The sequence below is a fragment of the Xiphophorus maculatus genome, chromosome 18 (genome assembly GCF_002775205.1).
Source record: "Xiphophorus maculatus strain JP 163 A chromosome 18, X_maculatus-5.0-male, whole genome shotgun sequence".
Classification (NCBI taxonomy): domain Eukaryota; kingdom Metazoa; phylum Chordata; class Actinopteri; order Cyprinodontiformes; family Poeciliidae; genus Xiphophorus; species Xiphophorus maculatus.
Genome location: NC_036460.1, coordinates 13,992,101 through 14,136,279, shown reverse-complemented (window position 1 = coordinate 14,136,279; position 144,179 = coordinate 13,992,101). Strand labels below are relative to the sequence as shown.

The following is a 144,179-nucleotide window of genomic DNA, read 5'->3' as shown; positions in this document are numbered from 1 at the left end:
GTGTACTCAGGTCATATTTAGTTTACTATTTTCCTATGTCTACACTGACCCTTGTTGTTGTATTATCTCTGCCTTGCAGACATATCACACCTAAACTGGTCAGCAAGTGGCCTTGTTCCCCTATTGTCTGTTATCCCTGTAGTCATGACCCCAAACAACTCATGACAGGGGTCTGTTCCTATTTATAATGAGGGGGTTTCCTCCTCCTGTATTGTTGCTGTTTGCCAGCACTTCCTCCATTCATTCGTCGACCTCTTCTCTGCTTCCTGTTTGTGTGGTGGGTCGGCGGTCATCCCAAGGGTAGCTTCGTAAATTCACCTAATTACTCATGAAAAACAGTGTTCCGTCAGCAGTGTGGAGTGGATAAAATCTGAGTCATGTTTGTATCATTATCCAAGTCTGACTCTTTTATAGACTGCAGAACGATGCATGTTCTTCATTTGGAGGATTTTTTCAAAGGGGTTTTAAAATCTGACCTGCGATGGGCTACTTAAAATCCTGTTATGGCACAGGGATACTGAAATCTAGACAGAGTTTCAAATGTTTTCTTGTTCTGGTGTTAGATAAAGTGGGTTTGGGGACATTTCAAGAGTGACAGATGAAAAAACTGACAAAACAGACTAAATAACTAAACCTTGCAATTCATCTTCTCTCTTTGATTTTTACATAAGTATAACTTAATCTATACCTTTAAATGATCATTGATCTCAACTTTTAATGATTTGCTTTTGTTCAGCAAATCTCGTAAATATCTTTGATTAGTAATGCATACAGATAAATAAATAATCCTATGCTAAATTCTAAAACCACCTGAAAAGTCATGTTTTCATTTTCTTTCTGAATAACTTTTCTCTAACTTTTTCATGTCACCCAGGGCCCATTATTTATCAGTTTATAAAGATCCGGGCTGGTGATGTGCATTTGCTTCTGATTGCAGAACAATCTGTGAGTTCCTCTTCTGATCTTCTCCCAAGAGGGACCTTTTTATAGTTTAACAGGAACCAAGCCTCCCTTGTGTATTGCATTCATCTGTGCGAATGACACAGTTTTCTTCATAATTTATCTCTGTTATTTTCTCTCTCTGTTTTATGTTCCTCACGCAGAGTAATCAGTGGCCAGAAGGAGGGGGAGTGGGCTCTTTTTGAGACGATGGTTAGGCAAAGACTTGAAAACTAGAACACAATGATACTTTCCATGTTGAATTCTTCTGTAAAATTCCGTCCATACACAGCTCTTACAATTTGGTACCATGTTGTTTGTTTTCAAAAACTGTGGCCATCCATATTTGGATGAGCGATTGAAAATTTACAATGCATTTTCACACTAACATGCAAACAATCTCCACAACTATGGGCATTACAAATGAATGGGTGGCCATTTATGCGTACCTCATTTTGTTAAATCTATGGGAGGATGTGATGTAAAAGGTGACCTGGAGAGGCAAAAACATTGTATAGAGGGAGTCTCATGAGAGTCTGGTTGACAATGGATCAAAATGAGCCTAAGAACAATGGAACAAAAGTTACCAACAACATTCACAGCATCAACCAGATGCTAGTGTGAGAAAAGGGCTGTTGGAGTTTGATTATTTAGACCTTTAAGCTGTTGGGGAATGACTACAGCCCACCTGGACATTACAAAGACTCATCATACAGAGATGGGAGGCTGAACTCTAACTTTTGGGCTCTTATCTCATTCCGACATCTGTTTGCACTAGGTCTTCCAGATGTTTCCTGCTTGGCTTCTGCTGATTCTTAGTAGAGCCAAGGGCTTGTGCACTTGCCTGTCCTCCCAGCTAAGTGCTGCTGCTAGACCTTTGGGTCCCATTAAATGTGCTTACCTAAGGCCCCACACTGATAGTAACTTGGCGACAAGGCTAAATCATACTACAAATGTCATCATCTGTGGGAGAGGCCAGTTATTTTTAATGCAGGGCAAGTGGTTTGACCTTCAAAAAGTACAAATGGGGGATATTTGTTTTTTGTCTGAGAAATCTCTTTGCCAAAAGTTATTATTTTCACTTTATTGCCGTGTTTTGTACAAATGAGAAAAATGTGACAATCAGCCAATTAATGTTTGGTCAGTAAAGCCTACGTGACTTTTCCCACTGCTAATTCAGAAGCGCATGTAATTGTCTTTGTTCTCTTTAACGAGTAATTTGGCTGACTGCCTAAATCATCGTTGTTCTAAGTGCAAGTCCAGACTGAACTTTGGAAAATTACTTCATCGCTATATTGTTGTAATATTACAGACAAAACCACCGGAGCCCAGACACGTACGCAGGGATGGTTATTATGCTTCAAAGTAGCATCATCAGCACTATTGAACCCATGCTATGGAAGCAGCCTCAACCTGAAATCTGATTTGATTCTAAAAATCGTAAAGGGGCAGTATTATATTCCATTTGTTATTACTAAAATGATATGTAGAAGTTTAGCTAAGGATTGCAGCTCCATGGAACGTTTTGTGTAAATTGTGGGCGCTTTGTGGTAGCAAGTGCTTAGGCAACCCTGAGTGGCTGCCACGCGAGACTCAAGGATTTCTCAAACAAGAGTAAAAGAATCAAAGCAACACTCAAGATTTGTTTTTGATGAGGGAATACAATTATGACATGACATAAAGCTAAAAAAATAAAATTATACAATTTTATTGGTTTTTAAAAACCCATTTGGAGCGTGCCGTGGTGGCGTGGTGTTTGGCGCGGCCCGTATTTGGGGGCCTTGGGTCCTCAGCGCGGCCGTCGCGGGTTCAACTCCCGGACCCGACGACATTTGCCGCATGTCTTCCCCCCTCTCCTTCCCCGTTTCCTGTCAGCCCATTGTCATATAAGGGACACTAGAGACCACAAAAGACCCCCTAGAGGTTAAAAACCAATAAAGTATCTCACCTACGGTATACAACCCACAAAGTTGATTTTTTTTATGCTGTCATTTTCTAAGCTAGTTGGCACTAATAAACTTTACTTCACATACCAGGTTAGTTGATATGTTTCTTAGACATAAGTCAGTGTATTGCTGCCAGATACTTCAAGACAAGTTTTAAAATACAAAATATGGAAGCTGATATCTCGAGGTTTCTTACATAAAAAAAGTTTGACTTTGGGTGAGACAGATCTCTAAAATTTGCCATTAAAGTATCTTGAAAGAGATTGAACTTCATCCACAAGATTGTCCACATATAGAGGATTTACCATGTCTGCCCAAACCTCAGCCATTACTTAGTTCATAACATCTTGGACTTTACATGGGAGGAACTCAAATCTGTCCCTTGGGTTATCCAGTGAACAGATGCATAGCTAAGCTGCATTCCAGCTTGAAAGGTTCAGACCAAGAGTTTTTTTTTGCTCTGAAGGTAAGTTCAGTATTGGAGTATAAGTTTCAACAAAGTACCACAATACTGCATTTAAGCTGAAATGCAGTATTGTGATTCAAATGATCCTCACTTTGCTTGCTTGACATACATTGTTAAAATATAAATAACCAATGTGACTAAAACACATCTAAACAGAAGGGGAGTGCACTAATGTTAGCAATAATGTAATGAGACCATGAAAAACACTAGTATCATTAACACATTCATCAGTATGCCACCTTTATCCCTCCCCCCACCCTCGCCCCACCATCAACATGTTTATGTACAGTATGAGAATATAAACATTAATTAGTAAATGTTTTAGACAATTTCATTACACCCTAGAGATTGTTTTACAAGATTGCAGTAAATGTTTGTGAAAATACTAATACATTGTGGTTTTCTACACTGAAAGGTTTTGCATTGACACTTATAACAGACTGTGGTATTAAATGCCACAGCCTGACAAATTTAGACTTTTGCTACCTATCACACAATTCATATAACATTTGATAGAACCACACAATAAGTACTAATTACCTAAGTAAAGAAAGTGAAACTTTGGCATAACATAATTTAACAGCAATATTTGTTGACATAGTTTGTGCTGTCAACACTGATAAAAGCACATAATTTAACTGAATAAAGTGCATCTACAAATTTAGCTTTGAATTTCATTGATAACATTGGTGGCAGAAGAAAGAAATATAAAAGGATTGTATCTCAACAATGCAGAGACCAGTTGTTTTCTACTGTTAGATAACAGTAGGAGACAGACTCCTGCAAGCAGTCAAGTAGCTCCGTCATCTCTGACAGCGGTGGAGACTGGATGCTTATCTTCTGTCTCATCCTCGTAATTCCTGATATAGTTCTTTTCCCAACTCTCCATCAAGCCCTACATCAAATTAAATCATCCTAAAACTGGTCATAATCCCATTCCTTGAAGATTTCTTCCTTCTTTATATGCTTCTTGTCTTACACAAGAAGGATACGTGCAAGAAGCCTGTTCTTATCTAAATGGTCTTCTTATTTAATAACACGTTTTTTGACTGTATCACCATTAGCAAACCTAACTACTAATTCTGAGCATAAAAACAACACCTGCATTGCAAGATCCTTGGAAGGTGATGCAAAATTTCCTTTTAGGAAAACCATTACATTATATATTATGCAACAAACATTGCAGATACATTGTTTGATAGTTTGATATATGTGTCACTGTTCTCCACCCTCACATACAAACAAACCCAGTTTAAACATTGCGGTATGTGCACATACGTCCCTACTTTTGACTTCAAGATTTGCAATTGATTTCAAGTGAAAACCTATTTTAGAGTGAAAAATCTATAGAAATTTGTTATAAGGTTGGTGTAGATGTTTTCACTTTTAAGTCATGGGTGTGAAAGTTTTGCATAGCTCTTCTCTTCTTGGGTTTTGTGGGTTTTCTTACTTGCGTTGCTGTGATACCAAGTTACCTTATGTCACATTTTCCAGTGAACTCATTTGAATCAGTTTCAAAAGAAAGAGAACTTTGCAGTCACTAGAGAAATACCCTGAATGTACCTGTTCAGTGTGCGAAGATCTGAGGGGATGTAACACTTTGACCACAAAAACAACAAAGAAGAAAGAAATAGACCCATTATCAGTTCAGATTTATTATGAATGCACACCAACACCGGATGTGTTACTATGTTGAAAATTTTGGCAGATATTTATTGGTTTTAAGAAAACAAGATCCATTTAATGTCCTCCTACATTTCATTTGAAATATGAAGATCTGAGCTTACTTATGGGTTGTACTGCCAAAATGTCTGATTCTTTCCAGACCGTTTGGCACAAGGTTTTGTGAAGTGCCCTACAGATGGGTTTTTTATTCACCTTATCTGTCTTTTTAAATTTCTTGTATTTTTCTTTCATAAAATTCTTTGGCTTAGTCTTTGAAAAAAAAAAGGGAAAAGGAAATGCATCAGATCTGTAGTGGTGCACACCATATCTCTGGCCTCATAAATTATACATTCCTCAAAGTAACAGGAAGAAGAGGCCTAAACGGGTGTATCCTCCAGGTTTCCTGTTAGGTTAACCTATTGGGTCTAGGGTATTCTACATTGCCAGCAAATAATTTGACCCCCTGTTACCTCACTGTTTGAAATGAATGAGGTAATAGAATAGAACAGAAATATTCTTTGTTGTCCCACACTGGGTACATTCTGGTGTAACAGTAGCATTGAGATGTAGGTTCATACAAAAAATCGAAAAGTATTAGAACGCATATATAAAACTATCCATCCATTTTCTGTACACCCTTGTCCCTTGTGGGGTCAAGGGGTGCTGGTTCCTATCTCCAGCAAACTTTTCGGGCGAGAGGCGGGGTACACCCTGGACAGGTCACCAGTCTGTCGTAATATATAAAACTAGATTAACAATAATAATAATAAAATGCATACGATTATAATATCATAACGTACTGTGCAATTTGTCAGAAATAGAAATATCTTACTCATAATCCAAGAGATGTGTAACTAATACTATGTAATGTACTAACATCTTTGAAATCCATAAATTCTATTCCAGCAAATAAATCCAACCAATGTACATAAACTTAGTATTCTACAGTAAAAAATAACTACATAGAAAAACATTTAATTTCATTCACAGAGAAGACTTTCATCTTTTTTTTTTCATTGGTGAGCTGCTGGTTTCACTCAGTCACAGATTAATAGCTTAGTGTTTCATCACTTTATTAGGTCAGTTTTCCTATCATGTTCCTGCTTTGAGAAGGTTTTCTCCTAAAACAATATGAGGCTTTCAAGGCACAGAGTCATATCTGAAATTCTAGCTTTCAGCTGTAAAATAGAAGAAGTAAAGATTCTCTGTGTTTCCTTGTCTGTTAATCTTTTTATGTTAATCATTTGTCTTACGTACACAGCATCTATATCATAACCATATTACATACAGTAGATATCATGTGATATCTACATCTTTTTATGTCATAACAACAGATCAGATATGGTTGTATAGATCATTATTTCTCAGTGGTATAACTGTTTTGACTCAACATTGCTGCATTTCAGGTAAACTTCCTAATCTAACACTGGGGATGAAATTAAACTCCTTACTTCTCATCATTTGGCAGCGAACCAGTATTGGTTGTGCTGGACAGACTCACTGAAGCCTCTGGCAGTTGTAGTGCGTACAGCTACAGCTACCCCAGTCAGGGTTCCAACAGTGAAAGATGCTACACTAAAATGACAAAAAATGTTAGAATAATAAATAATTAAAGCGATTTTTCCCATCACCACACTGGACTCCAGTTACGTGGGCTGCACCACACTTTCAAAACTCCTGTATGTTTCCATAAAATCACTGGAAGCAAAGAAAGTCCAAGTCACGTGAGAAAGGGAGAAAAAACTACTCACCACTGATTCTTCAAATAGGATTAACTGATATGTGGGACTAAACATATCTTTGATGTAAACTTACAAGCTTCTGTTAATTTTAACAATTCTTTGGAAAGTGTCCATGGACTGACTTTTTGATTTTCTGAGGCTATTGCTGTTTGTATGGTTGTCAGAGCATTGGTTCTAGGCCTTTGAACTCAAAAACTCAACCCCCCGTCTGCATCCCTCAACTCTCTTTGGTGCCTTTTTCCAGATAAAATGCTCAGATAGGACATGTTGAAAGGATGTTTCCAATTTGACTTGTGCCATCCCTTTCAGCCTCCTCCCCCATCATGTTTCTCGCTATCTCCCTATGTCTGCCTCCCTGTCTGCCGCGCTGCATGTGTCAGACAAATGATTAATTCTCCACAATAGAGGGTGAGCCCAAGAGAGTGGGAAATATAAAAGGTGAACAAATAAATCATCTTGTTATTCATTCGTATGTAAATAAATACATCTGAAAGAAACACACACTGTGCCAACAAATACAAGCATTGACCTTATGACATTCACAGATGCTCTACAATAATCTCTTGCTCACCTCTTTGTGTCACTAATTTATTAACAGCTCCTACGTGCAAATTCATGGGATGACTCTAGGGATACTCATTTTGTTTTATTTGCTGTCTGAATACATGCTAATAGCATCATCTAAACAAAACAAACAAACAAATAAAACCGTTTTTTAAAAATATCGGAGGTAATTTGTACATGGCTACTAACCTGAAACACAAATATTACTTATACAAAGTGTATGAATTTTAAACTTATTCAGGGTCACTGATGCTTTATGAAATTGAAAACAGATTTTTCTTTAATCTTTACTATTAGAGAATGTCATTACACAAATATGTTAAGAGGGAAAGTATTATGTACTTTTAGGCACATGGTGTCATTTTATAGCACATTTTAGTAACTATATTACCCTCAGCAGCCTTCAGTTTAGCAGGGGAGACCCACTCCATTCCATTTGCACTTTGCAATGGAATCAAACATAAGCAAAGATGCTGGTGGTTCAGTTCTGGATTAAATATTATGCAAATGTAATTTTTTATCTTGTTCAATGTTTGTTTTTTTTAGCCAAAACTGTTGTACAAGGATAAAATACCTGTTTGATTATACAGCCTCAGTGTCCTATTTAATGATAAATAAAGTGGACAAAATAATATTTAAGGGACATCCTGGATATGTTTTTTTGCTCTTCTTGTTTTAAATGTATTTTGAAGTATCAGAATGGGACTCTGTACTTTCCAAAATTTCCCAAATTCAACGGACTCAGACAAAAAAAAGGAGATCTGATCAGGGAATCTCTACCCCCAAATAGCTGCCAAAGGAAATTCAAGGATTTCTCAAACATGCATGGAGCAAGAATCAAAACAACTCTCCTATATTTTTAATTAGAAAAAGACATCATAATATCATATAAAGCCCAAAAATTAATTTTACATAATGCCGCCCTGCACCCCTTGTTAAGAATTCCACTAGACACTATTGAAAGACGAAACAACAAATACTTTTACAGTTCCTGTCATTATTTTCCATTCTAGATTCATAATTCTGCTTTTCCAACTCCAGTTGATGCTCTGATTATTACTCATTATTTCAACCTAATGTGTGACTGTAATGAAAGCCTTTTGTGCAATTTTGTTGCTGTGAAGGTTGTGTCAGTTATTTATAACAAGGCATGAAATGCTGGAATAATAAAGATTCATGTTGCTGTAAGTTGTAGGCAATTAGAAACGCCTATCAAAATTTGCAGTTAACTTTTATTTATCTTTCTCTCCAATTTGGTGATTTTTCAAAGAAAAATAAATAAATAAATAAATAAATAGGAAAGAAAAAATAGATAAAAGAAGAACCATTAACAAAATAAAAACAAATAAAACATTTACGTTTGTTTTCCAGCTTCCTCACTAAACTTTGTATTGGAAGTAAAAGACAAGGTAGCAATTACATTGTATATTCATGCCCAGTTTTGTTGTCAATGAACGAATCCTAGACAGACTTCTAGTAAATATCAGGGTCAATGTAGAGACACAAAGAAAAAATGAAAACATTTGGATTGGTGGAGGATGGTGGAGTACCCTGAGAAAACCAGAGAACATTTTGCTATGACAGAGTTGTATTTCACACCACACATTATGCAGGTTAGTTCTTATTGGTTTTAATGAGCCGCACCATCTTGCATTACCTTGTCATCTGGATGTACTCAAGCAGAAATGTAGCTCCTTGATAAAAAAAAAAACAAAACGTGCTACTTCCTGATTTTTATGGTGGGTGACAGACCTATGTTGTAGTCAGGGGTGGCTTTTGTAATGATGACTTTATCTGAAACTGACTGTAGCGGAAACTGTAACACAAGATCTTACAGAAAAATAAGAAAACACAATACTTTTCTTTAAAGTGCAGTTATCCTTCCAAAGTCCCATCCAGTTGATGTATTGACAACTGTCTTGTAAAGTAAGTGTATTGTGACAGCCTTGTTTTGAAGGTGCTTTAAAGTTTACACAGTGACTGCATGTTTGAAAATCCTCTTTAGAAATAGGCAGGAATAGTTCTTGAGCTGTCCTGTTAAGTCAAGGGAGTTGATCTCCATCAATTTTTAAATTGTATATGTTGCAACATTTGAGGTACTGGCTTAATTCTGCATTGATTACAAAGTATCTTAAGCATAGTTTGTTATTTCTAAACAGTTATTTCTGAAAAAGTAAACAAAGAAGTTTCTTGCTGAGACAAGACAATGGTAATCAGTCTTGTACTAAGCAGCCTTGTAAACACCTCACTATTTAGCTTTTAGAAAGTACACAGGTTTTAATTCTCTTCCAGTCAGATTCTTATGTTATATGTGTATTAGAGTAAGCTCTGCCACCTGACCTATATGGTGAGCGGCAAACCAATGCTGTGGCTAAAGGTGCCTAATGACTGTTGCTGATATTAAGCAGCGAATATCTAAAGATGCTTCTGAGAAAGGTGTCCTTTTCTCAAAAGCATGCCAAAGGGCAGGTTTGTGGTGTAGGTGGAGACATGCTCTTTGAAGATGTTTATTGTTCTTTTAGACCATCTCATAGATCATAGAGATACTGGCCAGCATTCATCATCAGTAGGCGCCTAATTTTGCATTTATATGATCTCAGGCAGTCGTATTGGATTCTCCTTCTCAGTGCTAGTTAATTTGGGGGGATTTTTTAAAAAAAAATCACAGTTAGGTAGCCATAGACTTATACATGCATCTTTACCTTTCAAAATTTGCTTAATAGTCTAAAACAAAAAGCAAATTCAGACAGAATCTGTTTGTGAGCTAGTACTATAGCACTGCTTCTGTCATGTTCTGTGTTTTCTGTGTATTTATTTAGAGTTTTCTGTGTCCCCGAGTCTTCGTGTTGTCCTCCTGTCTTCCCCTTGATTGTTTCCCAGGTGTGTCTCGTTTCTGTGATTACCCTCCCGTGTATTTAATGTCACCTGTGTCTCAGCGTCTCTGTCGGGTCCTCATCTAATGTGCGTTCAGTCCTCCGTGTTATCCAGTCGTTTTAACGGTTGCTACCGGCGTCGAGCCCTGGCTTCCGCTCGGCCGTGCTGCCCGTTGCTGGACTGTGTTTTTCTTTATTAAAATCACTTATTCATCTTACCTGGGTCTACAGCGTCTGCCTCACCACCTCACACACCGCACCGATTCATGACAGCTTCTAAATTTGTTTGCAATACATGTAAATTAGCAGAGCATTGCAAAGTCCTCTAACTGCTTTTGTGCATATGCTTTCAATTTTCTGTTTTATCTATCTTTATTTACCCCAGTATGATCTTTAAAAATTAAAAAATAAATGTGTAAATTAAAAAAAAATAGATATTAAAAAATATTTGACAAACTGATTGTCAAAATCTGATTTGGATTTGAATACAAACCATCAAGACAAGAGAAGGACTGCAAAACATTGGGTTGAAGAGAATTATCTGTCATTTATTCTTTAGAATTTGCTCTAAGGACAAACTAAATATATTTTGGTATAAAACTCATTCTATTCGGGAAGATGTCTTTTTGTTTTTTCTTTGATCTGTTGACACAAATATTGGTTTCAAGAAAAACAATTGTGTGAAAAAGTACAAAGAACTAGGTGTATTTAGCAATATTTAGGGTATTACAAGGAAAAACAACTTTCACGATAGAATTGGGATGCTTGCAAAACTGTAATTAATGCCTCATTAAGTAAAATGTATTGTGTTAAAAAAGAAATAAGTTCAGAGTTGAAAACAAAATAAAATGTTAAAGCTAACTTTACCGAATTTCTTTGTATACAAAACATAGAACAATTTATGCATTTATAATGTGGTATTCTGATATAATTAGGTCAAGGGGAATTTCAATGTGGTTAGGACAGAAAAACTGAAAGATGTTCTAAGTTAGGTAACCCAAATCTAACTGCAATCTGTGTGTGCAACAATGATTCTGTTTATTATAAATTGTGTAGATACCATTGTTGCAGCTGAATAAGGCTGATGCACATTTTAAGCTCGTCTTTAACCTAGTCTTCTGATCACAGCTAGTCTGACCAAATTAATTAGTATATATCGGCAACAAAAGTTTGATGAATGTTTTTAGCCTTATGGATGTCTGCCATGAAAATAAGCACTTAATTTGCTAGCTAGGATTTAAAAATGCAGCTGCACGAAAAGTATAATCTAACAAAATTCATTATGAAAGTTCTTTTATAAATTGCTTTTGAGGAAAGAAACCCTTAAGCCTTTTATTCAGCCTGTATATCCATCAATCAAAAAATGAACTACTACCGCTATTTAGTTAAAATAACATTTCACCTCTTTGATGTAAGTTTCTTTTTTAATTCACCAAGGTTCATTTAAACATGCAATGTGCTGTTTTCATCTGAGCAGTTGTTTCAAGGAGGTTTGTGGTACATTGCCGTTACAGTGCTGATATTTTAGTTCAAACTAGCTGAAGGCGTTCGAGCCTTGCGGGTGCAGCAAAAAATTACTTCTGGGGTGGAGTTTCTGATAAAGGTGGTTTCCTGTATATGCTTCTTTTAGTGTGGGCGTGTGTGTGTGTGTGTGTGAGAGAGAGAGAGAGAGAGAGAGCGAGAGAAATCTATTGAAAAAAAGCAGTCCAAGCTAAACACAGAGTGGAAAGAATTGTCAAATCAGCAAAGTATGAAGTATCTTCTTGGTCATTCCAGTCTATGCGTGCTTATATAGGGGTGTGTGTGTGTGTGTGTGTGTGTATGTTGGCCTGGCCATAAATGGGAGTACATGTGCAAGCTGATATAATTGTGCGACCACTCCACCGTCAGTGCTTTGTGTTTGCGACCATACAGCAAGTTGCTAATTTTTGCCTGGTCAATGACCCTCAAAGCAAACTGGTTTCCTCCATCCCCTTCTGCTCACCAAGGCTTATCGCTGTTGCCTCTGCCACCCACTCTTTCTCATCAGCGATAGTGAGGGGGAAGACTGAGTGTGCAAAAGCTGAAAGTGTGACAAGAAACACACATTTCTGCTTCCATTTCACAACAATTTCAGAGGTAACACTGTCTTCATCTAATGCAATAAGTCAATTTTGAAACTACCTCCAATAATCATTGTTTGTTTCACATTTATAACATTGAAGTGATTTGATTTGACTGTGCATGCTAGGAGACAGTTAGCAATGAAAAAGTAATTTTTTGCTTCGGAACAATGATGTACTCATGATTAAACACTGGTTTCAAACTATATTAATGATTAAGTGAGGTTTTGTTGATTGCAGGAGAGGATTAGTTCCTTAAGCTAATGGCAATGTTGTTTCAGATATTCACAAAGTATTCAATACATGTTGTTCCTGGTTGGTTTGTACAACTGTTATTGGTTTGCAATTCCTTATTTACCAGTGTAATTGCACATTTCTTCAGTTCAAAGAGTTGGAGCAAAAAAATAGAGAAATGTTTGATGATTCCCCTTTGCACAACCTTTTGAGATCACTATAGTCCTTGGTCTTCTTATATACATTCTGCTCCTCAGATAACATAAAGGTTTCTAGTCAACATAGCTTTTCTGTTCTCCCTAGTCAATCACTCATGGTTTTGGCCTCAGAGCTCCGTTCGTCCATGACTATTCTTGCAATAGTCATGAGGGGGGCTAATCTCTATCAACCTTAGTAACTCCTGGGAAGGTTCTGGAGGTTTAAAAAATCCCAACCGGCTCGAGTCCATAGAAAATGTGTCCAAACCTGATGCCACATGACTAAACTCGTATCAGAGGCCAAAACCCAAAGTAAACTCAACAAAGGACAGAAAAGTTCCACATGTACTGCACTCCATGAACCCAGTGAAGAGTGTGCAAAACAGGGGTAATAGATTCATGTCTCCCTGCTTTTGTCAGCAAAATGTCCTCAAGTTAAATGTTTACACATCATTATTATGGGTAAAAACATGAGTGGAAAGTGATCAAAAATAATCTTTACTTTTTGTAAGACTAAGGTTTGATATAAAAGAAGACCAAGAACAGTTTTATAAATGAGAATCTACCAGTATATTTTATCCCAATAAAGGAGAAATCAGACCATCTGATGTAAAAATAAAGCATATTTTGACTGGGTTAAGAGTGTTTGTAACACAATCAAAAAACGCTGGTGCGCCTGAATGTAAAAGGTCGATTTAAGTTTCCTTTCTTGTATGTCAATATGAATACAGTGAACCCCTGCCTATTTGTAGTTCAGTATTCACACATTCACCTATTCTGTAGAATGTAAATCCAAATTATTAGCAGAGTTTTCCATGGACCATATTTCAAATATTAAAAAGAAAATCTAGCTTGGGAAGATCTGACCTAGATGCAGCGCTATTTGTTTGGTCTTTGCAAAGCAGCCAGTCCAGGAGTTCCATTCATAATTTTATCACTAATTGGCTGTACCCAAAAGAGCATAGATAAGGACAACTGTGGATGTTCTTCTGTACTAGTGCAAGACAGTTTTCACTGTGTGTATTAATGCATATTACAGCATATTTTCTGTTAAAATAAAATTTAAAAAGGCAGAAGTGTTTTAAAGGGAGTCTTAAGAATTCCCAGATTTCTCCTATTTGCACTATTTGTTTTAATAGCATTAAGAGCCATAGTTACATTAGACTGTACATAACAATGATTTTGAAGAAATGCTAAATTATTATCTATAAAGAATAAAGCTCAGTAATGAAACCCTAAAAAAAATTCAAATGACCTTTAGATTTTACTAAACTGTGACCTACCCATAACTGTTTCTCTGTGATTTTTTAAAAATTAATCTAACTGTAAGGGAAAACTAATTGGAAAAAAAGTGAACAAGATACTTGTTCTGCAAAATAAAACTAAAAGAAGCCCTTTAATATATGGACTGGAGTTCAGTGGTTAAATTAGCGGTATTCCTCTGATAGTTTACATGCAAAACAAAACATTGCTAGTTTTCCACTTGTAATAAGCTGAAGTAAACAGCGCAAAATCTTCAGTTAAACAACACCTCTCTTAGGACGCAGGCTGTAATGCTAAAATGTAAGCATGAGGTCCACATGCTGCACAGGCATGTTCAGTTGTTAATGTTACGCACTCATCTGATGAATTATTAGAAATTGTTGACTTCAGCTCACATTGCTCTCAAAGCGTAAACTCTCCAAAAAACAAAACAAAAAAAAGCATCTACACAAATGTATTTCCCCAAACCTCCATACGATTTCACAGTGAAAATTTAACTAAAAGTCATGAGCCTTGCCACTTTAAGAATTTCTCCTTTGACCCCCATTCTTACTTCCACTGCTGAGTCTGTGACTACAGGGGGAGATGGTGAGAACAGTGGGCTGCAGTCTTTCCCAGCCACAACCCAGAAGATTGGAGCAAGGAGCCCACCTCTCGCCTCAGCCCCCCACCGGCCCACAGTGATGTGGGAAAAGGCCGGGAGGGTGTCCCACTGAGTGTGCTGAGGCGGCTGTCCCATGGCTCCAAACCTATCACTGCAGTCCTGTCAGCGGCAGCATTAGTCAGGCCAAGCCAAGGTTGTTAAAGATAGCTTGCCTTGTGAGCATTTGCCATGTTGTTTCACCTTGCCTTAGACCAAACAGAAATGCCACACAAGTAGCACTGGGAATCAGTGAGGTTGAGCTGCACTAGTCAGACAGGATTTCTTGCTTTGAAAAGAAAATAATTGTGTGTTCCTGTCATAAATATGTTGTTATGTTGCATCTCTTTTCACTTCTGTGATTGTAAAACTCCTGCTGCTTTATGATGTAACCTCATGGCTAAGATTTAAGAATTAGATGTCCAGAGGGAGCAAAAGCAGCTAGACTCAGGCTAGTTCTCTTGTATCAGTGATAAAGAGCAGAAGGGTCTGTGAAGTGTCAAACCCTATAACAATCCAAACACAGGCACAAGCACATGCACACGCATACACTGATAAAGCAACTTTGCACAACTCCAAAGATAAGTTGTCCAAAGCAGGAGGGAAACGAAAGTTACTTGCTACGGATGCAAAAACTATGTGTAATTACTCTAGGACATATCTATGCTCCATGTTCTTGCCATGGCCGTGTGAAGGACAATGCACCACCTCTCACCGAGTTTGTGCTCTTCCAACCAGCCTGTTGCACTGATTCAGCTTCCATTTGTGAAGGAGGAGATCTTTGCATGGGAAACTCTGTGACCTGAGGCATGCTTGCCTCCTGCAGCGTGTGAACAACCACCATCACTCCTTCATTTTCCCTACACCCTCCGTACACCCTCCTTTGCATCTCTGCCAAATGTGACATTATGTTTTTTCTCTCATGATCTTTCAGCTTTATTGTTTCAGTAAAGAAATGACTGCTGGTAAGCCACCTTGTACTTGGTCATCAACAGAGCTCTGAGGACTGTGACAGAGAAAAGGATGCTTGGGAAAATGTCCACGTGAAATTTGACTCTCATGTTCCTTATGCAAAAGCAGCATATCAAGGGCAGCAACATAAGCAAGGAGTGAGACAGGCAGTGTGTAATATGGCAATGGGAGTTGGTTTGTGGTTAAGTGAACAAGATATTTTTTGGTACACTGTCACATGACCATACCAGGAACACGCAAAGTAAGGGGAAAAAAGGAACACCAAGTGTTTTGTAATGGTAAAGTATTACTGTTGCAGAGTCACAGTAAACATATGATCACAAGGCAACCACAGACCATTTTTAGCCATATGTAAATATGAGTGAGATGTAAATAACCGGTGGTTTCCAGAAGATTCGCTGCTTGTTTAAAATTGCTGAGCTGATGTTGTTCTTTGGGTATGATTAAAGCAGAAGTAATGTGCATTGCAACATCATTTATACACATGAAACTCATTTAAATTCTGTCACATTACAACAACCACAAACCATGATGTACATTGTTATGTATGTATGTATGTATGTATGTATGTATGTATGTATGTATGTATGTATGTATGTATGTATGTATGTATGTATGTATGTATGTATGTATGTATGTATGTATGTATGTATGTATGTATGTATGTATGTATGTATGTATGTATGTATGTATGTATGTATGTATGTATGTATGTATGTATGTATATATCTCAGAGGTCGTGCTAGACTTTTTTATTCTCTGTATTCTCCTCCGACAGCATTAAAAAAATCGGTCATTTACTATTTTTACCCGTAAAGTTATAATCACATTAACATTTAGCCACATTTTTTAGTTTAGTTAATATTAACCTAGTTGAACCGTGAATCCAGATCCCATAACACATAAAGCAAATGAACGCATCTAACCTTTTCTCCGTGACAAAAAACACTGACTGTGGCCGAAATAACTCATAATAAATGAAATTAAACAACTTCACTTAAATTACCAGCACTTCTCCCGCTGGGGTCTCAACGCACAGCCTCACAAATTTCTCCTGGTCGCATCTACAAAGAAATCTGCTCTAGTTCATTGGTCAGTTGGATCTGTCTGATCCAAACCAATCAATTGAACTTTTTTTTTACCCTGTGCGCGGTCCGGGCATGCGCTCTTACGATGATTTATTTATTTATTTATTTATTTATTTATTTATTTATTTTATTTTATTTTATTTTATTTTATTTTATTTTATTTTATTTTATTTTATTTTATTTTATTTTTTTGCGTAGTTTCGCTTTCCCGAAACGGACAGATGTTACGCCTGCCGCGCTGCTTCTTGCACAGAGGGCGGAGGAGCTGCATCAGCATTGGTTGTGCAGCGCACTGAGCATGTTACGGTCTAATCAACTTCTGCCCCTTTATTTATTTCCTCAATAGAAACTACCAGCTCCTCTGTTTAGACTATAAATGAATAAGTTGAACGTTGCATTCTCTTTAGTTTTCTCTGTTCTGTATGTGACGGAGACTGAAATTAAACGCGCCATTTCAACCAAAGGTTTGGAATGCATTTCTGAACCAGACGCTCCAAAGCATTCGGTCCATAACTCTTCAACACACTGTCAGCTTCCGGTCAGAAAGTCGCATTTAGTTCAGTGTTCATGAGATGATATTCAGAAAGGATTTTTTTATTGATTGATTTCAGTTGCCACTGCGATGAACTCTTGGCGTACAGTCTATAATGTCTGCCTCTGTGCACCAGTTAAGGGTGTGAATTAGATCCTGTCAAATGACCGACAGCTTCAAATTTTCCCTTCCTTTAAAAAAATAACCGGTCAAATACGGAAAATATGCCATTAACCTCTGATATATATATACATGCAAAGACTTTACCGTTGGCTTACTCTAGCTAAAATGGACAATATGTCTCCCCCTTTTTTTTTAGCAGAACAGATGTTTGACCTTCAAAACACACCCAACGCTGTCATGACATGCCATTTATCTCATGTAAAGGAACCAAACTTAATGATCACTCCTCCTAACATTTTGTTTTATTCCACAGTAGGTTAAAAGGAACAAGAGAAATACTGGCAATTGGGGGCTGAACAAACTAAGCCACTTGGTGCATGATATGAATGTTATGGAACAGACAGTTAATATAGAAATGATGAACACCTTTACCAAAAGATGTGTAATTCAGGCCTGTACATATTGCTTGAATTCATTGTTTATAACCTACTGTGTGGTGATGATGAAAAAGTGGAACTTCTGCTTTTTTAATCTCTTAAGCTCCTCTGTTCTTAAAAATCATGTGTTGTCAAACATTGAGGATGAATTTGATCTTTTTCTTGCACTCTCACCCCAAGGTCGAAGTTTTTTCAAGTCGCTAATCTCCTCCCTCTATCCACAATGGTTTCAATATTTCTTGTGATTTGTCGTGTTATCTTCTCCTTCTTTTTTTTCTAGAGCCACTTTCTGCATGAGTACAGAGTGGATCTGCTCTTCTCTTTTCTTGAGCCAGCTCTCATGGGTCATGGTTTTTAGGAAATGTTTGGAAAGAGTAAAGGCACTGACATACATCAACAAGAATAGTTCATTAACGTCACACACAGGTTTCTGCATGGATTTTAAGTTTCTGTTCGTTCCTCAAAAACTCTTTTTCACAAGTACCACAGGTTGAAACAATAATACTCACTGGTGGCCTGTGTGGAGAAATAATCATATTTTTCTAGTTTCAGTATGATAATAACATATTTTTCCTTTCGTTTTTGTTTTCAGTTTATTTGGTGAAAATCACAATTAGTGGTTTAAAACAGTTACCCAAAATCTATTATAAATAAGCAAAAACATGGCATGCATGTGGTGAGGCATCATCAGGCAGTTCTCATGACTCAGTGCAAACAATGCGACAGCTGGAGCTGATTCTGTTTTCTACATGGAATTAAATCACCTCTTTAATGCAACTAAAACATTCTTCAAAAACTTTGACCTGAGTGAGAAAGAATAAAGAAATGGAAGTTTAAAATATCCCAAAGTAACTCACGTTACAAATATAAGAGCAGATTGAAACACCATTCTTTATTTATTATTCTGTTTCTTTCCATGTACTCTTTAAACATTTTGTGCGAGGAAAACTTAGCCGTGCCAGGGATTTAATGGAAACTGAGCAGACAGCTACATAAAAGCTGAGAATTATTATAATTTGTCTCATGATTTTAATCTATGCAATTGACCACAACTGCCAGGCTTTGATATGAAATCACCTCTTCCCAAGTTTTTTTTTTTCTTTTCTTTTGCTGTTCTTCACTTTAGGGTATAATTTTGCAAACATTTTCCATGATTATGCTGGATATCAAAAGGTTTGCTTTCTGTCACAGCACTGTCATTTCAATAATACACACAACATGTGAAAAATAGAAAATTCTTAGCATTTAATTGAGTGGAAAAACATTCCCATGATCATTTGCAACAGAATGTATTAGAAAGAAAAACATTTACACTCTGTAATAGTTATTACAGTGCTTTGCTAAGATATTTTTCACATTTCAACATGTTTGAAACAGGCTTTAATGTCTTAGGATTGTGTGTATTAACCAACTAAAAAGTTGGTTAATACAACTTTTTGTATTAACAAAATCCTTTACTCAATATCTGAAAAAAGTGTGTAAAGAAAAGAAATGTACAGTATTTATTAGCACTGTTTTTCTCAAACAAACACAATCAATTAAGATCAGAATTTAGGAAAGGATTACAGAGGCAGTACAATGAAACACAAGAACTTTCTTCTGGAGGGGCAGAAGACAGATTTATTGGTGAAGTTTGACCCACATTTGTGTTTTAAGGCCAGGAGGCTCTACTGCTCTGTAAATTAGGATGTGCCCAGCTGGAGCTGGACCATGAAGTCAAAGGTCAAAGGGAGGCAGCTTGAAAACAGGCAGCCACCAATAATAACTATATCTGCTTTGGAGACAGGCGTTCTTGTATGAAAAGCAATTTTCCTAAATAATTTTGACTCTGTTGATGAGCGCCCGTGAGACTGGGTCCACATAATATTTTGAATTATTTGTATTATTTTGTGCTTACTGGCTCTGTTTTATTTCTATCTGGGTTTAAATTTGTTTGTGGCAAACATTCACACATAGACCCAGTTTTTTTTTTCCACAGAACTAAATACACTAACTCCTAAATTCAACCAGCACTGTACTCTCCAAGTTATTTCTCCCATAATTGTTTTGCCATGGGGGCCAAAACCTCTGGAACCATTTGCTGGCAGAAACAACACAGGCACCATAACTAATTGCAAGGCAAAAGCTGTAGTTGCTATCACTTACATTATGAGATTTACTTTGGTTGCAGTGCAAAATTGTGCTCATTTCCCAATGTCTGTAGACAGGACCTGCTATACTGAAAGTCATTAATAACAACAGTAATGACCAAATAGCATGACCAAAATAGGTGGGCAAAATGGTTAGCAAAAAAAAGTAAAACACACAAGTGCAACTTGCACAGGCACTTGTGGTAAAGCATGTTGACCTTTTGTAATAGTTTCTCATGAACATGGTGGCTTGAAGTGCTGAGAGCAGCAGTTAAAGCACGTACGCTGTTTAAGCTTTCGCCTACTGACTTTGCTGACATTCACTCCAGTCAGATTTCATTCAGAAACTAAATAACAGTGAAACATGTTTTGTGATACTGCTAACGCTAATTTCACCATGGCACATTTAATTGTCATTTACAGGTCAAAAGTTTGTAAGACAGTTATCCTGACAAAGTATTTATACCCCTTCAAGCTTTTCCCATTTTGTCCTGTACAAAACTCAAACATTAATAGATTTCACTGTGAATTTTGGTAACCCGTGCTGCAAGGTGACATAGTTATGACCACTCTTTATTCCTGGGCAGATTGTGAGCAGGACATACAGTACAGCACTGTATATATGAGCATAATTGACAGTGCAAAGACACACCTTTAAGATTTAATCTTTTGGTTTTGTATTTCTGCAGTCGGCATAGGACCAGAGGGAGAATATAGAGAAATATGATTGCTTTTCACAGATTATATGCCTCATATTAGGAAATAGACAGTTTTAAGAAATATGTAAAAGACATATCATTGTAAAAGTTACCTACAACAGCTTCAACAGACAAAAAAAGTAGTACTGAACTGTGAAGAGGAAGAACAATGATTCTTTCTTTCAACCATTTCAAATGAATACAAATCCAAAAAGTGTGGCATTCATATGTTTTCAGCCCATTTTACCCCTAAATAAAAGTGCAAGCAATTGCTTTGAAACCAACCGAGTCATAAACAGAGTCCACTTGGGTTTAATTTAACCTCTCTGGAGGAGCTGCAGAGATCCACAGTTCAGGCCGAAGAATCAACAGTTACTTGTCGAAAGGAGGAAGATTAGCAGTGCTTGCTAACAAATGATGCTGTCATTGCATATGACAGTGGAATTGTATTTCTGCTTCCTGCATATTGAGCTGTTAGCATGTCATGTTAGTCATGAGATTCTACAGTCTACAGTCAGAAGTTTCTAAAGATTTGTTACAAGACTCTTATTGAAGATCTATTCTTCCCACTACATAACTCTCCACAGCAACTCTTTGAAGATATTTGGATGATGTGAGTTACAACATTTAATTTCCCTTTGGAATAAAGAGTATTTTTGAATTCAATTGAATAATGTGATGATGTTATCCATTATTAGGGAAAAGGAAAGTAGTCAGATTTGAAAATTGCACTTCTGGAAGAAATTCTTAGAGACTGAGGAGACTAGCAGGACAACCTATACAATGATATGGCTTTGATCAAACCACATTTATTTGCAAGAATGGGTTCACTCAAAGTCCAATTCACAAAAACATCTCATCCAATATTAGATTGTTCGAAAGGAGGAATTCAAGAAAATGTACATCTCTAGATGTGCCAAGCTTGTAAAGATCTGTTACCCTTCCTAGTTTGGCACTGAAAGGTGCTTCTACAAAGTATCATTTATTTGAGTTTGAGTATAAATTAAGGTCACACTTTTGAGATTTTTTTTTGTTAAATATTTTAATCATATTCTATCCACTTCACAACTATTCATTGCTTTATTTTGCTCACTCACAATATAAACCTGTACATCTGATTTTCATGTAAGTCTAGGTCACACAGCAGGAAAAAAAAAGGCAAAGCAGTGACTCTCGTTGATTGAAAGCAGATGCTGCTGAAAGCCAAGACGAAGAAGAAAATGTTTCGGAAAATTCTCAGGGCTCAGCCGTCCTTTTCTGGGTTCTGGTCCGGGTGGGCCAATCACGGCACAGCCCCCACAGGTCTTAGTTGTAAATGAAGCTCTTCCATTGGACAAGGACAAAAACGTGGGCGTTAGGAGCAGATGTCCTGGGAAAGTTGTTGAATCCCACTTGACTCAAAGTGAAATAAAAGTGAAAACATCGACTTGTTTAACTGGACAGTAACCAAAGGCTGTTTTAATCCAGCTCACACTGTTTCTCCCTTATGCTGCCATGCCTGTTCAAAATGAGGTTGCGTCTGAATGCTGCAGCTGTGGATATTGAATTACATCTTGAATGAATTGGCTTTTAAAGAGTTTTTTGGCTTCTTTACAAAACCCAAGAATATTACAAGCTCACTTAAAGATTCTTCTCTTTTCTGCTGTCTGTCATCTCACTTGGAGACAGTGTTTGAAATGAAAGTCTTTCAGCACCTCAACACCTTTGCCATCTCTCACCACTCGTCTCCCCATCCCTTCACACCTCGAAACCCTCCACTGCTCCTTTGCTCCTTTTCACCTCCTAACCTTCACCCTCCCACATTCAGCTTTCTATTCCATCTCTCATCTCTCTTTGTCTCCAAAATTCTTGCTCGCGCCCCCGCCCCCATCATCTGCTCTCTGATTCAGTCTCACTCTAGTTTGCATGTGGCCTCACCTGCTCACAAAGCATCATCACTCTCCTCTATTCTATGGTTCTATTTCCTATTCACAGAAACAGTACAACACAAATCAATCATCTTTTCCTAATGGAAAGTCCACATTAACATGAGAGGACACTCCATTTCCGCCCAAGAATGCCAGGTCGAATGGTACCCGAACTCCAGCCAATGTAGATCCAGGGGCCAGCAGGCACTCTCATTTCGGGTGGGATAGTAAGGTGATGCAGTGTGGTCCAGGGGTGGCTCAGGAAGTCAATGGTGTATTAAGTGAGGATGTGACAGCGGCAATAAAAATGCAAATTAGCAGCCAAAGCAGGAGATGCCCTGAATCTGCCCTCTATAAACCTGGATAATACAACCACCACACCTGCCAAGACAAGTAGTTCAACACTTTGCAGACACAACAATACCATAAATGCCACAGAAAAAGAGAAGGAGTGGGTATGACTATACAGAGACTGCGCTTTGAAATAACACCTTTTACAAATTACTGATGAGCTTGTAAATAGTCTGTTTAGTTTGTAGTGGGTTCAACAGGAAAATCCTTGTGTCTTATGTAGAAGGATGGGTTCATTAAATCTCTTATGAGTTTTTTTATGCACTTTAGGACTTTTTAGGACAGCTATGGCCAATTCTAGTCCTTAGTGGGTCAGTGTCCTGCTTGTTTCAGATGCTATATACACACACCTGACTAGTGCATGAGGACAACTCAGATTCTAGAGTTCCCCAAAAAGATCCATTTTCCTATGGGTCAGTTTGCAAAGTCCTTGTTGGACTAGTCCCTATGAAAAACAGTTCCAAATTTCCAAAACTGAAAAGATCATTTATGTGTGTATCTTTTACCGAGTTAAACACTAAAAAGTAGACCTTACAATGATTACTAATGAAGTGAATGCTTTATTCTAGAAATTATTAGATCTTGTGAATTCTTCATAGAATCTTAAGTATACTGCATACTTAAATATGTTTGTGCTTTTTAATAAGTAACAGATACTTTAAAACACCACTTAAAGTAGCTTAACAATGATAAATGTTATTTTGATAAATTATTCAATTATTTGAATTGGGTGTGTAGATTGCCCACTTCTGACCTAGGAACCCAAACAAGTGGGTCAGATTTGCATTTAATATGCTACTATTATTTTCAGTTAGAATAATAAAAAAAAAACTATAATTATAACATTATATGATGGATTGCCACAAAAACATTGAAACCAGCTGCTCATTAAACATTTATTATTTTCAAACCTGACCTCAATTTCAATGAGAGCAAAACACCTCTGATGCATACCTTAATTCCAGACATAATATTTGGTTTGACAGAAATTGGGGCAAGTCAACAACACCATTATACATTAGTTTTATTAAGGGAACTGCTATTTTGTTAAATATGCCAGTTCCCTAACCAAGGAGTTTTCAGTTAACATGGTATAAAGTGCATTTTTTCAATTCAGTTCAATTCAATTCAATCCAATCCAATAAGTTTTTCTTCACTCAAATTCTATTTTATTTGGTGAATAAAAAAGGGCTAATGGAGTGTATGAAAACTCAATGGATGTAGGTTTTGAAGTCAGATTAAAGAAATCTGTCTAGTTAATAAACACAAAGAAAAAAAAACAGATTATTTGATCCTTTCAAACTCGGTACACATTTGAGAGTAATGCTAAACCAAACTCTTAATCCCCTGACATCACTGGAGTCTACATTGACCCTACCCTCCTTAAGGGCCTTCTGAGACACGTTGTCCATATTTCACAACATGTCTGCGTAATGGAACCGCAGACTTTGTCTCTTGTGCGTCACAAAGATAGTCTTTTGATGAGTAGGACAGTAATTTAAGGCAGTGAAAATAGATGTACTCCTGTTCCCTGAATAAGAGTGTAAGGCCCTGAATTTTAACCTGTATTCCTTTACAATATGGTTACAGTAAGTTTTGTCTGTTCAAGTGGTGCCATACATACAGAAAACATACATAACTTGGGAAGACCCTTTCGCTAAATATTTAACTTTGAAATCTGACAAACGAGATGCAGTCAGCCATCCGGAGGTCTGTGGATGGATGAACATGGAGGAGGATCCTTTTGGACGGAGCTCAAGATGTTATCTGTAATTTTTCTGTGACTGTCAGTTGTGACTGTTCTCACTTTCTGCTTAGACTTCCTCTGCTCTTTGCAGCCCTCCATCTTAAAGCTCTTGTTAAATTGGTGGAAGATTTAAGCGCAGCTACAAAGGCAGACAGGGTGGGGATGTGGATTCTTCATGACCCAGCTTTGAATCTGTGTTTGGATGTGGAGCTGGTGGGCATGAGTGGTATCACAATGGACTGTTAGAGCTCGCACTGTCTGGAAGGGTATTTTAAAACCTGCCCAACAGTTATGTCTGGTTTCAATCATCAGCCCAGTCAGAGCGAGGAGGTGGAATAGGAGAAGAACCACCTGGTAACCTCAGCGTACCCTCAGCCAAGAAAAGAACTGAGAAGAGAATATTGGGAATGAAGGCAACACTGTTGTTCTAATATACATACACACATAGAATACTGAATTAATTAATATATTTTCTGAAGTATGTGAACTTGTCTTTAACTAAACACACATCTTAGTCTTTAAAATATTGACTCTGCTTTGGCTTTTTCATTCATAACAAAGATACGGTGATCTGAATCTCGACTATTCTAATGTGTTTCTACTTGGCTGCAGAAGGGCCAAAACATCTGTGCAGTCTGAGGCAGCAGGCCATGGCTCTGCATGTTTTCTATCTTTGGTGGAATTTATATGAGGGGTTGCTAGAACATGAATGAGTCCCAATGTGTCGGCTTCATTTTTTACATGACCTTATCAACACGTAAGAAACACTTGTTAAAACTGGGACACTCTGTGGTCGGCGTATGTTTCAAAATCGTCCTACAGAACTCTGGAGCCACAGCTTCAGCTGGTTCAAGTTATTGCTATTGTGCTTCTTGTTACAATGATATGTTCTGGTTGGAACCTCGAATGTTAAAATTTATAATGGATATATCTGACAGACATCTGATAAATCTGCAAACAAGTACAACCATCACAAAATAAATTGAAATGGATAGAGAAGAAAAAGTGAATATATTTCTAAAATACTTATGAGTTTGAACAAGAATAGCTTAAGAAAAGGCATTTTTAATGTCACGAAGACACCAAACCCATCGAACACAACTGCCAGATTTGTGGGTAGCACTAAGTGAAGAATTGCCAACTTAGTGACAAAGTCTGTATATTTAGTGAGTTTTCAAACACTTTTCAAAAAAAGTAACAAGCAACAAAGCTAACAACTTTATCTTATTTAAGATTTTTAGAGACACTGATGTGAAACTATACAATTTAAAAAAAAGAAACACCAGTTAAAGGGACATTTGGTCAATCAGCTTGTCCCCACTAAACCAGTATAATAAAATTGATGAGGTCTCCTTATTTTCATCCATAATCATATTGTTGTGCCACCTCTCTCAAAGAACCTAAATTGGAGCTCAGCAGGTGCCTTGGATATTACTGATGGGGAACAACAGCTGTTGTTCAGCCTGGAAGTCTACCTTTGGACTGGCCAGTAGTCAGTAAATCAGGAGGAGAAAGAAGGGTGAGACATGCATTAAATGGTCTGAAGCCGGGAATAACAATCACATCAAGGACTACAGCCTCGGCACATGACTTCATCAACTGAGTTGCCCAGGGCCCTATTTGATATTATCTTAAAGTTGATGCACCATAAATTGATTCAAAACTAAAACTTACAAGATCGTTTTCAAATGCACACACTTTCACACTGTATGTAAGATAATGTAGATACAGCATATGTCAAAAATAATCTCATTCCCAAAAAAAACACCTGATCGCAAAGTTCCAAACCTTGCCTATGCAAGATGAATGACGAATAAATTAAATAACACACCACACAGAATGCTAAAGTCTTTCTTCACATATATTTTATAACATTTTGAAGTACATTAAGTACATTTTAGAAATAGAAGCTACAGTTTATAAAACCTTTCCAGCAGAAATCATTGATGGGCCAGCATCAGCCTTTTTTTCCTCAAGCAGACAGGACTATTTTCGATATAAAAAGAACAAAAAAACAAAACAGACAATTGGAAATAAAATCCGCTACATTATTTTTGTCCTGCGCTACCTTTAAATTCCCATGAAAGCACCAGCTGTCTGCGTCTCTCGTCTTTTATAAAATATAAATTATTGAAAAATATTCAAATGTTTGTGAACTAAATACAATAAAAATGATCTCATAACAAAAATACAAAGACACTATAAAATATACAGAAAAGAATAACATCCATAAAAAAACAATAAGGCTTTCCTTCTAAAATCCATTTTGAGATATGCATATGCCACAAAATATTGGTGTGTATGTTCTTGTCACTGCTAACACAAGTCCTGCAGTAGATTGTAGTCTCCCACATTGAACAACAGAATGGTTCCTGACAAAACACATTTTTAAAAAAATATTAACATTATAGGCATTAAAGTTGTCCTTTGTTATGAACATCATGGCAAAAAAAAAACAAAAAAAAAACACACAAAATAATAAACACTGTTTTCAAACAACATGTAGAAAGAAAATAACATACAGTGCAGTTTAATACATTTTTAGGATCCAATTCTCTGTTGTAAAAGCAACACAGGTTTGAGAGTCAGTGCTTGATATCGGAGCTTTTTACCAGTTAGACAAGAAGAACAAATACAGCATCTCTTCTCTGCACTCAGTGGGGAAACCCGAAATGGCAAAGACTTTGTCCAAAAACTGTCTGCTTAACAAATATAAAAATAATTTTAAAAAAAAGATAAAAGACAACACTTTCCAAATACATGAGAAATTTCTGCTCTGTGTCAAACGTTGTAGACACCCAAAGCACCGTAGCCAAAAGACCTCACATGAGTTTTGGTTATTATTCCTGCTTTGTCTCCTGATTATTTGTGTAATCCGGGTCTCAGTAAAGCATTATGAAATACAATCTGTACAAATAGACATCTCTAAAGCTATTTTCATCCATATGGGTAACATTCAGCCACTGTAAACAATAACATAGTATTTTAGGATAATATTCAACTTTGGCATTTCCCAGTGTACCGACACTGTTCCCATTGTTTGGGGAGGAAACCGCTGCCAATTTGCCTAAAATGTAACCAGTGAATTGTTATAAATGTGCTCTTAGAATACGACACTCTCTGAGACATATATTATTTTGATCATTGATAAAAACGCACATAAACTACAATCTGAATAGTCTGCCATCAGCCATGCAAGAGCCACACAAATCAGCTTGTGTCCTTTCTGTTGTCTAAGTGATAATTCACCTGCACTATCCATGTACTTCTTTCCATGACCTTCATTCATAACAAACAGGTTCCCATTCTCTAAAGTCCACATTTATCTATTACCTTTCTGTTTTCTTTCATTATACCATCACACTACTCTAGTTACTTTCTTATGGACAAAATGTTCTGCATAACAAAAAAATTGACCCACATTTGACATTCTTATGATTATGTAAAAACCCGCCAATCACTATAATAACTTTTACATGACAGACAGACAGGACCATTAAAACATCATTAAAATGATTGGTTGATGTGGACAGTGAACTGACAAGATTGTTCATCTAATTTTCACCAACGTCTACTGATTCTCCCCACATAGATTGTCTACAGTTTGCTAATACTGGAGGCATTATGCAAAAATGCATACGTTTCAGTCACAGAATGTGTCCCTAACAAGATGTCGACATGTACATAAAGGTGAAAGCGTCAGTTTCAAAAGTAACGGCTTCTTTCGGTTGTCTTGCAGACCTCTTTGGGTATGAGTAATCTTCAACAGGCTCTTCAAACCTGACAGCGCACAGGGCCAGTGTGTCTATAGTGTTGTCTGACTCAAATCGGCACATTTCTGCTATGGGCTCCATGAGAACAGAACAGTGTAACTTGGCATTCAATGATGAAGTCTAATTTGAAACACTTAAAGACAAAAATACTCTGCCCAGTAATCGGACTGGTGGACTTAAATTGGGTGCTCTAACAATATAATACTGGCACAAGCATATGGTCCTCAAACATCAAATCCTACATTACACTTTTTTGGTCCTTGCTGAAAACACTCTCCTTGCAGGAGAGAAACAGTGATAATGGTTGTAAATATCAGTTCAGTTTTGACATTTTGGCAACTGTTATCTCAGCAGAAACCTTTCACCTGCTTGTTGCTTACCTCAAAAATGAAACAAGTTACTTTAAAAAGGCTCCTTCTCGACTTCGTTCATTCACACCTTGTATCGCAGAGCTCTCGCCTCCCCCTCTTTGCTACTTAAACAGAACACAAGATAACCTGAAAATTCTACCCAGTAGCATCTCATTTACCTTGAGTTGCTAAATAATACCAGTATTATGTCAGATGCGCGCACAATCCCACACTCACTCACACATTCATGCACACTCGTCAATTCCAACAGGTTGTGAATACAGGTTTTTTTTGGCTTCTGCCTTCCTTTTGAAACGTGGTCTCAAAGACTGGAGCTCAAATCCAACAAAGACCACACCGAGTCATTAAAAACTTTTCGGTCCCCCCAGAAAAATGGATAATCAACTCTTATCAAACAGTTAAGACAACTTTATGAGCCTCAGTCCCAGTAGCTCAACTTTTGTCCTAAGTTTGTTTTTGCTCTTTTCACCAGTTCTGCTTTCACTCGTCTGTATCAGGCTTTACGTCCAACATTGCGTGCAGCTCTTCGGGTGTGTAGCCCAGCAAGCTTTTCAAGTCACAGACAAAGCGGTAGACATAGCGCTTCCCAGATGTCTTGTGGATGATATTCTTGTCATAATAATAGCGCAGGCCACGGCTTAGTTTCTCATAATTCATCTTGGGTTTGTTTTTCCTTTTGCCCCACCTCCGGGCAACCTGCACAGAGAGAACGAAAGAGCACATCAAAATAAAAATTAAAATTAAAATGACTTATGTAAAAAAAGTTCAGATTTTGCTACCTTACAATCACAAATCTCTGTATTTGATAAAGATTTTATATGATAGATCGACACAAGGTAGCACATCATTGTAAAATGGAAGAAAAACTACATACTGTTCTCAATTGCTTTTTACAAGTAAAATTACTAGAAGCTGAAAAAAAAGAGATCATTGCACTGAACCCCATTGAAAACCTTATGGTTATTCCACCAAGTATTGATTTCTGAACTCTTCCTTAGTATTGTTGGCACTAAATTAATATAAACTTGTTTTGTTTTTACATTATTTGAGGTCTGAAAGCACTGCATCTTTTCATCATTATAACCATTTCATTTTTTCTGCAAATAAATACTAAATTTTTGCTTGGAATTTTGGAGACATGTTGTCAGTGGTTCACAGAATAAAAAAACAAGGTCAATTTTACTCAGAAATATACTTATAAAAAGTATAATCATAAAAACTGATCATTTTAAGTGGTCTCTTAATTTTTTCCAGAGTTGTATTTTTTATTGTGATAACCATAAATATGCTACAGGGTAAATAACGACCTTAACTAGTAAACTCCCTAGTAGATACAGCCCAGTTGTATGTAATTTAACATGGCTGACTATCTAAGCTGCCAAAGGAAAGGAAACATTAATTAGAGAAAAGCTGGGAGAGCACTTATCAGTTTTCCAGAATAGCAAAATATGGAAAAACTCTCTCTGGTCACATAAAACCAAAGTTAGAAATGCAGTAAGTTACAGAAAAACAATACTGCATAGCCCTAAAGAAACCACCCTGTTGGGTATCTTGTGGAGTGGTAGCATAATCCTGAGGGTGTCATTTTTTCTAATGTGAGAGAGGAAGCTGGTCAGAGTTAATGGGAAGATTGGCAGAACTAAGGGAATATAGGCTGGCTGCAAAAAGTCTAGCTTACAGGCAGATATATCACATAATGTCTTGGGATTGGGTTTTTGTTAATAATTTTGAAAACTATGAATGATCCCTTCCAGTTTACAAATATGTAGAGTTTTGTGTAGGTCTGTCATAAAATCCCAGTTAAATCCAGTTGATTTAACTGGAATTGTCATGTGACAAAACATGAAAAAGAACTTTTGCCAGGTACTATAAAGTATATACTGTATTTAAATAGTATATACTCATGGTAGACCAGCCTAAATACCATGCTACATAATTACTGAAGTCAGAAACAATAGGGAACTGTTTTCACAAAGAAGATATCTTTTTCATCTGGCCAAACACTTAGGACCTCCCATCTCGTGTGCCAGTGACCAACAGGGTCACAGCCTCTCACCTCATCTGGGTCAGAGAGCTTAAACTCCCAGCCGTCGCCTGTCCAGCTGATGAAGGACTGGCAGGACTTGTCGGTCAGCAACTCCAGGAGAAACTGCCACAGCTGGATGGGGCCACTGCCTGTGGAACAGATGTGAGAGCATGTTTGAAGGAGGCGTTTTGTTTAGGCAGCTTACTTGGAGAGAAGGCATTGTTTGTGCTGATGCTGGCTGGTGTGAGGAATTACTGAGGTAAGTGTTAGCTCAGGCCAAAGGAGATCTGGCTTAAGGGAACATTGCCAAGTTCTGAAGTTTATCAACTGGTTTAAGTTATTAAAACTCTGCAGTATAGATAACAATGCCCTGCATCCATAGAATGGTAATGCTGCATACAAACCAAGGTCTTAAGGAACAGTTGTAGGTATAACTTGCTTTCAAAGATTTTGCAACTTACTGCAGTACAAGATACACTCACCAGGAAAAAAGAAAAAAATAACTGATTTTAAGGTCAACCAGAATGCCACATGTAACACGGTCCAGTCCTAAATATGAAACTGTTAAATATTCATGCCAATTATTCACTTAGGTCTGAGGAGGGACAAAGTAAACCTTCTGATCTGGGTCAGGCTGAAGGAAAGCAGTGGAACCAAATGTCCTCCTAAATACAACAGTCTCATTCATCATGTATTCCCTTGTCTGCCAGTACAGCGTACAGTATGTGAATCTAGAGTCTGTGTCTGTATGAGTTCCTTGCTGATGAAATCATCATTTTAAAAAAGAGGCGCTGCCTCTGGGCTTCTGCAGCACATCTAACGACTTACAACCAGTGCCTCAAGAAGAGAACAGCTCCAAAGCCTCATGTATACTACAATATGGTTGTATTTTTTAAGAAAAAGGACTAAAATAGTAACCCAATAAAACATATTTTAAACACTAATACAGAAGTTTGTATCACTTGATGGAAAAAGGTGGAAAGGCAGATCAAAGAGGATAAAAAAAAGGTTTTGTCTATGAACTAGATTCACTGCGCTACACTTTGATCGTGTGGTTTTCTTTACATAGAAGAACGCGCCCACTTTTGAGGCTCGCGTGTTGAAATCACACCTGCCTGTGCAGCATGCGCCGCCTCAGCAGTTTAGCTATACTCACCTATCTGTCTCACTCTCTGTGACTCGCGAGTGCCTAAGAAAAAAAACCGTATGTGCCCTTACACAACACAAAACCAAAGCTTTCAGTGAAACAGACGCGTGGGCCGAAAGCTTGAAATGGCATTTCGTGGAGCTTTTTATAAAACTCCTGCTGGGACTGAAGAGGGTGCAGAACAAACAGCCACTTTGGTTTTAGAAAGTGGCTTCTTTGCAACAGTCTCTGTCTTTCAGGCCCAAAATGTTCAAAATTGAGCTGAAGTCAGCCCACATACATGGGTGATACCGGCCTGCTGTGCTTTCAGAGGCGATCCATTCCAAAAAAAAAAAAAAGTTTCCAAAAATATGTTGCGCTCTTCATGTACAAAGAGCTTCATTGAAAAAGCATACACTGTGGCAAAAGGGTATAGGCTTTCATTTGCAGCAATATTTAGCATGCAATTCATGGTATACCACATGTGCCTTGAAACCCTCTTAAATGTCATGAGGACGCCAGTGTCCTCATGGACCCAGTAACAAACATGTAAGCGTTTTGCGGCTGACAGTTAAGGGGTTAAATATCTGCAGCTAAGACAGAAACAGGAACACTGATAGACGAATGGAGCTTTTTACTAATGTCATTTTTGGTTATTAGTAAAACTATTAGCAAGACTAATTCATTGTTTAATTAAATGTCATATTAATTTATTGCAAGAAAAAAAAAAGTGTCTTTCAGCAGAGAAAGAAAAAGATCCACATATTATCAGTATTACAATTTTGAGGGTTTAGCAGTTTTTAAAGCTGCCTGGTGTTAGAGTAGACAGAGGTGTAAATATCAAGCTCTCACAGGAAACCTGCAAAGATGACAACTGGAGCTTCACTTATCACTCAGCAGCCTTATCTGACTCCCTGTCCTCGCTTTAAGTGTCACCTGTCACACCGGGACAGGAAACCACGCAGAGCAACTTGTCGAGTTATCATAAACGCTGTTTTGGAAATGTTTCTGAGCTTGTTTAATCTAAATTTAAGCTTCAATTTTCTTTATATTTTCTATTTTTTTCTAACTCATCTGCCTTGCTTTTTTTTTTTTGCATCCTCCATCTTGCCTGGATACGCACACAGATCTACACGCAAACATACATTCCACATTGGTAGATTTAACTTCATCCATCTCCAAAGCATGCCATGGCAATATTTCTTCCTATTTCTTTACAGAAGAAGATGATCTACTGCACCATGAATATTATACACAAAGTGACTTTAATAGGTAAAAATCATATGGACATGACAGCATCATGCAGTTACTGCATATTTGCCCTTTGCACATTCATGATGCAAATATCTTGTTCCACCACATCTCAAAGATGCTCTAATAGATGGGGTCTTCAAATCTGGGCCTCAACATCTGGTGTCCTGCAACTTTTAGATGTGTCTCTGCTTTAAGGACATTAACAGGACTCTGGAGAACTTGACTGCACATTGAGGAGATGATTCAGCTATGTGATTCAGGTGTGTTGGACCAGGGACACCAGATTTGAAAACCTCTCGTCTAGGTAATCTGATTATGGTGAAGTCATTGCAAGGTTCAAGTAACTATTTTAAAATGATCTGAGATTTTAGACATGGTGTGTTGTCCTGCTGGAGTTAGAATCATTCATTTGATGACGTGTGCATAGGCCTTTAATGATAAACAAAATTTACTGGACGATAATTTCCCCGGGAAGTTATTGTGGTAAACAATTAACAATGTTCAAGTCATATAATGGTAATGGCATAATAATGCAAGGACATATTCCCAAAGATCAATAAACTTTAAATACTAATGAACATTTAACACTGGAAGACATTTTTAATATCAAAACTAAATAAACAAAACAACAGAAGCAACAAATAAAAGAAATCATGAAGTCTGTAAACAAAAGTATCGTTGAAAAAAGAGCTAGTAGATAGAGAGAGAGAAAGAGAAAAGCAATAAATCATGCAAATGGAAATTATTGAGTTTTAATTTGTCATGTGTTAAATTGATTTACTTCTTATTGCGACAGGATTATGTGTGCATTGTGGTCAGAAAGGGATGGAGATGGTCATCATCAGTACTCAGGTAGCTTGTGGTTTTTAAATAATGTTCAGCTCTGGCAAAAACAATGCATTCCACACAATTTCAGTTCAGATAAAATGTCCCCTTTTTTTTGGACCGTGCTCTGCAAATCAGAGATGATTTTGCATGAAAATTCCAGTAAATCAGTAGTTTGTAAAATTCTCAGACCAGGTTCTCTGAGACAAACAACTCTGCCAAATTCAAATTGACTAAATCTCATTTCTGATACCTTATTTGAACTTCAGCAAGTGGAGATTTCTAAACTCTCTTGGTTGCTGCCAGAAAATTGCTGAGCAGGCGTCTCTAAAACAGTTGGTTGTTGAATGTACTTTCACCTTGCATTCTACTATAAAGCTGATGAAAGCTTTTTTCTTCAGGTTGAAATGACACTACAACACATTGCACCTGAAACAAAACCTGCATGACAAATATTTTAGCAACAATTATTTTGTTAATTGTACTTTTTGTAAAGACAAGTGATTATGCCAAAAAAGCCAAACCCTTTTGCAAAGGTTTTTGTTTTGTTTTTTTTAGCAGTTTGCCATTTTGGTCAAAAAGGGTGCAGGGAGCAACGTGGAACTCTAATGGTTCTAGAGGAGCTGCATCTTCTCTTTGTTATTTGATTATAAATCCATTAGAAGAACTTTCCAGCATCATTACAAATGAATGACTCATTGTTCCACAAGTGGCTTTTGAACTAATAACCATGCACATAAAGAATTAACTTGTGCATACCGACTTTGGGTCCGTCTAATGAGATCTCATGTATGTATTGTTTGTGACGTTAGAAACATTTGCTGGGATTTTCCCTTTTTTTATTACAAACAGTGGTGCACTCTTGTGACTATAATTTTAAGCAAGACGGCAAAAGTCCCGGTGCAGTGTCTGCACTGCAAGCCATCAACAGTCTTCAAAATTTTGCTTTACAGAGGAACAAATGAGAAAACCGGTTCAAGACTTCTCCTCAGGTATTATGAAATCAACATTGAGATTAAATCAACCCAATGACAGCTCCAAACAAAAACAATGATAAAACATTTATCTTGCCACACACATCAGGTTAACAATTCAAGGCAACAGCAGCAGAATTTAAACCAAAACCTGAAACAGATGCAGAAATAGTGCATTTGCTTTAGAGGTTTGCGAGTATCTTAACATCTTAGTGAACCTGAAGAGCGTACGTCAAGCAGCTTTTTCGAGCATGTATGAGTGCGAAGATGCCTCAATAAGATGAAGAGATAATTTTGCTGTAGTGCTACGAGCAAGGGCAGGCATAATTTCTTTTTTTTTTCACCACCGTTGCTAGGACGACCTCGAAAAATAGGTTTAGATGCGGGCTGCAGATACCAATGAGGTAGATGAGAAGTGAAGGCAGAACAAGAGGGTGAGAAAGAAAAATAGAGAGCAAAGAAGAAGGAGGAGGAGGCAGGAGCAAAATCTATTTTGTTTTCTTTGATCTGCGTAACTTGGGCAACTTGGGTAAAAGCTGTTTCTCTTTTTCTATTCTAAAAGTGGTGCAAATACAAAACTCCCACACGTGGGACTTTTGCAGAGCATCAACAAGTGTGTTACAGCTGTGCAGTGAAACTAAAAGGAGCAACAGCTTTTCTCACTTGAAGTCTGGCGATGGCATAAAGGCACTACCTATAAAGCTATAATTTTAATTGAAAAATGTAATTATTTTTGTGTCATTTTCTAAACACTCTAGTTTGAAGCTTAACTTTCCAAGTGTCCCCGAAAAATTTTTCAAGCAATGAAATTGTCCCATTTGATGTTTGACTTCTGGTCGTCTTACCTGTGTATCCTGCCAGCGCTGCCGCTGGGATGACGGGCTTATCCTTGCTGAGGTCAGAGCGCTCCCTCACGTAGTCTTTGAAGGTGCCTTTGGGCTTGTGGCCATGCAAGGCAGTGGGGTAGTCTTCCGAGTCAAAGCTGTCATAGGATGGTACCCGCTGCAGGCTGCTGAATGAGGACTGGCTGCTCCACGACTGGGTCAGTCGGTCACAGCTTTCAAAGCTATCGATGCTCTCGAAGGAGTCCTGGCCACCGAGCTTACCTGGAAGGACATTGGAACAATGGGAAAAAAAGATTTGTTATTAAGGATGACCTTTAACTTTACTACATTGGGAGACTTTAAAGCAATATAATATACATTTGTATTTTTTCTTGTATGCAGTCTTTGAAAAAGGCTTAATAAAAGCAAAATAAATGTCAGATTTCTTGGACAGCATGTGTGAAGAGCAATTTCAAAATCTGGAAACAGATTCTCAGTTGGATTTTGATCCAAACTAACAACTAAATATACAATAATTTAAACCATTATATTAGCTCTGGCTGCATGTTCAGGGTCATTCTTATTCCGACTTTTCTGCTTTGCAGCAGTGCTCTGTAAGATGTTTGGAATATTGTCTTATCCCACAACTGTGATTTAAGCATCTCCACAACTTTACTCCCAACTTTACTCTCATGTGTATCTTGGTAATTTACTAATGTCCATTCCATCTACAGCTATATCTGCACTGGGATTAAATTATACACCTGTTTATTAGTTAGGATGCAACTTGCCTTCAGAAGAAAATTGGCTACAGTGTATTTTATTTAAAATTGAAAATCATGCATTTCCCCAATGATGTACTACTTTTGTGTTGGTGTATTACATGAATGACACCGAAGGTTAAAATGTAAAAAGGCTCACGGTGAAAGAATACTTTTGCATAAAATAATTTCTGATTTCAATGTTTTAATGCAATAACTGGAAAATAGCCAACTTATGAGCAAAAATTATAAAAGGGACAAATAAAACACTCTAGAAGTAAACACTTTGTGTGCCACTAAGCCATACAGTTCTGCCACTCTCTCCATTTCACACCCCATTTCGCTTTTACAACCACCATTTGGATTTGATTCTAAATGTAAGACAATCCCACAAACTGTCTTGCTATTTTTGGCCCTGGGAAAGATAAGCGGCGTCTTTGAATGGTAAGTCATTAACAAATGACAGATAATGCAATGCCTCAACCAATGCAGAGATCTTCAGCTGGTAAAATTGAAGCCACATGTGGATATCAGCCGGGATACAAAGCACTTTCCCACGTCGAGCAAGCACAACACAATGCTTGAGAGTGCGGTATGTGTGTTGCGTGAAGATTGAACCTTAAATCTTGCAGGCAAACGCTTAAACGACTAAAAGGGAGGTGGGAGGGCGTTCAATGGTGTACATGGCAGATGCTATTCATTTATACAGCTGGGGATTTGTGAGAAGAAAAGCCTCTCTCTTCATGGCTTAAAATGTAAACCACGATGCTAAGTCCTCTGTAAACTATCACTTGGGAGAGAAAACAAGCCTGCACATTTTAAAAAAAAGCAAACTGTTTCATGAGAAAACCCCTTGCTTGCTAACCGAGGATGACACTTCTATCTCCTTACGCAGAACATAGAAACTGAATCGAGGAAAAGAGGCCAAGAAAAACAAGACAGAAAAAAACGTCCTTCTTTAAGGTTACACCACTTGAACTGCTTTACATAAGGGACAAGCGGTAAGCAGAGAACACATTGTGGCTTTGGTTCGTGTATCACTCTGACAAAAACAATAGGCTTTTCTTTTTTTCCCAACCTAGTCTAGAGTATGTGAGGCAGGTTTGCATGAACCACAAACCAACCAGAGGGCCTGCTTTTCTTCTCTTCTAATGCGTACACACTGATGTGGCATGACAAGGTTCTGGTAGCTTCAGCACAATCACACGCAGGCCGACACCCACAGACACCTCCAACGTCTGCACACACCCACACAAACACATGCATGCACCTATGGGTAGATTTAGTAACTCAGGTTAAAATAAATATTCAGTTTGGCATGGATGTTCGCTACTTTCAATGACTGAAAGAATTTACCTGGGATAAGGGAAATGTTTTGCAAAGCCATTCAAAACATTTGAACTTTTTTACATATTTTCCTGTTACACAAGCTAATCAATTTTGTTTGACAGACCAACATAAAACTGTGTCAAATTAGAAAGTGGAAGATTAATAGTGGTTTTTAAAAATTTTAGGATCTGAAAACTTACTTCTCATAAGTTTTTGGATATGGTTATGGTGATTTCAGGATTATGTTCAGTGTTAGGCATTTGCTACAGATATGGCTTTGCATGTATTAGAACAGAACTCTGCTCTAAACTATTTTGGAACTGTATGCTTAACTTGTCTGCTGTGTTGTTTGGTTTTTATGATGCTGTTTGTTCACTAACATTTGTAACAAGTGTTTGAGGGATTTATAGAACAGTTGGGTTTATTCTGAGACAGCATTACTTTGCAATTTATTTGTGGTTTTATTGCTGTAATGTCTGGCTTGGAGATCAATAAAGGAACATCCTATCTTGAATCTGAAGGCATTTGAATTAGATTTTACTTCAAAGTATCACAGTAAAAGAGGTTGAATACAAGTGTATGTCACACTTCATATTTTTTTATTTTGAGCAAATATGTTGAAAACATTTTACTATGTTCTTTCCGCTTCAGAGCTACACACTATTATGTGCTGCTCTACCTAAAAAAATCTTAGTAACATACAATAAAGTTTGTGCTTGTAACGTCGCAAAATGAGGAAATGCGTAAAGGGTATGAATACTTTTGCAAAGCACTATATCATATATGGCTCCTCACCTCGACTGAGGCGTCCCACACACATATTGTCGGGGGACACCACTTCCTGCTTGACAGAGAAATAGTCGCCCTGCATGGAGTTGAGGGCTGTGTCTCGTAGGATGATCCCGGGGTATTCACTTTCATACTTGAGTGTGAGCAGTTCCTCAGAGCTGATGGGATGAAGCGTCTGATATGACTCCGTGATGAAGCCCGGTTCTGAGTATTCAGAAGGAGGGACACACTGAGCATGCTCAATACCATAGCCTGAAAACACAGAGGCAAGTTAATGGGGATAGCAAGAGCAAAACATAAAACAGAAGGATAAAAGAAGCAAAGGGTAGTACAGTCAGCATTCCTCTCGTGTTGAAATGATACAAAAAATGCTCAAATTATACATTTTCTGAATCACTTAATGCACAAACCCTAACCCTATGCAGAACCTAAATTTAGAGTTATTTACAATGTTAATGTGGATGAATGCATTACTGAATTGTTTGCATTCACAAAGCTGATTCACTTTCAATCATTTCTTACGCATGAATATTTGGCAATTAGAGAGCACAACTGACAATGATTGTGATGAGTACTTACTGACAAAATAGTCTGAGGTATAACGGGATTCCTGGAAGTTGGAGGTCAGTCCATTGATGGGGAAATGCTTTGTATCCTCTTCATAAAAAATGGATAGAGAATAAGCATCAGTGACCTCATCATTGATTTTTTTGTCTTTTTTTTTTCTATCGTGTAACTGCATCCAGCATGATCAAAAATTTATGTCTTGAGCCAAAATGTGTCTTCCTGTTTGGCTCCTGTTACTAAAGTAATTGCCACAAAAATCCTCAGTCAGAAAAAATAAAATCAGCCTGTTTTGTTTTTTTTTTTTTTCATACAGCAAATACAGAAAAAAGATTCGTTTTTTCATTTAGATTACTGTAGCATTACCTTTCTGGAGCATTTCTAAATGTTCCCAAAGGATGTCGCCTACAAAGTCAGGTGCTAAGTCCAAGAAGCGCTCCTTCCCCATCGCACACAGGTTGGCACCATTCATACCAAATTTCTCAAAGTCGACGTTCTTCAGGCTGAACTCATTTACGGTCCATGCAAGCCATTCAGCCACATGGTTTTCTGTCCACTGTCTGGGATCTGCAGAGCAATAAATAGCTGATGATTGGTATATTTACTGTGAAACTCATTCAAAGTGCAAATACAGACATTCACCTAAACCAGTGATTGATTCAATAGAGTGGACTTATACTTTCTGGGTTTGTGCTTACTAACTGCACAGTGTCACAAAGAACGTAGAGGAGGAAAGGAACATAAACAACAGTGGTAATGAAAATTTGAGAAAAAAAAAAAGTTGTCAGTTATTGTGGGATTACATTGCAATACTGTCAGCAAGGCTGATTGCAAACAGCATGAATTCTGTTTGTGGTTGCCTGGGTTTATAGGCAAACACATCATTTTCCACCCGTTCAAGAAGAAAAGTCTGCTTACACAATAATGCGTGGAGTAGGAATAGATTTTTCTTCTTTTTTTGTCATTTTTGAGGAATGCATTAAATTAAGTTTTAGGGGTGAGCAAAACATGCGTTTGAAGTGATTTTCATAGTCTAAGACCCAAGTTAGAAAATTAAATTTCCACAAATGAGCAACTGACAGTCTTTACCTTTGGGAATACCCAGCCTTTGCTGTTCTTTTGTGAAGCCGCTGAAGGTGGCTTTCAGAGCCTGGGACATCATCTCTTTACTTCCTGGAGTCAAAAGGGGGACGTCTCCACACTCTGGATCTGCAAAACACAATACATAAAATATGCTTTTATTTGAAAAAGTGATGCACGAACAACTTAATACAACCAACACAAGAAATGGAGTGAATCGCTATACTTTATGAAAAGAAACTTGATCGAACAGAAAAAATTAAATTAGATAAAAAGAGGAGGCTATGGCTGTTTCCAGGAAAAAAAGCAAGAAATCACTGAGAAACAAGTTTTATATGTTGTGGTGTGGATTAACAATATTCTGCCACAACAGACCCTGATTTGTACAAAAGAACTTTTGAAATTGAGACAAATTTATTTACAAACTCCTCACACCCAAACTTCTCCCCTGCTTGCACACACTGGGTGGGAGCTCGATGCCTGGTGCCCATCAGCGACACTGTGACCCCTACCACATTGCCCTGACATAGTGAGACTACTGTCGCAAGACCAAGCATGGGGTCAAACATTCTGACAGGTCAAGGGTCACAGGATGGGGTGATGATGTCACAGAGGCTGCTGGTGGGTGGCTCGGAAAGGAGAGGGGCTGGGCTGTCTCGAGGGTTGCAGTGACAACACTGCGTTTACTGTTCTCCGCTCACTGCCAGTGGGCACCCAGCAGGGAACAGAGCTGCCTTTGATGGCTTTAAACAGAGCCTGATGACTTGCACTCATCTAATTAGATTGACCAAGCTGCAGAAGTGTGGGATAAAGGGGGTGAAGCAGGGGATGTGATGAGCAAAGAAAGGCAAAAAGACCTCAAGGCTAAAAGCACTGGAAAAAGACCTAAAAAATAAAAACAAACTCAAAACTTTTTTAGGAGACAGTGCAACCCTCTAACTAATCATTCAATCTGCAAAGAGCCCACAGGCATTTACAAAATAAGCCCACATCTAGCATAATCTTTAGTGTGCAGTATATTAGATAACACTGAATTTACAGACCATAATGCAGTGTCTAGGGTGTAGTATATTCACAGCAAAGGGTTTTCAGATCTCAACTTTTGTGACTTTTATCTCCTCATTTCATCTTTCTATTCTGTTAAAAATCACTCATCTCATCACTTCAGGCAAATTGGTATGAGAGAAAACTGTGTTATTAGCCAGCATAGAACCACCGTTCGTTGAGCCCAGATGTCTTGGCATCTCCACCATCGGGTGGTTTTATCTGCCAAGCAGAGCTCAGCTCATGCTTGTTTTCACCACTCACTGACGTCTCGACCTTGTCTGGAATGCACAGCAGCTGTCCCTCTTTCACCCATGTAATCAGTGTCTGTCTGGTTGTTAGTAAAAAGTTGGGCTCACTCTGTTGTTCTTGTCCCTGTTCAAAAGGGACCTGGGACAAAGGATGGTTTTTTTGGTTGTTCACTTAAATCCAACTATGCCAGTCTTAATACGTTTCTCTCTTTTACAGAAATAAAAAGTTTCATAGGAAAAAATAAATAAATAGGAATGGACTGGAATCTGGTATCAATGTATACCATGATTTATTATTGGGATGCAAAAAAAAGGAGCCGAAGTAGTGAAGGTTTTCCTCGGCTGAATGGAGCAAAGAGTATGGTAGTTTTGCCCTTCCTCTTCTTGTTGCTGAACATCTTGGGGGATGAGGGAAAAAAGGTTTCTGTATTTTTCTTGCTTATCTGAGGAACGCATCCAAATTGCAAAATAATACTAGTTATACTTGTGTTATAAGGATTAGTAAGACAAACAGCCTCACAATAAGTGTAAAAATCAATGTGTTGAAAACTGCAAGTATGAATAATTGCAGTTTTCAAACCTTACTGGAGTATTCCATACTCTGCAGGAAGTCTTTAAAACATTTATTGAGAACAAAAAAAAAACTTTTTTTGCTTTTACAATTTGTGGACAAAAAACAGTGGAAGAGACATGGAAGAGAACCAGGTAGGGTACCATTCATGCAAGAACCGCCACTGTGCAGGAATCCATTACCAGCCAATGCAGTCTTAAAATAACGCAAAAATATTTTTAAAGTACATCATTGCACATACAATTCAACTTCACAGTTCCATAATAAAAACAAGACCTTAGCAGGTTCTGGATAATTCGTGTCAACTAGCCTTCTATCAAACATATTTTCCTTTTAAGAGGCCTTAGCAGAGCAGATACTCTCATGTTGCAAATGGCTCAGACAGTCTGCGCTTTGATGTGAAGGCAGAGGCAAAATGTGGCAGTTTATTTGAGCTGGATGGAGTGGAGTTTGTCTGCACTTTCGAACCGATTGAGTCCCCTCCCTCCCAGTCGCTTTTATCAGCCCGGCTGCTGTGCGTGCTCGCCCACGCAAAATGAAACCTACTTTAGCACTAAATCCTCCATCAAAAGACACTAAACACCATAGAGTATAAGTGATGTTGGGTTTATAAGGAAGAAAAGTATGAGAGAAGTGTGAGAATCATGAATACAAACAAAATTAAACTGAAATGCAAGTTTTGTTGTTTTTTTATAACATGTTCTTTTTGTTTACATACATTTGAAGAATTAGCTTTATTATTTTTAAAAGCTTAAACTGTAAATACATATGTACATCAAGAAAATATGCTTCCTGCATATTTAGAAAATGCACAGTTCTGTTTTATTTGTGTATAAAGCATGAAAAGGAGGGCAGAACAATATTGAAAGACAAACTCTAAATGCAAAAGTAAAGTGATAATAGAGCAGTCTGCATGGCGAATGATCCATACGAAAGTTATCTATGGCAGCGCTAATGTATAATACGAATCCATTAGTAGGAAAGAGGCGAGCTTGGACCTAGACGATCTCTAGTAAATGATGAAGTTCTGATACAATTTCAATGCCTGCGAGTCCCATTAGATGCAACATGGTCAGTGCGCACAGAGCCTTAAAGCATCCACAAGTCATCACTTTCCACATTAGACAGTGTGGGTTTGTCCGCAAAATGAGTCCCATCCACTTAGCTCACGAATTGTGGGAGAGGGTGTAAATCATGAGCCAACATTAAGGCATTCACATTTCACCAACAAGGCTTAGAAAGAAAGGGTGCCTACAGTGGAAAAATGAACTGGAGGCAATTTCTACTAATGATGCATGATGAATAATAAGTTAATCTATTCTAAGAATCACCAAATGAGAGTGGTGTTTTATATAGACATGCAGTAAAAGGTATTGATTTGCTACTCATGTCATTATGACTGGGACAACTTCCATGGGCCCATACGCTCCTGTTACATTACCACACTAAAACAACAAATCTGCCTGACACCTTTTAGCAGACATGGATACACTAAATTACCAGCCATCTTTGTCTGTATTCTGGGTTATGGATAAGAATTTAGGATTGTTGTGGCTCAGACTGAAGTTGATAAGGCGTCGATAGGCATGACCAGGTAGGGCAGGGCAGGACTGAGTAAGATAGAAAGATTGCATCTTGAATGGCTGAGGGGAAGCTGAGCTGGGGGAGAATGACTCACCAGCTTGTAAAATGAGCCCACCATGGGATAAGGGAACCAGTGGTGGGCTAAAAGCAATTGAGAAAGAGTCAAACAATTGAATGGGAGGATTCATAAAGATCCCCTCGCTCTTCTCCTCATCTCTCGGGTGACATCACAGTGGGACCGGAGCCATCTCCCAGCCTCTGGCAGAGGATCAGTTCATTCATGAAGCCTGTGCTGCTGCCTCCACTCACAATGATGCAATGATACATAGAGAGCAGGCAACCAGACCCTATAAATAAGGGACAATATGCTTACTATCATGTGACTGGGCTATATATAGCCTAAGAGAGTTAAGTGGGTATGTGTCAGGGTGGGAAATAGAAAGTGGACAGTGAAAAAAACGTGAGAACGGTGTCTAAAAGGCTATTCAAAGGGATCTCTATAATGTGAAAGAGTCCATTTTCTGTGGTTAAGCTGCAACTTCCTGTGGGGATTGGGGTGAGTTGTGAGTTCAGGTGAGGGTCATTTTACAGTCACTGCCAAGGATTTCCTGGATATCCCAACATGCAGGAAGCCGCAACAGCAACACATAAAGGTGCAGAAAAAAAAGACAGAGGTTTGAGTCGATCAGACAAGACCTTATACTGCAATTGGTTTTCTGAGGCGGTCTACTCTACCTTCAATTGAACAGGGCTGGAAAGTGCTAACCAAGAGTGCCTTTGATGAAGATCCATATCTAGAACACCAATCTGGGAACAAGAGGGCATAGACCCTACTAGTATGAAGAGGGTCCATTCACCAGTGCAGGGTGATAAAGTGGCTACTGAGGGCTGTAGTCAAGTAAGAGGGGGAATAAGGGCCGGCTGTCTGATTTTAACAGGGCTTTTTGTTCAGTTAGCCAAGCTGTTTTCGATTTTCTATTTCAAAACTAAAAGACCAGGAATAGACATGTAGGCAATGTGAAGAAGCCAGCCCAGACCCAGACTAAAACTTGCTTCAAAGCAGGACAATGATAGGCTAAGGCAATCCAAACCAGGAAAATCCCACCATCGTAGGCACCAGCACTGAAACACTAGTTTTATTCTAACATCATAACCACTGGCTTCTGGCTGCCCTCCCTGAAACACAAGCCTGCTGTGATGTTAGGGAGCTGTGAGAGATAGGACTGCTATTGCCGACATCTGTCTTTGGCCATCATAGTAAGAGCTGCCCAGGACTATCGCTGCCACAGACACATTGGCAACTGAAGCAGACATTAATAATTGAAATTGTGATGCATGCAATCATGTATAGGAGCTACACATTGCTTAATTAGAAATTTGCTTTAAACAGAAAGCATCTCCCAGATCCATATTGAACTGCCTTGAAAAAACAGCAGAACCTTAGATATGCCTCAAGTATTCAGGATTAGGCAATAGTTATGAATCTATTGCAAAAACGTATTGCAAAAGTCTTAAGTTCTCCTTTAGTTCTAGGAGAAAAATGATAGTCAATATGGAAAAGATCTTAAAAGTGACTTAACAAAACTGACTATGATAATATATTGCCCTGGTCCAGGTTTCTAGGAAAAATAAAACTGCCAGACAAGCACAATAATGAAAATGGTAGGTGGTGTTAGTGCAGTCCTATATAGGCAAGCTACCCCAGGACCGACATCCCTCATTGGCTGTGTCCATCCCTGTTATAAACAGACATGGGATGCTCTGGAGGAACTGTTTAGGCATTAAACCAAACACACGACATATCTGACAAACAGTTTACTCTCCACGTTTAATTTTTTCCAACAAAACAGTGCCTGTCCCATTTTTAGTCCAGAGCAATGCATTCCACAGCCAGGTTTCTGATACAAGAGTGAATCATGTAAAACACTATAAAGCTCTGAATTCATGCTCACTGATGCCTTTACAATCAACCATTCTTTTGGTGCATATACATTTCAAAAAGCCTGGATCTAATTATACAGTATACCATGCATACATTAGAGGTTGTATGGTCTGCAGATGGACACTTGATAAATAAATTCCCACTAGACCACACTGTTTTCATGTTGCATGCCTCACATTCCACCTCTGTTTTACAATCGCTAATGTGCTTCTCACAGCTTTCTTGTTTTCCTCTAATGTGACCAAAAATGACTTGTGGTCTAAGCGGCAAAATGGTTTCAGCTCTGGATGATGAACTACTCTTCTATTTTAAGCTCAGTGTCGCCTCCATGGCTAATAGGAGCGTAAAACATGTACAAAAAAGTTGTCACGTCCCTTTATCTTAATAAGATAAGGAATGCGCAACACCTCAAACTTCACTGATTAAGAAGACGTAAACCAGAATTTGATATCATGAAATGTTAGTGTTTTGCAAGATGAGATGGAATTGATTTCCAGCATGTGGGTAACAGTGTAGTTATGTAAACTCTCACACAAACTGACTTCTTTATCTGCCACTCTCCAGTTCTCTGCCTTTCTCTTAACACCACAAATCAAAACACACAGACACACAGATGGGTTGTGACTCATTTCATCAAAGACTGACTGGACTTCAGGGGATAGCGTGCTGCTTCATTAGACTATGTGACTGGTCATGAGAATAGCAATGACCATATCTTGTAAAATTCCATGCAGTGACTCACAATTTGCCCAGCACTACCTTGTAACCTTGTATAAAAAAATCAAAAGCTGTGCAACAGCACATGGAGTTTGTATAAATCAGGATACAAATAGTCAAATAAAAGTGATTTATTTTATATAAGAAAAACAAATGCTGATTTGACAATGAAAAAAGACAGATTGGTAAAAATTAAGTAATGACTCCAGTTTATGCTGCAGTGTCTCAAATGAAGACTTTAAACCTGTACCCAATTTCCAGTTCCATAGAATTATTAAAGTCCAGGTTATCATAAGGAATGAGAAATGTACCAATATTGAAGAGTGCACCAGCCTAAAAAACACAACATTTCCATATCGTTTTGATTGGGTCAGTCATTCAATTAATATACCTTTCATGCTGTAAGCCTAATACACATAGAGTCTGTGGCTGTACCCCATTTATTCAGCTAATTACAGAACCAGACACAGACACAAAAAACAGCTGGAGTGCAGTAAAAAAGAAAAAAAAAGTTAAGAAAATCTGGAGCATATGGTTTTAAAAATAAATTGTGATATGGCCTCATTGTGGACAGTTAAACACCTGTGTTGAAACAAACATTTTAGGTGCATTTATTTTGGATCTCTTTTTATTATTATTATTATTTTTTGTTTCACTGGGGAAACATTGTTCCAGAAAGGGGATGCATAAGACACACATAGTGTAAAACAAAGAAGGGGGTAAAGTAGAAAGCACTCAAGCCAATGTCTAGACTTTAAATTTTGTATCGGACTATGCCAGAATGGGTTCGGTAAGGCTGGTAATGTAAAGAGGCATGAGGGGGTAGCAAAAACTGTTCAAGCACAGTCAAACAGACTCACCATCGGAGAGCCAGTGGCGTGTGGTGCAGCAGGCGTCTAGTGCCATGACTCAGGGATTACACGCTAGGAATAACTGGGGATGGGACGAAGTACGCTCACTAGGAACTCACAGTATCCCACATCAAGGAGTCGTGAGAAAAACTCATGTGGCCAACAGAAAGAAATGGAAACATTGGGGGGAGGAGGGGGAGAGGGGGGGAGGGGGCGGATCGCTTGAGGACTAGTGGGTGGGTAATTGACTATAGAGTTACAAAAAAACTCGTTTGTGCTAGACTTCCCCTACCCAAGTAATATATTTTTTATTTGGTTTGGTTTTTTATTTTTTTGTGAAAAGTGAGTCAATAAGATGGTGTAGGCAGAAGGCTTCCAGGAGATGCACTATATTTGGATTACTGTTCATTCAGACCATTTACTGCTATCAAACTGACCACACCTTGGCTGTTCTTTAAACCTTAAGATCCTGACTCTACATATGTTTATTATTTAGTAGAGTGCTGTATCTGCTACTAACACGCCTTTCTTTATGACTAAGTTTTATAAGCAAAAATTAAGGCGTGTAGTCACTAGAGAAGCATTGTGAAAGGACCTACGCAGCACACGGTTTTATGACAGATAACAGACTCAGTCAAGAAGCAATGAATGAAGCACTAACTAAATAGAGGGAATAACCTATTTCATAGATTTAATGTACAGCATGATATGTAAAGAAAGACAAGGTCATTGTGGAAAAGCACAGACCTCCACTTCATGCTGGCCGGCACAGGGAGGCCAATTGTCAAAGTTAGCACATTCAAAACAGAAGGTCAAAACTCAGTCTGGTCAAAGACTGTCTGATACAATTTTGGTGGTGTAACGAACTGATTTGAACAACTAAGGTTTGATTCTTGCAACCACATCAGCCTCAGCTTCACTTAAAATAAAGGAAATTATTTGCACTGCTTGGTGAGATTCACAGACAGAACACATGAAGAAGGGTTAGGATCACCCAAACAGTGTTTACACAGCTGCTAACAAGCCACACACCCTCAAATATTGCCATATATTACACTGTGCCACTGTAGTAGCGTTGACACAATACATGATAATAAAAATGGAACCTTATGCAACTCTCTGTCCTTGCTCCATAAAGCCGCAAAATGGGAATCTCCACAGAAAAGAAAGTCTGACGTAGTCCTGGAAATCATCTCTGTGGCATGGCTTGTATGTGCTTGTACTGCATGTGGCTGGCATGGAAGTAGATGCCATATAAGGCCTTGCTATATGAGCATCAGTGCTGCACTGCGTTGATCAGATAAAAGTGAGCCTCCCTTCAAGGTCTCACCATGCGTCCATGCATGCCACCCAGCAGGGCATGCTCGGAAGCATTCCAGTCAGCCACTGAACCCCGAATTTCAGGTCTTATGAAACCAAGCAATCAAGTGGGAGAAAGCTGAAAAGTATGTCTCATCCTGTAAATGATTGGCAAGTCTTTTCATTAGCAACTGTATGAAATTTTGCTTGATTGTGCTGTACTCCTACAGAATACAGACCATCTTTTCAACGCCATCTCTGGAAAGCTAAGTTTTGTTATGGCTACACAAAGCTGTCAGTAGCAAAATATCATGGTCTGAGTAACCATGAAAAAAAGTGTACTTTGCTGGGAATTACTCACTGTAGAGCTAGGGAGGAGGGGTGAGGGACAGCATAAGAGCTTGGGGAAACATTAGAAGCTGTGTTTGGTTGTACCTCTGACCCTGACGTTGTGTGAGCGCTTTGAAAGAAATTACCTCAGCTGGAGGGTGAGGACAGCCCCACGAAAGCCGACACTGGCAGCACTTCCGTCACAAAAGAAAACAAATAGTATAGTAAGGTGGGCTGGAAACAGCCTAAGCATGATAGCACGGTAAAAACATAAACACATATACCGTAAACTATGTTGATGCAGGTGTTTCGGAGAAAAGGTGACTGCTGCGGTTCTAACAGAGCAACAAAAAGTTCAGCAGAAACTTCCACTGCTTCTCAGTGGCAGTCCAGCACACCCTTTTAAAAAATAAATAAATAAATAATTTAAATTCTGCCACTTGAACTCATCCTTACATTTTTTAGAAGCTTAAGGCTGAACTTGCCTTCAACTATGTTGCCGTAGACACTGGGAGTACATTTATCTTGTAAGCATAGTAACACCAAAAAGTAAACACAACTGTATATGTGGAGGCAGTTGGAGCAGTTTCACTTGGGTTTTGAACTCCTCCTTCGCAGGCTTGCTATGACCCGAGTGCACCGAAGTGAGAGTAAGAGGGGCCGAGCATTGTGAAATGGTTTTGCAAGATAGTGCTACGCTCTGGCAACATAACCACGCCTGTCAGCACATTTTTTGTGTTTGCAACGTATATGTGTTTTTAGGCTTTGCTCGGCAGGTATTGACAGCAGGGAGAAGCTGGTTATTGCGGTGAATCACTGCTCCTTTAGTCGGTCAACTCTGGCAATTAGTGTCAGATTTCCATAATGCATCGTTACTAGCTTGCTGCTCAGCTAACAGGACTCAAAATGCCACCTGAGGTGTGAACGGGCAGGGAAACTGATGTAGAAAAAAAGTGAAAAATGCAAATCAGTCAAACAAAAACTTTAAGAAGTGAAACCATACAATGTTTTAAAATCCAAAACGGCTCAAAACTGTGGCCAAACTCATCACTACTGCTTGTATAATCCCTCCAGTGAGCCAAGAGCTGGAGAGGCAAGCCTCAGCAGTGCAGATTCATCACCTCAGCCTGCCTCTCCTTTTGTCTGGATACTCTGTTTCAGCCTCTTAGGAGAAGGAGGAGGAGGTGAAGGTAGGGAGGACAGAAGAAAGGGAGGCAATGGAGAGAGGGGTTATTAGGGACCACTGATTGTCTCCAAGGTGAAAAGTCAAAGCTCTTCCCTGCGCGACATGGGATATGTAGAGATGGATAGGAGAAGAAGGGAATAAGTTGCACAACATAATCTAAAAGTACATAACTATGAACTAAATATGAGCAATGTCTCAATTAGAGCTCTAAGAATTCAGAATGGAAAAAAGTAAGATACACAAAAATGCCATGTTTCATTAACATATCCCAGGTGATTTGTTATCACGTTTAAACTTATTTTAATCATAAGTAACTGATGCAAAGTGTTCGTAAAACTTTAAGATAATAGGGAATGCACGTTTAGGCTAATGTAAAGTTCATAGCCCAATGCATTCAATAACAATGACGTGAAACACGCATACAGTACGGTACAGCCTATTGCATGACTGTGAAGCCTCAGGCGTGACAGCGTTTTTCTTTGCGTGTTCTCCAATATTGAGCAACAAAACAGTCTTGGTACATTAAAGGCGTTCAGGACGTTTTGTCCCCCCACTTTTAGCGCGTCTAATTGGTAAGAATGAACGCTGTGGTTTACTCATCAACGTAATCTGTCACCGGCCGGGTCGCCTTAGCTACGAGAAAAACGTCTAAGGAGTGATGTTAGTCCCGTGTTGACTGTCAAAGCGCTTAATAGGAGGAAGATTTGTCTTACTCACCGTCCATCTTTTCAGCCTTTATGATCGTTAACGTCGGTTTCATATCGACAGCTGCCGTCATGATCATCAGATCAGCGTGGCTTGAAACAAAAAAAAAATGCCGCGTTCCTTTTTTTTATTTTAACAGCTCCAAAAGAGGGTGGAAAAACTCAATAAGTGGGTAAAATCTTCTCCTCCTTTGGCGAATCTAATTCTATTCTCCTCACACTACAACACGATTAAGATTCTTTTACTCTAACTTATCTCGTTGTCTCTCTCACCGATGCATACACACACACACACACACTCCCTCTTTTCCTCGTTCTTTCTTACTCACTCACTCACTCCTTCCTCTCTATCTCTAGCCATGGGCGTTACATATTGCACAGACCCGGAGCGCTACGACTGTCGAAGGGGGCGGTGTTTGAGGGGTTGACTTGCCAGTTGATTCACAATTCAATTACTATGTCCCACTCTTACCATCCCACCCTCCCACGCACACACACACAAAGACCCAATCACACCTCCTCATTTTGTAGTGTGAAAATACTCTTGCCAAGACCACAGAACGTAATTAAATGTATTACTCGTTCCCGAAAATTCCTCTTTTTCCAAGAATGAAAACAGTTTGAAACGTGGGGCTCCATGTTGAGTGCCTTGAATAAGATATGCATTATTTAGGCAAATCATTTTTAAACGACAGTACAAAGAGTTTATTAAAAGGCTTTAATGCTTGGTATTTTGAGCCATGATGTTTGGAGTCTGACTTCAGTAGAAACAAACTTCGCAACTGCTGAAGGCCCTGGGGCCGCTGAGACCATGTGAACTAACATGTCAGTTGTATTGTAAAAGAAAAAGAAAAAGAAAAGCTTAATTTTGTCCTTTATTTATTGAAATTTATAATTCATTTATCCATTGTTAATAATAAGAATTCCAATTTATAATAAGAACCACAACTTTCATTGTTGGGAAATCATTGCATGCATGTTGTGAATGGTTGTACAACTCTGCAAGTATGTGGTTCTTGCAAATGCTACATTTGTTTACAAATGAATGCAAATGTACAAATGTAATGTAAATGTACAAATGTAATGTCAGTCCTAACCTTACATTTCTGACATTACTATGGCAAAAATGCCATAGTAACTCACATTACTATGGCAGGACTGACATTACTGTCACATTACTGACATTGCAGTCAAATATAGGTAAGGCTGATTGTAAAATTGTTAACAACTTGCACCTCATCACAAATAATGTTTATCAAAATAGTTCTTTATTTTAGTAAGGAATCATAGTTACTTTAACTTCATTGGTCACCCAAAGTGCATACTAGTACTCCTTCTTGCAGAAAACTGTTTTAGAGCGATGTTTCGCCGCCCACAGGTCTTGCAACTCTGAGGAGACAACATTATTACTCATATTAAAAACCGACACTTTGTCTCTAAATGGGAGCAAAAATAACACAGTAAATGGCCACAATGTAGTTACTCTCCACTGTGTTGTAAGCTTTATTCTTGCTATAATTGTGACTGAAAACTAAATAATTTACATGGGTAAAATAGAAAAAGAATTCAAGTTAAAGTATAGTTTCTTTCATTCATAACATCTCTTTAAAGTCTTGGGCAGGCCCAGCCTTCCCCATAACTCACCCCCATAAACACTTCAGAGTATTTCCTGTTCACCTCTTACGGATCAATAAAACCTGCCATGTCTATTTACTTCACATTACTGAATCAGTTAAAAGTGCCTAAAATGCAACTTCGCAAATAGATGCACACATCCATCTAGGTAAAGTTTAAAAATAGTCTAGTCTTTCTAACTTTTATTTTAATCTAACAATAAAATCTGCCAAAACAGGGCTGCTGTCACCATGATCATCAATGAAAATCCAGTTTCCTAAGGTAAACTGGGTGCTCTAGTTCTAATTTAGCCCCTTTTTATGAAGTTTTGTGCTTTCATATTGACAGTAATCAGGAACAATGGTCATGTCTTGCTGGAAATTGAATCAAAATCTTGTTCTGCCACTGAAAATGAACAATGACAAGAGAAAGATTGGGCTCTCCAGCCACAGTAAGTCTGTGCACAAGGCTCTGCCATTAGGGGCTATCTCCCATGGCAACAGAAACTCTAATAACAGATTCTAATATTATTGCTTTTAACAACAACAAGAAAATTGAATGTACAGGATAGACGAGGAATGATGCAAATACGATCTATCTGACGTTCATTACTGAAATAATCTACATGGTTTCTACATAAGGTTCCTATTTTCTAAGCAACCAACCTCATTGTGACTGACAGCTTCCCCATTATTACAATACCTGTGCATGTGCCTTATGCATGTATTTCTAAATGGGATGATCTGGAAAGAGACAGGGGAGCCAGGATTATTGATCACATATGGATTTTTAAACCGGTGGTACTTCACTGGCTCCATTAGCCGCCCCGTATCAGGTTTCATTGGCATGATAGCAGTCTCATCTGAGAGGAGCACTAGTGGATTCTGTATTGAGAAGAGCTGCCTCACCAGAGGGGCTGAGGGTGAAAAAGAATGGAACAGTACCTCTCAATTCACATCAGCTAGCCTGACCATCACTCGCTTGCTCTTTCTGACTGAACCTCTTTGTTTTCTGTTAATGAACTCCCTTCATTTCTGTTCTTAGAAGGACATCCTGGGTTCCTTTGTGCCTGAGGGCAGCCATTTAAGGTTTAATGGCATTGCTGACTAACATTGAGTCTGGAGTCACTGTAGGACATTTTACTTTGGGCGTTCTTTTGGTTTTACTTACCGAAATCAGTTTAACTGCAGCAAAAAGCCAATTTAATTTCATTATCCGTTTTGCTCATTTTGTCCTTTTGCAAAAGGTTATAACAACTGATTCAGCATAAAATATAACAGTATAAAAGTAAACTCCTTTTATCACAGATCCATTCTTTAGACCATAATTGATGTTATTAATGAGATATTTCAGGATATTTGAGGTGAGGTACTGGCAAAAGGTTAACCCTCCTGTTATGTTCGTTTCTAGGGTACAGCAACAATGTCCGTGGGTCAATTTGACTCGGGGAGTGTTTAATCATGCAATAGTGTCAGAAACCAAAAAATTCCTCCAAAACATTTTTGTATCTGATTATTAACTCCAATACTAACCATTTCAATCAATATTTGTGCAATGATGTTTTTTTTTATTTCTCACAAATAAAGGATCAATGATGACAACTTACTCATTTACTAATTTGGACATAAACAATTTAATTTACATGTTTAATTTTTAAACCTAGACACAAAAAAACTATAATTTCCTTGAAATTGATCTTTGGTAAAAAAAAAATTATATTACACTTTTATTTTTTTTAATGGGTGATCTTGAATTTGAGACACACATACTGTTCAGGGTCAAATTGACCCGCTGATTAAAATCACAATAAATGAGTCATGCAGAGAGTATTTATGTTTTCCTCCACTTCTGCTGAATATCTACTCAGTGTGGGTGGAGTTTGTCTATGGGAACAGAAAAGATTCCAGTCAAAAGTTGCATGAACACCAGCTTTCTCACAGTTTCCTAGTGAAGTAAAGAAAATAGTGAGAAAGTGGGCTTGTGTGTGTCAGGGTGTGCATGTAGGGGTGTGTTTGTGTGTGTGTGGTGAAATATGGTTCATTGCTGCAAGAAAACATATAGAATTGGAAATTTTTTTATCTTTTTTTGCACTTTAACCTGACTGCCAGGTCAAATTGACCCGAACAGTATCTATGTAAAAAGTAGACATAGGGGTTGGTACAAATGTGTAAAATGTATATGTAGAGTGCACCTATTAAGACAAACAGAAAAAGTTTCATGCAAAAAAAAATACTTCCAATATTTGAAAAAAAATTTTAAACTTCAAAATGGGTCAATTTGACCCGGAACATAACAGGAGGGTAAAAGCAGTTAACAGCGTACATTTATAAAACCAAATTATTTGCCGTCTAAAGGATGAAAGACTAGTCCAAGAGGAGCCAAAACTAAAACAGAGTTTTACCATCTTAAAACACTTTCAAACCCAAAATTCTCAAGTTTATTCTAGTTCTTTTTAATGAACCTTTAACACTTTGTCATCTTTGCATAGAATTAAACAACAAATTCATTTGTAGTTAGGGGTAAAGTAGTAACCTTTATAGCAGTAAATGTGAATGTCATTTTGATGATTATTCGACTGATTTACTCATCCATCTGGGAGTTATCCTGCATTGGATTTGTCCTTAAAATCATAGTTGAAAATTATGTTGTACCAAGTGTGTTCAAGTTGAGTTGAAAAACCAATGAGAGTCTGCAGTTGTTTAGTTTCTAACTAGTATTAGCAATGCAAACCCCTTGCAATTTATTTCTCTTCATGTTATCTGAACAACAGGAACGTGCGGTCAGAGGAGGCAGAGCCTCACCTGTCATCATGGGAAAATAATATGATAAAATAATTTATATTGCTATTTTCACCCTGTGGTTTGTACTATAAAGTACCCATTTTTCATCTAGCTTAACAAATTCTGATAATTTGTTCTTCAAAAATCGCTGAATTTTCGCATTTTCCCATTCAAATGCTCAGAAGCGCAGCCGGTGAGGCAGCAGCGAGCTGAGCCTCACCTGGGATTGCGCAACCTCTGGCTAACTGCACTGGCTGCCATTCTATGGGAGCATGCTCCTCCTTTCTGTACGTCACCAATAAAATAACTAAAAGACATTTAATGTATGAACTGATGTTCTAGAATTTAGCTCATGTATATAATGTACAGTGTTTTTTGTCACCAATTGTGTGTGTAACGTGTTTTGTGTGCTGAGAAGCGATCAGAAACGGCAGAGAACAGATTCGAGGTGAGGCAGGCAGTTCTCTTGCCTCATGGCAGGGGGCGCTCATGATCCCAGACATTGTGACTCCACAACTGCAGAGTAAGAGACAGTAACAGCAAGCTAGGCATACAGTAAAGTCAAGTGCAGTGATATATTTATAGTTTTTTCCTCGTACCACAGCAATCACTTATTTGTGTGGGAAATATTTCAGTGTTTTTTGGGGGGGTGGAGGGGGCGGTTATTATTTGCTATGGCAACGAGTCTGCGCACACCTGCGCTGATACAGAGGGAGAAAGAAGTGGTTTTGAGTTTTACTTTAATGGTTTTTACCCTTTGCTCTGGAGCACAGCACGAAATTAATAATATCTACATGTCCAAGTTTGATTGAGTTAACGGAATTATTCTACGGCGGCAGCGCGGCTATGCATGACAGTCTTTTTGTCCGCATGCGCGAAATTTCCTTATGTAAACAATAACATGCAGGTGGTCTACATATCTGATTATAATTAAGTCAGTGCCTCACCAGCTATGAACGTCTTTTTGGGTAAGTGACCATTTGCATTATAAACTGCAATGATGATTTTGAGCTCTGATAAATTAAGCTTGACTAGCCCTAAGCGTCATCCTGCGGAGTAATCAATCTGGATTTAGACTGAACGAAGACACCAAGTTGGTTATCTAGGGCAAGTGAGATATTAAGTGATTATATTCTTTAAACAGAACCTGTTTCATGCAATAATCTCAGATCCAATGACACTGTAAACCCCTCATCTTTTGTTATTCCCAATGAATAGCAAAAGGGAAATATGCTCTTTATTATGAGGGGGGAAATAAGGAGCACAATCAACACTGGTTAAACACACAACAGCCAATTTTATATTAGTCTAGGAAGTTTTTGTTCTAAGCAACTATTGTTAAAACAAACTGTGTCTCTTCCTGTCTAGTCAATGTGATTGTTAATTGTCTTCCAGTTAGAAAACAGACTTCCAGTGTGTGTACTAGACCTGTCTCCGATCAAAGAAGTTTGGTTTCAGCATTTCCTATCTTCACCTGGCAAATGCTGTTTCCATGGTTTTGACAGTTAGCAGGCTTCACTCATTTGTGCTGCAGCGCAGCAGCCACCGGCTAAAGCAGTTCTCTCTCTCTCTCCTTGCTGCTTTCTGCCGCTACTGGCTGGCTCTCATTGGCACATCTGCGTTGCCTGCCTGTCTGTAATCCTTAGATGTAACCGTTGCACCTGCTGCTTTTCACAGAGTTAACGGAAAGGTTATTCGATTTAGAGCAATCCGTACAGCTGTCAAGTGATATTTGTGTTTGATGTTGGCACCCTCCTAGCAGGTTGCAAGGGTTAGTTCTGCTCAAAGTCTTTTGAGTTCTTTTCTCCCCACCGCCCTTCCTTTCTGTAAGACTGCTAAATGGTGATCCATATATAGGATTAAACTGAAACATGTCTCAGACAAAAGATAGAGTATGACGTGATGTGTTCGGTATGGCATGTGAATAGACACCATTTAGCATGTCATCAATCAGCCACTCATTTATAGCCACTCAAGCATGCACACAGACGGGTGATGGGCACACACACCCCGACACACACTCATAGGGACAAAGAGAAAGAGGGCAGACAGTCAAACAGTAAAACAGTGGGGTCCTTGTGGCCGCTGTCTGGCAGCTCAGTCACAGCTCTATCTGTAGTGGGCCGCTGTGTGAAGGTGCCACAGGCTGGATGCACTCCTGCTGAGATCAGACACTCAGTTGAGAAAAGAGCCCTACACATGTGAGCGTGTGGCTGTGCTCGTGTACATCTCTTCCCTAGACCTCACATTCCAAACTATCTTCCGATAGCATGCGAGGGTGAGCGCGTCTGCTACTGAATAATGTGCATGTAAGTGCACTGGGAAAGTAGCGGGGGCCTCCCTGAACAAAGGCTCAGCTCTTTTCTGAACAATTAGCTTCGCTAAAAAGGACATCTCTTCCTCCATTAGTGGCACCACGTGCCCCCCATCACTCCATTGTGCTGATAATTCAATTATCCCCACCCCCCTCTGAGGCTCTTTGCCTCCCAGACTTCCCTCTCTCTGTCTTCCCCTCCCTCCTCACTTTTAGAAGCACACTTTGAGAAGAGCCTCTTCTACCTCAGAGCTAGAGGGTTATTTGGGAAGTATTTGTTTTTAATTTATTGTGCATTACAGTCAACAGTAACTCTCAAAGAAATGGTACTATAAATCAGGCATACAGTAGCAGAATAGAAGCAGCTGATGTTGTTTTTGATAAACTGTCTTATTCCATTTGATAGATGACCTCAAGCTACCAGGGACTAATCTGGAGTCTTTTATGGAACAAATTTGTATTCACACAAATTCACACATATTCACAGAAACAATTTTTAAGTCACCCTCATTACACATAGTAGAGAATATCATCATGCCTTACGATTCATTCAAACAAAGGGGGAATCTCTCTAAGGCCTTATTAAAGTACCACCTTTCCTGATGAGCTGGCATCTGTTGCATCATGTCCCATCAATGATTGCGTAGCTTTTGGAACTGTGTGTTCTCTAGCTAAGCTCTGCAATGAGTCATTGCATTAGCAGAGGGAACTTACCACACAATACTTCCTAGAAATAAAACTTGCAGTACTCTGGAAAAGGGAAGACAGAATATGGCCTGTTTGGATGATTTTACAGAAAGAGTACATATTTAACACACCACTATATATTTTGTAAAACTGAAGTCAGTCTAGCAAAGCCTCAAATTGTTTTCTTCAGGTAAAGAAAACAATTTCAAAGAAGCAACTGTTGACAAATATCGTGACTGTTTTAATCATTTGGAGACTCATATTGTTATTGAATGACTTCTTCTGTGTTGCCTCCCTATGTTGAGGTTTTCTCTCTCAACTGCAGTCAATTACATCACCTTAAAACTACTGTAGTTGTAGTTTGCTCATAATTAAAGCCAATATAGGCTGATCCCATCCTTGCTGTCAGCCATAGCAAACAGTTTGTGACTTTTTGCAAACTAGATGTTAGATAGTAACTGCTAGCAACTTTTAATGAAAGCAGTAAATCGTAATGAAAATAATGTGTCTGATTTAATTCAGCCTCGAGCCTCCAATTAGAATTAATCAGTTGGGTTGGATCGAGCTTGGACACAATGCCTGTGTTTGGTTTGAATTGGGTTAGATTTTTTAAAGTAACCTGATCACAGATTTCTGCTTCAGATATGGATCAGGAGAACGTTGTGAGGCTTGGAGTTCAGACCCCAGCAGGTGAAGCGCTCACAATTAAACTGAGTTGTTTCATATTGTCGTTTATACAGTATTGGGATCACAGTAAGTGGCGGAGAAAAAGATGTGTCATAAATAAATTCATTAAAACGTTTTTGTCAAAACAAATCTCATATTTGTACTTTTTTACAAAATATTGTTCATCTGAATCAGGAACTGGTTGTATTGCTGTATTCTTATTTTTCATTGCACAAGTTTTAAAGAAAAAAATAAAATCAGACTTAAAGAGGTAGGTCAGTCTTTCAGGCAGCGTTCATGACTAACACAGTCGCTAATCATTAGCAAAAGCAAACAGAAAAAATATGATTAGCTCATGACTTATTATTAACAAAATTACAGGAAATGGGTTGTAAAAGGAAAATGAGGAAAGGCTTTCTTTGATGTGTTACTTCTCTGAGCCTGTTTCAAGGAGGATAAGGATCCAGTGTAATGCTGCTTTACTAAATTCCACTTCTCACTCAGCAAAGCCTAAAGCTAAAATCTACAAATGTTCCAGCTGGTAGAAACAGATTGTCTCTTTCCTCTGTTAATTGACTAGTCTGGGTGTTTACATCACACTGTGTGGTTCAAATATAGGACCAAGGAGCTATCCAACCCATTCCTCCACAGTTGTCTGTTGGTTTTCCGTGTTTCCACTCTTGTTTTGTTACATTGTTAGAGGGGGAAGTGTGCACTGGTCTGATTAGCATCACTGTTTCCTCCTTTCCCATAACCCCCCGGACCCCAGCAGGCTGCCTGTTTACTTTTAGAAATAAAAAATGGGCCTGCGCCCGTGAGGACGTGCCCCTCATCAGAGACGGGGCCCCCCTTTCCTCCCTCTTTCCCTCCACTCCTCTCCCTACCATCACCACCGCCAGAGCTCCACATCTCAGATCCTCCTCCTCGTCAATTCTCCTCCAACTGTCACTGTTGCAGTCCTGTGTCTTATCCCATTTCCTTATCCATCCTCGCTCCTAAAACTGTATTCCTCCCTCTCCCTTTTGCTCGATCCCCCACAAGTCCCCTCCTATTCCGACTGTCCAGCTGTCAAATCATATCAAATAAAACGCAGGCCAATGGTCCCTGAGAGGCAGATCACAGCTGTGGCTCCATGCACTAAATGTGAGTGCATGTTTAAATGTACACTGAACTCACAAGTGCCTGGGAGTGGATGCGTGTACTATCTGTGTGTGGGGGTGTGTGTGTGTTTCTGCTTTACTGAATGGAAGGATGCTGTAATACAATACTTGCCAGAGTGCAGGGTGTGAATTTAATGAATGAATACATAGAGTGTGCATCACTGGATGATGTTAGCAGGATGTACGCATATATGTAGGATATATCTGCGCCTGGATTTCAGTGAGACTGCACAGACAAACACACTTCATCTTCTTTTCTTTCATTCTTGTCTTCCCTTGCAGACACATATAAATAATTTCCAAAGTGGGAAGTTACAGCAGGTTCCCTTGGTGTAAGTGTTGGATGGTTGAAGAGTGGAGCTGTATAAACAACACTATGGCATGGCTGTCGTCAGGAAGGAGTGTGTGTGACATTGGGCTCAGGGCCAAACATACAAAGTTTCTTTTTTCTTCTTTTTTCAACTTCTAACTCCGCCCCCCCTTTTCCCATCTGTTATGAACTGCTTCTTTCTCACACTGTCACATTTCATTTTACAAACGCTTAATCTATTTGCAATGAGAAAAATAATATTAGATCCAAAATGTTAAACCTTTTAAGTAAAAGACCAACATGTTATGTGGAATCAAAACTATTCATGCATACATGTCTCAGTTCTGAGGCATGTATGCTGAAAGCTGCAAAAACACTTTGTCTCCTTGAAGACATGTTCTTTGGGCAAGACAAGGTGCTGTTAAATGTTTACATTTAAAGAGAGATTCGAACAGTTCAGCTTAGTTTGAATAAAACACGTGGGACTTGTAAGAATAATTTACTGTTTATTTTAATATTTGTGGTAGAGAGGGCAACATTAAAGTTATTCAGTTTAATTAACTTCTGTTTCATTTTTGATTGATGAATTTAGACTCTAAATTCATCCACCCTCTAAATTTTAGAGGAACCTTTCAGTCATTAGTTTCCTTACACAAAACATACAACAATGCACATAATTACTGCTAAAAACATGAGCAAAACTCTAATACACTGTTGCTGCATTTATTTAACAGTGAGCTTGGAGATCTTTTGGTCTGCCCTCTAATTTCTTGCAAAACTATTCATACCTTTTGAACCTCTTCCCATTTTGATCTGTTACAACACATTTTATGCGGTTTCGGTGTGAATGATCAGCATCATATCAGTATCAAATTATTCAAGCAGAAGGAAAAAGAATAGTTTTCAAACTGCATTTTGATTCAGCCCCCATATTACTCAGGTACTCCTTAAATAATATCCAGTGCAATCAATTGGTCTTGCCAAGTCAACCTAGATAGGCAACTTAGTCTACCTGTGTGTAATTTAAACCTCATTAAGAATGCAGGTGTTTTGTTACCTAAAATATATGTTAAATAACATATGCGAACAAATAGCATTATGAAGACCAAGGAACACAGAAGGTCAGGGATATGGTTTAAAACAGGGTTACATTATATATATAAATAATATCTCAAGCTCTGAACATGTTATACCAATTTGTTGGTTCAATTTGTACAGTTTGTAATGTGACAGGTTGGGGAAGGAGAAGTCAAGACACTTGGAGGAGCAGTAATGATCCACAGTTTGGCTTGGAGCTTGTGTCGATAAGACAACTATTAGTCGTGCAAAAAAAAAAGAAAAGCCATTGCTGAAAGAATGCAGTAAGACGTCCTACTTGAAGCGTGCCAAAGATCATAGGGAACAAACAAGACATGTGGAAGAAGATGCTCTGCTCAGATAAGACTAAAGTTCAGCTTTTTGGCCAACGTGTGCAGATGACTAATGCTGAATGTCACCCTATACACTCCACCTCGTGGTGAAACAGAGGTTGAAGCATCATACTATAGACAAACTTTTCTTCAGCAGGTGCAGGGAAGCTGGTCAGAGTTGGTGATAAGATGGAGCAACACGCATATGGGATAAACATTTAGTAAAAACTAGGCACTGCATCCGACTTGAGATTGAGGGAGAGATTCCCCTTTCAGCAGGACAAGAACTCTAAAACTCAATTCCTTTGCCTGGAATGGTTTAGACATGTTTCAGAATTATGTAGTCGAACTCCAGACTGACATACAATTAAAATTGAAACATTCAGTCTATTTATTTATTTATTTATTTATTTATGTATTTATTTATTTATTTTTTACGTTTGAAAACTGTTCTTTGCGTTAAGATGAAACACATTGGAGTTTATAGTTGCATGAAAAAAAAAACTAAAACCAGTATGAACACTGTTATCTGGCACTGTATTTGGAAAAAGAAAGAGCTTTTTTAAGAGTTTGAGAGAAATGAGTCAAAGCAACGGCTCAGCATGTGGAGACTGTGTCAGAGGTTTTTAGCTGCTTTTGAGGTTAACAGCAACTCATAACGGCCTGCGCCTGTAGCAGAAACCTCACTAACTCTGTGTGACACCCCTGCGTAGATGTAAATGACTTGAGTATCTCCAGGTGTCTAAAAATGTTTAAAACGTGGTCTGCTTTGATTTGAGTGGCGGACGACAGCAAATAAAAGGTCAACGTACTGCCATTTTTTTCCACTTAGCTGCAATGTTTACGTCAACAGTTTAGTGCTGGGAGGAATGAAGCAAACGCTCCAAAGGAGTGTGTCTCTGGCAACAAACATCAGCAAATCCCATCAAATCCTCACTCCCTCTCATGCAGTCACAAATATGCATACACACACATTTGGTTACTTAGCCCCCCCAACTCCTTCCTCGAACTCAACCTCCCTTCACTACCACCTCTCCTGGGACCAAACTTGAGGCTTGGGAAAAAGATGGCCGCCCTTTGGCCCCCTGTCTTGCCCCCTTGCATCCAGCACAGGGAGGTGACGGAAGAAAGCTTGTGTCCCCCAGGCACCCCACCCTCCTTCCATGGCGTGCATCCCAGTCCACCAGCATCAATCACTTTTGAGGACTACAAGAGGCCAGAGTCAAACACAGGGAAATGCACTGGAAAGAATGTTCTAGCTTAAAATAAAACTGATTTGAAAAACAATTAAATAAAATCTAGAATGAGAGGAGAGGGGACAGTAAATATTCAGGGAATGTCTCTGTCCCCAGAAATACAACAGGAGGGAGACAGGACAAACAGAGGAATTGAAGGGCGAGGGAGGGCGTCTGGTAAAGGCATTGCCCTCAGGGTCGGCATAACCATCATCCCTTGTGCAGCAGATCAGGAAGAGCAGGCCAAGCTGAGACTTCACATGTGTGTTCAAGTGAAAGTTTGCTTGTATAGCTAGTTTTGTGGAGAAGGAAATCTGTTTACCTCAGAACTCAGCCGGACTGAATCTTCACATGTTAGATTCAGGATGGAATTTAGGCTTAAGATGAGTTCTGAGTTTACAGGAAACTGTTAAGGTCTCCATGATTTTATTTGTTCACTTATCTTCTCTAAGAAACCAAAGCCACTTTCACAGAACACCTGGATTTATACTGAGAATAAACTCTACACAGATGGAGTCTATCTACATCTTTGACTACCTTTGGAGGTAATTGGCTGCACAGGATTTTATTTAAGAGTATTAGGTAAGGGGATTGACTATGAATGTACAGCACAGAAAGAAGTCTTAAAAACATTATCATTTTCATTTAACAATTATTTGCTGTCTTGTATTGGTTTACCACATTAAATCCCAATAAAATACATTGAATTTAATCATTCTAACATGACAGAATGTGCAAAGTGTAAGCATAAAGGATTGAAGGAGCTGTCTCCTTATTTCTTACCTGTGGGACACATGTTATGCCCTTCTGGGACCTCCTGAAGGGCTATTTCATGTGGATGAATTGGCTGTGAGGGGTAAAACTGCTGCTGGGGGTGAACCACACCTGGGAGCTGGTTTTGAGGGCCCATTGCCACTCCTCCACTTTGTCTCTGGAGACAAACAGAGAACACATGTTCCACAGTTAACTTGCATTCATATATGTTTAGTGCTGTATAATTAATCTGCACAGGACAGTTGTTGAAGAACAAATTCTGCTCTCTTTCTAGTGTACACACATATTTTGTTGTTTTGACAGCTGTCAAAATGTACAATAGTTATTAATTTGATTCTGAATGTATCTTATGGCAACATATTTGACATTGTTTTGTTACAATCCATGTGTCATCTTGGAGTTGTCAACCTTAACATAAAGAAATCTGTCTGGTGGCTTTTACTTATAAAGTAAGCTCAGATTTTGAAAGAAGCATTTTTTCTTTGTTTTCATGTACAGATAAGCCTTGCATCTAAATTTGACTCATCGGGTTTATCTTTGCAGTGTGTGTTTTATTTTGTTTATGCAGCAGCTTATCATGGAAACATTCATGCAAGAAGCTGAACCAGATGAAGGGGGAGTCTAAAGTCAGCACTTGACGCAGGAGCCTAAGGAGATACTGGATTCTGTTTGGATACAGAGAGTGCAGGGAGGGAAATAGCCATTAGGCCATTTTAGCTATTTATTTAATTATTATTATTTTTACATTTTGGAATGATAAGTAGAAGACTAATGTAGTCTGTGTTTCCATTTTTAGTATATGGGCATAATACCAAACATGTTTCATTTTTAAACTTCTCCATAACGTGTCTCACTACTGGGACATTTATTTATTTCACGTTTGCAATGCAAGAAAACTAACCACAATGCAAGCCTTCCAAATGTTGTTAGTCATTTATGTGTCTGACAGCCTGGCAGACAGAGTGATCTGATAAGCAGCCTCTGTTTAGGCCAAGCAGCATTTTTCATCCAGGTTCACGGATGGCTAATGTGGTCAGAGGATCGGGGAGGGCAGCTCTGAGAGATTTGCATGGAGCGCTGTTATCTTCTATCGAGATTGTCAGCAAGTGGGGTAAGTTAGATAGGCACGGAAGGAGCTACATGGGAGATTTCTAGATTACGCAAAGATAGACATGATAAAATCAAACCTGAAATATCTCTTGATCAGTGTGAGTGTAGATCAGCTTTCAAGCAGCAGTTTATGTCAGTTTGAAAACATTTTTTTTACCTTAATTTACATACAGAATAGTCCACAGTTCTGTATGTAACTGTATGTAACATTCACAAAAACATTTGTGAATGTTTTGCTACTCCTATCTGCTTTATTTCCATAAAGTACCACAAGTTTTTCTTCTTTTAAATCTAGCCAAATCTTTGGCTAGATTTTCCACTAACAAAGCAATTCTTACATATTTAGCACATTTGTTCATAATTACTAACTGTATTGTGCTTGTTCCAGGTCCACTTCAAGACAGTGTCTTTCTGTAAAGTCTTGTGATTCACAACCCACTGTTCTACCCATGTCAAACTATTTTGAATCAAACTTGTGTATCTCTATGGAGATACAAAGCTTTGAGAGAGTAACTTTTCAGCATCACCTATTCATGCAACTGGCATTGTAGCATCTCCAGCAGGCCAGACTGACTTGAACTTTAGTGAAAATGCCTAGAACTTCTGGGGCTTGAATGTAGCAATTTGGTGTCAACATTTTGGTTTCATTTTGTTATTCAACAAGTTCTCATTGATATTTTTATTATATTATTATGGTCTCAGTAATTTGTTCCTCACCTTCCTGTATTTACTCACATTTACTGATCATCGTGTACTCTAATGCTATTATTACTGCCCCTGCAAGTTCAAGATGAGAAGAATACACAAGTTAACAATTCCAAGTTACACAGTATTCTTCATGAGCCAGTTGGTGCCACTATGCAAATTTGCCTTATGCAAGTCTGAGGTATTATTATGAGTTTTAGATGAGTGGATGTGTGCTTAAGCTTTAACTTAGTTGGATCTGTATTCGGGGATCTTATTTCAAATATTTATGGAAGCCATTCTTAAAATTTCCTGGGTTGGGTAATAAAGACACTACTCGGACACTAACAATACTTTAAAACATCTTACATACTTTAAAGCATTTATATGTGGTAGCATTTTAGGTCCTTGGTAGTAAAAATGAAACATTAAAAGAGTGAGAGACAATTTATAAATGTTGTGCAGGGCAGCTTCACCTCTGTCAGACTCCCCCAGGGCAGCTGTTGTAACAATCGAGTGACTTCCCACCATCAAGGTGTGAATGTGTACCTGAACGGGTGAATGACTGAATGTAGTGTGAAACGCTTTGGGGTACTCTGGACTTGATAAAGTGCTATACAATTGTAGGCCATGTACCATTTGAAACATTGCATTTGGGCCCATTTTATTGGGATTGAAGCATACCATGAATGGCCAAATAAAATATAATAGTTTGTAATAATCCTAAAAAAATGTTTTTGTTACCAAAATAACATTACTGAAAGCTCTTTTCTCTTAGAAGACAGGTGGAAACTGAGTATATTGTGCCATAAAGAACACTGTGTATATCTTAGAGAAGCAATTACGACTGCAATTTCTTAAACAAAGATTTCAAACTAATCCTTTAATCCGACTTAGTTTCTCCTCTTTCAGGTCAATTGAATTGTAAAAACAATTTTTATTTGTCCCATTGCAACTTAAATCTTTATCTGTTAAATTATGGAATGTTTTATAAATGTTTTGAAATTTAGAAGTTTACATACATTTCCTTAAAACACACTTCTCAAAATACTTTATTAAAATGTTGGCCCATTCTTCTTGACAGAACTGTTTTAACTTGAGTCAGGTTTGAGTCAGGTATCTTACTTACACACACCTCTTCAGATGTGCCTATGCATATGCATATCTCAGAAGAATGTATGATGGCTACTTCAATATTGATTTTGTTGTGTTTTAACCAATTTTCTACAAATCTGGTACAATGCTTAAGGTCATTGATATCTTGGAAGAACCATTGGTGTCTGACGTGTCACACGTCACAACGATCATGTGTTCTCTCAATTAAAATTCACACAATAAATTATTACAATAAACTTTTGCTAAGAAATGCCTAAGCATTTTACAAGTAAAATAAGCTATGAGTTTTCACAACTTATGTTTGTCTCTAGGTCTTTGGGATCCAACAGTCCCTTCATTGCAAACATGAACTACAACACACATATGGCCTGGTGCTTTTTTTTTTGCTAAAATTTATGTAAATTCAAGAGAACAAAGCTACCAAAGTGACATGGCATCACCTTTCGACCAAGCAACTGTGGTATACAGTCTTCTCAATTTCAAAGGCAAGCCTCACCACCTGAGCCAATTAGGAACTCTGTAGCTGCATCCTTCCGTATTGTCTATCAGACCAGGGAGGGGTTGCCATTTGCATGTAACCTCAGTCTATTATCCTAATGTGCTGGTGCTCTGCATACAAATGGAGGCATTTATTTTGCCGCTCCTTGGCCTTCACCCTTCAAATGCTCACCTGACAGGAATTCAAATGTTCCCACCTACCACTGTCTCTGACTCTGTGTTCGGTGCTCTCATTTCGGAGGTTGGAAGAAGCCTCAGTGCTCTTCCAAACAGATTGCTGGCTTTGCAGGGGAAAGGTGTCTGCCGACAGGGATTGTCTGATTGTTTAGAGGCAATGTCAGAGGCCTGCAGGTCTCATGATTTACAATATTACTTGCTAAATAGGAGCGCATGTTGCAGGGTGGTTGTGCAACCTGGGGGGAAAGCTGTCTTGTTCAACAACTGTTTCCTAATTGTAAGTGAAATCCTGAGGAACAATCTGCACAAACAGAAACAGTATTATTGCAATGTTGATGGATTAAGCTCTTCAGAAAGTGTGTGCACCTTATGTACTGATGGAATCCAGAATTGCTAAGCACACAGACAGCGACTTCTGCACACATTCTTGCAACGTGAGCTCCTGACATGCGTACACACACGCACACCCCCCCCCCCAGACTTCAACCCCACTTTCTGCAAGCCAGCTGCGTGGTAGGTAGCCCTAACACAGAGATAATTTACGACGGAGATCCTACCGTTGCGCCCAGACGGTCACAGGGGTGAAGAGCTGGGTAGGAAGAAACTGGATCCATGTAGTAACTCATCGCGGACGCTGCGGACAGAAGAAGCAGGGCCTGCTGAATGGATCAACATTCAAACAGCCCAGGCAGGGTGGGATGAGCTATCTGTCACACATTGTTTACACTTGGTGTGTACAATTATGTAGAATTTGCTGTGTCTGTGAGTGGGGTTTGAAGGGAGGGTGAATAGCAAAAGTCTGAACTAGGTCTCAGCCAGCTCCAACCTCAGCTAAACAAAGCCGAGCAGCTTTGTTTAGCTGAAGCTTCAAAAGTTTAAAAATAATACACATATACACATGCATATACAGTATGTATATAACTGGATCTTTATTTAAGTAAATGATGTAAATGATTCCATCCTCTACAAATCTGACAATCCCATCACTTCCCCCTGTCGCTTTCCTTTCCTATTATGCTATCACCTCCTTTCATCAAACTCAAATCTTCTTCCTCCTGCTCTTCCCCCTCCTCCTCTCTTCCCCTTTTCCTCTCCTCCTGCTCCTCCTCAACCCGCTCCCACACATTCTACTTCTCACTTAACTAGATGCGAAGCTGCAGGATTAGTACACTAGAGGGGAAGCGGTGTATACGGGCAGTAGCATTCTGCAACACAGGTCCCCATCTTCCTCACATTCATATGCTAAGCAATTTGGCATTTCTAGTCTGTGTGGCAGCTGCTGACAGACTCCTCAGTGTTCAATGTCTGCAGATGTTCAGCAGCTCAAAAAGAGTCAGATGCGCTTGTTTCAGAGGAGAGGGGTGGGAGGAGGGATGTCCATACACAGAGTGAATAAAACTCAAATCAGTTCTGCCATTCACCTTGTTATTTTATAAGTTTTTTTTCCCTTTTTTTTATCTAGGCAGTCTTCAAAAAAAAAAAAATCACATATATGTGTTAGAAGGTTTGTTGTTTACAGTAGATTTGTTGTTATATATGGGAAATTAGGAAAAAAAAAGTTGAACAGAAAATTCAGTCAATATCTATTTATTCACACACACACACACACACGCCCACGTACCCCTCCCACCACACACATATATAAACAAAAAACAAACACATCTACGGAGATATGAAACAAGCAGAAAGTAAACTACCTTAGTTGCAAAAAAAAAAAAAAAAAAAAAAAGACCGCTTCACATCAATGCATCAGAATTCCTGTCGGGAGAAACTAAAACTTTACAGGCAGCACTTTTCGTCGCGCCCAGACAAAAGCCTCATTCAGTCAGTCACGTTTAGTTTAAGAGTACAAAACTTCTCACTTACCGATTGTAGTGCGCAAAGTTTCCTGCGAAGCCAAGAAGTGCTGGGCAGCTAAGAATGACAGCTGAGCGGCGGACTGCAGAGATGCTGTACCTGCTCGCAGCGAGTCCCGCAGAGGAAGGAATATAATGCACGTTTCAAGTCCCTCCCTCAATCGCACGGTGATTCTCTCCAAATCCTACTTTTCCTCTGTGTGGAGCAGTCTCTGGACTTTACATGCAGCCAAAGTACAGGTGGAATCTTTCACAACGCCTTGGATAGACGACGGGAGATTACAGATTATTCTGTATTTCTACAGCCCTGCAGCTCCAAAACATTTACAGGTGCACCCCAATAAGTTGTGTAAAAAAAAAAAAAATCATCAATATGTGCAGTTCTTTTAAAAGTAACCCCTATTCATTACAGATGTTCAGTACACAGGTCTGATCCATTACAAGTATTTATTTCTGTTCATTTTGGTGATAGACATACTTTTCCTTTTCAGTTTTTTTTTTATCTAGGCAGATTAAAAAGAAATCTGCCTAGATTATACAAATTTTAACATTGTATGAGGTCAAAGAAAGGATTTCTCTTCAGAAGATTTATGTTGTGGCATCATCATAGATTACACAATCACATACAAGACACTTGACATGACAGTTGTCCCACAGTCTGACAGCGAGGAAAACCACAAAAGGTAATTTTGAACAAAACTAGCTGAAGTGAAGTTTAGCTTATGAAACACTCTGGACAGAAAGGGTACACAAGCAACAAAGACGACACTTTATTTTTTGGTCAGCCCATCATGAGCTCTGGACTGGAGCTTGCACCGCAATCCTCCCAAGGCTGCAAACACTGAAATTTGGCTAATAGGAAGATAATCCACAAAAGGTCACAACTAAAGAAGCTGTCTGTTCAAATGGAGAAGCACACAAAGATAATAATTGTAAAGTTAAGTGGAAGGCAAAAGTGTATTGAGTGCTATAGAAATATCTCCTGATCAGTGTGAGTGTTATTTCTGTTAAGTACACAAATAAGATAGATGATTAAGGATTTTTTATTTTTCTTTAGCTAAGGCATGACACTGCTGACATTGCTTTGGGTTAAGGAATGGATTAACACGAGGAATATGACAGTTGTAGCCCACTTACTGGATACATGGTGGTACCTGCTACTGACTGCAGCCTCCATCCCCTAAAGACTACAGTTTCAAAACAGTTGCCCCCTGCAATTTTTTCCTAACATAGTTTTTCCTTCCACTCAACTTCCCATTGCTTTGTTTGGATACACCATGCTCAGTAGCCAGTTTATATAGTAGCAGTCTTCCACATGATTGCACAGGTAATATATGTAATACATAAATATTGTCACAAAATAACATTGGTGTATTCAAAATACCTAAACTATTGTCTCATTTAATGACACTCCATGCTGAAATAAATTAAAATTCTGAATTCATTCAAATGTACCTCTACCCATTCCCCTTGTTGGAGTTGTTGCCGCTAATCCAAATATTGAACAATTAGCAGTCATTTAATATTCACTTTGACAATGATTTGCGAAAATAATTGTCTTTACTCTATGCTAAAGTGCATTAGACTATGACTCTGCTGTTGGAATCTAACTGGGGAAATAGCAGGAAGGAGCCAGGAAAACATCACACGTAGAGGGTGTGACTGTGACAATGCCTGATCTTCCTGTGATATTCTCATAAAAAAGGCTGCCAGGTGTTTATAAGCAAACCCATGATCCTTTACACATCAGACAGAGTAAAATTAGACATACTTACCATGTATTCCCCTTCATAATAAATAGATTACCTGATGGCTGTAGCCTCTTTCAGTAGCCCAAGCCTAAGCGAAAAATGATTCAGTAAGAGTTTGAGGAGAATATCAACAAGTTTTAGGCATTGACTTGGCCTGCAGATTCCCCATATCCCAATCCAATTGAACATTATTAGAGATCTGTAAGATGAATAAGACCAATCCATTTAGGCCCAATTTCTTTACAGGACTAAAAGCATCTTCTACTAATATCTTGGAGCCAGACATCCTAGCACACCTTCAGCAATCTAGAGTCCTTGTCTTGATGGGGCCCCACAGTGAATAAAACTCACTGCCTTTGTTTTGAAGGCTGACGGGGCTCAGCAAACTATTCGACATATGGTCATAAGGTTACACATGACAATATAACCAAAACATAAACTTCAAGAAACCTCAACCTTAAAATTCTACCACTATGTATCCGCTGTGTCTGCATTTTTTATTTATTGTACATGAATGATTATCTCCATTACCAAGCAACTGGAGTTTTTGCGACGCTGATTACAGCTACAGTAGTAATGTTGGTCACCCTTCTGTGAAATGAGAAGTGAAGTTCCTCCAATGGAGCACAAGATCTTCTTCAACTTGTTGGGATCACTGTTAGTGATAAGAGATCAGCATGTGTATCAGTCTGTTTGCTTATTTATCGCTTTATTTGATTTTTTATTTCCATGCCCCAAGCTTCCAGGGCTTTCCAGTAGAGTGCAATAGCCAATAGTAGAGAACATTATGTCTTTCCCTCTCCCTTTTTTTCTCCCCTCTATCAACTTAACACTCGACACTTGCTGGTGATCTGAAACACCTTGTGGCTCTGTGATAATTCTCTGACCCCAGCGCAGCATTTGTTTGAATTAGAAAGTGCATGGTCCAAACCTCCTGACAACCACTGCTCTTAGCATTAAATCTTGAGTCTGGGGGTAAAGAAGTGTGTGTGCCTGAGAGAAGAGCTCAGGAGACATGAGAAGACGGAGGGTCAAGTCCAAGGTGAGAGGCGTAAAGAAGTACCATAAGGGGCTCAGTGGCAGGCTGCATTTTCTCAAGACCTCGTCTGAATCCTTGTGTGCACCATGGGCCTCTGCACTGTGGGGCCCCAGGGGACACAGCTGGGCAACACGTCGAGGGCAAAAGGCGGGGGCATGACTTATTGCCGTGTGGAGAGAAAAGCACAGGCTGCATCCCTGTGATGAGACCAAATTGAATAAAAGCAAAGGCTCAATGTGATCCAGATCTTGAAGCCAATGCCCCAGCAATGCTGTTTCAATTAGCTGGCTCAACGGTTCAAAGGCGAGGCCCCCGATACACTTCTGCTCCACATGAAGCCACTATCATCACATTGGCTGTCGTCTTACACCTCCCCATTACGATGTCATATTTTTCTGCACAGTGCCTCTGTCTTTCTGCTGACTGCGTTCATGTTTAACATTAAAAAGATAGTGAGAGCATTACCATTGCAGCTAGCAGAAAGAGTTTAAGGACCTGCCAGACTTTGTGGGCGTCATCATTCCACACTTTCCAAAATCCATCCTTTTTAATAAGCCATGTTTGAATAAACATTATTTATGCCAAGACTTGTCATTAGGTAATAGGTGCCATTTCTAGCACAAAGTCTTGACTTTGCAATGCACAGTGTTGGTTATTTTTTACTTATTTATTTATACAACAGTTTACCATTTTATTTAGGTATGTCAGACCCATGCAATTGACAAACAGCTAAGTGAAAGTGGGAGGTCCAAAGTTTAAACTGCCTTGCCTGGATCTGGAACATCTTTGAGTTAAACCCCAAATGTTTTTGCAAGTGGTAGAAACTACCACCACTCAGGGGTCAGCAGCAGTTAGCAGAGACTTCTAGTCCAGGCTTGTAAACATACATTGATTCGCAATTTATAGTCATTTCACATATACGGAAAACATGAAGAATGAAAGAAGAGATCAACATTTGGGAAATAGAAGAAGAATACCAGGGCAAGTTCCTTTACTAATAATGTTGGCTTACAAGCTCTTTTTCTTAACTGTTGTTTTGGGTGATGAATCTTTGTAGTCTTCACTACCTACATTATAACATTGAGTTTTTATTTAGATATTCATGAGAGTATAAGGATATTCGGTTAACTGCCACTCTTTCAGTTACAACCTGTTAGTACAGAGGTTTTCCAGGTACACTGGACTAAAGGAGTTATACTGCTTTAGTTCAGCAGTATAATTCCTGCCAATGGTGGCATTGGTGGCATGCTCCATGCCACCAATTCAACAAGATGTCAGAAACATTCTTCAGACATTTTGGTCCATATTAACATATTAGCATCACACAGTTCTTGGACAGTTCCTGGCTGCGGGACCATGATGCAAATCTGACCCTTCTTGTGATAGTCCTCTATGTATCATCTTTGAACTTGTGTATTTGAAGGAAATACTACGTAACTTTTATCCTTCAAGAAAGAGAACTCCAATGTTATTGCCATTTGTTTAACACTGTATGAAGAAATTTGCCAGATTTACTCTTTGCCTGGATAGATGTAACAATTCCTCTTTGTTGATAGTGAAACCTATCATTTTTTCATTCCATCTTACTTGTTTCTCTGTTGTCCCATTTCTTTATTAAAATAAACTGACCCAACAATACTCCCATATGCCTACTCCACTGAGCATATCCAGACTGTGAGTTCTTTTGTCTCATTTTCTCATTTTGGATCTTCCAAAGATAGCGCTGACAGGTGATATTAATGATCTTTTATTAGCATCGGCCTGATTGCTGCAGATTTTCTGGAAGTGCTAGACAGAGAGAAGGAGTGAGAGAGGCCAAAAAAAAAAGAAAAGAAGAAAAAAAAGAATATGGAAGTCCTCCACCCACCACTTCTCACAGGAGATCGCCTCTCTCTTTGATAGCCTGCCCGAATCTGTTCCCCCCATAGAAACTGCCCTGCAGATGTTGTTTCTGTATGCCGACTACAAAGAAAGAAACCCTTTATGAGGAGAACATCTATTTTGGGCCTCAGTGTTTCCGATCCGTTGTGCTCAGCAAGAGGGGTGCAGGCCTAATCTTTCTGATGCTGAAAACTCCGTTTTATTCCATGCCCATGGTATTTTTAGATTAAAGCCCAACTCTAATGAATAAAGTGAGGATGTAATATTTTATGATGCTCACAATGTATCACTGTACATTGAGTGATGAGCCTGAAACAGCCTCATTGTTGGGGTGTTAGTTAGGACAACGACCTTGTAGAAGCCTTTGTAACAGGCCTGACTATGTTCATTCACAGCTGTTTGTTGCTCAAGCTCCCAACCTCCCTGAAAAAAAACAACAACAAAAAAACAAAAAAAAAACCTCAGATCTGTGACTTTGTTGCACTGTTGACTGTGAGGCAAAGTTCCTGAGGGCAATATTTGCTCTTGATATTATTTTTAATTAAAGCACCAATCCCTCAGCCAAGTTGTCCAAACAGTTCTAAATGGGCTCTGTAAATCAGACAAACATCCTAGATATTTGACGTGCTGAGAGTGTGCACTATAGCCTCCAGATGGTTTGTGTTTCTTAAGCGTTTCACGAGGAATGGTACGGGACAGCGATCTTCTGTTCAAGTTTGCCTCTTGACGGAAAAAGCTCTTCCAAATCACATGCTGAGTCGTTGGATCAGTGCCGAGGTTGCTCGATCTGCTTCTCCCTCTCTGTGTTTCGGCTTCCCTGTGAATGGGTTTATTTGTAGGCTATGCAAAAACTGCACATTTAACTGATAGCTCATCCATGACCAACTGAATCCAAACTTTTCACAATTTTTTTTTCATTTTACAAAATCAAAAAATTGCTCTATGTTTAGTGAGATTGTGTTTGATAGACAAATCTCAATCAGTAAGCTACACTGAAGACATATTTGTGTATATATAAATATGTACCGTACCATACCATGTTTGGTTTTATATATACATATATAAAACCAAATATGGTATAAATATATATTTAGCCCACCAAAGTTAGCACTTTGTAGAGTCATCTTTTCTTGCAGTGGCAGCGTTGAAGTGTGTTGGAGTATCTCACTGCCAGCTTTACACTCTTAGAGACAAAAAAAGTTTAGCACATCATTCTTCCCAAAATAGCTCATGCTTAATTATATTGAATATCTGTAAGTATATTAGGTATATTGAGTATCTGTAAACATTCATTTTAAAGTCAGAAAATCATCTATACTTTTTCTTTATGTTGGACTATCACATAATATTTATTTGAAATACAGTTTATGACTGTAATGTGACAAAATGTGACAAACGTCAAGGGCTAAATACTTTCTCAAGGCGCTCTAAATGTGCCACTTTGCATGGAAGAACAGGAAGTAAAGATGCTGAGTCCAACTCGCCCTCCTTGATAAGGCGCTGGCCTAGTGCCACAGTTCTCCCCTCTTCCATTCACACAGACATACAGTAAAATAGCCTGGCCGGTTGTGAGATTAACCCTACCCCCACCCCGTACTCCAGTGGCGTCTCTCCAGCTCCCTATTCCTCTTCATTAGTGTCCCAGAATGAGATGCTTGTAGTGTAATTAGCAGAGAAGGTCCTTCTGAATGCCTGTGTAACACACACTCTCATTAGAGGAGTGAGAGACAGCGTCTGGAGCTGCAGAGGAGAGGTGGAGGAGCAGGCCTGGGAGAGCAAAAGGAGAACAAGAGGGGGAGGCAAATAGGGAGGGACAGAAAGACAGATAATGTAAGAAAAAAAGTATTACAAAAAATAAAAAATAAATAAATAAATGTGACATGGTGAAGGGGTTTTTGACCCAAGAATGACAAGGAGTGTGGTCAATAAATATTTTGTCTGGAAAGATGGTTCTATTCTGTATATTTACAGTTGCTTGCAAAAAAAGTAATTCCATCTGAACTTTGTCACTCTTAGTCACAAATGTTGATTACCCAACTAAACCAGTGCGTCATTGAGCAATGACAGAAACGAAAAATCTGAAACTCATTATTTACCCCCCTCTAGTTGGCTATATCTAATCAAAATTTTGTACAATCAACTGCCTTCAAAAGTCACCTAATCGGTAAATGGGTCCTTCTGGGTGTAATTTATCTCAGCATAATCTGAGCTCTCAACATCTCAGCATTTACTTAAAAAAGTATAGGAGTAGTTTTGCTGTGCCATACTTTTCACGTCTACCCGAGTGTTGGGAATCAAAATTAGTTTCAATATTTGTCGTATGATCAACTGATCAGACAGCATCTCTCCATTCATTGCACCAGAGACTTCACTGATAAGAAACTGACCCCAAATACAACCAGAGCTTGACAGACAAGAACTTGAGGCCCAGCTTGAGGCAGAGACACACACATGTAAACAATTCCCCTCCTGTTCTCTTGGATGCAAAAAGGAGTTTTAAAATCTTTGAAGTGTAACCTAGAGTATTTGTAAAGAGTAGCTCTATGTGTATCTGGTACTCTAAAGTTTGCATATCAACTGAAGCTGAGACCTGGAAGACCATGTTCAGTGCACTGAGGAAGCCTTTCGAAGAGGCCTGCTTCTTACCACAGAGACAGGAGTCAGCTTAGGCATCATCTTCAAATCTGAGTGAGTCTGATCAACTCACAAATAAGGTCAGAGTTTGGATTTTGTCTGGACTGCACAAGGTACTTAATGAAATGACTTTGTCATCTTTCTTTTACAAATCAGTTTAATGCCTCTCACTGGAGACATATTCTGAAGATTATTATGGTCTTTGTCACTGTTGATTCTGATCATATGCTATGATCTGTTGAAGTGATTTACTTCTAGAGGAGAAAAGTCTAAAGAAGTGTTCATCTCTGCATTGTCTCTTTTCTCTTTCTGTCCCCTGTTTTTTTATCTTTTTGCTTTACAGACATTCACTTCATTATCAAAGAGTGTTGAGTCCCAAAGCCACAATCCTTGGTCTAACTTAGGATTAGACCTTAAAACAAAGAGTCATAAAACAAAGAGTTTTATGACTCTTTGTTCCAGAGTGGTGGGTGGGTCTAATTTTGGACCGTCTCCTCAGATCTGACATCAACTCCTCTCAACCCCCTTTACCTCCACCTCATCCCCCTCACCCCAGTGGGTGTTTGTGATAATATGCTTTCATTGCATTTGTGGTTTATGCTAATCTTTGTTTTTTCTTTCTCTCAATCTTTATCTCTTTCTTCCTTTCTTTCTTCATGTTTTTATCCTGTTTGACTAGTAATTAGTTTTGTTATTCCATTTAATTTTGTCAGTTTTTTCATTCATCTGATTTAATTCCCATTTTATTGTTAAAAATACTTATTTCTTCTGTCTTTTACATAATTAAAAGCATATCAGTCACTGGAGAAAAAAATATTTATTATAGTAATTATTAAATATTCAATACCTGTTCACCAGTTATTTACTGTCTAGTTCAGCAATAAAGTTTTTCTATTTTGTCAATAAACCTGCAGACTTAATTAAAAACTGTGTATAATTCCTTGTTGTGTGATGAGTTTCTTCTGGTTATCAATTCATTCCTTCATGAGAAACTGACAAGCTTGACCAATGATTTCAGAGATACTGAAATTGATTATTATACTATTAATCATAACTATTAATAATTACATAAACCAACCAGTCATATTTATTCCCAACAAGGTAGACGGGACAAAATTGGGGAGTCAAGAAGGGCTTATGTCAGGTCTAGAGACACTGTCCAGATTCAGACCTGCCTGCCACTTTTGAACAAATAGTCCTAAAACTTGACCACGTGCACCGGGCTAACCTAAATCTAGTCAAAGGATTGTGGCTTTGGGTTCAGAGTGAAAGTGGTTGATGTAGGGCTGTAGAATCAAGAGTGACAAAGATAATAACTACAGTGTACAAATAACTCTTAAGCAGGAGGCATTAAACAAGATACGAAAAAGAAGAAGATGACAAAGTCATTTTATTGAACCACCTCATCCAGTCCAGACACAAACAAAACTGACCTTATTTGTGAACCGATCAGGTTAACTCAGAATCTACATTGTAGCCACAGCTGCCCTGAGGCAGTCTGACAAAAACGAGGCTATCACACACGATGAGTGAAGTGTCTTGTCCAAGGACTCAATGACCGAGTTAGAGTTGTTGTGTATCACCGCCAACACAGTTGTCCAGAAGAGACTTCTTGTTTGTACATTGGTGTTATTGTTACAATTTTAGTTTCTACCTGCTAAGTATACTGTACCGTTTTTAGGTCAAATAAATGTACAGTTATGTCTGACACATAAATTATGAAATTCTTAGAAAATAAACAACTAGATTGGATAGAAATTAGCTGAAACATAAATACAAGCTTAACAATGGTAACAGAAAAAAGAACAGTTATTGCTCATTTTCTGAGCATAGCTTTTATTTTTAGCAAATGCTCATCAAATTTGTGTTGACATAATCTGGAAGAATTGTAGATGTGACACGTGCACAAGCAATGAAAATACAGACAGTAAATTAAAAATTCAATATATTTCAGGGCTTACAAGGACAAATATGACTCAGTTTCCTGCTTTTTAACCTTTTGTCCTGTTCGGGACTGTTTTTTGTGAAGTTGTCACTCTTACTTGAGATTACAGACAAACAACCCATGAAATGGCTTTAATTTTCATGTTCCCTCTTAAGAATGGTTAAGTCCTTGAAGAGTAAAAGATTAACTTAAAGTGTATCCTCCTCTAACAGTGTTAATCCTTCTGTGCACACTTTTCCTGTAGCTGGTAATTAAGGATTTGAGTCTGAAAGTCCACCTGAGGGTCTCAGACCTTCAAAAAAACACAGAGTGATCATTAGCTCTACTGCATCCCTCTTGTGTTCACACTGATAACCGACAGCATTGCCATTAGCAAGCCTGTCGGCTTCGTTCTCTTCAGTCAGTCTGTGCGGAGGTGTGGTCAAGCCACAGAGAAAGACCTTATCTGGGTGACGAGAGGGAAGAGGGAACTGCTGTCAGTGGCTGGTTTTCAGTGAAATCTGTTTTTTGTCTTGACACTTAGCAAAGGTTGATAGCCAATGCTAATTTTAAGCCACACGTTTCATTTTCCAAGGAGGAAAGACCTTTGTATGTCCTATTTTAAGCTAAGTCCTATTTAAAGTTTGATATTTATTGTGTTGTTCACTACACCTTGTCTCGTTCTACGTGAGCTTGTCCTACATAAGCTGTGACTTCAGCTTCAGTCACAGCTTCAGTCTTGTTCTCTTGGCTGTTTCTTTGATTGTATTTTGTGGTTTCAGAGTAAGAAAGAGTTTCTGTACAAATGCATATTATACTATCTTGAGATTTAGATTTTTTTTAAATTTCTAAAAATATCTTCATGCCAACCAGTCAGAAAAAAATCACTTCATGCCATGTAATGTACTGGCAACTTATCTGGGGTGTACTTCGCCTCTTCCCCAATGACTAGAGGTGGATAAGCCATCAATTTAGAAATGGAGGAAGTTACACTGTAGTAGCCACAATAAATGATGTGTGCAGAGTTAAAGATATGTGAGTGAAAATTTTATTCATTGTCCTGTTGTGCAGCTGTACCTTAAGTTGTGTTTTGTTTTTTTATGGTTTATGGTGCAAAAAACTAACAATAGACTTTTTCATGATTGAAGCAGGTTAAAATCACAATAGTTGTGTTTGCATGCTTTTATTTAAGGGTCTCTCCTTCATGTGGTCTATTTATTGATCTCTCCTTTTTTTTCTGATCCTGCCCTCTTAACTGCTGTCTGACTGATTTAGGATTTCTGTGTTTCTCTCCATCTTCTCACTTTCAGTTTCCTGCTGAGTCCCATTCTGAAAAGCCTGCTGCTCCCACTCACCCACATACACCTCACTCAACCCATACTCCCACTATTTGCTCCATCTGAGCAGAAAGGAGGTTATTTTTAGAGCTCCGTCGATGGTTTAAAGATACTAAGTCCACATTGTGCCTTGGATTTTCAGGGAGGAAACAGGCTGTTTCTCTTTTTGCTCCCCTCACTTCGATTCATTTCCTTCCTTGCTTCCTCTCAGAGATTTTGCCCAAACAGCACCTCATACTAGCACACTTTCATTTTTTCACCATGCCTCAACTCTTTCTCTAACCAACATTACAGCCATTGCAACACTATCACCACCACCACACTCACACCTCCACAGCTCTCATGTTCTCGCTCTTTATCTTAATTTGCACTCTTCCCAACACAGAGTTTTTCTTCTTTCTCATCTTTCTATTTGCAATTGAAACATACACTACATTCAATATGAAGCATACATTATCATCTCCACCAACTGCAGCAGAAAATAGAGAAAAAGAATAGAAACCTGGAAGGCAATGTTCTGAAACTTAAATAATAAATAACAAAACAAATAACAACTAAAGAGTTTTTTACACATTGAAATATTTGTCTAAAGATGAAAATTTATGCTTCAGATGTATTCTAATTTGGATCTTAGCTGTTGAATAAAGTTATGAAGTATGCATATAAAAGTGATAAAAAAGAGACTTAAATATCTTATATAATATTGTTTATCTAATTTAACCGAAAGGGAAATAAAAAGTTTTCTCTCAGTAGATTTTTTAAAGATAATGGTAATAAATTAATTTTGCTTTTTAATGCAATTCAAGAGGTGAAGGTTTTTGGAAATTAATTTATAAAAACAAAATTGTAATAGTAAAAACAATAATTATGATTTCAGTGAATGTGTCTTTTCTTATTGTACCAACTTTTATATCAGAAGGCCATTAGAAGTTATGGATTTAGACCACTATTATTTATTAATTAAATTTGAATTATTTTACAAAAAGTAATGTTCTGAATAAAATATTCAGTTGATTCTTCTTCCAGCCTACACAGGTGACGTGTCAATGTTAAAACGGAATTTGGAGCTGATGAATTGGTTGCAGGAATAGATGTTATCTATTATTTTAAAACTGATCTCTTTTTAGTTAGAAGGGATATGAAGTTTGAGGTATTTACTTCTTATTACATTAGTCTCACTTTTAGTATGTTTTATTCTTCTTCTGTCTGTAATCTGGATCTGTCATCTTTCAGAATGTCAGGTCTCTTTGGAGCCTGTCTGTGCGTGGGAGATGATTTCAGAATGACATTTTGACAAAAGATTTTAACTTGATTTATGTGGTGTCATTTTCAATTAAACTAAATTATACCAGATTAAGTGACTTGATTGGAAACATTTTCCTTAAGCAAAAACTGAAAACTTATTGAACCACAATATGCTATGTGACTGCTAAAGATAAACTTACATTGTTTGTGATGTGAAAGTTATTTTGCAGAAGCCCGTCATTTCTGTATGAATGGTGTGATTGTTTCAAAGCTCAATTGTGCCCTCTATCAGTGGGCAGCCAAAATGCAAAGACAACTTTTTACCTTTTAGTACACATTGCAGCATAATTGAAAATTGTAGAAATTCTGGATAACTTTAACAAAAAAAAAAAAGGAAAAAAAGGTCAGGTAAAAAAATTTGATGAGTTATTTGTAGTGATTTTGGTCACAGAAAAACATAAAAGATACTTTAAGGTCAGCTTATCCGACACACACTGTGAGGTGGCAGTAGTTAAGGCCATCAGAGTGGGGGACTGGCACAGCCACCTAGCAGCTTCTGTACATTTCACCAGCTGTGTCAAAGAGCCCACAGCATGTGTTAACACTTTACTCCCCAGATAGCTATGATGACAGCGTCAGTCTGTCTCTTTAAGAGTCTGTGTGGAATGTTGTGGTCTGCCCAGGCGTTTGGGGTAGTGCCCTCACCCACACATAAACACAACCCTTAAAAAAGTGACTCAGGCTGATTCTCACTCTTTCTCCTGTTTCACTCCCAAAATTTTTCACTGCAGTCCAGTCTGCTTTATGGGACCTGTTTTTCTTTTTTCCCTGAGGTTGTTTTATTGGTTTTCTAGTAAAATATATATACATATATATATTTCTAATATGCTACAAATACATGCACCAGTATAAGGAGGACATTCATTTTTGACTTGTGGAATAATTTTCAGACCCAGTACCACAAGTTTTGTAAAATATTATACATTGGAATCCAGAAGTGTTAATTAAATGTAATTAGAAGTAACTTTTGGTTATCACAATTTATTAATTTAAATCATGTTTCCACTTGAGATGGTTCAAATGAAACATTATTATTTGTTTTCTATATATTTTCTTGTTTGTTACCAAGAACAAGCGGAACAAAGTCCTCAGCTGGCCACCTCTAGCTGGAGCCAGAGAGCCCTCAAGTGGTAGGAGATGGTACTACCTATTCTTGTGAATGGGATCAATAGGCAGGCCCTCTTTATTAGATCCAGATTTGACCGTCTGAAGGCACAGATGAATGATTTTCGTAGTCTGGTGAGCAGCCCTCATCGAGTTCAGGCTGTCAGACATGTCTAGGGGGAGGTTAGAAGGGGACTCTGGCCTCAAAGTGAAAGCCTTGAGAATGTGGGACAGGGTAAACCCTAAACCTTAGAGCTCAGCCCAGGCCAACGAACAACACTCTTCTTATTTAGCTGGTGGGCCAGACTCAAATGAGAGGTGACAGCATATTCATTTCACTCAGTGTTTTTCTTTAAGGGCTTTTTTAAATGTCTGTGAATGATGAGCGGTCAGTGGATTTATAGTTCAGAGGATGATTTAGGTTTTTTAAATGGTCCTACCTTCCTCCTGCTTTTGCTCTCCCTGATTCCTTTTACCCACTTTCATTGGTTTTTCCAGGCCACATTTTATTTGTGTAGGGATGACCTCCACTCCGCAAGTGCGAGATGATTTAAAATGTAAATTGAGCACCCTGGGTTCTCATGTCGAGTCTGGACTGGCTGGCTGTGCCCACACTTACAAATGAATCTACCTATAATAGGTGGTCTGGAAGACCCATGTATGCGCTGTTAGGAATACATGGTGAATTGTGGTGTTGTGAAATGAAATTTCATAGACACACCAAATTACACAAGTATACTCTTTGGCTTGTATTTGAGGCATTCTAAAGGATGTTAATAATAAAATGCTGCTTGTCTCGCCACCACATGTCCTTCCAGGCTCGTCCAGTTCTCATCTGTTCTCTACCCCTAAGGGCAAAAATACCAAGACCAAACAGAAATCATCCACAGGACTGGGACATCAGGAGGTTTTGGGGTGACGCCTTTCATTTATAGGTATGCTTTTACCTTCATAAATGCTGGCCTCATAAAAAGGCCACTTTGCTTTCCTTTAATACTTCCTCTTTGCAAATGACCACCTTTCACACAAGTAGGAAGATGTCTGCCCTCTGCTTCCTGTAAAGTTGTCTTAGTAGACCTGTGGACCAGCTGTTGATCAATACAGAAAACCATCAGACCACAAGCAGAATTAGTTGTGGAATGTCCACATATAGACCACCATCTCTTGCTATCTTAATGGTGTACTTTTTTTTCTGAAAAGCTGTTAATTTTACTATAGATGTAACAGGATGTAAAGTTTCCAAAAACGTTTGTTGTGATTAGTTTTTCAAAAGACTTCGGGGGCCTTCGAGATGTTGTCCAAAAATGAGATGCATCTTTGTGTTTCTTTTCATTGTTTGCTTTTGTCAGCAGTGGTTTTCAATTTGATCCTTTCTCATCTTTTCCTTCTCAATCATGAACTCTGACATTGAGATAATTGAGTCTTTAGAATGTGCACTGGGCTGTTTTGTTATTCTCCTTGGAAGAGTTGTTGATCTGCTTTTGAAGTTATTTTCGTGAACTGCACATTCAAGGGAAGGTTCAGTTCTGTCAATTTCCAATTTGTGAATAATGGCTCTCACTGTGGTTCCCTTTATTCTCAAAGCCTTGGAAGTGGTCTTGTCAACCTTTCTATACCAATAGAGGTTAATGACTCTATCAGTCTTGTTTGTTCTTGATTTTCCTGAAATTCAGGTATAATGTATAATTTTTCAATATTTTTGCCAATTTTATCTTGTGAGACAGTTAAAGTTTAAATGATGCTTTGATTCTACATGTCGGGTAGAAATCCAGCCAATGTGAAGTTATTGAAACTGAACAGATTTTCAAACAATGTGGTTAAACTCAATTGCTGTTAGTAGTTAATATTTGGATTATTTTTTTGTTGTTGTTTTCCACAAACTCATGCAATGTGACTTTTTTTTCAGGTCAGGGATACATTACTGATAAAATGTTCACAATACCTCATCACAAAAACTCTATACAATTTATATAAGGCAGTAGCACTTTCAGCCTGTTAAACTTGAAGCTTGTGGTTGTTTGCCATTCCTTGTCTGGGTCATAAGTGCTTGAGAGCATGCATGAAAAGATTTGATATTTGTGCCCTGCCTTCCCTGGTGCCACAGTGTGATTTTCTCCCTCCCTGTGGAGCAAAGAAAAAGGGCTGGAATGAAGTAGGACCAATCTCCATCTCCAGATCATCTCTCAGTAGCCCCTCAACTAAATAAATAACTCATTACAGTTGAGAGCAAGGAGCTTCATTTACTCCAGGCGATGTAATCACACAAGCCTGCAGGTTGCCCACATCATCTCAAATACAAGAGCAATCGATGGAATCCCAGGAGGAGATGTTGTAAATGTTAGCATGCCAGCAAATAGTAACTTGCAGCAGGGTGTTTGTGGGCAAGATTCCAAACTGGCAGAGAACTTTGCATCAGTGCCAATCAGGATTTCGGCTTCTTTATAAAAGCACACAAGGAGAGTCAGAATACATCAATACTGAAGCGCTAATGTCAAACTGGAAGGAGACACAATCATCTCACAGCTACATTCCTCTCCTAATGCCATTGCCAGATGGTGCAGGATTTTATAAAACAGACAGACAGAGGATTTAAAGTCTCTTTAAGATCTTATTCAACTGTCATAAGAAAACATGACAAGCAAAAGAGAGAGAATGAAAAGGGGATATATTTCAAACAAGAACTCAGTTAGTGTCAAAAGAGACTAAAAGAAACTATGTCCATCTTCACACCTGGAGAATGTGTGTATCCCTCTGGTAATGACTGAACCCCCCAATGTCACTGGAATAAGTTAAAATTAACAAAAGTAATAGTAAGTATAAAGGACCGACCAAAGAGAATTAGACATTGCTTTTGAAATGTGGTTCAACAGAATTATTCTTAAAAATAAACTGAAGAAACAGGCCAGGACAAAAATGATGGTACATGTTAAACTAAGCTGTGTTTTCTAATTAGCGTTACAGGTATGTTCCAGCTTGTAATCAGACAGTCTGCCTATTTATAGTGTGAGAAGTTGTCACTATGCTAATGGCATGGTGTGTACAGCACCAGAGATGGACCTAAAGACAAGCATGTTAAAGGTAAAGGCCATCAGACCACCTCCAAGCAGCTTGATGCTCCTGTGACTACAATTACATTATGCAGATGTTTAAAGCCCATTGGACGCTAGCCGACCTTCTCGGCCTTTTGAAGAAATTTGATGAGAAATGGAACAGAGGGATAATATTAATGGCAACCAAACAGTCCAGAATAGTCGCCAAAGAAATTAAAGGTCAACTCAAAGGTCTATCAGGTACATCAGTGCCAGATTGCACTATGGGTCATTGTTTGAGCCCAAGTGCACTTCATGGGAGATGACTAACAAGGAAAGCAAAGAATAAAAAAGCAAGGCTGGAATTTGTACCAATGCAAAGTTTGGGATAATTTTGTGACTCTTCTCCCAAAATTCCTGGGAAAATAGTCTTTAGATAGCTGAGATAGAACTGCTGTATTTTGGCAAGGCACATCAGTTCAATGGTCACAGATGTAGAAATGAAGCATATCAAGAAAAGAACACAATCCCTACTGTGAAACATGGAGAAGGCTTAGTTATGTTCTGGGTTTTCTTTGTTGTGTCTGGCAAAGGGTGTCTTGAATCTGTGCATGGTGCAATGATTTTCTTCCTTGGGAACAAGGCATTTGTGAGACGAATAAAATCATGAACTGTTTCAAAAGGTAGGAAGGTCTGACCCAGAAACTTCTGATGTCTGTTAGCAATCTTTGGAGACAACAAAAAGGGTTGCTAGCAATAATTTTTCTCACATTTTGACATATTTGTAAAACCTTCCCAACACAGAAAAGATGAATATTACCAAGTAAAAATGTAGTATGCTGATGAGATTGTACCAAAGAAGACTGAATAGTTTTTTTTTTACCCAAAAGATGATCGAACAAAGCATTTTTGTGGGTGAAAATACGTCTGTAGCCAAGTTAAAGCACATTTTTTCCCCAAACAGAATTGTTTTCTTTGACAGCTGAACTAGACAGGATATTTGTCACATAAGAGGCAGAAAATGCTTAGAATTTTTTTTTTCATGGGCCCATTTTTATACTTCAAATGTTGTATTTTTATGTAGGATTTAGGTCAGGAAAAATGAGGTAGTCATGGACAACGGTTGATTTTGTGTCGAGTTTTGACTTAATTTGGTCAAACGTGAGTCATTGCCCTGTTGAAAGTTTGGTAGAATCAATAAGATTTTTCTTTATCAAGTCTTGGTGTTTCAAAGAGTCCAATATGATTCCCTTGGGTCTCAAAAAAGGACAAATAGGCCCACAGAATTACAGTCACTCCACCATGGTTAAAAGAGGGCAGAGCTGCTATTACACATATTCATCCCTTGTTTCACTCCAGGTCCACCTGGAATGCTTGTTGCCAAAGGTTTTGTCATAGTCTCCTTCACCAAAGCACAGTTCAAATTAAGTTCCACGTGACCTTTAACAAGTTTTTTAAGTTTGAGGTGGCAGGGGAGAAAAGGCTTTGTCCAGGCTAATTTCCCAAATATTTGGTTGAAATATAGATAGCTGTTTACTATGGAGACTTGCTCTTCCTACAATCCTGTTTGTTGGTAAGATAATTAAGGGTTCTTATCCAGTCTATAGGCTAGTGACTAGAATAAATTACCCTCTCATTTGCATTCTATGTATTACCTAGATAAATAAAAGTGTTGCAAGAAACTAATCAGTTTACAATTCTAAACTCTAAATTATATTTTTTTAAAAATCTCTTCAGTTAGATTTATTTTAAAATTATTGCAAGAGGTATCAGCAACTGGATAGTTCTAGCATGTATAATGTAATCTAATGTGTCACTGGTGATTTTGTCAATTCTTAAGATTTAAATTTTCACCCCATAAAATTGTGTTCTAAAATTGCTGGTTTTGAATTTTGGACTTCACACAACAAATGCCATTCTAAATATCATCCTCTTTCAAAACTTTTAAATTTTTAAAACCTATTTAAAATCGTAACCTTTGCTCCGTAGATTTGTTCAAAATTGTGGGTTTTGTCACAATCCAGCCAACGAGAAAGTTTGTGGTGTGAGTAAGACTGGCTGTAACTCAGATACTGTGCCCTTTTTTATTCCTTTGTCATTTCAAGAAGTTTAGTGGTTACAGCTCAAATGTGTTAGAAAACTTCTTCCACAGCATCCTGAGGAAGGCAAACACAGCAGGCACATGAATGCCATTTTTCTGCAAAACGGATGTTGGGATTTCCGTCCATTGTTTCTCGCTGGGAACACCATTATCAGTGTTGTTGTTCCTAATCATTGCATTAGGAAATGGTGCAACAAACAGAAGGTCCAGCCGCTGATGAAAGGCAAATCTTCAAGCTGATGATCCTATCACTGTTAAACATATGTGCAGTTTTACTTTCAAAGATTTTCTTTTGTTCAGTTGGATGTTGCCGATATTATTTCTTCTGAGGCCTAAATAAATATGCTTCTGTAGTCAGAACACATATTGTGCTGCATCATTTGGAAGATATAGAAATTTGTATAATTATTAGAGAAGCAAAAAGGCCTATATAATTACAGAACAAATAGTCACTAAAAAAAATAGAAAAATAGAAAAATATAAATTTTCTATGTGTCCAAATTTCAAGATAAAGCGTTCAGATAATGCTGACCCAATGCAAATTCACAGGAGAAGCCTATGTTTCACTTTGGTTTGCTTTGTATGAAACAGTGACCTTGATGAGGCAATAAAACATCACGGTTGGGCGGCTTTCCCCACCGTAAATTGCCCCACATCCTTTGGGGGTTGCGGTGGAGGGGAATCTCTTGTTCGAAGATGAGGGGAGCAACTTGTATGAAGGAAATGAAGTTAGTGAAGTGAGCGGGGTCAAATGAGCAGGAAGAGGTAAACTCCACCACATAGGGTCTTGGTTTGTTTGAATGTTCCACACTGTACAAACATTTAAGTATTTTTACATGCCCACTCTTAAATCCACTATTATAAAATGTTGAAATTAAGTGTGCTAATTAACATTATGTGCTTTTCCATTGTTTTAGCCAAAGAGCTCTGATCTGGCACTATTATAATATATTGTTTTTCAGAGCAAGGGCAAGAAATATAGAGTTTTCTTAGTCTTCCAGCATTTGTAATTATTTTTGAATTTGGTATAGTTTGCATACATTTTGGTCTATATTATAAGCTTATGTTGCAACGCTCAGTGCCCAGGGCAGCACTCTGTCAATGATGACACAAATGTTATTTGAATCTTCGTATTTGGAGATAAATTAATGGGTTCTTTCGGAACCCCCCTCCCTTTTAAAAATCTAGTATGTTTATAGATATGGAGAAATAAAACCATTTCTTTCAATGTCTGCCATGAAGTTATGATTACCAAAATTATTGCTGTTCTCAAATATTAGGAGATATCTTTTATTATGTTTTTCTTTTTTTTTTAATTCAGAAGTTTAAATGCACTAAGCTTACTGTGACTTAAAAGGAACTGGAAAAGCTCAGCTGATAATTGCATAGCTTTGTAATGCAGTGACACCCTACTGAGGTTAATTCACAACATTTGAGTAAAACTGAGGCACTCAAACAAGATCTCAAACACATTTCAGTTGGACAGTACAGGATGTACGTCACCTCAAAAATGTGTGTATGTCTTCTAATGTGTGTATCAACCCTAGAACAACAGCAAAAGACCTGCTGAGGAGGCTGGTAGGAGAGTGTCATTATCCATTGGGAAATTATTTCTTCATTGACATTTGCTGAAAAAAAGCTCAAACAGGAAGAACTTAAAAGAAATACAAAAAGCAAGATAACAGCATTAAAATACACAGGGGTAAGTCAAGTCATGCTTATTTGTATAGCACATTTCAGCAACAAGGCAGGTCAAAGTGCTTCACGTGATAAAAACATAACACTGTAATCAGTTGTGTTGGGAACAGCAAACAATCAACAAACGTTACATTTTGTCAATACCATAATCAAAATCAATGAGAGTAAGCATTTTAAAATATTAAAGATGCATCTTATTTATCTGAGACATGCCCTGTATCCTGAAGAAACTAAAACTGAAGTGTTTGACCATAAAAACTATTTCTGCATTTGGAGGGGGAAAAAAAGGGGAAGTTTGTACGCCAGCTTGTAGCAGCATCATGTTGTGGGTGTATATTGATTCAGACAAGACTGGTGGACTTCACAAAACAGATGCTGTCATATGGGAAGGACACTGCGTAAATATATGAAAACATCAGAAAGTTAACACTTGGACAAAGAAAGTAAAAAGGTATCAAAAGTTCAGATGGACGATTGTGCAAAGATACAAATAAATTAGTTATAAAGCAACATGTCTTCTTTCTAAAAGTCTGATGTAGTCCACTTTCAAAGACGAGGAAGAGGTTGAATACCAAGAGCACAATTCATGTACATCCCCCTAAAATGAGCAACGTTTTTCCATCTTTCCCCAGGTTTTCAGTTTAGATGGACTGTTTGTGTGCTTTTACAGCTGGATGGCTTTCCAGGTTCTCTTGCCACATTGTTTCCCCTCAGTGCACTACACCTCGCATGTTTATTGTTCTTCCGACCAAAAGTAAAGCTGTTTAAAACCAAACTGTTGCGTTCTTATCGTACGTAAAGACTTTACAAATTAGATTTATGAGACTCTTTCTCCCCCTCTTGCCTTCTCTCTTATTTCATGGTTCAGTTGCCTCACACTGCAGGCAAAGGGGAGGTTTTCTCTTGCTGCTTATTGGCCGCGGCTCTCTCATTTCAGGAGCATTTCCATGCCTGCACCCGGCGCTCTTTCAGACACCGTCAAAAAATAACTCACTGTCATCATCAGTGGAAAACACCTTCGACTCTTGACGGGACTAATTATTTCAAATAGCAAGAGGAGTGGTTTTTCCTGGTGGAGGGATATCGACAAAAAAAAGAGAGAGAGATCGACCGCAGTAACGACAGGTGAGTGGCAAGTTTTTAAGCTGTTCTGGGTAAACGCGCGTGCTGGCAGACAATAAATCATTTCCGCGTGTTTGTTTTCATTGAAGCATGGTCACGCGCTCGATAGTTGGCTGTATCTCTACTTTTTAATTTTGTTTTATTTTATCCTATTTTAAGTAGCGAGACGATGTTTCTTAAGTGCGAAGATGACGTGAAACTGCATTTGCCTTAACGTTTCAACTTCATCACATCAAACTTGTTCAGCTTATTCCGTTTTTCCCCCCCCAATTTTAAAGTTATTGTTTGACTATTGAGACTTTTTCTTCTTCAAAGTCTTATCATGGTGGAGATATAAAGAGGGGGACAACAGAATACCTAATAGCTGAAAACCAGTTGACTCTAGTTTATGATGGATAACTGCAAGGTAAAGATGCTTAAAATGTAACACTAGAGGGTTCCCCGGCCCACGGGGCTGTCTCGGAGGAAGGTTCACGCCGTTATTCACCAGTCCTCCTCTAATTGGCTGCAGATGCGGTGTCCTGTAGGGTCTTTTTTTTATCGGCTGGAAATCGGATGCATTTTTTTTTTTTTTTTTTTGCGTCTGCCCAAATATAAAGAAGAAAACAATACCTAAATTCATATTTTAAAAGATTACAAAACGTTTAAATCACCCGTTGATAATTCTAAACTTAATGCACAGTTCTAAATTAAGGCTCGTAAAAGCATGCATGACTGCACAGGGCAGAGATGTTCCACGGGGATTATTAAGAGATGGCCTGCCATTGTAGACATTCGCATAACCTCATTTGCTTCATCACCCATATGTATATAAGAGGCGCTTGTGATGGCTCTGCGCTGCTGATAATTGCAGAGGTATAAGGAAGGACTAAAAAACACCGTCCCCTCAGTGCCCTTTCACCCGAGACTTTGTAAGCTGCACTTATTAAAGCGAAAAGTGTTTCAATATGTGGTAAGCTTTAGGGGGAAAACGTGATGGGGGTTGGGATGGGGGCCCTAGTTTTTTTTTTTCTTTTTTTTGTTGCTCAGTTTCTATTGGCTAGAATTGAAGTAAGTAATTTATCCATGTTAGCTCCAGGTCACTGTTGTAATTTCCATCTATTGGCGCTATTAAGTGTAGGGAGGGTAGTAATTAAAACCTGCTCCATATCTAATAGCTCATACCAGAGCTTAGGGGAAAAACGGGCTTTGTGAATGAATCTAGGTTGGAATTGACGTGCAGATTTGAGGGAGGGTGTACATGGGGTAAATTTTACTTTTAATTTGGTGGAGGTGCTGACCCTTGTGTTTCTTTTATGGATTCACAATCTTGTAATAATAATAATAATAATAATAATAATAATAATAATAATAATAATAATAATAATAATAATAGTAATAATAATAGTAATAATAATAATAATAATAATAATTGTTTCCATCCATTTTCTTTTTCTTTCGTCTTCTTTCAGGGCCCATTGGACACTGAGCACCCTTGGGCCAGTCTGTCTAGTAGACATGTTTCAAACTGTCCCTGACACGTCGTCTTACGTTAAGGTAAGACACCACCATCTGTTGGATCAGGTAATTTTGCAGGGTTCTTTTCTTTCAGTTTGCTGTGATAGTCAACAACAAAGTTTGCCAAGGCTATTTCAACTTATATGATGCTATAATTTAGTTATTGTGTTAGATCATTTTGTTTCTTGATTTTAATTTAGACGGTTTAACAATTTAACTAAGAGAACTTTACAATAGGAAAACATAGGCATGTGCTGGTATGGGATTCATTAAATAAAACATTTAGTGTAATCTAAATGGTTTTATTTAAACCGTAAAAGCTACAATTATTTATACTTCATGAGTAAATGATATATTGTATTATGTTTAGAATGTAAGCAATTTATTATTATTTCAACATAATATAAGCAAAGATCCCTTACATTTAGTACTGCTTTTTTTCAAACGATAGACTATTTGCAGTTCAATTATCATATTTTCGTATTCTTATCATACAATAAGAAAGGGAGTTTCTTATGCTTATTGGTTAAGGTCATTTAGGTTCCATTCTATGACTGCTTGTTTTTAATTAGTAATATAGCAGTAATATATCCAGTTCTATGGAGCTCTAAGCTCCACAAAAAATAAATAAATAAATAAAAATAAAAAATGGATAACTCATTTACTACTGATTAATAAATGATAATTTCATCAAAATGTGAAGCCATGAAAATGTTGACAGAAACTTTTAGCGGTATAGCAAAACTACAACTAGTTAAAGCCTTGGCACACCCATGCTTCAGCAATACTGGTTTACTTCTAGTCACATAAGCTTTTTTATTTTAGTAACAAATAATCCCTTTTAACCAGCACCCATCTCGAACCCTTTAAGGGACAAAGGTGTACAGAAAATGGATGGATGGATGGATAATGCCTTTAATCTTAGTTAGAACTCAAGTGAAGATATTGGTTCAGTCAACTGTTAGCGATTCTCATTTGTCATGTGTGGTGTCCAGTATGGCTGATATATTTCTGTGAGCTGTATCATGAATAATATTTAATCTATTTAAAATCTAAATATTTTCAGAAGACTTGTAGTTAAGAAAATCTCTGACCTGATGCAAGAACATTTCTTGAAAATTTGACTTAAAGTGCAACTCAAATGCCCCAGCAAGTTGGGCATCTGAGACATTATATTTTATGGTGTGTTCTCTGTTTTTGGAAGTCTGATTTTCCCAGGTTTTAGTCAGAAAAACAACAAGAAACCCAGAATTCCAACTGGGAAAGTCAGGGGTCGTGGAGCAGCCCTAAGCTCAGATTCCAATATGGCTGCCTAACATAATGCTCAAACTTGGTGAAATATGAAGGCATGAATAACAGTTTTAACAGTTTGTCTTATATTAAATAAGTGCCACACATAGCAGATACATTTATGTCAGTTTGTATTATCAGCAGTTGCTCCAAAAGCAACTAAAAAATTATACTTATCTGACAAACTGTGTGAAAGGAAAAGGTTTTACATGCCACCTTCCAAGGGTGGTTCTAGACAAGGGCTAACTGGGTCCAGTGCCCATGTAGACCTGGTGCAGGCCTCTGTTTTGGCCCCTGTACTGAAGAGATAATACTGGAACATTTTCTCATGGTGAAATACTCTGAAACAGAAACAGTAGGTAATTGGTTCTCTTTCACTAATTTAATATTTTATCTTCACAGTTTCCCTTTAACAATGAATTAGAAATGGAAGTATTACACTTTTAGCTTCAGCTGTTTTGATACTGGATCACAGTTTTCATCTGTTACATCAGGAGTTTGCAACCTGATCTTGCAGACTCCTGAAGTGTTTTATTTTTTTTGTCCTTTATTTTGTTCTGTGTCCCCACAAAAAAAAAAGAAAAAAGACTGTGCCTCTGGTAAATTTAGTCTAGAACTGCCACCATGTTAAGGTAAACCCTTTAGTAATAGTTTAGTAATCTTTTATGTCCATCACAAACCAGTACTCATCTTTTGCTTATTTTTAACATGGAGGATAAACTATATGTGGAAAGTCATCATAAGAATTTATTAGAATTTGGACAGGTACATTTGAAGATTTGGTTGAAATTTAACTAGTTTATTTAAGCATGTGAAGCAGTTAAACCTGGTTATGATGTTCTCAAATGAAATGTTTGTGAAACATCATAGCAATTACATCAATACAATTCTAGCAGTTTGTTTGGTCATTGATGACAAGTAAGGCATTTTATTTTACTGCAGTGTCAAGGTGACTGACAGTGATAATAATAATAATAAAGAAATACCTGGTTACCCTGAAGTCACGATGCTCTGTTGTTGCAGTTTTTCTTCTTTTCTGCTCATTAAAATGTGGTGTTACGTCTCATTATCATGCCTTACGTCATGAACCCGCTCTCTGTCCGTCACGCTCCTGAGAGGGTAAATAGAGCAAACAACGCACATCTGGTTTTCATATGAATCCCGCATCTCGTCCCGCATGCATGGCGCAGCGGGGATATGATACATCCAACGGATCCACACGTCTAGAAATAGCACTGAAACGCCAAATGGTTTTATATATATATATATATATATATATATATAAATGTTTATTTTATAAAATAAAATCAAATATATTCTGTGTATATAAAGTGAAAAAAAAATGTATTTGAAAGCCGAGTGACTGCGTGACGTTTGACTGCTTGGGCTGTGTGCTTCATTCAAATGAGTCATTGTACAGTGTAGGTCTATGTTTCTAACTTAATAATCAAGGTGTTTTTCCAAAGGGCGACTTCTTATGTTGTGAGGACTTATCCCCCCGTTCTTTGAATAAGGGCTCCTTTCATCCGACCGCAGCGTTTGTGCCACCGCTGAGAGACTTTGCGTTTCAGGAGTCGGAACAATTCCCGATTTGTTGTAAGAGAGCTGAATAGCAGGGAATGTTTAAATAGAAAATATGAGCCTGAATGTCTCTTTCTGTAAGAGGCGCAGGGAGAGGGGAAATATATATTTTGTGACGCTTTGTGTTTCAGTTTGTTGTGGAAATGCAGCCTAGATTGTTTCCTTTTATTCTGGCGTTTCCGATCTGTGACTCCAGGGTTAAGCGTGTCTTCGCAATTGTTGCTTCCCTCTCAATCGTGCAGGGCGATGCTGGTCAGCATGTGGCACGCCTCAATGTACGAAATCTAAAAAAAATATTCCCCATCTTTCGAGCGAGTCCAAAGGGCCCCGGCATTTGGTTTTGTTTGGTTAAGGCCAGGCGAGACTGGAACTCTCCAATAAAAATAAATCTCAAATTAATTATGGCCTAGAGCGAGGGGCCAGACAGTTCGTGCTTCTATGTGCTGCAGACTCCAGTTTTTTTTCTTCTTCTTCTTTTTTGCCCTCAGTATTTTGACTCGGGTAAATGCCTTTTCGCCTGAGAGCAGGAATGATCTGAATACAAGTCTGCAGTTTAATAAACAGGAGCAATGGCTGGCTTACATGGACGGAGGATGCTTCGACTTCGGAATTGCGGTTATTTTTCTTGAATACTACCTATGTTTTTTACCATGTTAAAAATGTCTAAAGGTGGTTATAAAAATGTCAAAACAAAATGGGGCTATATAAAACAAATATATATATATTTTTTTAAAAGCAACAGGAGCCGATTAATGCTGTGAGATACAATATCGTGTCAGTTTTCCCTACCTTTCAGATCTTACCACAGATTTATTTAAGTTGAAGAAGAAAAGATGGGCCCACAACAATTGAAAGGCTGCTGCACATACAAACTCACCAAAGTGTCCGCCCACCTCTGGCTTGCAGCCTCCGTGCTGAGACAGAGGAGCTACTGGCTGGTGGTGTAAGAAGAAATGTCTGGCTGTCTAGTTCCAGCGTCAAAGCCAGATGTTCTGTGGTTCACTGTGTAAACCAACTCGCATCTGTTTATTGGCCTTCTAAAATGTTTGTTACCGCTTTATTCATTATGATCTTGGGAGTTCTCGCTCCCTCTTGTCGTTTTGATAAGATTTATGACTGGAATGATGGATTTTCTTGTAAAATAAAGGAAGTTTGCTTTTAAAACAATTATTTACAGGTTGGTAAGATTTGGTTTGACAAGAAAAGACAATATTTTGGGAGGTGAAACAAGATGATTTGTGTTATTCAAACCCACTTAAAGTTGGCATGAAGAGTGTAAGTGAGAGTAAATTTGGCTTTTTGTAATTAAGGTATATTTACATAAATTGAAACGGTTAAACTTGTGGAGGCTTTAAATTATAAGCATGCAAAGCAGTTCCAAAGTTGTTGGGGACCCCAAGCAAAATTTCCTTTATAGGAGCCACAATTGAAATTCATAAAATGGAAGTGGACGTTAGATTTTTAATAGCCATAATCATCAAGATTAACAGAACTAAACAATTTAACATATGTCTAATGTATCTACATAGCTATGTTTCAGATTTTAAGTTGACTTTTGGTATTATTATGTTTCATTTATAAGCACCATATGAGCACAATTGGTGCTTTTCTCAACTTGTCCTTTAATAAGTTTAATTCCTTTTTAGACCCAAAGACCTGCAGGGGGCTTTTAGCAGTTGCAAAGTTTGCTTGTAGCTCAGTCTGACCCTGTTGGCATGGGCTGGTATAAGATTCCTATGGCATGTAGGATTAAGTAAACAATCATGGTATCATTGTACATTTAAAATAGAAATGCATAACATGATTTAATTATTTTTAATTAAAAATCAATCATTTAATTAAAAGTGAAAGACAAAAAAAAGTTTTTATTATTGCTAAGATAAATAGCATATTGAATTATACAGTAATATAGAATTTTCTTAAGCAAAACTATAGAATCTACTCTAGTAAAATACTGAGGCTTGTTATTTGCCTACTTCTCTATAGAGTGACTCAACCAAAGTCAGTTTGATGTATGAGCAAACTTTGTGAATGCTTGGAACCCCCTGCTTGTTTGAGAGTCAAAGAAATGGATTGGAATTCGCATGCAATGGGTTAACAAATTCACCACCTTAATATAAACGATTGAAAACTTTAAAAAGTTAAATGTTCTATATAGTTTTGTTGCTTTAGTCTGAATTAGGGTCACATCTTCATGGAAGTTTAAATAGTTTGATGTGTGTTTTCCTTATTTTAATTGAACTTAAGTTAGCTTTGCTTCTTCTTAATCATTTCACTGAGTCAAAAGGCTAAGCTGACGGCGGGCATAAAAATTTAATTTAGCAGTTGTCCTCAGCTGACCTTGTGCCAGCCCTGCACACCAATCAAATCCTTTGATCAAGCTGATATTAGGCAGTTAGTTATTCAGGCTATCTATTAGAGGGGGACATTTGGGGCGAGGCAATTTTGCATGTTTGTTACAGCTATGGAAAACTCCTATCGCTTCAAGACTTTCTCAGACACCTCAGAGAAATCACGTCTAGGCAAAATCTGAGTATTTCTTTTAAACTTCACCATATCTTAATACCAGTATTTGGTCGTAGTTGGATGGATGGATGGATGGATGAATGGATGGGTGGGTGGGTGGATGGATGGATGGGTGGGTGGGTGGGTGGATGGATGGATGGATGGATGGATGGATGGATGGATGGATGGATGGATGGATGGATGGATGGATGGATGGATGGAAGGGTGGGTGGGTGGATGGATGGATGGATGGATGGATGGATGGATGGATGGATGGATGGATGGATGGATGGATGGATGGATGGATGGATGGATGGATGGATGGATGGATGGATGGATGGATGGATGGATAGATAGATAGATAGATAGATAGATAGATAGATAGATAGATAGATAGATAGATAGATAGATAGATAGATAGATAGATAGATAGATAGATAGATAGATAGATAGATAGATAGATAGATAGATAGATAGATAGATAGATAGATAGATAGATAGATAGATAGATAGATAGATAGATAGATAGATAGATAGATAGATAGATAGATAGATAGATTGACTGATTGATTGATTGATTTATCTTCACACAGGTAGTCTCTCTATATCAAGATGATGCAAAAACTCCAGAGTTTGGAATGTAAAGAAAAACAGCAAAAACGATTTTACAAAAAGCAAGAGAGTCACTAAAGAGTTAAACAAGGTGTCTCCCTTAATTACTCGAGTCAGAGCTGGCCTCAGGCAGGAGAAGCCTTGACCCTTAGCAGGATCCAGATGTGGTGGTCCCAAGGGTGGGGGCCCATGCCGCCTCGCCAGACCCCCAAGTGGAGTGCAGACAGGCCGGCCCTGCTGTCAGGGGCAGGCTCCATTTGAGTCTGAGGGGCCGCTTCCCCACAGGCATACTGCAAAAAAGTATTCATTATTCTTATCATTGGCCGAATCACAAGGCGTTATTAAACATTAGGAAACGATGTGTGCTCACGTTTATCCAACGAAAAACTCTGTTTCCCCTCCTGTAATTGGACGTTGATTTACTAAATAGCAATCTCATTCCTTAAACTCTGTTGACATGGCCTTTAATTAATTTGATTAAAATACAGATCTTAAACTCGGAAAACTGACATTTCTTTCAGTATCTCTGAACACGTTCAGAATCTGGACACGTTCAGAATCCCTCTTCCTCTTTAGAATATGCACTAAAATTGCTCTTGATTTGATGAGAACATTTTGAAAGTGTAGGCAAGGAAGAGGGGGCTCAAATACCTTCGGAGGGAAGGATTCCTGATGTGAATTGTGCTCAGACAATTAATAGCAGTAAATAATAATAATTATAAAAATAATAATCAAATTGATTAATTAAGTTCACTTTGGTGCGCTTTGGTCTCTCTATGTCTTTTTCCAGAGAACACATGTTGCGGAGCAACTTTTAGATCACATCGCGGCAAAGCTCTACTTTTATTTTAATAATGTCAAAAGAACACCTAACATATCTGATCGCAAAGAAAGAAAGAAAGAAAAAAAGCAACCCACAATAAAACCCAGTCGTATCTATCTCCTCAGTTTTGATTTAGAGCTCAGTTGGTATTGAGGGAAACATCTGTCCACTCCCAGGGATGAAATGCATTACTTCCACTATGAAATCCAGAGTAAAATTGTGACTTGATTTACTGGGGGATGGAGGCATGGCCAGATGTGTCTGAAATGTAGGCGTGAGTCAAAAAGCGCCCTAAAACATTAAGTTCCATAACATATATTCATTCGTAAAAAAAAAAAAAAAAAAAAAACTTCAAATAAAGCTAAAAAAAATTCTGGACAAATAAACCCTTCTTCCACAGCAGCTGTGACATTACCGCCAGGGAATAAATACATAGCGCGCAACAATATCCCTCAGCCGGCACAACACTGCAATGGCCGTGTGCAACGCAGGCAGCCCAGCCATCCTGTAAATATTTCCGAGCAGAAAAACATAACAGCGGAGCGAACACTCAATTGTTTCACTGCTTATCTCTCTGGGACAGTATCCTGCCTTTTTTTTTCTTTTCTCTCTCTCTCTCTTTTTTTTTTTTTTTTTTTTTTTTTTTTTTTTTTTTTTAGAAGGCAGGACTTTCGGTGACACACAGCTTCCTTCTCAAACCTTCTCAACAGCGGTGACTTCACTTCCCAAATTTAGAGGAAAGAAAAAAGTCAATCCGGTAAAGAGAGAAAAAAGTGTCTCCTTCTCTCCGCCACATAGTACCGGGGGGGCACTGGAATTAACTCAGGAGCGTGTCATGTTTGGGATATCGTCGGGGTCCGCTGAAAATTGGGCAAAATGGACGGAACTATTAAGGTAAGGGTGGAGGACGGGGTGTATGAGTTTGTGGGGAGACAGTTTTTTGCGGAGTTGCGCCTCCTTTTTTTAAAGCAGCGGATTGAAACGATCCTCTGTCTCGGTCTGTGAGCTGGAACCTCCAATCCGACGACGATGAGAGATTTTTTCCTTTAACCAAGGTTTCTCTTCTTTTCTTCTTTATTCTAAAGCATTTTCTCCCTTTTTACAATAAAGGCTTTCGAGGATACACGCTTAGTGGATTCAGATCTGAATCACGTTGTGGATTTTTCGGGGGACCGGGCGCATCATTACGCACGTCTGGGGAAGCCACTAAGGAATTATTGCTCGATTCAGACTAGAAACACACTCTAGAGTCGTTTATGTGGTGTATATCTGCGAGTTCAAGCATTTAGTCGAAGAGATTACTGGATGTAGCGGCTGGACACGATGATGTTGAGCTGCGCAACAGCGGTGTGGGCACGTCGCCCGGCTCAGTCCTGAGGATCATGTCCGCGTGTTAACGGAGCTGTGATGGTACCTGGCTGGTATCTGGGAATCGGAAAGTCTGCATCTGCGTCTCTTTGCGGATTTCGATCGTTGCTGAAACTCCGCGTCTCCCCGCTGCCGGACACAGAGAGTTTTGTCAAGCTGCAAAGGAAAGCTGTCATTTGGTAACTGCCCATGCAGTTTGCAACACTCGAAACCGCAACGCTTCACAATGATACCTTGGCTTGCTCTTTAAATAGTTGCACAACTTATTTTGAAACGGTATGCTGTTAGTGGCACAGCGCTGGTCTGCATTAACACCACTTGGCTACTGGTTCCCTGAGACTGGAATTCCAGATGCATTATGGCTACAGCCTCCAGTCCAGATGTTAAAGCCCCGCTTGTCCCCAGTTAGACACATTCAGGCTACAGAGCTTATTTACTCCTGTTGTGTCTGAGAGATGTTACTTGTTCTTTTTTTAATTCTTGGAAATTTAAAGTAGCTCGTTTGTGGTCATTGGGTGTGGTGTGATTTTTCTGGGAAAAGAAAGAGAGACAGTGAGAGGAGAAAAATAGCCATGGAATTCCATCATTTATTGCTCACAGGTTTGTGATGTGCCATGGATGAATGGCCCTGGTGCAAAAGCATGGAATTTTTGTCAACTCTGATCTTTTTTAACAAAACAAGAAGTTCCAATAGCAAATGCAATCATAATTGCATCCCTGGGTATAGATGAACTTGTACATTCATGTTCACAAAAAAAAAAAAAAAAGAAAGGAAGGACTCTCTAGCCATGAGAGTTTCCTGCTCTACACAATCTTTTCCTGACAGGTTTCCTCTTCCTCCTTAAACAAAGGACAGGAATGCCCCCCCCCACCCCCCCCACACCCTCTGGGTGGCTCCTGTTAGGTTCACTTCATGTTTATGTGCTTGTGTGTGTATGTGTGTGTGTGAACAGCAAACAGATACATGTGTATTCTGGATGTGAAGCTATTGCATACACTATCTAGTCTTGACGTATTTAGGACCAGCTGCAACCCGGGCCAGACTGACTTGGCTGGTGTAAACAGAACCAAGGTGGCTCCCAGCAGGTGTCACAGTCATACACAATGCTTATGATGGGGCTTGATTATGAGCTGCAGTGATTTATTTGCTGTTTTTTCCCAATCTTTGTCTGGGGAACACCCTACAAAAACAACCCCCTTACTTCCCCCCCACCCCCCAACCCCACCAAAAGAAAAAAATATATTCTGAAGGTTAATGCTGCCTGTGTGATTATGGCAATATTTGTTATAGTAATATCTATTGGAGAAGAATCAAAACATATGTGGGAGAAGGCCATGTATTCTTAAAGCTGTCACACAGCCTGATTTTGGGACGGTGATGGCTCTGTGGCTACAGTCTGTTTTGGTGACAAGTTTGTTTTATGTGAAAGAATAGATTGGTAGTTAACATTTTCTGTTTGAAAATATACCTATGCAATATCTAAATTACTATCCCTTTACTTTGAAGCTAAAACTTGGAATAGAGGTCCAAGCTGGGATTGTAGACATTTGCATGTTTTAGCTGAGACTGGGAAGCATTACAATGCAATCCTGAACTAATTTTAATTTAATAGATATTGGTGCACTCATTCTAAACAACGTGAAACTGTGAAAGGGGAAAATATATCTAAAGATCTCTGTATCTGGTTGAAAGGTGATAGGGTTGTGCTAAATCTGGATGAGACCTATAATTCCAACAAGTCTAGTTTCAGCATAATTTTTGAGGCTAAACAAAGATACAGCCTGAACAGCTTCAAATAGCAAAATAAATGTTATTGGACATTCTGTCTTTGGAGCGATGCGCTGGGATTAAAGTCACAATCTCTCAATTTCCATGCATACTGCTTTAATAATCCAGCTGTGCTTCATGACTGCAGAGTTGAATTTGCACTATGACTGCATGTATGTAGTTGAGGATGTGTTTGTGACTTTCTTTTGCTGTCATTCTTGTAGATTTTGTCTTACAAAAATTTTCTTCAGCAACATTTTGTCTGCACTGAATCATCTCTCTGTTAAAATAGCAATTCAGTAAGGTAGCTATGAAGGTGCAAAGTAGCTGTCACCGTTTGAGTCTGTTGTAGTTCTTGGTTGGAAATTGCACTCGTGACTCGTGACTTATTTAACCCTGGCGATCTGTCCAGGTTGTGCCCCGCCTTTCGCCTGTTGAGCACTGGAGATGGGCACCAGCACCCCTCGCAACCCCGCTAGGGATAAGCGTGTATGATAATGGATGGATGGATGGATGGATAGATATATAAAAGATAAACATTCTCATTCCAAAAGTAGTCAATATATTTACCTCTAAACCTCGATTGTATGTAGACTTGACTCTTGCTCATGTTTATATGATGTGCATGAACAAAAAAAAAACATGGAGTTTTTTTAAAATGATCATCGTGATTGTAGTCAGCCTTTAGAGATACAAAATTATGCCGTTTTCCCACATCATTTATCTGTAAATGACCGCTGGAGAAGAAAATAAAATCACATTAAACATTTTATTTCTATTTATTTTATAATTTATAAAAAAAAGTTGACTAAAATCAGAAAGGAATTGACATGCAGAGCTTTAAATCGATGGATTTGATATTGTTTGTTTACAAGTAGAGGAATTAGGAAGGGATGGAATGTTAATTTGTAGGTACAACATGTCACTGAAATACATGCTGTAAAAAAGTAATTGAGCAGGTGCTTAAAAGTTGCTGTTATCTCTAAAGTGCAGGGTTTGGTTAGAGTTTGGGCTTTGATATCATTTTTAAATAGTTGGGTATTGGTTTTCTGGAAATACAACAAATGAAAACACCTCACAATGACATGACATTTTCTTCAAGGACCCTCAAACCTCAGGACCCCAGGCCAGTGCCCAAGTCACTCTTTTTTAAGGCTCACCCAAATGACACATTTCATAAATTATAGTCTGATGGTGTAGAGCAAACAGAAAAAAAGGTGCAACTGCCTCTAGATTTTACAAGTAGCTGGTGTGTGTTCCTTAGAGATACTGGAGTAATCAGAATAGTGCTGTTTTGTCAGTTTTCTACAGTTACATGGGGTTGTTTCTATTTCAAAGAAATAAAAAAAAAACCTGCTGCAATCTTGATGAACACAAACCACTTGCCAATCATGGCTCCAATTGTGGCAACTGATATGTCAGTGTAAATATAACGTGCAATAGTCAAAATAGTTTGCAAAGCTCTTATCAAGCTGTTATAAGACATTCCCTCACTGTTTTACCCTTATCATCTGCAGACTAGCTGCTGTGTTCTGCTCAGATAGTTTGTCTTGCTGTCTAAATTCAGACAATGATGGATTCTCAGATGAAATCAGTGAATAAACTAATTGTTCAAGCGGTTATATATATTTCAGCTTTTTAAAAACTGCTAATTAACCCGAAAGACTATGGTGTAAAAGGCATTCAATTTTATTTTTGTTTGGCATAACCCAACAAGCTTACCTTTTCCCATAAAAGAAAGTTATAAAAATATCACGTTCATGAAAAGTCAGCATTGAATCGCCAACGTTAACAGTAACATCCAGAATCTGTAATGTTTGAGATTTCACAATTGCTCAGAACCTAGATCACATCTTATAAGTTGTTAAATATTTGTTTCAACTATAGCATGTTTAATTGAGTTAGCTGCTACTACCGAAAAAGGAATGCAAACTAATATGTGTGTGCATTACTGTGCAAATGTACCTACTGTGCATAATAAAAAGCAAACTGAGAAACAAAGTACTGTACTTTCTGTTGAGGAACAAGTAAACACATGCATTGAAAGAGGAAAATCCAGAAACTTGTGATCATGACTTTGCTTTCATAAACATTCTAGAGAATGGAATGGCTGCATGGTGGATCTATGAATTAATGAATTTCAAGTCACATCTTTCTCCCTGAAGCAACTATGTGGCATGCTGGAATGAAAAAAAGTCAGTCCTCTGAGATCAGACACGTCTTCGTCTCTACTGTGCCATCAGATCCGATCAAATCCAGATGTGCATCAGAAGCAAACCTAATCCTCAGAGCCATATTGTTATGATTTCACTTAATATTTTTCTTTATTGTTTTTTTTTGTGTTTACTCTTCTAAAAATAATGTGAATAAATCATTATTAGGCACTAATCAGTGATGATGAAATTTCATGACTTTTTAAAACAATGACATTTGAAGTCAAACCCATCAACTGCACAGCATAAGCTTTGCTTTTAAGACATTACGCAAGGAGCGTGTCTAAACCACACAATATCTTGGCCTGCTATGTGATTTTCAGCGAGTTTCTGCGTTTGTTTTCTTTAATAAACTGACATTGCTCCAGCAGCGCCGAAGCACAGGGGTCAGTTTAGCTGTGACCCCCCCTGCTTCTGTTGAGTTTTCAGCTGTGGAGGGAAGCCCAAACCTCAGACATGATGCACACAGTCTGGCTCAACAGGGGATATGGATGTCCACATTAATCTGGAAAATAGACCTCTGATACCAATTTACATATAAGGAATCATGGGGAGTTAGGTTAGAGTAGAATACTTTTTTTAATTTTAGTTTTAGCTAAAAGCATTTGCTAATTAATACTCACTCTACTTGTCAAATTATAATCTGAGTGGACCAAGAGTTCTGTAGCATCTTATCTAACAGCTTTGTGAGCATGATTGAAGTGATCTTAACATCAACAGGAAGCTACAGCCCTACATGAACTGTATACACAAACTACAGAGGATCCCAGACTGTGATATGACTCATAAGTGCACATAATTGGTGTAAACAAAAATACACAGGAGATTGGAAATTTAACTTCACATGTTGCAGGGAAGGGGCTTGACCCTTTTTTGCTAGCTATTGGGAATATAATTGAGATCATATAATTGAGATGCTACTTCTACCTTCTTATGTATATGTTAAAGAGGTACATGTTCATCTGTTACCTCTTTCAAGATAATGACTTTTGAGGCTGTTTGTGTCTATGGTTAGTTTACCTGTTAAGAAATGAAACAGACACTTGAGATTCTGACCAGGTTTTCAAAGATTAGGGCCGATTAAAGTAGAAGTCTGTCAGTTTTGATTGCCAGTTGATCTCTTTATGCATCTGTACTTCAAAACGGGTCATCTGAGTTGAGTTGATTATTGTTTTTATTATTGGGAGGACCACCTATCTTTAAACCAAAACAAAAAATAAATTCTGATTCTGTTGCTGTCATATGAAACAAATTTTTTTCTTATATGTGAAAAGCAAGTTAAGTAAAACTTTTTGTTTGCCCACATTGACAGGAGGCGCTATCAGTGGTGAGTGAAGACCAGTCCTTATTTGAGCCTCCATACGCTGCTGCTGCCCCTCTCCCCAAAACAGACATGACTGCATCTGGCACACAGGACTACAGCCAGACCCACAAAATCAACCCTTTACCCCCACAGCAGGAGTGGATCAACCAGCCTGTGCGGGTCAACGTCAAGAGAGAATATGAGCACATGAACGGATCCAGGTATGAATACAACGACTTACTGTCCCTCTGATATCTCTTTTTTTTCATTAAGAATCAGAGACATCTGAACTTCTACTGTTATCATTTTACAGCTTTTAAGGTCTGATATATTTGAGCGGGGAAGCTTAGACTTTTAATGTTTGGTGCCAAATTCAATTGCTAGAAAAGAACTCAACACCCAACATTTCTGCTGATAGTGTTTCAACAGGTCCAAGTCTGATTTGTTTTTGTGCAGCAGGGAGTCTCCCGTGGACTGCAGTGTGGGTAAATGTAATAAGCTGGTCGGGGCTAATGACACATCTCAGATGACCTATGGGAGCTATATGGATGAGAAGAATGCTCCTCCCCCCAACATGACCACCAATGAGCGGAGAGTCATTGTACCTGCAGGTAGGCAAAGGGGATGCTTTATAGCTTATGGGCTAGGGCTTTGTTTAATCATTATTTATGTCATCATAGTGAATGTGGATAATTTTATGCAGGAATATATTTATTAGTCAAATTACTTTTCAGTACTTTTTAAGAGAACAATTCTGAATAAAATGGTTTCATTTCCAGGTGTTTGGTTATTGTGTTAAGGTTGGGGATTGATTTAACATAATTGAAAGGAACATGGTAAATTATACGTGTAAGAGGTTTTTCAAAACCTTCTCCCTTAAGTGAACACTTTTGTGTGTTAAACATTCAAGACATGCTATTTGAGCCATCAACAAATTTATCTTAATTTATTACAAAACACCACATCAGTCAATTTGCACTATAATACTTAGAATAAAGTGTTTTAGAAGCTGAAAATTGTAAGGCTGAATTGTATTTGATCAACATTGTAGTGTCCAATACACACTCAATAGAACTGGTAAAAAAAGAAACAGTTTTAACTGGTTGTTATTAGAAATGCTTGCAGGTAATAATCATTCAGTCAATGATAATTATTTGAATGAATGTGTAATAACTTTAACAGAAGCAGCAGAAAGTATTACCGTAGAATCACTAAATTATTTCTTTATCAATGAGTATTTTCTTTTGTGTTTTTATGCCTACTGCACCTATCATTCCTAAAGAGATTTAAATTATTTATTGATTAATTTAAACTGCAAGTGTCATACTTTTATAACTATGTCCATTTCATGCCTTATATCTTCAGGCACAAAATATATAAATCATCTTATATCTCTTGTGCCTGCCACATATTGTTTATTTTCTTTTCTTTCAATGTATCTACTAAAATTCTACTTTACGTCACATAATGGGTATGTGACTCCAATATGTAATATCTACAGGAGGTTACTCATAGTTAATTTGATTAGTCCTCTTTCATACTACTGAACTGACAAATGGGTACAAGAAACAATTACAATAATGTATCATACAACCATTTCAGAAACTAATGCTGGTTTCTTTCATAGTTGAATTAAGTTCAACTATGCATGAGATATGTGTATTTTTAAGACAATTTATTTCAGTCTTTTTGGAAATACTGAAATATACAAAAAAGTACATAAGGTACTTTTGCGGATATGTGATTTTTTGTACATTTGCATGGCATGTTTTTTTATGGGAAAAAATTAAGGTTAGAAGAAAAAGAAATGCAAAAACATGGGTACAAAATAGGGTTAAGAATTGGAAAAGGGCCAAAATGACCAATAATAGTATAGGGTTTGCGACAAAGTAAATTCTGATACATAATACTGTGCTCTTGGGAGCCCCCTTCTGGTCTGGAGTCACTAAGCAGGAACAAAGTAACCTGATGTTTCATAACATCTCGGTTTAAAACTTTTATGATTCTCTTATTTGTGTGTTTATCTCTAAGCACTTCAGTCAATAAACTTCCACTCTCTCCTGTCGTCTTTCCTCAGACCCATCACTGTGGTCTCAGGACCATGTGCGGCAGTGGCTGGAGTGGGCCATCAAGGAGTATGGACTGCTAGAAATTGACACATCAATGTTTCAAAACACAGACGGCAAAGAGCTCTGCAAGATGAGCAAAGACGACTTCCTCAGACTTACCACCCTGTACAATGCAGAAGTGCTTCTGTCTCATCTCAATTACCTCAGGGAAAGTAAGTGTGCTTTGTAATCTTTGTGTAAAAAGTCAAAAAAGAAACAGAAGAAAAAAAGAATCAACAGGAATATGGGAGAGTGAAGTATAACATGCTCACTGGAAAAAAATATTCCTGTTTGGTAGATGGATAAAGAAGTACTTGGAAACAGTTAGAAAAACTTTGAACTCTTCTCTGTGCATAAGGCTATTCATGGACTGGTATCTGTTTTTGCCAGAAAATGAAATCATTAAGTGAATGGTTTCTTTTCATTCGTATTTTTTCCTCATCAATTAGACAAAAATTGAGAATGAAAAAAATAAGTTTTTCTTTTAGAAGTCAAGCCTGAGAGAGCAAATGATAGATATTATTTAGCCACTGAACTATACAGTACCAACAATAAACAACAGAATTGCTTTAGCTGGAACTCATTTCTCCGTAATGGTGCTCCATCTGTAGCAGAAATGTGGAAACCAAGACGGGTTTCTTTCCCCTCTCGAAGATAACCATCAACTACATCCCCCTCGCTACACTTTGCAGTGCCTTTATTCCACATTGTCCAACAAAAAAGATGAAGCCCAGGTGCATTGCCTCAGGAAGGCAGTTCGGCCTGTATGCTCAGCACAGCAAAGAACGTTGATCTGCAATTTTCAGTGGGGGCAAATAAATATGAGCCTCTTACTTTTGAAGAGTGCTTTGTTGTAATCCAGCTTCATATGTTTCATTGGAAGAGCAGAGTCAGTTTTCTGAGGCTATATGCAAATGACGTTTTGATATAAGATGTAACATCTGGTGTGGCTGTGGTCTGAATACACATTAGTTTGTAGCTCAAAAATTTGGATTCTGTTGCTCTGGACAGTGTGAGTTTTTTTCTGCTGCTGTTGCAAAATATCATGACAGCACATTGGGTGGAGTGACTGCTAGCTCCACTATATTTAAAATTTCTCGTCTAAAATTGCGATGGACCTTGATGTGACGTAATGGGAACTGTATTTTTTGGGTGTCAATGGTTTTCTCTATGTAGCGCATCTGGGGAGAGAGAGAAGGAGAGATGGCTAACATCGGTATAACGGACTCATTGTGAGGCACTGTAGCGGGTGGATCTGTCTGACCGCTACTGGGCACACTCTGCAAAGCAGTTTTCATAATCGCCACTGGCTGCAGGATTTAGACACCAGCTTTGGATTGCTGCATTGCAACCCTGCCCATCATTGCTCTTTTTTTATTTAAACTTTGTGTGTTTTGGAGACAGAAGGGATGTCTTGGGGTTCCTGCTCACTTTCCAGTTGAAAATTACCTTGGATCCTTCCCACAAGTCAAAATGATGAATTCTTCTAAGTCAGGACTGAAAGACCCGTTTTGGAGATAGAAAAACTGTTTATATTCTTAACACTAGGGGCCTAAGGGGAAAAGGAAGCATATTAGTGAATTAATGTTTTACAAAACCCAAAACAAGACAAAGACTCTGATTTAGATACTTAAGTAATTCTCATTTCTCCCCTCACAGCATAGGCAAACAATATCATAACTGAGCCTTGTCCACAAAATAGACCTCTGGGTTGAGTCATGAGCACTTGAGCTCAGGCAAGATTCCAAAAGATGAAAAAAGGGGAAAGAAAAGGGGAGAACAAAGCCAAATCCTGGAAATATTAGTGATTATAGGTCATGTATGTCAAGCTTGTTCCAAATTTACTACTCTCAAATATTAGCCCCAATCCTCTCAAAAAATTGATGTTGCTGTAATCATCATAATTTCATAAACATCTGTCTGTACCGTGTGTGCATTTGGTTAATTTTTTTTGAACGTCTGATTAGCATTCCTCTCAGTCATTAGGACTCTTGGCAAAAATACAGAGAAGAAATCTCTCCACCCTATAGCATAACAAAACATTCCTGCCACGTCATGAGCAGGAACATTCAAACGCCCACGCTGATTTGACCACGGGCACGAGTCGAACATCTGTCTGGGTACCCAGCTGCTGACAACAAACAAGGCTAGTTGGCTGAATATTATTTTGGCCTCATTCTTAGTTACTTATTTGGATTTTTATATGGGACGGCCGCCCACACCCCCAATGTGCTTTCAATTTTGAGTGCAATTTGAGAATTTGTTCAAATTAGTCTGTCAGGGAGGGACCGTGGACTGTTTGCTTTATCGCACCCATGTAGGTCGGTTTGATACCACATGTGCTGGAAGCGGAGCAGAGCAGTAAACCTCAGACAGCAAGAGACTGGATCTTCTGACAAGAAGAGAGCAGGGGCGGAATGGGAGAGGAGAAGCCAGATGGGACTAATAGCAAGAAAACTGCAAATTGATCAGTTGTAATTCATCAAAGCAAACACTAAATGAATGCGCAGCTCCATGACAGTTAACTGGTATGAAAAACAACAGCAGGTTTTAAACATGAGAAAGTTATATGGCAGAACTGGAAAAAAAGAGTATTTCCAGTGCATGGAAATGGTTTGAAATGGCTGTGAATGAAAGCCAGTGAAGAGTAGCAATAGTTCTGTTTCCCAGCTGTCGCCTTTGCTTGTGTGCCTGGATGGATTTACAGCGAGGGAGTCAAGACTGAGAAGCAGAGGGAGAGGGAGAGTGATAAGTCTGGGCTTCTTGCACCGCTGCTGCTGTTCACTTCAGAGTGGGGTGGCGGGGGGACATTCTCAAGCCCTCAATAGTTTATACAGACCATAAACATCTGGGCTCGCAGGCTGAGTAGGGAAAAAGGAGGTCTGGAGAGTTCACTCTCTCTCCCCACAATGTCTCCCTCACAACAATTTTATTGAGCTCCCCTTGCATTAGTTCTTTCTATTGGCAGATTATCACTGTTGTGGAGGGGTTCAGCAGCCTGGCTGCGAGCCCTGTACTGTTAGCTGTCTGCTGTCAGCCACCATAACAAAGCAGTCTGTGGCTACTCGCTTGCCTCCTGGAGCTCAGGAATTAATATGCATTAGCATTAGCATAAATGGATGTGGAGCATATGCTGATGGCCTTCAGAGGAATGGAGTGGTGAGGTGGATTATCCACAGTATTTCGTCTTAAACCTAGTTGTTTGAATGCTGATATAAACAATCTTTGCTTTAAATTATTCTTTGTCTTCCGAGTATTAATAACTTTCTCACATTTTGTCAAGCTACTTCCCCACCTTTTATGTACTTTCTTTGGCTTTTATGTCATAGACTAATACAAGTGGATCATAACTGAATATCACAAGCAAAAATACACAGGTGAAAAGGTGAATTTGTATTGATCCAATGGCTAGTTCAGTGTGTGTTGCAGAGTGTAGAGGTAGATGGTTGTGTTGTGATATTTTTGAAGTTCAGCCATGCTCTTTCTCTTGACACTTCTGAGGCCTTCTCAGTACAGAACTATTCATACTGAGATGAAATGACCTACCCTTGCACTCTGTTTACACAATTTGTTGCACCAGATTGTTTTTAGTGGTGTTCTCTTTTTTTCTATAGAAAAGATTTAAGACATGCATAATTTTTATTTTCATGTCAGTTAAGTGACACTCTTTTCAGTACCGTTTTAATTAAGTGTGCGGTGTTAACAGGACAAAATGTAAAAAGCATAAATGATCCGAGTTGGTCATATCATGTCATATAAAGTTGTTACTGTAGCCATTCACGGTTTTTCAGTTATTCAGGGTCAAAGATGAATGGTCGTACAATTGTGCATCGGTTTGCAGCCATTTTGACGTGCATAAAGTGCAACATTGAGTTAGGAACTGTGGTCATCAACAGCTTATCTGAATTTAAAGTGACAAAACTAAATTTGACCTCAAAAAAGTCAGAAATTAGCTAATTAAGTCTCATTGTCTGAGAATGAATTTTTTGTACAAAATGTCATAATCATGTTTTGTATAGACCATAGACCTATACCAACTTGTTCAAGGATTACATGCCTCCTTTAACAAAAGATTTGAAAGGAAGCAGTGTGGAGGGATGGGAGACAGATTTGGTGATTTAGCTTCAGTCCAATAATGTTTTTGCTTCAGAGCTTGACAGTGTGTGTTTAACCATATGATGAGAAGTTGTGTACCATGCTCCCAATATGTCCTTCTTATGCACTTTCTTCAGGAGTTTCACAAAATATTCTGTAGTGCACGTTTGTTTTGAGCAGTTTTTTGTTATTTTGCATTGGAAATATGTAGATGATGTCAAAATTTCATCTGAACTCTTCTAAATGAAGCCTAGGTACCAACTGCTGTACTTGCACCACAAGTTGAGAACCAAGAGTTTATATTTTCAAACACTTTATTGTTTGACTTTTACCAGGGGGTACGCTGTGTTGAGGATAACTGATAAAAACAAAATAATTAATAACTATTACTCAGCAGGCTGTAAACAATCTGTAAACACTTATTTTTGTTAACATGTGCAATCTTTTTGAAACCTAGCGATTACTTTTCAAGCTGCAGGTTGAGGCATTTCAGTGTCAGCTTTATGGGCTGCCTTCATTTAGTATGAATGACTTTAGTTCAATCTAACAGATTTTCCAAGAGGAGCCAAGACCAAAGAAGACTTCTGACTTTTTAGAACATCTTCAACCTTAATTATTCACATGAGAAATTAAGGTAGGAAGAGGTGCACCACTAATAATCTTCCTGCTTGAAACATGTTCTGACAACAAAGTAATCATTTCCAGTCTGAGTAATTGTTTGAAAATGTTATTGCGATTTTAATTGACAGTTTTTTCTTGAATGTAACACTGGCTTTTATTTAGTCTGATCTGAAAGGATGTTCTTTTCTAAAAGCATTTTCCAAAGAGGCACAAGCAGTTGTGGCATTTTTGAGAGTGTAGTTGTTTAAGATGGTGGAAATCATCCTCAGTATTTGTCCTGTGCTAGCTGCTTATAAATCTTTAACAGAATCGCTCTTGAAAATCCTGAACTATCCCTTTAAATCCACTCCTTATCCTATGTTTTTGCAGAAAAAGTTTAGCTAGAATAGCAGAGATGAAAACACTATTGTCAAATTTGGAATGAGGCTGCAGAAAAAGCAAGCAGTGTGTGTGAAAATATTGAATAATGGTCTTGGTTTTGCCAGAGGCTTTTCTTGAACTAGTAAAAGAACATCATTACTTTTTCAATATGTTATACATATTTGAGTAATAGTCTTGGTATTTAATGTATTTCTCACCTTAAGGCTGGTATAAATGGAGTTTTGTCCTTCAGTGCTTAAATGATGGCTGGAGCCAATTTGCCCTGTGTGAGGTGGTAAAAGCTTCAACACTGGGAAATGTTCACTACATGTTTAGAATAATGGCATCATGTAGTATCACAGATTAAACACTGTGCATTCTATGGGAACTGTGCAATGCAAAATTAGATTTCAGAAACATTATTCTCATTATGAGCTTGTCAAATTGGAGAGCAACAATTTTGAAAGACCCATCAGTCAAAGAAAGGGGAGAAAAGCAAATTGTTTGTGGATGTTATGTAATTTAACAGACTCTGAACAGATGTGACTGAAGACACGAACCGAGAGTGAGGGTTTCAAAGGCTGTCCGGTCCTCCCGTCATGCTGTCAGATTACCAAGACATGTTTGTTTTCTGAAAGAGGAAGAGGCAGTGCAAATAAATAGGCAGCACAGCCAACTTTTCCCCTCACCAAGCAGTCAGCTGTGGTCTCTCCCCCCTCTGTCTCATTCACTCTCACTCTCAGCTGTGCGGCGGTCCTGAATTTCTCTGTGGGATGGTTTGAGGTTTTCTCTGCAATGCTGCCGGTTTGCCTGTCTGGGTCAGCCCACATATGTGGCGCACAGTAGGAAAAGGGTTAATGCTCCTTTCCTTCTCCTTTCCCTTCCCTCCCTGCCCATCTGTTACGTCTTTTCTCCTATACTCTCATTCCAAAGACACTGCTTTGGTGGCTCATTTGCCCGGGTGTGCTTACACTGAGCGTGTGGAATTATTTTTGTATGGGGAGCTGCGTTTGATTGGTGAGGAGGGACCCTTCCCTATACAATAGCTCCCCTGTTCTAAGGCCCCCAGCTTTCTAAACTAGACCCAGACCCTTGGGGGTGCCATGGAGTAGGTAGAACAGGGAGGGGTGAGGTATGAGGAGGTTAAAATGCATCTGTGGAGAACCCCACTCGTTCACCTCTGCAGTCACCCCCTAAAAAAACAGACTCCTAGCCTGCCGCAGCAAGCGTCTTTACCAGCAGCAGCACACACTATGTAAGGATCCTGCATTACATCTCAAGAAAACGGTTCATTCCAACTGGGATTTTAGCTCCATTTGTACTCAAGGTTGCCTTTCATATCACTCCATTCAGAAAGGGTATCCTTCCCATGCTCAGTCTTCTCAGTGTTAATTTTTGGCTTGCACTCACTTCGCAGTAACTGCTCTTGTGTTTTCTCTGTGGATTTTTTGGGTCTGTTTTTCCACTCGCTGATTTATGCCTCGGGGCAGCTAAAATTAAGAGAGCATTTTGGTGCCGCCCAGGGTGCCTGTGTAAGTGGAGGAATGTGGCGCAGAGTTCTGCTCCATAAGGTGAAGTGAATAGGCTGCCGTATGAGGACTCTTGCCTCCCAGGAGGAGTAGTTGTACTGGAAAACGCTCAGAGGCTCTGAGGGGGTTTTCTTTACATTTTTAAGGACCTCAAATCTGGGCCGTATTTGATTTACTTAGTGCAGACACTTTTTATGTTATTTTCTAAGGAAAAGCAAGAAATGACGGAGATCGTATGAAATGGACCTGAGATTTTTGCTGCCACCTGCTGGCAACTCTGTCATACTTTTCCATGCACAATGGTTAAATATCCAGTTAAAAACAACATATTGAAGCTAAAATGCAGGGTTTTGTTTTCTTTAAAACTCTTTAAAACTCCACTAAATGTTTGTGTCTGTTTCTTTTCCTGTATTTTAAACATCTGAACTGTTAATCACAGTGAAATAAGTCGATTTCAATGTGTATCTTCTCATTTTACAGGTAGCTCATCATTATCCTACAATACGCCATCTCACACCGACGCATCACCACGTTTGGCTGCCAAAGAAGGTATGAAGGTTTTTCTAATTCTATTGCCATAGATGCTGATCTGTTATCTAATTGTGTGTGTGTGACTTGGTAGGGGAAAGTCCTTTGCGACTGATATTTATAGAGAAATGGATTCAGTGGGTTAGACAGAGTGTCAAATTTTTTTATTTGGGAATTCAGATGACATTTCCTGCCAGTGTCAGTGATGCAAATAAAAGCACAAAAACACAAAGCACTGCACACTTTGGAAAACAGCCCACTCACCAGAACCAAAGCGTAGGCAATGGCTGATTGCAAAGGACAAAGCTCCAGGCAGGTGCAGCTTTTGTGTAGCTAAGGTGATACGAGCCAGCAGATTGTGCTATTCAAGACAGCTACCTGAATGCTGTGACAACACTGCAAAGCTTAGAGATGGAATAATAGAATAGCGCTATATTAACAAACTAGACAAGAACAGAGTGCTGATTAGTTTTTTCCACAGCAACAAAGGGGCACGAACAGACTTCAAATGCAGTAATTATTCGAAGGAGGGCCTGTGAGTGAGGCTGTTTACTGGAGGAGCAGGCATCACAGACAGGTGCTGAAGCAACAATGTGTGCTTATCGCACATGACACACGAGACTGGACGGCTGCCTCGTAGCAAGCTGGAGTGGAAACGAGTGGATGTGCATAATTGACTAACTGGTTAAAGAGACTCAGTTTGTAATATGACAGACTGTGTATTACATGTTGTATTTTTGACCCATCTAAACCTTAAAAATACAGTTTGGCGAGGATGAGCTTTATTTACAATGTTTGCATAACTCAGGTTGTATTAAGAATAAGCAATTTATTTCTTATAAATGTGACATGGAACAGCAAAACCTGGAGTAGAGCAGAAACAGAGGGAAAATAACATAAACACCATCATTTTCTGAGAAAATAGCGAATTAACCACCCCATCCTTTAAATAGTAGTTTTAGATTTTTCAAAAAGGTAAATTTTGTGTTTGAACACAGCTTGTTGACAGAGTAACTCTGAGCTGTTTCAGGGTGTGGAGGAGACCCATCACAAATGTCACTTGTTCAGTCGGTAGTTATCCTCTTACATGTGATCAACAGAAATCAGTCTGACCCCAGATAAGATAAATTCTTGTGATGTAGGTAAACTGATAACTCAGAAACAAAGGAGTACATTTCTGAAGTCTAAAATGACTCAAGCCTCAGATATTTTGTACCAGTTTTAGTAAGTATTGAATCTCATATGTTCAAACCCCATTACTTTAGAATTATACCGTTTCATTCCTCTATAGTGGTCTTCATACCATTCATGTTGACAGCTTGTTATATCTTGCTGATCAGTTTGATCCAGTTTGTGAGACATTGTCACGACTTACTGCTTGGCATGTCTTTTGCAAAGATATATGAAGGACAACTTATCCTTTTCAAATCACCATGTAGCTTCTAACATGACAACTTCATCAACATAGATCTTAAAATGTAGATTTATGCCTGCTGCAGCTTGCAACAGGCAAGCTGATGATAGCCGAACGCTCTTCTTTCTTTTTTTTCTTTTTTTTACCCACATTAAAAACCATTCATCCATCCATTATCCAACACACTTATCCATTGTGGAATTGCAAGGGGTGCTGGTGTCTATCTCCAGCAGCCAACAGGCGAGCGGTGGGGTATACCCTGGACAGGTCGCCAGTCCATCGCAGGGCAACCCCACATTAAAACTTTTACATATATCTTTGTAGTGTTGGCTATTTCCATTTTCTGTAGTTCTTCAGAACTGAGTGTCTGTTTGCTTTTTCCTGCCTTTTTTACATTTGAGTTGTGCAAGCTATTTTCCGTGCAAGATTTTTATTTATCAACACGTCATTGACGGCATTCAGACAACTCCACATTTGAACATTCAGTTCAATTTAGTTCAGCACCAATTCACTACAAATGTCATCTTGAGACGCATGGAGAAAGTCATTTCAATTCAATCACACATACATTCTAATTGATCCTACTTATTTTTCCGATCCCTGGTTAAAGATAAATTATTTTAAGGTTTTTTTGTTTTTTCTTTAAGTCCCATTTTAGCGATGAGCTAATCTGATTAGTACCCAATAAGCAAGCAGAAACACAGACATTCCTTTGTTAAAAAAATATGACCATTTGCCCAATCCAAAGGCAGCAAGGTACAAATATAATAAATTTTATGTCTGGCTGAACTGCTAAAAAAATGACTTCTGAAGTATGTATTGTTTCACATAACAGAGATGCAAACCTCATTTTCCTCTACATCACATTAACCAGGTTAGGAAAACAAACAACTTCTTTGGTTTTTAAACAGTTATGTTTGAAAAAAAAAAAAAAAAATATATATATATATATATATATATATATATATATATATAAATTCCCTTCTCACCCACCGCGGGTGGTTCTTATCCTCTGAGCTCGGGTCCTCTACCAGAGGCCTGGGAGCTTGAGGGTTCTGCGCAGTATCTTGGCTGTGCCAAGGACTGCACATTTCTGGACTGAGATGTCTGATGTTGTTCCTGGGATCTGTTGTAGCCATTGGTCCAGTTTGGGGGTGACTGCCCCGAGGGCCCCGATGACCACAGGCACCACTGTGGTCTTCACCTTCCAGGCCCTCTCCAGTTCCTCCCTGAGGCCCTGGTATTTCTCTAGTTTCTCGTGCTCCTTTTTCCTGATGTTGCAGTCGCTTGGTATTGCTACATCTATCACAACGGCTTTCCTCTGTTGTTTATCCACTACGACAATGTCTGGTTGGTTCGCCATTACCATTTTGTCTGTCTGGATCTGGAAGTCCCACAGGATCTTAGCTCTGGCGTTCTCCGCCACCTTTGGGGGTGTTTCCCACTTTGATCCCGGGGTTTCCAGTCCATATTCTGCACAGATGTTTCTGTACACTATGCCTGCAACTTGGTTATGTCGTTCCATGTACGCTTTCCCTGCCAGTATCTTGCACCCTGCTGTTATGTGCTGGACTGTCTCAGGGGCCTCCTTGCACAACCTACACCTTGGGTCTTGTCTGGTGTGGTATATCTGGGCCTCTATTGCTCTGGTGTTTAGAGCAATAGAGCAATATATATATATATATATATATATATATATATATATATATATATATATATATATATATATATATATATATATATATATATATATATATATATATATATATATATACAGTATATTCTACAGTTAATCTGTAGCTGTTTTCAAAATGATTTAGAATGAGTCAAGCTCAGTTCAGAATGACCGTTCCTTTCCTCTTGATGGCTTTTCGCCCTCCAAACATTATTTTGCGCTGACACAACTGGAATAGGCACTGGCTAAATATCTGCAAAAAAAACAAAACAAGAAAAAAAAAACAACAACTGAATTTACATCGGCTATAGAGTGTCACCACCAGAGACGAGAGAAAGGACTGCAATAACACTGATAGCCTCTCTCACAGGATGAAGGGCCCTATCAAGGCAGGAGCAGAGGAAATACTAGCTCTGATAAGTGTCAGAGAATGCCTTCTGCCTCTTTCTCTATCTGACCCTGTGGTCAGAGTTACCCGGCTGTGGACTTGTTCTTGCGCAGCTTCAACCTAATAGACCAGTGGGTAGGCCAGATAAGATTCTGCTCTGTCACCCCCTGACCCTGGTCTTCCTGGTTCTCAACGCCAGGTATTTAGGCTGGCAGGAACAGTGGGTCACTCCCTTCGAGAGCATTTCCCTTTCACAAGAGGTGATTGCTATAATGGGCTCCTGTAACACTGACTCTGGCCTTAGCTGCTAGGAAAGACCCTGGCCTATATGTCACCCTCTGTCATTAAAGGAGCTCATATTCCTATAACATTTTTTTTTTTTATACTGAGGAAACAATAATCTGGTGTCCTATTTGTGCCTTTTTATTTAAATCTAGAAATGAACCATGATACAGATTTATGTTACTGTGATGCGAAGTCTTTAAAAAAAGTGAAATAAAATAAAGAAGATAAAATTAAATTGTTAGAACTTGGTAAGTTTGTGACTCAACAATAAATGATGCCTTGCTTCGGCAGAACCTGTTGTAAGCGTCTGTGCAGACGAGCACTGCCAGATGTTAGTGTTCGTATTACTTTGTGCGAACAGCCAAATACCATTCAGGCTCTTTGGGGTAGAGCAAGCACAAGTATACGGCAGGAGACAACCCTTAATCTGCACCAGATTCTGCGGTGTAAAAGGCAATGTTATGAATAAAAGAGAGCATATAAAACACGGAATGCAGCAGCTATGAAAGAATCTGTGAGTGTGTGTGTGTGTGTGTGGGTGTGTGCGTGTGTGTGTCGGGGTGTGTATTTAAGGTCTCTGTCTACCATTTTCTTGTGGACGAGTGTTCATATCTGTGGCTAGGTTTCCTACATGTCTTGACAGGATATTCTAGCATGTTTTTAAAGGTTAATACAGTATAGAAAGTGTTGAAGAAGTCAACCACTTTCGCAACTCTTGCACACATTTTAGTTCCATTATTATTTATTTTATCAAGAAGATCAGTGTATGCTTTCTAAAAACCACAAGATCACAATTCAGTTTTGTAAAGACACTGTTTAAGGATTAAAGACACAATTATCATTATGTGTAGGTGCTCTCATGCAGTACCTTGCATTGATTTCCTTATCCTTTAAACCTTTTCACATTTTGTTACATTATAACAGTACACTTTAATGTATTTTGTAAGGTTTTTATGTGATAGATCAACACAAAGTTTTCTAAAATGACAAAGAAAATGTCAAGAAAAGACCATACACCTAAACTGACAGGTCAGGGAAGCAGAGTAGGAAAGCTGCGGCGAAGCAACCACAAGACCCATGGTATCTCTGGAGGAGTTGTAAAGATCCACTGCTCAGAAGGACACATTTTTACATAGAATAATGATCAGTCCAGCAGTCCACAAATAGGCTTTCATGGAGGAGTGGCAAGAATAAATTGATAAGATTTTTTAATTCAGATTTTTCTCAAACCATATATGTGATCCTAATTAATCACATTATGTCTCTTTGGAAATTAGTACTACACATCAACCTAACACCCTCTCCTTAGGAGGAAACACAGCGGTGGAAGCATCATGCTGTGAGCATGATGTGTTTAACAGGGACAGGAAAGTTGGTCAGAACGAGAGACCTAAATCCATTTGAGAAAATATCCCTTCAATCTAAGTTCAGTCTGGGCTTCAGCTATTTTGTGAAGGATAGACATAAGTTATAGCTTTATGTGACCCAATGTAAAAAAAAAAAGGTCCTTCAAAGTGTTTTCACCTCAGTTGGCTTACATATTCTGTTCACATTGTGGCTAACTCCTTTGCTTTTCCGTCATTCTCTTCTTCTGGCTCTGCCTCCTCACAGATGGTTTTTAAAGCACCTGTATTATGGGTATTAAAACAGTTTAGCCTGTCTGGGTCGTTCTCTCCTTCTGGCCCAAATTCAGTGTTAAAATCGGTCCATGACTCAACTCTAATCTTGCTCTCTGTCTCAGTCACTGTCTCTCTCTCACGGCTTGGTTGCCCTTTCTTCCTCTCCCTCTATCTCTCTCCTTATCTTTCTTCTTCACTCTCTGTGTCCCTCTGTCTCAGTCTTCTCCTCTCTGTAGAGCACTTAGGTCTTGTTTTGACTAACTGATCCAGCAGTTGAAGTCTCCCAGGAGCGTGCACCACACCCCAGACCAGAGTGGAAACTGGCGCGAGTTGCAGTCAGAGCGAGGCCTGGAAAAATGAAGGCAGAAGAAGGAGGTGGGGGGGGGGTTGTACAGGCTGGGGATGAGGGTGATCTCTAAACGTGTTTTTGTGTTTGTGTTTGTGTTTTCACAGTTGCCCCCTCACACAATCACTGGGGCTTGGTATTTCATGTGGCTCCTTCCTTCTTCTGCGGTTTCACTTCTACTTCCCTACCTTTCACACAGCAGAGTATGTGTAAAGTTAAGGGCCTCTATAGGTTTAAAGATTGAATTATGCAAACATAATAGGACTATTTTTTTTACATGTTTTATATGAGACAGAGAAATTATTTCTGGAACCCCTCAGCTTTTTGAATGTGTGAAACAACCAAGCATCCCCCCTACCCACACCAGACAGTAGCTACTTATGCTGCCGCTGTTTTCTTTTCAAATTCCAGAGTTACATTTTGTCTGACTCAGTGGTTTTTCATTACTTTGCTCTCTTTCATGACTTTTTTTCATACACTTTATTATCTGTCTGCGTCTCACTGTTTGGGATTTCTTCACCTTCCCTCTCATCTCTCCTTCCTCTGTCTCTACCCCACAAACACCTAAGCCCTCTCGGCAGCAGAGGTAGCCCCCGTTGGGAGATTTTCTTTTGCGGGGTGATGGGGATTGGTTGGCGGGGGTGAGGTGTGGTGGAGGTGGTGGGGAGGTTTGCTGGCAGTGAGCAGAGGGGAAAAAAGGGCCAGTAAAACAAAGAGAGGTTGTCTGCAGGAGAAGCAGGCAGGAAACACAAGTCTCCTAGGACTCTCCCCCAGTCGCTGGTCTTTGGCTATCCTGTAGGCCCACACCAGATTGAACCTGACAGCCCCTCTAAACCGCTGCAGCATTCTTGCTATTTGTCCCTCCTCTACCTCTTTTTTGTGTTTCGGCTATGTACCCCTTTGTTCTTTTTTTTTTTCATTGAAAGCTAAAATCCTTTCGATATACTTGATGTACATTATATAGTAATTTAGAGTTTAATCGTGGAATGAATAATTCAATAAGTTAACTGACAAAGTTAAAGAATCCAATATTTTATTCCTTACGGACTCTTAAACATTAAAAATGCTATTATACAATAATCCACATGAGGGCAGTATTGCTTTGTGTGAGGAAATGTCGAAACAGGAACACATGATAAATTTTATGTTACCAGTTTGTCACCAGTGTTAATAGTTAAAATGAAACCTCAAATGTGTTTTTTTTATAGTAAGTCCTCTCACACTTTCAGTAAAAATGTATTTAACATTTCTATTTGGTTCCAAGTAGGTTTCAACTGAATTATTATAAATTAAGTCCTCAAGGTTAAATGATAGCTGAAGGGATAAACAAAAAATAAAAAACTAGAGAACTTTGGAGTTGTCACTAAGCATTGATTTCCCATATTGCATAAAGCAAAGGTTCCATGAACTTAACTCTGCAAATATATTGGTATTTGAAAAATATACATTTATCGAAACTATATTTATAGGACGTCAATCTACATAACACAGTTACAATGGGAACATGTTCACATAAAAATATATATATATATATTGAAAAGTGTTTGAAATGGCTCGTAGGATTCCTACAATAATATCAGTTTTGTTCAGATATGTCATTTGAACAAAACTGGTGAAGTTATTATTTATTTAATCAACATGCAGTCTCCCAAGTCACCCTGTAGTCATTATGAATAACTTATTTTATTAAAAATGTGATAATTGGTGCTGCTGGGTGGGGTGCTTGTAAACAGTAGTTGTCGTGTCTTTATAGGTGAAGCATAAATGTGCCTGTGGATGTATGGCTTCTTTCTCAGCCCCCATCAGCTTCTTCTCATGGTTTAAAAATACAGTATGTATGTACTGTACATGTTAAGTTACTTAACATGGTCTTTCTAAGTTGCCCTCAGAAATGAATATGTGTATGAATGGTTGTTTGTCCTGTGCTGACCTGTGGTAAACTGGCAGTCTGTCTGTGTTCTGCCTCTCGCCCAGTGACCTCAGGAGACAGAAACCTGCCCCTGCACCTCAACCCAGATGTTTGATGTAATATGCTAAATGGGTTTGCAGGAATATAATATTTTTGTCTTTCTTTAGAGTGAAATTCAAGCATAAATCATTTCCATTTTGGGATGGTGTAACACAATCCCTAATGTGTTCAACTTCAACATGGTCCAGTATAATGATAAACCAAGAGTTTAAAATGTCATGGTTTCAAAATTGTAACTCAATCTTATTTTACTATGAGGATTTTATACGGGTCATTCTTTAATACAGCCTGTGATTTACACAAAATGTATTTATTGAGACAAACTTTGCTGTTTTTACTGTAACAAAATAATCTTCACTTAAGACAAATTAAACTGCTTTTTGACCCTTCAGATACCCAGCTGATTTCAACCTTACAGTCTCTTCTTATTGTCCCTAAGGAGAAATAAAACTGGTGACAAAAATACTTGCTCTCAATTCTAATACTGTGGATAGCATGTTAGACTAAGTGTGAATCCAATCTGGTATTAGTAAACATCATATTTCCCCTGCATTCTGGTGGCTATTTGATCTGTTTAAGTCCATAATAATGGAAACAATCAAGGGCGCTGGCCAGGTGCAGTATGAGTATACCAGGGCATTTTTGAGACGTTGCCACAGCCTCTGTTGCATGCACTTCTGTGACAGTGATTGATTGTTTGGTGAAACCTGTCTAGCCTTACACTACAGACAGACACAAAGCAGGTAGAACTTAACTTATGCAGGTCACTTCAGTTCAGTCACTGGTTAAGGTTCCATAGAAGCTGCTGGTATCAGAAAATGAGACATGAATGTGTGTTCGGTCCAGCTAATGTTTTGTGTGCTTGGCTTGTTAATTTGCATCAGCAATTTGTGGTTACTATGTTGCAAGCTGCTCAAGCAGCTGTAAATTTTCTCGAAAATTATGCCATTGACATTCTAACCACCAAAGCAAGCCCTACTAAACCACATGAGCGTGTCCAGATGTCTTGTGGAGAAGATTGTTAAGCACTTTTTGATGGATTTATTGAGGTTAATCGACATTTGTAACAATTGCATTCTTGTGATCAGCTACTAGTTGAGATATTTTATACAACTATAACCATAAAATATGGTTATGGTTATTATAGTCAGATTATAGTCTCACCTGGAGACTATAATCTGACTAAATATGAAGGATTGTTGCAGTTGCATCTTTGTATCACTTAAATATTTCTTTTGGTACTAAAATTAATTGATTATTTCCTAATTAAAAAACATTTGATTTTATCTTTTTCTAATACTTTTTTTCAGATCCATCATACGATGCTGTACGGCGGACAGGGTGGTCTAACAACATGCACAGTGGCAAAGGTAAGGTCACATATAGTAACGTTTTAAAGATCTATTTATGTATTTTTGCATTTGACTAAGGAGTGATTGAAACTGACTGAGAACACTACCTGTCAAAAATAAACTTTGTCAGTGGGTGTTCAGGGCCATATAAAATACTTGGTAATACTTTTATCTAGAGTTTGCACCAGAGGAGATGTATCACTGACATCAACACTGTCTAGACATGTGGGAAAGACTCCATAAGATTGCAGAAGGCAGTCGAGTCACTTCCTTATTTACTTTGGACCTCTACTAAAATGCCTTCAAGATATGTAGTCTTGTTATCTGTGACCACCCTATGCCTATAGTCTCTGAATCATGTTATGTCTCCCTGTCTTCATCCAATGACTGCCTCCCTCCTTGCAGGTTCACCTGTAGTTCCTCAGAATGTGACCAAGTCCACTGAGCAGGCCAGGCCTCAGCCAGGTAACTACTTACTCTGTAGCATTTGTGCTTTTGAACGGATGAGCACAGACTCAAAACTTATTGTTTGAAGTGATAACATGTTTTTTTATATATTAAATGCTTTGATAAAGCTATTTTTTTCTTTCTTTCTTTTTTCCCAATCTTATCTTGATGTTGGCACTTAAGACAGTCAAGCATAATTACACTTTGTTCACAGCAGAATCCTTTCTGGATACTTTGGCTGTAATAGTAATGTCTACACTACACGTCTGTTCATTAGACATAGTTGTGGAATTTGAATTATGAAACTGTTTTCAGCTACTTTTTGTGACAAATAAGAATTTAGAATCAAAGCATCACATCACCTCCAGCATAACCTGGCTCAATACTGGCAGCCATCTGTCACAACCAACGCTGTCTTCAGTTAGAGAGGACAGAGCAGAATGAAGAAATAAATTACAAGAAGAAAGAAATTAACCAATGCAGGATTATTTTTGATGTTCATGAAAATAAAAAGTTGACTGGAGTGAAAGGAGAATGGTTAGTTGACGTTAGAGCTATTTCAGACAATGCCCTCCTTCAAGAAGGTAACACAGCCAAACAGAATGTCAGACCAGGTGTAGCTACTATGAAGAGAAAAGTAATTAAGAGAAAACAAAGTGTTGACAAACATAATGAAATAAATAATGCAAATAATACAAATTGGAGAGTCGTACAAGAAAGTGAGGAACAAGTGGTTTGTTTGTCCAGCATAATGACAATAAAGATTTATCTATCTATCTATTTATCTATCTATAACTACACAGTTAGCTTAGGATAACCTAATATACAGATATACAGATGCATTCCACACAGAATAATATACTTCAGGCATTATTTCTGTTAATTTTGATAATATTTTACAGTGAATGAAAACCCATTTATTTCTAAAAAAAAATAAATAAATGAATAAATTTAATTGAATTGAATTACTGAAATAAATACATCTTTAAGTGATATTCTAATATATTGCACCTGCTATATATGCACCTGCACGTTTTGGCATCCAGTAACTATAATAAAGCTTAACAGCAAGTTGACAAAAATAAGTAATCTAAAAGAGGATTGTTCTACTGAGCCAAGACATAGTGCAATGATTTTCACCTTTTGAATATAATACCTCTATTACAATATATTTTATAATGTTAAGCTGTTAATTAGATATGTTCATTAAATAATGTAGATATCATAAAAAATGATCATAAAGATCTTCAAAGCATTGAATTTACATAATGCAGAAATATTCCAGGATGGAAAGTTTATAAAGAAATTTCAAGTTTTTTTTTTAAAAAAAAAGGAAAGATGAGAAGTATGAGATGGCCAAGTATGCCTTAAATCTAACAGAACACCTCTAAGGTATTTTAAAAAGGAAGGTACAGCAACTCACACACTCCAGTAAAAACTGTGGAAAGCAACTTCACCTGAAATATAAATTACACATTTTTATACAATTATACTATTTTCACCTTTTATGTGATGTATATTAAGTATAAATAATGCAATATACAAAAACGGAGGAATCAAATCAATGACATGAATTTGCTTGAATTTTCTTGCAGCAAGAGTTTTCAAAGTTACTCTTAGCAACATCATGTTAAGAGTAACTTGTTAAGTTAAGAAAGCTAAGAAGTTAAGAAAGCGACTATGAAGTTCTGACAACAGATCATTGGAAAAGATTTTTATTTTCGTTATATTTGACTCCACATATACGTACAACTACAGACTTCAGTGAACTCCTGCCTTTTATTTTCTTGATAATATTTTCATGTTGAGTAGTTGACTGATGTTCTCGACCAATACTTGCACGTCTACTGTTTGTTTTGATATTTCTCATTGATGCTTTCTGCATAAAATATATTTAGATATAATTTTTAGTGAAAACATTTGGAACAAAACTTACAAAGAAAACTATGTTTTCTGTCTTAATAAGTGTATTGCTTAGTTTTAAATTACATACATTTTAATGGCTAATGCTTCAGTTGGGCTCTTTCCCACAGTTGGATATCTGAGCATAATGTGCAGGTATACATGACATAAATACAGGGATCTGCAACTGCCAATACAGTGTATGATTTACTATGGACGTCATTGTAAAGAGTGAAAACTACTCAGATTGTTGGTAGACATTTTGAATTGTTGCACTAACACTGGTCACCGCCTTTTGTACATTCAATTTTCCAAGCAGACACAAATAGGATGCGAATTGAATTGAAATAAATTTTGAAAACTGGCCAAATAAATCTTAGCATACCGCTTGCTGGCAAAACCTACAGGCGCGACTGACACAAAAAAAACATTCAGACAGTAGACAAACAATGGGTTTGGAGTGAAGTTTTGATAGGGATTCTGTTACCAATTTTACCTTTTTTTCCCTCAGGACATATTACTGTACTTTATACCACAGAAATTGAATTTCAGATTGATCATCTTTTTAAATTTCCCTACAGATCCTTATCAGATTCTGGGCCCCACCAGTAGTCGTCTCGCCAATCCAGGTAAGATTATTGACATGTTTAATCCCTCTGTAATCAGACAAATACTGAAATCTGTAAACATAACAAAAAAACCCCATTAATAATAATTTCTTATATTTTAGAGACTGCAAATGTCCATGACAATGATTTCCTTTTCTGTCCTCTTTCAGGCTCAGGTCAAATCCAACTTTGGCAGTTCCTCTTGGAGCTCTTGTCCGACAGTGCCAATGCAGGGTGCATCACTTGGGAAGGGACCAATGGAGAGTTTAAGATGACAGATCCAGATGAAGTGGCGCGACGATGGGGTGAGCGTAAGAGCAAGCCCAACATGAACTATGACAAGCTGAGCCGTGCGCTGCGCTACTACTATGACAAAAATATCATGACGAAAGTGCATGGCAAACGCTATGCCTACAAGTTCGACTTCCATGGTATTGCTCAGGCACTGCAGCCACACCCCACCGAGTCATCAATGTATAAATACCCCTCGGACCTAGCCTATGTGCCTTCTTACCATGCCCACCAGCAGAAGGTCAACTTTGTATCCCCACACCCTCCATCTATGCCAGTCACCTCCTCCAATTTCTTTGGACCCACTGCTCAGTACTGGAGTTCGCCCACTGCAGGCATCTACCCAAACCCAAATGTTCCTCGCCATCCTAACACCCATGTGCCATCCCACCTTGGCAGTTACTATTAAAACAACTCTCACCGATCAATGACCAACTTTTTAAACCTACCTTCTCCCCCTACCAAAATTGCTGAGCTGCACTCCTTGTAATGCCAAAGACTGAACAGATGGAAACAAACATCTAAAGAAATGCTGTTCCTTAAAGAAGAATGAGTAAATTGAATATTTTTTTGTGTGTAAGAATTTATAAAAACTGGATACTTTGGTCTACAATGGAATACTACTTATTACAACTGTTTATAGATGCACATCTAAGTTTTCTGTGCCTGTCATTTCCATTGTCTTGAAAGTTTCATCTAAAAGCCAATACTTGTCCCAAAGCCAAAGGAAAGGTGTTGAGCCTGATTGTGTCAGCCTTTTCTCCATGCTACCTTACCAGACATGGGCCTACCACTTATGGGTCTCCATTTCTGTCCTTCTCAGTACACCTTGCTTAAAAAATCAGCTGTAGCCGCTTATCGACTACCTTTTGGGGTTTTTCCACTGTTTTTCTTTGCTTTTCTGTTCATCTTCTTGTTTATTGTTACTTGTGTGTGTGTGTGTGTGTGTGGAGGGGGGGAGGAAGTGTGTTGTGTGTGTATGTGTGTATGTGTGCCTCCAATAGACACGTAAGAGATCTTGCAAGAGGAACTTTTCTCAGCACTGAATAAAAATTGGCGACTGGAATACACAGTTCACCATGCCGCCATTTAATTTATCCTCCAAAACTGGAAGGCTGGAGAAGAGTTAGGTGCCATAGAATGAAGCGCTGTATGTTTCTGCTGAACCTGGGTCAACTCAGTTGCTTAAAGAATGTTTTCAATGTATTTTGCATGAAGTCGAGAGAGATGATAGGTAATAAGCACAGCAGAGTTAAGTCAATTGTGCTGCGGAAGCAAACTCAAGATTTAATTGCAGTAATTTGCAGCAATTTCCGCTCTGAGTGTCTCTCTCTTGTGTTTTTTTTTTTTGTTTGTTTGTTTGTTTTTGGTAGGCCACACACTAAGCTAAGTGCTTGACTCGTCGCTTCCTTTCAGCCATAGTATTTTGAGATTTTTTTATATCGCTCAACCATATCAGTATTAATGTGAACGTTTTCTGGCTTGTGAAATACTCTTAAAAGAAAAAGCCTTGCCTAAATCAAAATATGTCAGATGTGGTTATTTAAGAATAATAATAATGCATGTCCATGTATTGTCATGAATCTAAAACATGAAAGTGATTTTAGAGTATGTGGGGTTTTTTTAGGGTTATGTTGGCCTTGCTGTTTTTGAGGATGTTGTTTAACTATCCAAAAACCCTTGAGTCTTTATCTACTTTTAAAATGTGCTGAGAAACAAAGCTCTAACCCTTGCAGAGTTAGGGTTATGTTCCAACTGCTGATCTATATCTTATCATTATTATCAATTACCAGTAAACAACTAAAGTCCTGAAGAAGGTATAACTGTTTTGTTAAATCTGACTTTTTTAAAATATATTTTCTGACAATAACAGCTGCCAGGCTTTATCTTCTCTCTTTTTTTAGGCCAGTTGTACCGGTCAGTGTGGAGAAGTGATGGGCCGCGTGATTCTGATTAACAGACACCCATGTTGCAGTGTTTCTTTTTTTCTCCAGGGCTGGATCCTATCATGAGAGTCGCATGTTTGGTGAAAAGTCTTTCGCTGATCTGCCAGCCCAACAAAATGCAAACAAATCTCAAGTCAGAATTTCTTCATTATCATGTAAAAATATGTCAAAATTACAACTATAATCAGCTTTTCAACTGTCAATTTCAGAAATTATTCAAAGGACGTCACTGAAAATAGACACTTGAAAATAAGTCATTTATCAAAGAACAAAAACCAATGAAGTATGACGAGATGAAACAAAGAAATCCTCAGATTCGCAAACGCTGTGCGTTTGTCAGACCTATTTTTTATTATTTTATAAGCATCAGTCAACTAGGCATTAAAGCAACTTACTGTATAAATTATGCAGAGTTATTTTCATATGTGACACAGTATAAAACGCCAAGAGAGTTAATACGAGTTGACCTCGGTCAAAAATGCAAACTTTTTGAGTCCATTTCTGCTAGTAGTATGTTGAGCATGTTAAGTATTTTTATATCTGTACATTTGGGCAATGCAGTTTAGCATTTTTGTTTTCATACAGGTGTTGTTTTCTAAAATCCAGTTGTAACATCTTAAGTGCCTGTAAGTTTAAAAAATATATCTGTATATTATTTGTTTGTAATCCTAAAACCACAAATGCCTGCTTAACTCATAACCTAATAGAGATGATTCCTATACTTTGTATGCAGTTCATGATGGTGATGGAGAGATTCCAGTGCCACTCACTTTTTATACTTAAAGTTCATGACTAGCCCTGTGCTTTTAAGGTTTTCAGGTGTTTGATACTCAGTAATACAGCATTAATATTTACATCCAGCTTTCTTTGCAGATGTATAGCTTTAAGTGAACAAATCCAAAGGGAACATGTCATTTGTAGCATAAAGAAATTATTGTAATACCCTTAACCTTCCTGTTTTGTAAGTAGTATCAGTGAAGAGGAATCTGTGCTACTTCTTCATATATGCAAGGTATTTTGGATGTTGAGTCCATTATATGTATTGTGTGTATAACTTTACAATTAAGCAGTGTATTATTTTTAATATTAATTAATTGTAATTCCTGCAATGTATGAAGTAAAACCTTTTGAAAAAGGGCTTTTGTATAGAAAATGTGACAAAATAAATGTTTTTACCTCTCCAGCACTGTTACTCAGCCTGACTTTATCTCTACCACAGTTGAAGTCGATCAATATTCAATACTTTGTTTGGATCACAGGGAGATTGATGCCTATTTCTAGTGGCCAACGAACAAGAGAGAAACATCAGAAGGATAAACATACATAGGAAGAATGCCAACTCAACATAGAAGAGCCTGAAGAATCCTGGAACTCAGGACCTTCTAGCTGCAAAGCGAGGCCACAGTGCTAATAACACCAACACATAAACACATCACATAAACAAATTCACATATTTAACTTCACCACTGCACTTGTTAGATTTTTGTATTCACTTTTATGTTAGAACTTTGTCGGAAAGAATAATAGAATTCTTTATTCTCCGGACTGAAACAATTAATTGGTTTACTTATGATTAATCGATCATTCGACTAATTTAGAAATCGAATAATCGTTACCTGGAATATACAGACTCTGAAACATGCCAATTGATAAAAGGACAACACTCAGAGTAGTAATTAAGTCAAAGAATGTACAAAAAAAAATGTACATTTGCATTTCAAATAAAAAAATCGTCTTTGTATGTCAACATGTTTTGTACAGAAGTGCTCACGTAAAGCAATGCTTTGCCATTTTAGACAATAAAAGAGTCAAAAGAAAACTGCAGAATGTGACTTTTTTTTACACAATAAGTCATTAAAAATAATGGCAGCGATGGATGCAAATTATTAGATGAGATATAATCTCGGCGTTTTGGGGAAATTGTAGTCTGCGATTTTACAGAAGAGCTATGTATTCAACACATTTGAATGACACAACGTTTTATGTTGTGCTTCATCGCACATGAAGCAACTGTGCGATGATGCTTCATGTCTTCTTCCTTGTGGGTTTCAAAAATCACTGTTGTGTGTTTTTTCCTTTACTCTGTTTTATTTTTTTATTTGTACTATGAACCAAGAGTGTGTGTCTTTATAAAAAGTCTAAATTAAGTTGAATTGAATTAAAAAAAAAACTGTCCTCAGAGAAAGCCTTAAAATATGAACTGGATCCCATTGTGCTCTATCATACTTTCAGTTACTAGTAAAGCATATTCCAGCAGCTTTGTCATCAAACCAGCTGTTTTTGTGGTTTGTTATTCTGGACTTTGATGTGATTTCAACATCATGCTCAATTTAGAGGCTGCTAATATTTCCTATCTGCCCTGTTGTTTAGCATTTACTAAAGGGGGGTCAAAGGTCTGATGCGCCTGATAAACTAGGAAACGGCTGATACTTGACAGAAAAAGAAGACTAGCAAGGTTTTCTTTTCTCAATGCCATCTTTTTGCTGTGAAAAACATTTAATAACATTCCTTCAAAAACGACAGAACATCTCTACATTTTTAAAGCTTTGTTGACTTTGAATCATACACAACTGTGTCATATACAAAGCTGGGAACAGAGACGTTGTGCATTTCTTTACTTTAGAAATAGAGCGAGCAGAGACTTACAGAATCTGCATTCCTAGAATAGTAATAGATTATTAAAAATAAAATCTCTTCCTCATATAAAACTGGATATAAATTGGAAGAAACACATAATTTATCAAATCTAGTCATACTAAATTAGATAAAAAAATTTTGGATGACTTCCAAGCTGTGACGTGGTTCTGTTTTATATCTCTACACTACAGCGCCATGTAGTGTAGAGTTACTACACTACATGGCGTAGTGCTGAGTAAATGCATCAGTTATGATGCCAAACATTTAATCAACCATAAAGTACTGACACACCCATCCGGCACCCATATTTCTTTCTTTATATGTTTATTTATTTTATTTAAATGTCAAATCAAATGGGGGAAAAAATCATTCAGGTGCCTCAGAGGGAAAAGAAATTGTCATGAAAATGAGAGACTTCCTCATTTTCAAGGCCCTGTTTTTTTTGTTGTTTTTTTAATGTCAGACTCCAGTGGCAAATGCTTCTTCTTGAATGATCAAAATTGGAAACAAAAAATTCTGGCCTGGACATATTAACCCTCCTGTTATGTTGTGGGTCAAATTGACCCGTTTTAAAGTTAAAAAGTTTTTTAAAAATAGTTGGAAGTATTTTTTTTGCATTAAACTCTTTCTATTTGTCTTAATAGGTGCACTCTACATATAAATTGAAAATATATTAATTTTACAGATTTGTAACCCCTCTCCCCCTGTGTCTACTTTTTACATAGATCAGGTCAATTTGACCCGGCAGTCAAGTTGAGGTGCAAAAAAAGGTTAAAAAATGTCCAATTCTATATGTTTCCTTGCAGCTATGAACCATATTTCACCACACACACACAAACACAACACGCATACATGCACACACCGACGCACACACGCCCACTTTCTCACTATTCTCTTTACTTTACTAGGAAACTGCGAGAAAGCAGGTGTTCATACAACTTTTGACGGGAACATGTTCTGTTTCCGTGGGCAATCTCCACCCACACTGAGTGGACACTCAGCAGAAGTGGAGGAAAACATAAATACTCTCTGCATGACTCATTTATCTTGATTTTAATCAGCGGGTCAGTTTGACCCTGAACAGTATGTGTGTCTCAAGTTCAATTATAAAGATCACCCATTGAAAAAAAAAAGTATAATATAAAAATTTTTACCAAAAATCAATTTCAAGAAATTAATTGTTTTTTTGTGTCTAGATTTTTTTCAGTGGACATAAAAAATGTAAAACATTTTATGTCCAAATGAGTATGAGTAGGTTGTTGTCATTGATCCTTAATTTCTGAGAAATTAAAAAACATCATTGCACAAATATTGATTGAAATGGTTAGTTAATATTCAGATACAAAAATGTTTTGGAGGATTTTTTTGATTTCTGACACTATTGCGTGATTGAACACTCCCCGGGTCAAATTGACCCACGAACATTATTGCTGTACCTCAGAAAGGAACATAACAGGAGGATTAAAAGTTTTTGTTTTTTTTATTTGCTCATTCAGGTTTGCTCACTAATTTTTTAATTATTTATTTTCTGAGCAGATTAAGAAATAATAGTTGAAGTAAAAACATATATATTTTTTGTATTTATGTTAAAAATATCTGCACTGAGAACAAAGTGGAATCAAAGTCAAAGACCTTGTTTATTCTGATTAAAGCGTGCCCTGCACACCCATTAGCCACAAATAGGCAGATTTATGTTTTTAACCATTGTTCATAAAAAAAATGTTATATTCCTGTGGTAATTTCAAGTCTTCACATAAAATTTACACTACTCCAAATTCAGCTTCTGGTTTGACGTTCTATATCACACACCAGGTGTGACATTTAGCTTTGGTTTGGTGTGAAAAATTTTACTGCAGACAAATGTTTATAAATGCAAAAATAAAGTTTATTTTACTATACATGTTTTACCCCTGAGTAAAAGAAATAAAAAAAAAACAGATAAATATACAAAAACAATTGAGTTTGCTGCATGTAGCCAAGTTAAGCATTGTCTGAGAGATGTGTTTTCTCAAAATATGTTAATTTGTAAAAAAAAAAATTAAAAAAAAAAACAATAAAAAAACTATCACATCACTCACAGCTTTGAAAGGCTGGCCCAGGAGACCAGCCTATCTGAACAGTTTAGCATACTGCTTCAAGTCAAAGTATCACTTTTAGCACATCATCTGTTCATAATTTAAAAACTCCTTCTTTGGTGACTTATTACATGTTTTTGTCTGTTTTATTTAAAACAAAAATAACTCTTATGAAAGGTAAAAAAAAAAATCTCCTTTTCTTCATACAAATATCATCACTGACAGAAAAGCTTTGTGTCAATTAGCTATGTTTCATCAGCTAACATGTCCTAACCTCCAAAAACAGAGTTTTCATCAGAAGATCATGACAGGTGTGGTTTTACATGCAGACACATACAAAACTCATAAGGAGTGCCTTGATCCCACAAGTTTCTTATTTGTAAATACAAAAAAAATAACAAAACAATTGGTTAATCTGATTCAAGTTTAAATGCAAAGGATTTGGTTGTGGTTGTGTGTTCATCCACAGGTGCCTCCAGCAACGGTCTGTCCTTGAGGAATTCATTGTCGGGAGATACAATGGCCTGCCAGTCAGATATTTCAGCCTGCGTGAACAGCAAGTGTTTCACAACTTGGTGACATTAGGGGGATTGTCAATTTCAATCACTTCAAAACCCGGGTTGTCATGTCCTTCTCTGGAATGGAGATGATGTCCTTTGATGTTGTGATAACAGTATGCACAATGTGAAGTGGCTACCGGAACCACTTTGGAGAAGTTGGAGAAGTCAACTCTGTATTTCCCTTCTTTGCTCCTGGAGATGATCGGCAGGAAGTTGTAGCCCCACATGATCTCCTGAGGAATAAAGGAGGTTCGCACCTGGAAGGAAGAACTTGTGGACTCTGCTGTGCCATCCAGAAAGACCACAAGCTCGAACTCTTTGTCATGTAGCGTGTCCACTGCCATGTCGAAGAAGGGACTGCTCTTGTCAATAACGTGATGCAATGTGAGAGGAGTTACAAAGAATAGGTTGTCCTTCCCAGCATCTACTAGGAAGTCAATATTCACTTGGTCCATGATGATTGTCTCACCGTCTGGCGTGGTTGTTGTTCTCAGCAGCTTGCCATAGATCTGGCTTCCAATCATCAGTGTCTTGCGCAGGTTGGCCACTCTGATGGACAGGCAGAGAGAACCATTTCTGGGACTGATGACAGCCATTTCACTAAACGTGACAGTCTTGGCCCTCTTTTTGGGTAGGGAGATCTTGGACAAGATGATTCCACACATGAAGCAGTTGATAACTGCTCCAAGAAGGGACTGGATAATGATAAGGGCCACAGCACTAGGGCATTCAGCTGTGATTGCTCTTCCACCATACCCAATAGTTGTCTGGGTTTCAAGTGAGTACAGGAAGGCTGTGGTGAGTCCAACGACATTCTCAACGCATGAATTGTGATCTGAAGGGGGCTCTTGCCATCCCAGATCTCCATTACTTCGGGCAATCCAGTACCACAGCAGGCCAAAGATAAACCAGCTGAGGGTAAAAGACGCAATGAAAATAAACAGGACAAAACGCCACCTGATCTCAACAAAGGTGGTCCAGAAGTCAACCAGGAAGGCAAAGTGGGTGCTATACTTAATGTTTCCATACTCAATGTTACAGCGACCATCTTTAGTCACCAATCTGGTTCGCCGCCTTTTCCTCTCCAACATGTAGTCCTGGATCCGCTTTTTTAAGGTGCTCATCTTTCTCTCTTATTCAGTAATCTATGAGACAACAAAAGAAAGACATGAAATGTCAACATTGAAAAGCTGGTAAAATACCATACTAAATAATAAAATGAATAGGAGCTGTCTAACATAGAAACATCTGATTGTGGCAGATGAACATTAGATGGTTCTGCTACTAAAGAAATGAGCAACAAGTTTTTTTATAGTGCAAAAGTTTGGTCAAATACATCAACTGCACAGTCTTAAAAAGTCCTCCCTTTTTATTCCATTTGCTGTCTTACCACTGTGCCCAACATGCTTCTCTCAGCGTATGAAACACAATCAGTTATACAGAAACTGTTTTTGATGAAGACTCCCACATGTATTCTTCAAGACTAGAATCAGGTTCTTATTAACGTGTCTCAACAGAAAGAGGAGAGCTAAATAAGGCAGTAAAATTATTTAGGCAAGCCATTAGAGCAGTTCCCATAAATAACAACCTTCAACTTTATTAAAGCTTTAATGTCTCATAAGTATGCTGCTTGATATACGGCCACTGGCGGCGGTGGTGGCACCAAATTTCCACATTAGTGTGTAGTCCCTGTTCTTGCCAAGTCATGCAAAGAGCTATTTGGATTATGTCATGTCTGCTAGTGAAAGGCTACTAAACAATAAGTGCAGAAACTTTATATATTTTTTGGCAGTCTTCAAACACCACAGTAGAGACAAATTGGATAAGCTCACTGTATTTCTTGTTTTGCAAGCTGTTAACCTCTTGAAGATACGCTGGGTCATTCCAAACCTAATCATTAGGTCAGCAGGTTTTCATGCATTAGGTCTGTAGTGAAATAATTTCAGGCATTTAGGGATTTTGCGTGCTATAGGTCATACTAAATTACAGCTTAGTGTAAGAAAATGACCACATGTACAAGTGAAGGCATGCCGGGTGAGACTCATTAGATGTGTTAGTAGAGCCTAATAGTGCCATCTTCAGCTTCCCATTATTCTATTTAATTTAATCTCAAAATATGCTTAATTTAGCTCTCCTATTTGATTGCATTAAATTAAAAACCATTCATATTTTGTTTGGTTTGTCTAAAGACTTTTGGAACCTGTGTCAGTTTCTATGCGACTGACATAGATGGAGTCTGATTAAACCTTTTAAGCTGAAAATCAAGGAAACATCTTAGATTTTCATAACTGAGATTTTACATTGGAAATTGTGATCTTAATGTTAACCAAGAAAAATAAAATCTATATTTTGTTCCATTTGCTATTTCTATTAAAAACATGCTGCAAGAATGTGAAGTCTCAACTCACCTGAATGGAAAACTGTGAGAAGCATCCAAAGCTGAATGAATGACAGTTTCCTCTTTCTCTGGTGTGAGGCAGCTGAGGTGTGTCCTCTTGTGCCAGACGAACCACCTCGTGTGTCTTTATACTGTCGTGTGTCAGCATGTTAGAATCAGTCAGGTGATGTTAACGCCCACAGGTACATCAACCCCTCCACCCTCCACCACCACCACTACAATACACACACACACACACACACCCACGCCTATGCGTAGAACGTTCTGGCACTAAAATCTTCTGTTTTGTCCACAAATGGCAGGCACCAAAGACTGAGATGACCCCTGTCATGCAACTACTGCATAACGCTGGATTCGAACTAAGTTGTTTCATTTCTGAACCCCAGTTTTTATGCTCTAAACTCTCAGTAAACAAGTAAGCCAAGGTAACATTGACAGTGTAAATGCGACGCATGCACCTGTAAATGACTGGTTTTGTGCATCTCAATGTCAAACAGACATAAACTGTGAGAATGTTTGCACGTATGCATTCTTGAGGACTTTGGAGACAATGAAACTCAGCTTTCAAACTGTGAAGATGTGACATCTTAAAATAATTTGAACCTTGCTGAAAAAAGTTGCAAGTGTTTTCAATAAATTGGCATCTTTTTATGTTTCGCTTGATCCAACGGAGGTCATAAACTGCAAATGGAGTTGTCACCATCAATCCAAAGTCAGCACTTCTTTACTCAGTGCAGACCTTTTCTTATGATACAATGATAAAGCTTTTCCCCCCAGACTGGGGATAGGGTAAGACACTAGAAAGATGAGAAGATGATGAAACCAAACAGATTTCTCTCTGGGATTTGTTGAATGCAGAACCAGCTCAGAAGCTGCAGATGTTTTAATGCTGGGGGGAGTGTAAGTTGTAAATTGTAAAGGGATTCATTTATCAAAGTGAATCTCATTACATACTGGGCATGCTGCGGTATTACCTTACATGCTGTCTGGTGTTTATTCTAGGAATATTTAATTACTATTGACATATAATGACAGGGCTCATTTTTAAATTGTTTTATTTTTGCGAGTTTGTACTGGTAAATGCTCAGTGATATCTGCATATTTTTTGTTATATATCAGTTTCAAAGGCAATTTACTGCCACATTTACACAGTTTCTTGAATGTGGTGAGTTAATTTCCAGCAAAAGGAGAAAAAGTCACTAACAGATGACATAAATGTCATGACTGATAGACTGGAGCAGTGACATATTTTTCATCCAAATAACTTTAGAGCAGAGAAATAATATTTAGGAGACAATTTTTGCACTGTTGTAATAAATAAATTCTAAAGAATCCAATAGTTCTAACCACATCAAAACACACGCCCACATATATAAAAGACTTTCATTAATCACCTTACACTAGAAAAATGCCGGCAAATTATATTCAGTGAAAGGCACAATGCTTTGCTTTGTTTGGATGAAATGCACAAGCCTTAATTTAATTATTATCAAGGGCCTTAATTTATATGGTCGACATCTGTGTGGTATATGAGCACATAATTTATTTTTTCAGAGCTTTTGAATTTGTTTCAATGAAAGAAACAGAGGGAGTTTCTGCATATATCAGAACATTCAAATGTGTTGCTCCAGTTTTTTGCCCATCAGCTTTAAGGCAGTCGCTTTTATCAGGTGTTAAATAGCTAACTACAAAATACCCAAACAGATAACTACTAGTCATTGTATTCAGGGACAAGTCTTAGAACTAGGTTTCCTTAAAAAGTAAATAGATGTAGTGGTCAGCCATTGCTATGAAGTCAAATGTAACTTTCCAGCTTCTGCATTATTTCTTGGGCTTCAACATGTTGCCAAAGAGGGGAAATCTACATACATATTTTTGTTTTTTCTCCTGCTCTTCACACATTGTAAGACATCATTGTTAACCAGATACTTTGTATAAAAGGAGAATAAAAAGCATTCTGGGAACACATTATGTACTTCAAACTTCCTATGGTCTTGGTGATTTCTATTTATTTTATGATTGGAAATTCATCACCATTTACATTTATTTTGCATGTTTAACATAATATCCGTCAGGTATTTAGTTCCAATTTCCAAGGCAAATAGACTTAAGTTGACAGGACGATGGTGGCTACAATGGTAGGAGTTTGTCCTGTAACTGGTTGGTTGCTGGTTCGACTGCCCACTCTTTCCATCTCCATTACTGTTGTGTGTATAGGCAAGACACTTCATCCATCCACCCTACTGATGGTAGTCAGATGGAACCAGGTGGTGCCGGTGCATGACAGTCTTGCTTCTGGCAGACTGTGGCTACAAAGTAGTAGTTTGCCACCATCAGTGTGTGACTGAAGGTTGGGTGAAGCACTTTGGAGTTCTCTCCACATGATGAAATGCTATACGAGTGAAGGACCATATACCATTTGAATTGATGAATGGAAATCTGCACCAATATTCTAAACATCATTTCCTTTTCTCCTTTTTCTCAAGTAGAATTGACGAGAACGTTTAAAGTGATAAGATAAGTTATGATTATATAATTTTAAAGTATTAATAAGGAAATTATCTTTTTCATTGTCAGTTTGTACTTTTTCTTTGTGCTTTGACACAATAGGTACATTTTATAAAGTGCTTCAATTGAGCCCAATAACCTCATATTCTGAAGACGGTGGTTCTATCCTTTTGTGAATGTGTGTGTTTGTGAGCATAGGGAACAAGCTGAGAGAAGGGTGCAGCATTTTGCTGGGTCATCGTGTCACTGAGCATTCATATTCCATATCCATCATTCTCAGTGTAAAAATGGCAACGAGCTAAATGCCAACCACTACAGTGGTACAAGCTGTGCAATGTGCTTGTAAAGCATTTACCTCCTGTGGCAATTCAAATATTTCCTTCAAAGAATTTCTAGAAAGAAATCTTTTATCAATTTGTTGTCTTGCCATCAGTAAGCATTTCTGCAAGATAATCTTATTTGGAAAGGCAAGATAAAGACCCAGAGGAATACAAAAGGTTGTTTTGATCATCCTAGGGTTTACGCATCCAGTAAGGTTTGCTACTGCAATGTGCATTCCAGTAGAAGGCCAAAAAAGGCCAGGGACAAAAGTGTTAAGGCTTGAATATGAAGACAAGACCTGCCTGGCAGGTAGGGTTTGCTCTGATTTTCCTCCAGAGTAGTTTGATTACTTGTTGAATCCCTTTTCAGCTTCTTTAAAACAAATAAACTTGCAAACAGGTCGTGACCTGCAAATTAAGTCTGTAGATAATAAAAAGAAAAAAACAGAATGCACCTATGAAGGTGCAATATAATAATAATAATAATAATAATGTTGTCACCATAATTTTCACATTTTGTGAAGGTACAACCAAAAATGTTCCTTGGATTTATTTGGTTTGTTTTTTTAATAATATGTTAACATAACGTAACAAATAACTGAGATGCATAAGGAAAAGCATAATTGGCTTTTAAAATAAATAAAACAATCTGAAAATGTGTCCAACCCTTTCTGAGTCAATGCTTTCAAGAACTACATTTTGCTGCAAATACAAGCTGTTGGGTTTTCTGGTTATGTCTCTAAGATAATTTTTTTAAACCTTAAATCAGATGGTCTGTGGGAATCAGTTTTCAAGTGCTGCCATAGATTATCTTGTTGATTTATGTCTAGTTTACGGATACTCAAACACTTTGATGTGAAGCAATCCATTGTAACACTGGCTGTATGTTGGGGGTCTTTCCCCTACTAGATGATGAACTTTTGACCCAATGCTCCAATTTTCTGACTTCTTCCCTTATTTGGCTTTATCCAATTTCCCATCATCTCTGTCGAGCTTCCTTTTCCTGCTGAAGGGAAGCACCCCCACACCGTGATGCAGCCACAATCATGCTTCATGCGAGTTTCTTGAGTTCAACAGTGATATTTTTCCACCACACAAACATTTTGCATGCAGAGCTCTTTCTTCACCATGTAAGGTGTGTCCACTAAAATATTGTACCATAACATGTTTTCCCCAAAAAGATACTTTATGGCTCCATAGACTTTTTTGAATGTGTATTTACTTATTTGTTTATTAATTTATATGTTTATTTATATTTTTGTTATAGATCCTCAAATTTTATCTTCCAAAATCTAAAATCATTAATGAAATGTATTCTTCTAAATGATGCCACATACCCAGCTGTTAAAGGACTCCACTCTGACTGAGCAGGAAACATAGCCTGAATATTTAAATTAGTGACGAGGAGAAGAAATACAAAACCCTTTTTAAGCTTTAATCTTCTTCTTTATTCATTATTATTTCTCACCCTCATTCACGTCTGTAGTACTGTCAGTGCCAAGCAAAGAACAAGCTTTATTTCACCTCTTGGTAATGTAAAATGATACCAGAACAAACACAAAAGAACATGTATTCTTCTACTGCAGTGATTAGAGCCACCTTCCTTAAAGTTCTGCTAACTTTGCATGCAGAGTATCACATTGCATGCATTTGCACACTGTGTATCCACTTTTATGGTTATAACATTCTTTGCTCTTCACAAAGATAAAATCTGTGTGGTACTGAGCAATGACTAAATCTCTAGTGTGTGGTGGGTATAATGATGGCCTGACAGAGCTTCTCTGCATAATAAAGCAGAGTGCTGTTAAAATAGAAGATGTCTTTAAACTTGTATAAGAAACTTCCAACATGAGCCCCTGAGGGCTAAGAAATACCAGAAAATCTTTTCACCTACAAGACTTTGTCTTTCACTCAGAACACACCCTGTCACAGGTTTTTTGCAGAATATAGTGCCCTTTCTAAAGTATTCTTGTGCAAATATATTAGTACACTTAAAATAATACAAATTTAACTCACAAGTAACTGTTCAGCAAGATATAAAAGCTGGTTTTTAGTCAATAATTTATTAATTTGGCTCAAAAAGTACTAGTTCCATTGGCAAATAATTTCACTTATAACATGATACAAATGTCTTGTTATAAGTGAAATAATCTCCCAATGGAATTAATACTTTTTCACCATTACTAAGGAATTATGGACTTAAAGCAAGTTCTTATATCTTGCTGAAAAGTTACCTATAAGTAAGTTGGCAGATGACTAGACCAGAGCATCCCCAAACTGCAGCTCTTGTGGCAGCAGTTTGTATCTAGTATCAGAATGTGTATGCAGAAGATAAAGGTGGTGAACCAACAACTGGATAATGGTTCATTGATGCACATGGACAGCAAAGGCTGACCAGTGCGGATCCAATTCAGTCTGAACCACTGCAGCTCAAACTGCTGAACAAGTTAATGTTTATTGTGATAAAATGATTGAGGACACAAGTTGCTTTACAGTTTATATTATATGATGCTGCACGACCACAGATCAATAAGTTTGGAAATGGTCTTAGCATAATCTCTTTCAACAGGATATTGCGCTCTATCACAAAGCAAAGATAAATGGCTTGAAGAGAAAAACACTGGGTTTAAGGTGCTGACATGGCCTCCAAAGACCACAGATCTCCATCCAAATGAATTTATTGGAATTTGCTGGACAAGTCCAATCCATGAAATGCAGCACAAACAAAATTAAAGATCTTGCGGAATTGGCTGTTAATATCTTGTTGAAAGAACCACACCAGACCTAGTTTAGTGTGGATTAGTAAACTCAATTCTTAGTTGACTGCCCTGTCAACTCGCACACTCCTAAATAAAATATACTGCATTCAGGCACCTTCTAAAGTCACCTGCTTGCTAAATGGAATCCAGCTACGTGTAATTTAATGTCATTATAAATGTAGCAATGTTTTACAAACATATCTATTGGTATGAACACTTCTCTAGCACATAAATGTCAGGGAGTTTGAGCATTGACTGAATTACTCTGAAGCAGTGCATATGCAGAACATCAGCCTGTGGGCAAAGAGATGAAAATGTCAAGTGGGCTTTCAGTCTTAGCTAATATATTTATGGCTTTATTTTTTTTTTTTTAATAAAACATAACATTTCGGCCTACATTTGCCATTTCAAGTTGAACTAATGCAGTTAATTATCTTGCTTTAAATTCATATGCATGGTCCCATGCAGCATGCGATTTTGTTGTGAGAATATAATTAGATAAAATAAAATAAAAGCTTGCCTTTGGAGGTGTTACTGAAAAATGTGCGATGTTGCAACCTGAGCCTGCAAATGTCAACTTTTAACACTTCAGAGGAATGCATTTTCCTCCAAGGCTCGGAAAAAGCTTCACTTGTTCAAGTTCAAGTAAAGAGACAAATGTAGGATTCAACTTTAGCTTATCAGAGTAGTAGAAAATAGATAAATTGGTCTGTATGCTTTTTTTTCTATCATCATTTTTATTTACTATTAATAAGATCACATCAGTCTTGCAGGGCAGGACCAAGCAGCTTCTTTCTGCAGCACAGTTGTACTGACCCACTAACAACAGAGAAACACTGTTTTTTTGTTGTTGTTGTTGTTTTTTACTTCTTACAGAGCTTCAATGGTATCCAAAATATTTTATCTCACCAAATTACATTTCTAAACCTAAAGGTGTCTTTTGTCAAAGCTGAAATTCTTCTGTGCACAGAGAATGGAAGTTTCTCTCTCTTTCTGTTGGAGTCACATGCCATACCGTTTCCCTCCACATGGTGTCGCTGAGCCTAGGCAATCTGACAAAGGCAGGGATTAGTAACATTCTGTTCATCCAATGTAATAAAATCAGATAAAGAAATAATATTTTTAGCATGAATAACTACAGCAGCTACAGCAGGATTTGTGCTCCTTTTTTTACTCGGATTGTTGCTTGGAAATAAAACATATGAGCAGCAGTTACATGACATTATGTTAAAAAAACATCTCACTTAAAAATGTGTGGTTAACTATAACCTGTGTGGAGAATAAATGGATGGAATGATAAACTGCATGTTGATTGGGCAAATATATATATATATATATATATATATATATATATATATATATATATATATATATATATATATATATATATATATATATATATATATATATATATATATATATAACTTTTCCTAAATAAATTAAGATAGCAAAATATGCAAACAGGAATTCTGTTTTTGAAGTCTTCCCTAATCAGACAATGAGCTTACTTTATTGTTCATGTTGTCTTACTGTGTTAACAGCTTCTTGGTGAGAGCTACATATGTCGAAATAAAACTATAATGTAACATGCTAACTCTAGAGATTGTTATGAATTGCAAAAGTGTAAGTTAAACTTCTACCATCATACCATCCTAAATCAACACAGTTGTGATTAAGGCTGTCTTTTAAAAGAATGTTTCTAGCAGGATTATATAGATAGACACTAAAATTGTGACCCAGTCTTCTTTGCAAATTGGATTAAGCTCAAAAATAAATAGCTAAGTCACAAATTATTAACTATATCAAGTGTATTCTAAAACATTATCTAAACCATTCATTGCACATACAACTGTTTCCCAGGTTCTTCATCAGTCAAAGCTATAAGGAAGAGTGGCAAAGAGAAAGTCACTGTTGAAGGTAACTTGACTAAAGTTTTCCAAAGGGCATGTAAGAGACTCCATAACAAATAGGAAACAAGTTCTTTGGTGTGATGAGACTAAAATTGATCATTTTGGCCATCAGACCAAATGCAAATGCAAGATGCAATGTTTAGTGGACACTAAACATTGCACATCACCACAAACGCACTACTCCAACTGTGAAGCATGGTGGTGGAGACAATTTTTTCCATCTGCAAGAGAGTTACAGCTTCAGAGAATACTTATTTTCCAGCTACATCATTTTCCAATGACACAAAGAATAAAGCTAAAGCTCCAAAGAAATGGTTTGAAGACAAAGTGGATGTTCTGGAAAAGCCAAGTCAAAGCCCAGACCTCAATTCAATAGAGAAAAAAAAAGAGTATTCTACTACAAGTTGCCGTGTCCCTGAATGGCTTGCAGCAACCTAAGGAGACTTATGTTCTCTAACAAATCT

General features: G+C 38.1%; 3 protein-coding genes across 12 annotated transcripts; 1 reads left to right on the top strand and 2 right to left on the bottom strand.

Annotated features, from left to right (window-relative positions):
- Nucleotides 1-26,458: 26,458 nt before the first annotated feature.
- Nucleotides 26,459-69,294, bottom strand: ets1 (ETS proto-oncogene 1, transcription factor). Of its 5 annotated transcripts, none has more exons than XM_023351482.1 (10): nt 69,191-69,294; nt 67,882-67,983; nt 63,749-63,896; nt 40,321-40,440; nt 39,598-39,798; nt 39,247-39,324; nt 38,674-38,871; nt 35,810-36,070; nt 30,816-30,934; nt 26,459-29,455 (listed from the first exon to the last, which is right to left on the bottom strand). In XM_023351482.1, the coding sequence occupies exons 2-10, from the start codon at nt 67,948-67,950 to the stop codon at nt 29,240-29,242; spliced, it is 1,410 nt and encodes a 469-aa protein (XP_023207250.1). In that variant the 5' UTR covers nt 67,951-67,983; nt 69,191-69,294; the 3' UTR covers nt 26,459-29,239. The 5 variants fall into 5 exon arrangements, with proteins under 5 accessions (XP_023207250.1, XP_014327947.1, XP_023207248.1 ...); XM_023351480.1 differs by having other exon boundaries at nt 29,240-29,455; nt 38,674-38,919; XM_023351481.1 differs by having other exon boundaries at nt 29,240-29,455; nt 38,674-38,919; nt 67,882-67,958.
- A 20,613-nt stretch (nt 69,295-89,907) lies between these two features.
- On the top strand, nt 89,908-129,728 carry fli1 (Fli-1 proto-oncogene, ETS transcription factor). 6 transcript variants are annotated; one of them, XM_023351507.1, is made up of 10 exons: nt 89,908-90,108; nt 91,557-91,668; nt 105,075-105,286; nt 105,525-105,676; nt 107,143-107,346; nt 114,259-114,327; nt 123,313-123,372; nt 123,760-123,819; nt 126,285-126,332; nt 126,482-129,728. In XM_023351507.1, the coding sequence occupies exons 2-10, from the start codon at nt 91,603-91,605 to the stop codon at nt 127,009-127,011; spliced, it is 1,401 nt and encodes a 466-aa protein (XP_023207275.1). In that variant the 5' UTR covers nt 89,908-90,108; nt 91,557-91,602; the 3' UTR covers nt 127,012-129,728. The 6 variants fall into 6 exon arrangements, with proteins under 6 accessions (XP_023207275.1, XP_023207276.1, XP_023207274.1 ...); XM_023351508.1 differs by having other exon boundaries at nt 89,910-90,108; nt 91,557-91,641; nt 105,522-105,676; XM_023351506.1 differs by having other exon boundaries at nt 89,910-90,108; nt 105,522-105,676.
- Nucleotides 129,729-133,808: 4,080 nt separating this feature from the next.
- Nucleotides 133,809-134,944, bottom strand: kcnj1 (potassium voltage-gated channel subfamily J member 1). The gene has a single exon (XM_005808912.2). The coding sequence runs from the start codon at nt 134,942-134,944 to the stop codon at nt 133,826-133,828; it is 1,119 nt and encodes a 372-aa protein (XP_005808969.1). The 3' UTR covers nt 133,809-133,825.
- Between the last annotated feature and the right edge of the window lie 9,235 nt (nt 134,945-144,179).

Bases quoted from the DNA above. Each gene is read 5' to 3' on its own strand.
- ets1 (XM_023351480.1), bottom strand. From the start codon at position 67,950: ATGAGTTACTACATGGATCCAGTTTCTTCCTACCCAGCTCTTCACCCC. The intron at 40,441-63,748 runs GTAAGAAATAAG...TGTGTTTTGCAG, and splicing joins GCATAACATGTGTCCCACAG to ATCCAGAGTGTGGAGACGTC. The intron at 29,456-30,815 runs GTGAGAGGCTGT...CTCTCTGTGCAG, and splicing joins AGCTCTCTGACCCAGATGAG to GTTGCCCGGAGGTGGGGCAA.
- fli1 (XM_023351506.1), top strand. From the start codon at position 91,603: ATGTTTCAAACTGTCCCTGACACGTCGTCTTACGTTAAGGTAAGACAC. The intron at 107,347-114,258 runs GTAAGTGTGCTT...CTCATTTTACAG, and splicing joins TCTCAATTACCTCAGGGAAA to GTAGCTCATCATTATCCTAC. The intron at 123,820-126,284 runs GTAACTACTTAC...ATTTCCCTACAG, and splicing joins GCAGGCCAGGCCTCAGCCAG to ATCCTTATCAGATTCTGGGC.
- kcnj1 (XM_005808912.2), bottom strand. From the start codon at position 134,944: ATGAGCACCTTAAAAAAGCGGATCCAGGACTACATGTTGGAGAGGAAA.